Raw genomic sequence first — 144,179 nt, 5'->3', positions numbered from 1 at the left:
ATTAACAAGCTAGTCATCCAAATGGATAACAATGCGTGTATTGAAGCTCTTCAAAATGATCAACTTATAGGTGGAGAATGTGTCCATTTGCACAATGTTTGCCGTAACATTATCAGCTCCTTTGGTAGTAATATTTTTTTTTTCATTGTTATAGAGAAGGTAATAAAGTGGCGGATAGGTTGGCTAATGTAGGGGTCGTCCGAATTGAGGGTACCACGTATTTCGATATCCCCCGATCGAGATACGTGAGACTCTTAGGGAGGACATTTTAGGAGTTACTAGTCCTCGTTTTATTGCTTAACTCTAGTTTGTATTTTTGGGCTTGGCCCTCCTTTGCATAAAAAAAAAAATAAATAAAAAATGTACGTTAGGTAGGATATCAATCTTTCCAAAAAAAAAGAGGGGGGGGGGATATCAATGATACATGTAGGAACAACATAGAGGCAGGTGCTCCATATTTGAAAAACCAATGCATACTTTAATATAATCGTTAGTTTGATGATACTGTCTCTATATTTTTGTAGTAAAACGTTGTGACTTTTTGCATTCTGCTGCATAGGCACGCCACTACTCCTGCAAGCACTCATAGCCAAGACATGTCTGTTCCAAATACTTGAAGCACCTTTCCATGGAATGGCAAGACCAATTCAATAATAGTTTGGGCTATAGAACAGGAAGATCAATTAAAAGATATTTCATAACACTTAACTAAAAAATAGGATTTTCAAAAGATATTTTTCTCAAATAACCATTCTCGCTCCCACTATCAAAACAAATTCTATCTAAATAAAATGTCTAAAAACGACACAATCCATTAAAGTCTTTAACATATCCTATTGACTAAAAATAACGAAATTACCCAACTTATAGACTGAAAATAACGAAATTACCCTTTTTAAGATACATAGAATGTTTCTCATCTTGAGAAACTTGTATTTTTTCTTAGATTGAAACAAATCCTTAAATATAATAATACTTAGACTTTAGGCTTGCTTTTATTCTTCAAGGAACTTCTATGTTTCAAATTGTACTATGAAGCACAAGTTCTTTACGAGGAACACTTCCAATGTGTTTTACTTAGTAAGTTCTTCATTGTTTTTTTTATTCCTTTGAGTGTCTTCCTTACAAATTCATATTTATAAGGATATTTGTCTTGTTCTGCATTCATAGAATTCTAAAACAACTTAAAACCTTTACACTGTGCTTGGGTAGCAATGGTGGAGGGAAAGGGAGGGAGGAAAGAAGAGGGAAGGGACGGAGAAAGTAATGTTACATTTTCCCTCTAATCTTTTCAAAATGGGAAGGATTTGGTTCATTGAAGAGGGAGAAAAAATCAATCATTCAATTCCATTTCTCTCTGTTTGTCTCCCTCTATGTGATACCCAAACAAGGGACCATGAATCCCTCCCTTTCTTTTCCTTTCCTTTCCCTCCATTCCCCTTTATCCAAACATAGTGTTAGTAACATTACATAGCTTTGTCTTGTGCCAACATCATCAAAACATCAAGGTTAACAAAGGGAGTGTTTAAGGGTTGGAAAAGAGGGAGTGGTTTTTGGCTGGGGGGTAAGGGAGGAGGTGGTTTCCAGACTAGGGAGAAGGAAGATCATCATCTAAAACCGTAGCATCAATCTTAGTTTTATTACTATATATACTAACTTGTTCAAACCTTCTTACTTCGTTTTCTTTGCTTAGTCTATTTTGGTCGAGGAATTGAACCAAGGATTCATATTTGGCATCATCATTGCCCACTAATAAGCTTTCTTCATTAAGAGTTGTTTTTATCAATATTTGAATTTCGAATCTTCCTCTTTCTAGTTTTTTTCTTTCTTAGAAGATCATCATCTACAACCGCAGTATCAATCTTAGTTTTATTACTAAAAAAATGGAATTCTCTCTTCTTCATCTTCATTTGCCATCTCACATATTAAACATCGTAATGTCGGGGTCCGGGGAAGGAGAGGGGCATGGTTTCGGTGGTGACTGGGGTGGGGTTCATTTGTGGTTGTGGGGACGGGGTTGGCCATCGGTGGTGGAGGAAAAGATGGGTAAGTTTGTTTTTTAATTATTATTTTACCAATCACGTGTTGTTATATGTCCAAGAACCTATTATATACAACAAGTTGGTTGATTCGGTTGGGTCAAATAAAAGCAAAATACCTCCTAAAATTCCTCTTAGAAAAAACAATACCTCCTAAAATTTAGATTATTACAACAATTTTAAAAGTTATTTAGATAGCATTATGACTAGCTTTCTTGTAATAACAAACAATATCATTTTTTTATAGTAAAAAATTGATACATTAATGTCCACCATTAGTAGATTTAATTTACAGGTCTTCAGTGAAAATAATTACTCTATAGATTTTTCGAGTTGGATTAAGATTAAGGAAAACATTTAGGGAAATTCTCATTAGTACACCTTTAAAATTGGCTTTATTTTTGGTACACTGTTAACTTTTTGTCATCCACTGGTACACCTTTACTTCATGTTTCTTCACACTCCTACATCTTGATGTTATTTTTTGCTAAATTCAAGCTCAATTTGGAACCATTAAGGATCAATTTACCTCAAAACCTGACTCGAACTGTTCTTAGCACGAAAAAATTAAAGACATGAAAACTAAGACATTTCTTGACACACAAAACAAGGCAATCATGTAATTTTTTTTTAAAGTGGTGCTTAAACTCAATTTGGATCCCTTAAGGGTTAATTTGATCCACAAAACCTTAACAGAACAATTCTTATTGCGCAAATCAAATCGTATAATGTTTAAAAGGGTAGTTTAGTCTTTTTCCTAATTAGTTAACTTAATGGGTCCAAATTGAACTCAAATTTAGCAAAAATTAACATAGAGGTATACCAATGGGAAGAAACATAAAGTAGAGGTATACCGTTGGGAAGGGAAAAAGTTAACAGTGTACCAATAAGAAAAGTTAATTCTAAGGGGGAGTTTGGTTAGAACAATGGAAACGAAGTGAAAAGGAAACAAATAAGAGGGGAGAAAGGAATTATTTAACTATTACCTTTTCATTTATTTGGTTTAACTATGGAAAAGAATCACTTTGTGTTTGAGGAGGGTAAGGGTATTTGTTACCTTAGGTGTTAGAGAGGTAACAAATAGGTGGAATCCCTTACCCTTAGGTAAAGGTAATAATTACCAAACCTTCTAATTAATAAACATTTGGTAACGATAATGGTTTAACCGAATCCGTTTTCAACACAAAATATACACTAACCAAACATGTTGTAAAGGTGTACTAATGAGAATTTTCTATTCATTTAACAACTTACTCCCTCTGTGTTTATAAATAACTGAAACATTTTGAGTTTCAGGAGTTTTAGGAAGGTTGGTTGAATTTATTAAATTAATAGGTAGGGGGTATAATTAGGGTTGTAAAATAGGTTGTGTTAGGGGATCGTGTTAAATAGGTTGAAAAATCCTTGACCCAAACCTAACCCATTTATTAAACTAGTTGAAAACCCTTGACCCAAACTTAACATGTTTATTAAATGGGTTACCCAGTTAACCTTTTACCCACATAGTACTTAACAAACTAATTAATAATCAATTTAAAAATTAAAAAGACATATATCATAAATTCATTAAAAACAACACTACAATAGTTTAAAGTTATTTGTTTAGCAAAAGATACTACAAGAGTTTAAAGCTAGTAGTTGTAGCAACACAACTATACATGAGAATTGTTCCAATTAACCGCCAACTTTTAATTTACAAAGATTCAAAATTTTAATTTGTTCTCCAATATAACAGCCAAAAAATTACCATTATGTATTAATGGTGCCAAGGCAATTTACAAAGTTACACGTTTTTAATAAAGATATTCATTTTTTTACTACTTATTAACAATGCTTTTTCTGCATGGCTGGCCACACCGTGTGGTAGGGGGTTACTTATTCATGAGTTATTTAGGGGTTACTCAGTCGGTCAAGGGTTACTTATTCAGGGGTTACTCAGTCGATTAACGTGTTTTTGCTAGGGTTATTTAGTCGGTCAGGGGTTACTTATTCCAAATTTACTCAGTCCATTAGTGCGTTTTTTGTGTGATAGTAACCCCTGACCGACCGAGTAACTCTTGAATAAGTAACCTCTGAATAAGTAACCCTTACAAGTAACCCTGACCAAACAAGTAACCCCCCTGACCAAACAAGTAACCCCTGAATAAGTGACTCCGACCACACGGTGTGGCCAGCCACATAAAAAAAATTGTGCTTAATTATTAATAGGTTAAGCGTATCAGGTTCGGGTTAATGGGTTGTTGTCCAACCAATTAGTATAATCGGGCTAAGCATGTCAATTTCGGGTTGCCCGTTTAATGTCATGTCGAGTTCGTGTCTATCCAATTATGTAAACAAGTCAAAAAATTTTGACACAAACCCGCTTATTTCGGGTAGAGTTCGATTCGGTTATCGTGTGTCGTGTCATTTTTGACAACCTAGGTATTCGTTTGAGGAAACAAAATAAAGTAAAGGGATTAGGACCATTGGTTATTAGGAAATTATTCAAAAAATTTAGAGAAAATCATATTACTTCGTCTGTCCTTAAATATAGTTCCTATTTAACTTATTTGGGGGTAAAACTTTGAAAACTTTGACCATTAATTCCCGTAAATTTATAAAAGATTATATGTTCATGTGGAATTCATCAAATTTTATATATTTTTTTTGGTGTTTATCAAATTGTATATTTGATTCATCAAGTTTTTATAATTTTTACGCGTATAAAAATAGAGATAAAAACATTTTAAGACACGTTTTGGAGAATGTGAAAAGTCAAACGAGAACTTTATTTAGAGACAAAGAGAGTAAAAAATAGAAAAAAGTTAATAAAAAATAAAATGATTTATTTATTTAAACACGACCGAAAAGAAAAACATTTCATATAATTAAAAACATTTCATATAATCAAACACGAAGGGCGTATAATTTAAAGGTTAAGTTTAACAACAGTGGCTAGGTTGTACAATTATGAAGGTTAAAGAATAATTATGTGGACATGGTAGCTAATTAAAGTTAAATTTTATAATGTTTAAATTTTCTTCTGTTTTTTAAAAAAGTCAACCAAACAAGCCCTTAATGAATTTTTTAAATTAAAATGTGTTCGAGGGCTTCAATTTATATCAATCACATATCAACGATCAAGATTTTATTTGTGAAGGTAATCAACTATGGCTTAAATGTAGTCGACTACTCATAACCATTGGGATTTGAGGTGATACCAAGAATAATATAATACTGCAAAATTATTTTGCAAAATTTATACAAATCTAACATTAGTTTCATTCATTAACAAAACTACATTTAACATGTATTCTATTTTTCCGAAAACCTGTAGTGTAAATAATATACAAAAATTAATATACATGAATAATACTTGGGCTATAAGCCCTCCTCTATTACTGTTAAATGACAATTGTTTCTCTCACCATCCTTTTGTCAGGTCGACTTGAAAAATAAAGTTGTCACCCCCAACACATCTGGAAACATGAATTACTTTATTTTTGTAAAGCCCTGTAGTTCCACATAAAAATGTATTAATAGCCAGACATTATAAACACGATGACGAGGAGAGGCGTGAAGATATACGTAGTCTTATACCTAGTCAGTCAAGGTAACGTAGGAATGATAGAGATACGGGATACAACATACAGAAACAGAAAGTACAGAAACAATGGAAATTGCTGAAAAATGGACAACAGGCCATTTTGAGTGACCCAAAGGAAAAAATTAACTTGCAAATGTTTGAAGTCAAAGCATAATTCAAAATTCAACTGGTATGCTACTAATTTTAAGCACAGAAATACGACTGGGGTACACTGTAAGTCTCAAATTGAGTTAACTTGCGGTTTGTATCCTTAAGGACTTGTACAATTTAACACTTCACCAGGTACACAGCAGCTAAAGAATAATATATACAAGCTCTTTCAATCCAATGAAAGCTGAAGGTACCTGGTGAGGCACATGAAGCCACAAGGACCTTGGTGAATTACCAGACCTAAACACAGTAAAAATAATAAGACTTTGGATTACCAAAACAGCAGGGTCACCGAATGAATTTTCCTATCACTCAAGGACACTAGGTGATACCCGAAAAAAAAAAAAAAGGTATAATAATATTATCAGTCAATGAATCCAGGAAATGTATCTGTGCAAGAGTCTCCATGCAGACTAGGTTGAAATGTTAAGACTGTATAGACTAATGAATATACTAGATTGTGGACATAAGATGCTGCTTGATATGGACAGACTCATGTCAAACATTTCATATATGCATGTCTTGTTCACAAAACATCTGGAGAAATAAAAATAACAGATTTCGCACACAAATTATTTTACCAAGCTTACTGTGGCAAAATCCTTGGGTCTGTTCTACAACTAAGTGGAATTATGTTGTTAAGCAGGCGGTAAGGATCGACGACATGTCGGACATTCCATTTTTATGTCCATCCACCTCTGTAAACATCCAGAATGGAAGAAATGATCACAAGGGGTCACCTGCAAAACGAAAATCCTTCTTTTGTTATGCCCATTCATAAATATGTAAACACCTTGACTCAACTGAACATAAACTTTACCATGCGGTCATTAGAGTGGTCAGAGAGATCAATGGCAGTCATGCAAATGACACAATCAGTGGTACGATTTGCATCTTGATTGAACCGTCTATAGTAACTGTACTTCTCAGGTAGGATCTGTCATAACATAGAAAGTGTTCTGGTCAAACTAGTAAGCATGAATTACAAATAATTATAAAGACAAAATAATAAAACCCAAATTAGAAACTAATCCCAAGATGTACAAAATCAAAATCATCAAATGTCCAGTACCAATCTCCATCCTCACTATGATAATATTTTCAAAGACATGTTCACTCCATGGAGCTGCAGAAAGTAGGAGATGTGAGCTATATGAAAATTATTTGTGGAAACATTTGACACTCCACTGTTTTTTTTTTTTTAAAAAAAACCACATTTTTATTTCAGGAATTCCCAAAATAATAAGCTAATTTCTTAATTTAGGGACCTAAACAAATAGTCCAGTTTCTAAAGTCAGGAAAAAAAAAAATTATATTTCCCAAGTTATCATTATATCTATGTCTCAAAAATCTGAAGGGGGGTGGTGATGTAAAATTGAACTAGAAAATTGTTTTTGCAATGGTCCTAAAAATGATCTCCAATGAAATATTGCATTCTTTTGGGGTAGACAGCACAGAAACTTCCCCTTTACGACGTGGAAGGTCAATTTGCAATGTACTGGGGAATCAATTCTAATTTACCAACGTCAAAGAGAAGATTATAGATTGGCACTTTGCTGAAAGTAATAATCTTTCTATCGCTTGACCTATGGTGGCTTTGGAGGTGACTTATCGTGTTGCCTTATAGAGAGCTGCTAAAATTCCAAAATATGTTATAGGATCTCTGCAATTCAATTCAGAAACGCAAGGACAATTTGGTTCTACAGTCACTAAATCAGTCAAACAGAACAAAATTTCATACATGTGTTTGTAGGGTTGTACCTCTAGAGAGTCTGGTGACAAAGCTACAAAGCAGAGTCTAGGACTAGCGGGTGATGGCGGATAAAGTATTCAAATTTTGGTTATTGTTTGGCTCTTTGCCTTGAGATAATTGCACTTGCAAGAGTTTTAGATCTAGTGTGACAGCTTGGTTTTAAATAGGTATAGTTAAGATGGATAGGGACAATGCAATTAGATTATGAATCATGGAAAACCATTGCTGAGAAGGGAAGAATGGACTATCTTGACAAAACAATCTTTCTGAGAAGCCAACAAAGCTGATGATTGGTTGGCTAGAAAAAAAGAGTTGTGCAACAGAGTATTCACTATCCTCATCGGCAAACACTTTTGTGCTGAGGTTCTACTCCTGAACTAGCAAAGACTATTGAAGAAGGCTTTGCCCCTCATTCACAACAAAAACAGCTAAAACAAGAGTCGGATCAAATACATAAAATAGTTCATAATCCACCAAAACATATTCTGGGCCTAGTCTATTATTAGATTAATCAAGATAAAGAGAAACATATGCTAGCTCAATTCATCAAAAACAATAATTTTGTAACAAAAGAGCAATATATATTTCAAGTTTTTGAGCACATAGAAGTCAAATGACTCAACTAGGAAGTATATTATTTATATCTAATAATTTGACACAGAGATTGTAAACTTAGGAATTTCCAGGCCAAAGCTAAATCAGAATTCAGCAGAACCAATTACTATAAGTATTAATCCAGCTTAAAAATGGAAATTATCATTGAATTGAATCAGAAATGCAGCCTAAGATACTGCCTGCTCCCTGTTAACAGGTGGTTTTTCTTTCATTATACTCCTTTGCTATTGGGAAAGGGAAGAGTTGAAATCGATAGGTATCCTTTGGGCTATCTTGAACTACCCAGAAAGGAATGTCACCTAACATATATGTACAAAAGGACTCGCAGAAATCACCACATAAAAAATAGATGCGTATCAAACCTGACGGGGTATAAAACATCGTGAACCAAGGTAGTGTTGAAGTAGAAGGACCAGAGCCTGAAGCCCCATGAATGAGCACAAGCATATACACCAGTTCTTATCAGGCCCAATTCGCATAAAGTTGTTAGGGCAGCCAAATACATACAATGGAATTGCTAATCGAGTAATGGTCATGCCTAAGATGTAATGTGGGTGAAGCGGTTTTCTTGAATCACGAATGACGTTGGTAACAATTTGAGGTATCCAAAAAGAATACATAAGCAGAAGGATAACTCGCAGAAAATTATGGAATTCGTACATAATCAGAATGCCTCCCAACAATATACCATCTGCAAACAATGTATGAAAGTTGAATTAGCCATCAAAAGCTGACCAACATCGACAACATATTCATACAATTCCCCTCCCCCTCTCCCTATCACCAAGAGAGAGAGAGAAAGAGAGACAGAGAGAGAGAGAGAGACAGAGAGAGAGAGAGAGACAGAGAGAGAGAGAGAGAGAGAATAGTAGTAGTAGTAGCAATAAAATATTACTCCCTCAGTCTCTTTTTGTTTGCTCCATGGACCACTTGTTTGTGAGAGCTTTATGAGTCATATGGGGCTAAAAACAAGGGACAGAGGGAGTAAATACTAGGATACATGCAAGGTATAACTATAAAAGGGAATTAGAAAAGTAACATTCTCGGGTGCAAGCCATTACGAATTACACGCACAGCTATACCCCACAATAACCTATGTTACTCGGACTCTTTGTTTTACCTCAAGTACCCGTGTCGGACCCTCGACACTCGGACATGGGTATGACACTCGGACACTTCATTTTAGTTCAAAATCATAAAAATTTTCCACAAAGTAGCCGAGTCGGACACTTGGACACATACCCGTGTCGGACATGGGTACCCAAGTCCGAGTAACATAGACAATAACTACTACAAAATAAATACTGGAAATAGAACTGAAAGTGAACACCATACTAGTTACAGGCATGCAAAAAAGGGGATAAAAAAACACATACAAGCACACACACACAAAAAACCTATGTCTGGATCAGATAGAAACGCAGGATAAACAGATACTTCAGGACAATCTGAAGCCAAATTTAGGCATGCCTGACAGAAATAGAACAGAAAGTTAACACCGTACTAGCTACGGCAGAATAAAGGTAAAGATACAAGACCAACTAAAGGGAAACTGTAAAAGCCCTATATCAGACACTTGGAGAACATCATTTGCCAAAAGTGGAAGCAGATTAAGGGAAAGGATAGAAAGCAACAGCAGCTGCTGGAAAATAGAAAAAGCAAGATAGCACATAGTATTCACACTTCAAAGATGAACAAGGTCAGGGTCAAAAGCAAAGCAATGCAAAAAATCAACCTTTTTAAGCTTATTTCTCAAGAATAAGTTTCTTTTAAATAAAATAACAATAAAAATATATATTTTTTTTAAAAAAAAAAAAGTAAAAACTCAACAATGTACAGTATGAAAAAAGACACTCACAAAATCGGCTGTACAGTAGTGATAGTTCACGTCTCATGGCTTCCCAGCCTTCGCCACTGTTTGCCGGTCTACTTGCCTTCCATATTGCCAAGAGGTAACGCATCTCAAATATAGAGAACACAACAAACTTGAAGAAGGCAGCAGTTGCAAAAGCATTAAACAGGGATTCTGAGTGCATAAGGAAAACAGAGTTAAAATCTTAAACACAAGGAAGAATATTAACAACACTTGTGATGAATTTTAGGTTGATAGCATACCACAAAATTGCAAAAGCAAAAGAATAAAATACAAAATAACAATCACAATCGCTTTATATCATTGAATTAAGATCTAAAGACTAACAGCATACAAGAGGAGTATACAATGACATTCCATCACATGAATTTTAGGTTGATAGCATACCACAAGATTGCATTCTTTATGACATTGTCCTCTTTTCAAGAGGAGTATACAATGATGGAAGACATAAATCGTGAATCATGTGATTGCTGTTAGTCTTTATATGCTTAATTCAATGTTATAAGAAAAGCATACATTGAATTAAGCATAAAAAGACTAACAGCAATCACATGATTCACGATTTATGCCTTCCAACATTGTACACTCCTCTTGAAAAGAGAACAATGTCATAAAGAATGCAATCTAAAACCATGACTGGAAAAGTGTAAGCTGCTTTGACAACATCCTGCTGACATGGGACACAGTTCAGCATAATACATCCAGATAATTAAATGAAGTATTTTAACTTTTCATGATTTTTAATGTAGTCAAATATAGATTTGAATTTCTAGCCAACACAAGCATGAACCACCTCCCACTCCCACACAAGAAAATAGTTGGGGCAGCCAAGAAAGTAGAGGAAGGAAAGCAATGGGAATCCAATGTATAAAAAATTAAAAAGGCTCAAGGCGCAATGACATGATGAAGCTCCTGATGCGCCTATTTGAAGTGAGGTGCACCATATAACACATTTAAGGAAATTTGCATATGTGTGACTCAGGTGCACCTCCTTATATGTGCCTCGCCTAGAGCAAAAAAGGCGCTCTACCCTAACCGCCTAGCTCCTCGGTGCCTAGGCGCCCCTTTTTATACACTGGGAAATCAGAAGCAAATGATCAACAATCAGCAGCTGTAACTAGTAGCCATGGAAGAAAAGTTGTGTCGACTTCACACTTATTCGCCTTATCATTTTATTTTTTTTTTTTTTTTTTTGGGGGGGGGGGGGGGGGGGGGGAATAACAAAGTTTGCCCAAACCTCTCATAAATGTGCCCACACTCATTTCATAAGAACCAAAGAGCCAGATCCCAAATTAGGTTCGTCCAAACTAGTTAAAAATTCGTCCAAACCAGCCCTTGATTCAAGCACACTTCTTTAAAGCCTTGGAATTTGGGGGTTTTGCCTAACCAACCAAACCAAAAAAAATTTAAAATTAGCTGGGTGTACAATGTTTTATTGTGAATTAATTGTAAAGTTACCCTAATATGATCAAAAGTTACCCAAATATTCATAAAAGATAACTAAATTTTTATTGATTAAGTTTCCCTCTTTACAGGAGAAAAAATAAATCCGAGTGTGTTAAGGTTAGTATATCATCCTTATACTCCCTCCGTTACGAGTTACATGCAACAAAGGACACTTTTGCGGTTCCCAAGTCAAAAGATGTTAAACATAGTTAATGAAAAATAAGGGCATATACTTAAGCATTAATCCAACCCAAAAAATAAAAAAAATAAAAAAATCAAAATTCACACCACCACAAACCGTCAACCCAACACCATGAATTCATGAACTACCACCACCTATTACCACCACCTATCACCACCACCTAGCAGCACGAAACCACCCAGCAGCGCGAACCCACCACCATCACAAGATTCGAACCCACCACAAGATAGATTCGAACCCACCACCACAAGATTCGAACCACAATCCACCACCACCAGATTCGAACCACAATCCACCACCACCAAATTCGAACCCACTAACCACCACCGCCAGATTAGAACCCACAAACCACCACCCACGAACACAAAACACTACAAACCACAACCCACGAACCCAAATTCAAACCCATAATCTAATACCCACCACCCACAAACCCAGATTCAAACCCACAACCCACAAACCCAGAATTCTAACCCACGAACTAGCGAACCCACGAAGCCAGCAAACCCACAGATTTGGAAAACTATGAGAATGGGGTTAGAGGAGAGAAAAAAAATAATGGGGATGAGGAAGAAGATGAATAAATTTAATGATGATGATGATGAAATTTAACGATGAAGGTGGTTGAGAACTTGGGATGATGATGAATATAGATGGAGGATGAATGATTTTGGTGGAAATGATTAAGTTAATCAATGTTTAGGTTTAATTTAATAAAATAAAATCAGTAGTTTAATTAGGATGTTTAAAAAAAATTAAGGGTAATTTGATCAATTTACACAAAACAACTTATCAAAAAAGGAAAGAAAAAAGTTTGTTACAAGTAATGTGTACCAGCTATTTTTAGTAATTGTTGCGAGTAATTCGTAACGGAGGGAGTAATACTTATCCCGCGGTCTATTTAAATTTAAACTATCAGGTTTAAAGTTACCCTAAATTTTTTTAAACATTACCCTAAGTTTGTTTAACTTTTACCTTAAAATTGTTCAATGTACACTACAATAAAGTTATTGTACACCTGTTACACACAAAAACTTTTGAACGTACAAACCCATGGTTCACTAGATTTTAACCCTAAATTCGGTAAAACCTCCCTCTGTTCATACAAACTTTCTACCGAGATAATTAAACTTTACAGGATACCGCTTAAACCTTATGACTTCCCTTGTAATAAAGTTTTTTGGATCTTTATTAGTTGTTAGATTAATTTTGCCACATCGCTTGACATGAGCCACAATAATTGAGAGTATTACTAGGATTGGTGACCTCTTCAAAGACCTCATGTTGATTCATGTACCCGACCCCACTTATTGGATTAAGGCTTTCAAGCAGAAAAAGAAGAGAAGTTAGAGAAATAAAATTAAATAAGGCTACTTTTGAATACCATAAGATTAATGAAACTTCTTTAGTAACCCCTAGGGGTGAACATGGTCTGGTTTGGTGCGGTTTGAGTCTAAACCAAACCAAACCGTAAACTAACCCCCCCCCCCCCCCCTCTTTTTTTTTCTTTTCTCATTTAGGCAAATGGAATTAAATAATTTTAATGATTGTTCTACTCCATATACTTTAAAGAGTAATCACGTGGGATCTACTTAGATTTGTCTCGAATTTTAATTTTCAAGTATATCTATCAACTATAACTAAAACAAAACATTGTTGACATCATTACCCTCAAACTATCCTACGTGTCATTCTCACATTAACAATATTCACTCCAATTCTTTGTGTGATGTCATCAATTATTAATGATTTTTTTTAATTTAATTTTTAATCTACACTTTTGACTTCAATGTATAAGTGTCTATATAAAAATTCCAAGTTTCTCTCCTAAATTATAGTTTCACATACTTAATTTGTTAAACGTTTGATCGGGGATTCAAATTTTTCTTTTTCTTTTCTTAAGTGTAAATTATTTTTTATATCTAATTCTAATCTTCATATACATTGTAATGCAACAGAACTTATATAACAAGAAATATTAATTCTAATAGTGCATCGCACGGGGAAAACCTAGTAAATTTTTATTACAAAAAATCCCAATTTTGCCCAATTTACTTTTAATAATCCAATTTTACATTATTATCTAATAATGCAAACATTTAAGGGTTTGCTTTGTTTGGGGTTTGACAAATTGATGGTCGGTTTAATGGGCTACCTTGTCACGTGTCGCTTTATAGTTGGTCTAATTGTTTTTTTTTTCCTCTCCTCCCCTTCCTCATGGCAGCCATGGTCACCTCTCTCTCCTTCTCTTCCATGGCAGTCATGGCTGCCTACCTCCTTACCGCCACCCCCGAAACCGCCCCAAACCCCTTTCCCTCCTGAAGCCACCCCCTTCCCCAACCCAGAAACCACCCCAAACCCTTTCCCCCACCCCTAAAACGGCAAAACACCTCCCTTTATTTCCCTCACCCCCCTGGCCCCCTCAAACCACCCCTCCCTTGTCCCTTCCCCCCGAAACCACCCTACTGCCAATCAATGGAAGGACAGCTCAAAATGACCTTCATTGGAGGTGAAATCCATCCCCCCCCCCCCCCCAACCCCACCCCCACCCTCCCAAAAAAAAAAAAAAAAAAAAAAAAAAAAGAGGAAGAGTGGTGGGATGGGGGAAGAGGTGAAATTTTTATATAAACAAAATTTCACCTCTTCGATTTCTTAATCATAATTCATATAAAATCTAGTCAGTTCCTCTATAGTCTCCATTTTCAATCCGTATTAAACTTGTTAGAATAAATTATTAGATAATTTGTTTGACTTCTAGTTGTTTGTACAATAGATGATAATCTGTATGTCATGCCTCTACTATCCCATTATCCCCTATTGGTTGATATAAGTTTCACATACCCTGAGCTAATCTAAACTTAGCATGGCTGCACCTGATTCTTTATCGGATGAGCTATTTTCAAGTTGAAAACAATACACTTTCAGAATACCTAACATACTACTACAGCTCCCTATTTGTTTAAGCTTAGAAGAACAGGTAAATGAATCAAACAAATAAAGAAAAAAGTCCTTTTACTCTACAGTCCTCCACATTCCAGAAATCCCGAATGAGCTATTTTCAAGGTGAAAACAACACAATTTCAGAATACCTAACAGACTACTACAGCTCCATATTTGTTTAAGCTTATAAGAACAGGTAAATGACTCAAACGAATAAATAAAAAAATCCTTTTACTCTACAGTCCTCCACATTCCAGAAATCACAAGCACCTCATTAAGCACTGCTATGATTAAGTGGAAATTAACTTACCTACTAGTATTCCAGCTGTCAGGTGTAGAAGACAGAAATAAGCATCCATAATAGCCTGTTGACCAATCATTAATATAGAAACTTTGGCAGCTCCCTGACAAGATCAATTATGACGTTTTACTCAAAGAGCTGGCACACATCAACTCACAGTTGCGAAAGTAAAATTAAAAAAAATAATAATAATAAATAAAAAATCGATCTTACAGATTGGGTATTGCTATGCTCCATTTGTCTAATCAGTAAAAGAACTTGGAGAAAAGACACCTGACGCATGATATAGTCAAGGGAACCAAACCATACAAGTGAAAATAATAGATGCAGGGCACAGACAGATGACAAGAAAATCAAATTAAACAAGGATACAAAGGTAACCATCAGTGTATAGTTGACAGCTTTGTTGTAATAAACCTCTACATTAACAGAGGTAGCATTCAGCAATAATGAAGAAAAGCAGTCTCCATCTTCGTCTGCTGATGGAGATTCCATTAATCCCTCTATATGATACCGATCATGATCTCCATCTACAAGTAGACACCAAAAAATTCAGAAGCTCCATAAAGGTGACATCAACAATATCTAAACTGTACACATAGGACTATAATTAACCCCTAGTGGACACCGTTAACAACAGAAGACCTAGAGAGAGAAAGAAAGTTAAGATGACATGCAAAACAAAATCATAATAATGAGGGCCACTACACATGCATTTGCAGGACAGTAGAAAGCTCATTCGTCTGGTCTAAAAATAAAAACAATCAACATGGTGACACAATTATTAGAGTAGAAGAATTTTAACAACAAATAGTAGGAAGAGTGAAAGAAACACCAATTTGAATTTTTAGAAAGATGCACATCTTGATTCAAACTATTAGTTTTATAATTCAGATATCATCATACTTCGAGCTTTACATTGTGAAAAAACGTCAATAAATGAATCAGATAAATCAAATAATACCACCATTTCATTAAGATGTTAACACTCTCCAGTCTCCACTTTAGTCTATTTCTTAAGGAAATTTTATCAGAAAAATCCTTAAGCAACTTTTTTGTCAGCAAAACCTTTTAAATGTTTTTGACAAGCTAAAACCTGATTCCAATTTTTTTTTGATAAAGACCACCAGCCCCAGCTTTCCGACGTTAACTGTGTCTTTGTTGCGTTGAATCACCATTTCTGGTGTTAGAAGTCAACCAACCCCAATTTTTGTTTCTTATTTCCACCCCCTTCCCCCCCCCCCCCTCTCTTCTCTATTCCTCCCACTCATTTAAACTCGTCACCATTTCATCAAATATCCATCATCTCTCATTCAAAGTGTCATTGATTTCGAGCAAGTAAGTTCCTTTATTTTATTTTATTTTTAAATTAAAGTCTTTCCTAATTGAATTCGACCAAAGTGATTGTTAATGTCTTGTGTAATTTATGCATAGTTCATTGAGTTTAATGTTTTTAAAAATTTGGGTCTCTTACCAAAAGGAAAAAAAAAAAAAAAAAAAAATTGCGATAATGACAATTGATTTTGTGAATCATGCAACAATCGTGGTTCCATTTAAGTACTTGAGATGTGAGTTGCGGTGATCCTGAGAGGACTTCATGGACCCATGGCACCATGGTAGAATAGGCTGCAGATGAGAAAGAGTAATAGGGAAAAGGTGGGGATTAGAAAAAAAAGGGGTTGAGAATAAGAAGAAAAAATGGCATGTGTCCTTAGGGGTGTCCGTTCGGTTTTCGGTTTGAATTTAGCCCAAATCCGATCCAATCCGAAATATAATTCGGTTTTCAATTTTCTAATCCGGTCCGAATTTCTCTCCCAATCCAATCCGAATTAAAATTTGGTTATTTGGATCCGATCTGAAAATCCGAATTATAATACAATATTTTTTAGCGCCTAATGCGATATAAAAATAAAGCTTTAATATAATTACAAGTCTTCAAAATCATTATTAAAATAAATAGTTCAATATCAAGCCATTAATTAATTAATACAAAGTCTCTCTAATATATTTTATGTAGTAGTAAGTATTAGAGCTAAACTTCAAAAATTAAAGAAATACATATTTATACAAGCTTAATTTTACAATTCGGTTTTCAGTTTGCATTGAATTCAATTAGAGTCAATCCGATCCAATCCGAAAATTCAAATTTTCAAAAAAATTCAATCCGATCCGATCCGAATTGATAATTCGGTTTGGATTGGATTGAATTTCGGTTTTAATCCGAATAATGGACACCCCTATGTGTCCTAGACATGGGGAGTTATCGCAGGATTTAAGCAAGTAAATGTCGAAAAGTTAGGGTTGGTTGTCTTCAACAAAATAAATTTTGAATCGTCTTTTTTCCAATAAAAATGTTGCTTTAAAAGGTTTTTATAGACAAAATTTCCATTTTATAGAGTTGTTTCTAACACTTTCACTTTATTCCAAATATTTTGGAAATGTTTTTTATTATTATTATTTTTTTTGATAAATATATTCCCAAGCCTACCACAACTTACGCACTTACACACAAACTACCTCAAAATCTTCTTTTCAAGTAATTATCAATTAGGTTTCATCTAACTCCCTCCGTCCCCAAAAAATTCAGAAACAGATTGAGAGAGAAAGTAGGTATGAGTACAACCAAAAAAATTTGTACCCAACATTTCTTGCCAAAAATTGGGTGTACGCAACGAGTGTGGGGACATATTGGGGACTGCTAAATTGCCTAAATATTTTTATGGTCGTCCACCTTCACAAACTTGAAAATTCATCCCAAAACAAAATAAAGGAAAACATTACTTGGCAGTGGCGGATCCGGGGGTACACAGAGGTACAGCTGTACCCCCATTCTGGAAAAATAAATAAATAAATAAAAAATAAAAAACTGATAACAAAAGAGACAGCCTATCTACAATATTGGGTCTCTTAGGTATTGTTAAGTAATTGGCTAAAGCAACAAATCAGCCTTGCCTTATTTGTGTTTAATTCAAAGAGACCGCCTGTTTAAAAAAATGGTCTCTTAGGTTTTATTTTTAATCTTTACACGTCAGGTTAGTACTTTTCGATCAAAGAGAGCTGTTTTCACAAATAACTGGTCTCTTACGTAGTCTCTTTTTTTATACCAACAAACACATTTAGTACTCAATTATAATTTATAGGCCTTGCAGATTGAAATGCTATATTATCTCAAAATTTAGTTACGAAAAAATTATTGTATGCACTCCATATTTTATTTTGTAATTTTATTTTATTATTTCTTTATTATCAAACTTAATTTTGTACCCTCATTCCCCAGATCCTAGATCTGCCACTGTTACGACATATCTAGGGCAAGGCAATATTCGTTCCACATAGCTTCTTTCTCCAAAATAAGAGAGTGTTCCAAAGTAGGGTTTGAAAAGAAAAAGTAAGAAAGAGTGTGTTGTAAGTAGGATTTTATAAGAAAAAGTAAGAACATGTAGGATGTGAGATTTGTGTAAGAAAAAGTTTTCCTAAACAAAACAAAGCAAAAGTGTAACCAACAAAAGGAACGGACAAAAGTAGAACACATAACATAACACCAATGGAAAATCAACAAAAAGCTTAGAGAGAGAGGAGAGAGAGATGATATCACTTAAATCCTTATATTATTAAAAAATAGAAAATAAAAATAAAATCTTAGAACCAAAAGTATTTAAATGTAAACAAAAGAGGAAAAAAAAAACAAAAACTTTTTTGTTTGGTTAATTAATCATAAAAAATATACTTCCTTTGTTTCTTTTATTTGCAACACAACCATTGGGCATGCTTTTTTAGGAGATGATTAAAGTATGTAAATAAGTGACTTTATCATAATATTTTAACATTGAGAATAGAGAAGGGTTAGGAACTACGTGTCTAAATTATTTTGATTGATTTGTCCGTTTACATAACCTAATCTCTTCCTCAAAGTGCATGCAATGAAGGTGTGTTGCATTGTTGCAGAGGAAGTAGATGACACTAATGAAACATCAGGGCGTCAATGCGAATAGAACTTGAATATAAATGCTCATACGTTTAGAATTCACTATATAGCCTCAACATTTTAGCCTACATCTGAATTATCTTACATGAAGTCAAATGATGTTAATAACTTAAGGTTGTTTAGATCCAAAGCTCCTAATTTCATATGATACTTCTTAATAGTTTTTGCTTTATTCACGTACAAAAACTATCATGAGTATTACAAGGGTTCCAATACTGAGGAATATATGTACATGTCATCTTAAATATGGTGGTTGAAAAATCTAATTATTTGGCGAAATAGCAATTACAATTAACAATCGCAACTGGTGAACCTATAAGAGAAAGAACACAGCTAAGTGGTTTCCATATTAAACAGAAAAGGACAGAAGAATAAAGAAAGATAAACAAATATTGAAAAGAAAGATGTCTAAAATAAATCAGATACCATTTTGCAAGGAAGCAACACGTGAAACTTGAGCTGCAATTTCAATATTGCAGTGTTTCTCTATGTCATGAACTTGAGCTGCAAAGAGGAAATGAACATACACAATCAAAATATCAACAAGTGTCAATATGCATACGGCCATACACAACATAAGTGATAAATAAAAGAAAGGCTAATTACATTTTTTTCTTCTCCAAATTTTATCATGTGGTGAATCTTGAAATACTTGTGAGGAGAAAACTCCAAGCTGCTCAACATTTAAACAAAAAAAAAATGTTCAGTTCTGATAAAAACAACCTTACCCCAATAGACAGCAATCAATAGAAGCAGTGGCAACAACAACAATTGCCACTCAACATTAATAATGTTGTTAACAATTCTAGTCATCCATTACCAAACGCAATAACTCAAACATAGGGTTCTCACTTGGTAAATCTAAAAGCCCTTTGGAAAATAAGGTTTTGTTCACTTCACCTTATTATTGCTGAACTAAAATTATTTTTACTAAAATTAAACTATTTTTCCTTAATTTATATTTCATATTATTTTTACTGATTAAAACTTATTTTTAATGATTCTCGATTATATTTGTTCTTTAAAGTTACTAATTTTTACTGATCAAAACATATTTTTACTAAACTGAACTTACTTTTGCTGAATTTGATTTATTTTTACTGAACTTAAATTATTTTTACAGAATATGATATTGAATGAGGTGAGAGAGCTAGGCCTAAGTTAAAAACTCCACCAAGGATAGGACAAAAAATGATATAATTTTTTATACACAAGCAAAAAACACAGTTGCACACTTTATGGCAAAACAAGTTTTTAGATATTCAAGTTTGCAAAGAATTTTGTACATCAAATTTAAATTTCAGAAACTCCTGAATCAGAAATTTATCCCTTCCATCATACAAATATTCCCACAAGATACATGAGCCTAGATAAGATCCACCTTTCAGCTTTAAGAATATGAAACTCCCGACAAAAGCAAAGGCAAGATCCCTAAAAAGGCCATATCTGACAATCAAAATCTAGCCACTCATCCCAAATAAAAAATATGAAACAAAAACAATGAGATTGTAAATTTAGAGAAAGGATATGAAGGTACCAAATGATATGGATTAGATAACAGGTAGTCTTCTTCTGGACCAAACTCACCATCTTTTCCACTGCACAAGAAACCGTTAGAATTTTTTTTAAGGTTACAAGACCCATGGGATTCTATTCTTTTTACAGTTATACATCCACAATATATATCAGTGGTGGAGCTGAGAGAAAAGCATGTCCGTCCAAATTGATCTCTGAAGTGTATTCACATAGAATATACAGATCCAGTAACAGCATAGATAGATACCTGTTCGCCACCATTCTTAGTTGCCTAAATGGCCAGATATATACACCTTCTACCCGAATTTGAGCACTACCTCCTTCATGATCATCATCAAAAGCGTCATGAAATATAATAACTCCCTGCAAATAGAGTTAAGGCTTGAGTAATCAGCAAAATGATGACAAGTAGAAGATTGTAAAAACATTCACAAAAAATCATTATACCATCTCATATCCAGAACTTTAGAGGATTGATCAGCTCCTACTGTTTTCTATAGCTTATGGTTAAATGCATTTCTGTAAGGGGGAACTAAACATGTAAAGAAAAAAAAAAAGTGCAGCACTAATATACTTCCTCCGTTCACTTTTTGTTACAACATTTTGACTAAAAGTGCGTGAGCTTTTTATCAAACTGTTGTAGCTAAATGTGCAAGGAAGAGGTTATAATTTTTCTTTGAACATCAAAAAAACATTGTGAATTAAATTTGTAGAAATAGTAAGGAACAAGACCTCCAACAATTAAAGTAAAACAGCCACTATCAAGTATCCAGTTAACATACTAACTAGGGAAGTAAAACCTCTGACAACAAGGAGTTAATAAGAACATTGTGTTAAACCCCCTCCCCCACCATTCAGCCACCCCTGTTGGCGCCTAACCCAGCCTCCCTTGCCGGCCCGACACCCCTCCTCCACCCCTGCCGTCGCCCCTTCTCTCTACTAGCCAGTCTCTCTCTCTCTCCGCTGCATCACTCTCCTACTGCTCATCAGTAACTCCTCCTACCTTCAATGGCGTTGGCATCAGCAGCGGTGATGTCGAAAGATAGTAACTTCCGGGAGGAGTCGAAGGACCAATTAGCCAATTTGACCACTGAAGACATCGTTAGAGCTTCTCGCATTCTCAATCACAAGATTCGCATCCTTAAGGTTTTCTTTTTTTTTCGTTTTCTCTGTTTTTAGCTTGACAATAGCAGAATTTCGATTTAGGGTTTGAAGCTTTGTGAATTGGTTAATGACGAACTTGATGCGTTTAATTGATCTTTTGTTAAACATAAATAGAAGAACCATTTTGAAGAAAACAATATAATCACTCCATCCTTTTATGTTCTACTCACTTAACGTAAATACGCAACTAAAAAAAATATTGTTAGAGGTGAGTGTGTTTATAATAGAGTAAGAGAGAATATAAAAAGATAGGGAAGATGTAAGAATTAGGTGAACAAAATAATAAAGAGTGTGGAAAAGTGTAATTATTGTGAGCTATGTTACATTGACACGGGTACGGGTATCCGATATTGGTACGGATCCGAGTGTCCGATACGTCATTTTCAAAAATTTAGGACACAGGGACACCGCCTTAACTTTGAACTCGGGTACGGCAATATAAGGAAAAAAAAAAGGATAATTGTGGCAAGTTCCCATAAAAATGTTAACAAGTTTTTATGTATTAGACTATATGGTGTAGTACTATTTACCCAATCCAGAAATGTACTGCACAAATTTAATAAAAAAAATATAAAGTACTCTTATTTACTGTGCAAGCTTTAAAAAGTATAGATTATAATTTCTCAAAAAAAAAGAGAAAATGAAGTGTGGGGTAGCGTGTAGCAGTACTTGTCGGTCTTTCTTCAAAAGAAAAGTAATACTTGTCAGTCTATATTTCTCTCTCCAGCCATAAGCCATTTATTTTTTATTTCTCTCTCCTCTCTCCTCTATATTGTTGATTCATCTTCTCACCATTTTTAAAGCTCCAAAGAGCTTGAAGCCATGAACTCGCCAAAGCTTAAAGTTAATAGTCTGAATTTCTGAGATTTAATTACGGCCGTACCCGAGAGTAAGATGACGTATCCGGAACGGATTTCATACCCGGATCCGTGTCGGGTCGTACCGACCTGGGTATGACGGTAATTTTTCCGTGTCCGAGTAACACAGATTGTAAGGTGTAAGGGGTAAAACAATAAAAGGGATAACCCTAAAATAGAGTAAGCAAAGTGTTTAGAGCAAAAAAGAAACATTGACCAAAATGGAAATTGAGTAGAAGTGTAGAAAAATAGAGAGCGGAAGGATTACTTTAAATACATATATTCATTGCAATTTAATTTTTTATTTTTGTCAACTAGGGCCCAATTTTTTTTATCTCAACCATACGCCTCCGAAATGCCTGGTAATGGCCAAGGAATATAACAATCTTGTCATAAAAGTTAATGATAGTAGGTGTGGGAAAAAGAGATAAATACAATGAAAGATTGAGAAAAAAGTCCCCCCCCCCCTTCCTTCTTTTAGCATAAAGGAATCATCCATTGGAATAGGCACATAAACCCTAAAGCATCAGCAAGCAATCTACTATTTATGCATTACATCAGCAAAGTAAGAAAAATTACAAGTTAGCTGGGTTTAAAATCAGCATTAAAGCTTTGAGTTTCACTAACTCACACTTAAATCCATAACAAATGGCTGGCGCCTATGAAATCCAGTAGTTTGTTGCGTGTACAAGTCGCCAGAATAAGTAACAGAGAAGGAATAACAGATGAAAGCGAGAACAATTTCTCACTTCACAAGGAAAGAGCCAGGACTTCAAAAATTGTGCACATTTCTTAAGAATAACCCAAACAACAGTTACACTGTTATACTATATAGAGCAAGGGGGAAAAAATATCATTATTTTTCCTGTCATCATTCACCTGTTAACTATTCACAAAGTGATTTAGACTGTATCCCATATGCACATAATCACTAATTGAAGTATGCAGATTTAATTTTTCAATTTCACAGGCTCACATGTTCATGAGGTCCATTAGATGAAACAAACGTGTTCATCAGGTGTACATTTACAAACACGTTTACAAAAATGTCAGCTTCATTAGGTAAAACCTTCAATTTTATCAACAAATAAGTGCAAGAATACTAAGGCCCCGTTCTTTAGAGTTGCTCTGCTCTGCTTTGCTCTGCTGAAATCTGCTCTGCTTTGCTCTGCTCTGCTTCAATCTGCTCTGCTCTGCCCTGCTCTGCTTAAAATTAATACTTAATATTGAATTATTATAAAAATAATGTATATTTAATAATAATAATAATAATAAATAATTAATACTTAATGATAATAATAATTAATATTTAATAATAATAATAAATAAATAATATTTAATAATAATAATAAATATTTAAAAATAATAATATATAACTAATATTTAATAATAATAATATATAAATAATATTTAATAATAATAATAAATATTTAATAATAATATATAATTAATATTTAATAATAATAATATATAAATAATATTTAATAATAATAATAAATATTTAATAATAATATATAATTAATATTTAATAATAATAATATATAAATAATATTTAATAATAATAATAAATATTTAATAATAATATATAATTAATATTTAATAATAATAATATATAAATAATATTTAATAATAATAATAATAAATATTTAATAATAATAATAATTAATATTTAATAATAATAATATTAATAATAATATAATTAATATTTAATAATAATAATATTAATAATAACATAATTAATATTTGATAATAATAATATTAATAATAATAATATAATTAATATTTAATAATATAAATATTATTAATTATAATTAATATTTAATAATAAAATTTAGTAGTAGTAGTAGTAGTAGCAGCAGCAATAATAATTGTAGTAATAATAATAATAATAATAATAGTAATAGTAATAATAATAATAATAATAGTAATAGTAAAAATAATAATAATAATAATAGTAATAATAATATTAGTAATTATAATAATATTAGTAATAATAATATTAATATTAATGAAATCTGCTGTGCTCGGCTCGGCTCTGCTTTGCTCTGCTTCAATCTGCTCTGCTCTGCTGAAATCTGCTCTGCTCTGCCCTGCCAGAAGCTCAAAAGAACAGGGCCTAAAACTGCATCCAAGTGCTAAAGTACGTGATACAGCAATTGCTAAAGATCATCGCAATTTGAGGACGGGCTCCAGGATGGCCATGCTATACCATGAAAAATGTACCATCAACCTAAAGCTGATACTCCCTCAGTCCTACTTTAATCTTCACCCTTCCCTGTTACATCTGTCCCAATTTTATTTCATGGACCAATTACTATTTTATTACCTCTTTGCACCCACTACCAAAAGTTAGGGTCTCACACCTCATGGAATTAGAAATCAGTTGTTTCATTGCAGAACGGCTATTAATCATGGATCTTGGATTTGACAGTACACAAAAATCTCACAATATAACACCGCGCAGAGATTAGTGTAAAGATTAAATTCAGATGGAGGGAGTAGTTGTTGGTCCAAGATGAATTTGCATGTAACTAAAGCCACGTTCAACTTGAAGTTACTCTATGACAATAACAAGGTAACAATTGACATTTAGAGGGTATCTAAAAATGATAGGGAAGGAACTGAGAAGCAGAAAGTTGCATGAGCAGATGAATTTGGAGTATAATTTTTGTACCAGAACAGGTTTTGCTGGTTGGTTAATGGCTTTGTTGCCTACAGTCAGACTGCATAAAAAGGAATATGTCCTGAGAAAATATCTAATTTAGGGAAGGGTGGAGGAGACCCACCAGGCCACCATAACTTGTTCTATCATTTCTGTGAATGCTACTTCAATTCTTTCAGCCTGGTAATTTTTCGTATCTTTCCAGAGTAAACAATTCCTTTGTATCTCTCCTATCGATTAAAAAGGAAAGCACCTTTCACCTCTTAGCCCATAAAGATGCCAACAAAATCACCCTAACCTCAAAATCTCAGGATATGCAGCTACTCCCTTAAAAAAATTATGACCATTCCTCTCCAGCCAAATACTCCACAGAATTGCCATCATACCTCCAAAGCAATTTCTTCTCTTTCTCCCTTCCAAGTTCCAATTCCCACAAACAAAACTTGTGGTCATTCTATAACAATATAAGAAAAATCCAATTTCTCCATATGCAAAAAAAAAAAAGAGATTTCTTTCAAAGATTGCTCAAACTAACTAATACTTCCTTTGTTTCTTTATACTTGCAACACACACTTTTTCACGGTATCAATAACATTTTACTAAAAGACACACCAGCAATGACATGTGTCATCTCCTGGTGTCTTTAGTTATTTTTCTTTTTTTATTTAAAAAAATCTACGAGAATTATTTAAGGTAACAAATCATTGACAAAAATAATATTATGTTTCATACAAATCCCATATTAGTAATTATTATATTTAAAATAAAAAGATTTCACAAATCTTTCTAAAAAAAATAAGCAACTATAAACCATAATATTATATTCTTAAAATACTTTGTAACATGTTTTACAACAAGAAAAAAGATTGCACAGATTTTTTGCCCAATTTGTTCTATTTATGTATTAGATGTTACAATTAAAAAATGCAAGTACCAAATCAGATTAACCTATCATATACTTTAATTATTCCTCGACTAATTTAATTATGATTATAATACTTATCAATCAATAAAGTATAACTATATATAACTATAAATCACCGTGCATGGCACGGGATCTAACCTAATTTAAGAAAAGTGGGGCTCATATGATTTAATTCAATTAAAATGAGGGTGAGAGATGGTTATGAGAATAATTTAGTGGGCCATGAGATTAAATTAAAGGAAATAGTATAACTTTTAACAAAAAAAAAACTTTCTAATTTTAGTGGGTTGCAAGCATTATGACATTTCCATTTTAGGGAAGTGTTGCAAGCATAAAGAAACGGAGAAAGTATAAGAAACTTAAGCTTAAAATACAAAGTCGAAAGATGGACCAATATAACAAAAAAATGGCTTAAGGAGCATCAAAGGCAATAGGGATTTCCCTGCACCCTTGGCGTGCCTAAGTGTGCCTAATGCACTTGAATCTGGGATCACTTAATTATCAATGAAAGTAATTATGGAAAATCATTTGCACGTCTCTAGCTAAGCCTCAGACACACCTCATCAAATTCACCACGCCTACACTTGAAAAGGTGCATGGCCTTAACCGTCTAGCGCCTAGGCAAGCCTATTTGTACATTGGCATGAACACTTATTCAAGCTGTAGCACTTTTTCTTGGAATCTTGAGGTAAATTCAGAAACGACGAAAAGAAAGTAAAAGAAGAAGCTTCTCTGTGGCAGTTGCAAATTGCAACACCTGATTACATATGGCAAGCAAGTAATGGTGCTCTTTGGAGCCATAAAGTACCCACATTGAACAAAATATACAACTATACTTGTTAAAACTTAATAATGCCAAGGAAAGTTACAGCTAAAGGAGTGGTTTATTTCATCGAAGTAAATTTTAGTGTAGATAGGACTGATGTCATAGGGCAATGAGTCCTAAGATTCATTGATTGTAGTTTTGGAAACTTGAGTTGTTAATTTGATCACAGCCATATAGCTTTTACACTTGCTCATCAAATACTTCCTCAATTCTTTTAATTATTACTCATGTGCAACACCTAGGGGATGCGCGGAATTTTAGGAATCCATGTGATGAGGAAAGAGATGGAGAGAAAGAAATGAACCTGCGCTAATGAAAGTAAGAGAGAGGTAAAGGGTAATCATACGCAAAGAAAGAAACATGGCAACAAATATTAAACTTCTATAAAAGAAACATGTTACAAGATTAAAAGCACAGGGAAGTTAAAAAAAATGGTCAGATTTTTTACCTGAACATAATGTACACCAGTTATTTTTGTTGGGGTACTCATCAACTCAATTACAGAGTTTCCATCTGATCTCTTAAAATCTGGAAATCTAGATGAGAAATTTGCAGACTCCAAAAAATTCCAAGTACCTGAATGCCAGAAGAGCATCACGTATGTCAAACACACCAAAAAAAAAAAAAAAAAAAAAAGGGAAGAAGGAAAAAGAATGATGAAAAATCCACTTGTTTAGTCTGCACAAGGGCTAGTCACATCATAACTGATACTCTTGTAGAAAGTAATGTCCGATATGCTTTTTTCAGAAAACACTGTACTACTTTCTTGTAATCCCAACATTAAAATAATGAACATATACAAGTTCTATCTTTACATTTAATTTCCAAGCTCCCTAATCCACCGAGTGTCCCAACCCCCATGTGTAATTTCAAACAACATAGCAGTTGGCAATTTATTTAAATAGAAGCTGATACAAAATGCAGTATGCAGAACGCTGTCTCTAGGGAATTCAGAAGAATATAATGGGGGAAGGAGGCGGGTGGCTAGCGTTAATGAATGTAATTTGAAATGTAAACAATAAAATTGAAGCATTGAATAGCTGAGATCTAAAAATTTTTAATTGCAAAACAAAATTTATATCCCAAAATTCAAGTATACTAAAACTTAACCACTGAAAAATAAGGCCCCATTCACTTCATCTTATTTTTGCTGAACTTACTGAACTGAAATTATTTTTGCTAAAGTGAAATTAATTTTACTGAATTGAAATTATTTTTGCTAAATTGAAATTACTTTTACTGATTTTCTATTATATTTCTTCTTTAAGTTTACTGAAATTATTTTTACTAATTGAAATTATTTTTGCTGAATTGAAATTAATTTTACTGAATATCATTTTAATATTATATTATTTTTTTAAGGTGAAGTGAATAGGGCCTAAGACTACCAAAGATAGAATATGCAGATGGAGCTTAATGACAAATTTACGTTGCTAAACACTAAATTTGCAATTAAGTCCAATTAAGTGGGGCTTTCGCAACAGAGGAAGCGGTCAGAAAGGGAAACATTCCACAAATGGGGATGAAAGAAATGGGTCGCAATTCAAGGATCTGAGCCACATTCCAAGTTACGTTGGTATATATAAAACAAGTACTAAAAATACGAGTATGCATAAGAGGAAATTGCTTATTAGACAAGGGAATACAATTAAAAACCACTTGACTCGTATTTGAGTGGAATATTACGAACCTTTGTAGGTTCCACTAATGTTCCAGCTAGAAAAGGGTGCCATATTGCTGTCTTCTTTTTTGACAAAGAGCCACTGAAAAAGTAACATCGACAATCAATAGTAAAACACATGATTAGAGACGCACAGCAGAACTTTCTAATTAGGAATGTAAAGGTGTGACCGTGTGAGGCTGCATAAGCATAAATTGGCAGCACGTAAACAAACTACAGTAACCAATAAAATTTACAAAAGCATTAGCTGCTTTCTAAGATTTTAATTAGAGTAGTGCAGCAGAACTTTCTAGTCAGAAATGTTAAGGTATGAAGCCGCATAAGCATAAATTGTCTGCACACAAGCAAACTACAGTAAGCAATAAAGTGTATAAAAGCTAGCTAGCTTGCTTTCTATAACTTTTACTAGAGTAGCAGATTGAAAATCGAAGGCAGCATAGCCAATACCAGTAATTGATCTCTAAAAACATCTCGGCTGCTCAAATATATCCTGTTTAAAAAGCTACATTACTCAGACATGGGTATATAGATCCAAATATCAGACTCAATTACATAACGAAGATTTCTCCATTTTCTTGGCCAAATTGAAATGTCAACAGACCATACCCATGTGTAAGGAAGCAGGAAGGTCAAACCTTTTTGTCCAACGACTCCACGAGCCTACTATACAAAAACCAAGCCCTTCTTATTAAAACTTACATTTATTCTAACATTACTATCTTTACAAAAATATTTTGATGTTTCTTTAACGGAGATTAAAATGCACCTCATATACAAAAAGTCACCTTGCGCCTTACACCTAGGGCCCTAGGCTCCTAGGATCCTTTGCGCCTGGTACTAAACATTTATTCCTCTGGATAAATCCAAATCTCAACTGCATCAAATGTAGCAAAGTATCTTAATAGTCAATAATTATTGCCAAGGCATGATCTTACTGTGTGTCCTGAGCTCTAACCCGTCTTATTTATTGGATAGATTAAATTGTACACACTCAAACAAATGGATTATCCCCCCGCTGAAGAGTTACAATAATAGACAACTTATTTATCATAGGAACTCTAATTAAGTGTTTTATCTCCCTAACACAATTCAAACAAATGGAACATCCCTATATCAGAGATTCCTCACCTGAAGATTAACAGAAATAGACCATGTATTTATTATGGGAACTCCAATCAAATGTATTATCTTCCCTAAATAGATCATCTCTATTTCTACTCTCTAAACCCCTTCCAGATTGAAAATACCTTCTTAGACTTTAAGTCTGCCAAAGTTTGTCAATTTTTCTAACACTTGCAAGCCATATAATGCCTCATATAACCAAATAACATGAACTACTAATCCACTTTACCCAACTTATGAAAGTCAAGCTGAGATGTGTGAAGGCACTACTGCTAAAGTCATTAGAAAGTCTTAGGTGAGACATATTTAATGATGCGAATTGAGATTTGATGGTGCAGTGGGCACTATATGGCAAGCTGAGCCAGTAGGGCTGTGCACCGGTCCAAAACCGGACCGGACCGGGACTGGAATGGACCGGAACCCGGAATCGATTTTTTTTGGGGACCGGGACTGGACCAAAATCAACCGGTCCGGTCCGGTTTTGGACCAGAATGGACCGGTTACATTATTTTTTTATTTTTTTTTCATTTTAGTATCTTAAATATATACATACATTTTTAACGTCTTGTTTTTGTTTGAGTGCTTTCCTATTTTGCACCTAGAATTTATAAATTACAAGTTTTGTACCTAAATTTTTTAGAAATTTAAACATAAAATTTAAAATTTTCACCCAAAAAATTACAAAAATACACTTTCCGGTCCATTCCGATCCGGACCGGAATATTCCGGCTTTTACCCGGACCGGACCTGAAACCCGGAATCCCCAATTTGTGAGGACCGAAGACCGGATCGGAATCAACCGGTCCGGTCCGGTCCAATTCCGGTCCGTTCCCGGTCGGTTTTCCGGTCCATTTCTGCACACCCTTAGGCACATGAAGACGAGTGGCTGCATACCACATTAATATCATTTGATTCATGTCGCAACTAGGTTTTACCTCACAAATTATTATTATTATTTTCTAGAAAGTGCTCTTTACTTCAAACACGCTGCACCTCACTCTAGTGCTTTTTGCCAAGGCTTTAGGACCTGAGAACAGTGGTGGCTTTCAGTATAGCTAGATGGAAGAGCTTGTCTGAACATCAAAGAATATAGAAGTTCTCGGTTTACCTCAAATTAAGAAATATAGCTAAATGAAAGAGCTTGTTTGACAAAAGCAGTCATTCATGTAACATATTTTGTGACTCACCATTAGAGAATATGATGGCAAAAAATGGCGTGACTGGAAATGTTGATGTGACAAGTCAAGCTACACATGGTAATACCTAACCATCGAAGTGCGTTCAAAAGCTTAATTTCCACCAAAAAATTTAATTGTTCATAGTGGGAAATTTCTAATGTATAACTAAGATACATCTAATGCCAAACTTGAAATAAATCATTTTTCACCAAAAAGTAAAAAAGGAAAACAGCCATTAGAATGACACACATTTCAATAAAAAAGATCTGTAAGATGCGATTTTGACATCAATGCACGAATCATGTAATATACGATATTCATCTTGATACATACTTGTAGATACCTAAAATGTCTCCCCAAAACCAAACCCGATGATGAATAACCTTTCACCGCATTATTAGTCGAGTTGAGTATTTAACCTTTGGAGTGCTTAAATCCATATTCATTCCCAAACCAATTCAATTCCTAACTCATTTCCCTAAACCATAACTTACTTTTCGTGTCCACATCACAAAACCGAGAGAAACTAATTTTGTGGCCCTATAATTTTGATCTAATTATTATTTGGTTGGATAGGCCTTGAAATAAGCTTTCCAACAATATATCATAAGCCCAGTTCCGATTTATAACGAAGAAAATATGAGCAAAATACAAAACTCGGCCCAAAACCAACACTTTTTCACTAAAACGGCCATATCTTAAAATCTACAAATGATTTTGATTTGATTCCAATTGGGTTGGAAAGTAGACTTGATAAGCTTTCCAATGATATATTATATGCCTTATTCCGAGCTACGGATCAAAAGTTATAGTAGTTTTAAAAACGCATAAAAAACTGGAATTACCACACAGCTAAAATGCAGCGTCGCGGCAAAAGATGACGTGGCACGGTGCATATTGCCGTGACACGGTTACTGTGTCACGGTGCTTTTTTCGTGTATTTTTCGCGTTTTTCTCACACGTTTATGAATTTGGACGCATTTCGGGAAAAGCAGTGCACCATGACAGGGCGCCACGTGCTACGTCCATCAGCTTCTGCCGTGTCACGGGAATTTTTTGTATTTTATCCGCGTAAAAGCTGCACGCGTTTTATCATTTTAAGGCAGCTATTGCACTGTGACGCGGTAATCTATACCGTGTCACGGCACTTTTTGCCGTGTCACGGTGCCCCAAATTAGGGTTTTATCTTTTTAGGGTTCTGTGTGTTCCCTCAGCTCATTTCCTCTATAAATATAGACCTGATTTCTGCAGTTTCGGGGCCCCAAATCATTCTTTCTTCCTCTCTTGTACACTAAAAAAATCATTCTCTTCTCTCTCTCTCATACTCTAAGCCTTAAACCTATATTCCTAATTACATCATTCTTTCCTTAAACACTCCAAGGAGTCCATACAATAATACAACACCTGATGTTCTGTCCTTAAACCAAGGAGTGAAAGGTAGAATTAACTGAGGGTTTGGACCAAATCAACTCTACTTTTTATTTAATTTAATTGTTTCAATTTGATTTATATTTTTGTTGAAATTACTAACAATTTATTCATGATGTGACAATTTTAAGAAACGCGCGTAATGTGAGTAATTAATTAATTAATTACTTATTTTATTTTTATATTGCTAGTATCATGATTAGGTTAATTTGTATTTGATTTGACTAACAATTTATTGTTAAATTGCTTCCGATATTAATGTTTATTCTGTTATATTATTGATCACCATATTGCATGTTTAAAGAGAATATGTAATTGAAAATCACGCCTAATAAGATAATTTGGACAACTGGTTTAGATTCCTTTTTAATCTTGTTATTAATTGAATTGATCACAATATTTTAGAATTATATGTTGCATTAATATTCAACCAATTTAGCATAATAATAGTTTGGAGCAAATTGAATCTTTGCTTGCATGCCTTTGAGATCGCAAGAATCACTTTTCACTATAAGAATCGAGTAAAGGCCAATAGGGGCGAATGTGACTCCATGACTTACTTCGTACCATCATCCCCGATCCTCCATTCGTGGTTCCGAACCATATAGAGTTAGTAATCTCATGAATTATGAATGGGATGTAACCTTCACGAGTCAACCGTTGTTGCCTATCGTTGTCCCTTTATCGTGGTTGCCTTAAATGATCCGTCAACAGTTTACAAGTTCCTTAAAAACTTGTTGGCGGCTCCTTACTTTATTTGTCCCTAATCGTATACGTCAATTCCCACTTCCTATGAATGCCAAGCATATTCACAACATGCTTAATGTAGGCGCACTTCAAACATTGCCTACAATACTCATCCTATATTTTTGTTTCTACTCACTTTAAATTGTAGTCTCTATTCATTTTGTTCTACTCACTTACCCCTTATCCATCTTACCCCCATTGCCCCACAATAATCACTCTTTTTCACAAAGTCTCTCTTACTTTATTCATCTTTTTCTTACGCCCACCCACCCACCTTTTACATTCTCTCTATCACATTATCCTACTTCATTTTACACTCACTCGCTCTTTCTTCAATATTTTCATATAATGTGCATATACAATAACTAAGTAGAACATAGAAAAGAACGGAGGGTGTATGGTATGTAATCCATTGTACACAACATGCAGATTACTACAAACCATATTCATCATATTACTAGTATTATACTATATGTAATAGCGAAATGCGAAAATATGGTTTCCTCAGATATACTTAGACACACCCCCATTCATAACATACAAGTATATTGCAATGGCAACCAACTTGAAGTTTAGTCAGGAAGTAAGACTAAATAATCATTAGTCCATAACATAATAAGCGTTGGTTTAACACCATAAGACATACTAATTTGCTTATAAAGTTATAAACACAATGAAAATTTAAGCAAATTTGCTTACTTTCACTGAAAATAATATATGATATTATTTGATATGACAATAACATTCACATAATTTCAAACAAGTACTTCTATGAAATTCAAAAACTGAACTATGTAAGACTAACCTCATCTCCCCAAGACCTGGCTCGTTCTCTCAAGGGTCTCAAACTCGTAGCCGGTCCAAAAAGCGAAAAAATCACTAATAATCCCAATAAAACTTTGGCAACAAACCCTAATTTCCACTTTCTTCGAAAACCCAACATACCCAATTCGAAATTCAAGCATTCCGCCATGAAATTGGTCTTCAGAATCGGAAAATCGGAACGATTCCGACTGCCCAACTCGGCTGCTGATTACAAAAAATGAAGCAAAAGGGAGAACAACCCATAAAGCAAAATGAATAATATTGCTTAAAAATGGAGTCAACTAACCGAAACCATAGAAAAAGACGTGCGATTTCGAGAGCTCAACTAACGAATTTCAGCAATCAGCTATGAATTAATTTAATATATTAATTAAAGGATAAACAAATGATCCGACAAGGAGAGGAAACTTCACCGGTAGGTTGAGGTTGAACTGTAAACTAAAGGAAAAATGATTCAAGTGTGGGATAATTTGGTGAAATTATGAAGAATCTTAAAACTAAGGTGATGTTTTGTTTAGCTGGTGGGAGTGGATGTTGCTGGTTTGCGTTGGGTTGTTGTTTAAATAGGTGTCCAGAGTATGGGAGAGAGAAGAGGAAAGAATGGAGGAGGTCAACTGGATTATAAAAGTCTTACTTGACGGTATAAGCTTAAATCGTGCATCAAAAAAATTACAAATTCTAAAATAGACTTGGTCTACAATTAATTTATTACCGCCGTCACGTGAGTGCTTCCTTCAGGCAATTAGTTTTAGTTGTTTCCTTCTCTTCGTTTTTTTTGGCTCTACCTATTTTTTCTATGCTCCATTTTCTCTCTCTTCTCATTTGCATTTTGTCTCACTTCAAAGATCGAATTCCTCTCTGCACACTTTCAAGCTCTCTGATCTTCTTCTTCAATGGTGAAACGCGAGGTGGTGGAACGCCAAAGAGAACACGAGGAGGTGGAACACAAAATTATGGTAATATATTGTTTCTGTCTGATCCAGACTTCCCCAAGAATTCGGGCTTGAGATCTTGATACTTCTATCGGCAAGCTGAGAACCTACACAATGAGAAAAAGTTAGCTAACCCCGGGGTGGTCCGGGGATAACCACTCCGATGATAAAGTCAGAAAGTGTTTTAGAAGAGAAGATAAGTAAGAGAGAGAAAGTAGAGAAAGAGAGAGTGAGAGAGTCATTAATATCCTCATTAATGAGGTCTTACCTACTTATTTATAGTAATCTACCTTGACAGGTGACTTTCACCCATGCACAACCTTTTGTGCCAAGTGTCGAGTTTCTGTTGCCACGTGTTAAATTGCGACAGGCCGACATGTCCTCTTTCTGCAACATATCAGCATCTTCTTGTGATCTGGTCATGTGCCTTCGCAAGATATCGGTCATGCCCAGATATCATCCCATACAATTAGCCCCCCAAGTGAGGACGTATGATCATTCATCATCGTGCTCAGTTAATCATGGGAGACAAGCTGAACCTAACAAAACAAACTTTGGGTTCCACATCTCATTCTTCAGACTTTTCCTTAAATTGGAAATTTTATTGTAACAACGTTTCTTGTGCTCTGTCAAGTACTGCTTACTAACAAAGTTTCATTACTAATCTTGCCGTTGTCATAATTCATTTTAATCGCTTGGCCGGCATCCAGGCAAATTAACTTCTACATATTCATATATTTTTAAGCTCTATGTTCTTTTGCTGAGAAGTGTTATTTTAATTTGCTACTTTTAGTACTTTTATTATTACTATTTATGTAAGAGGATAATTGTTGTGCCGTAACGCCGTGTTCTTCATCAGTTTCATTAACTCATCAGTTTTATTAACCCCTTTCCTCCCGTAAGTGACCTTGTATGCTGGTAGCTTACATGGTCATAATTGACAAGGTCAATTCATTATAAAAAACCTGGGGGCGAAAAACTCCGTTTTCCTCCCCAAGTGACCTTGTATGCCGATAGGTTACAAGGTCAATTTATTACAAAAAACCTGGGAGCGAAAAAACTGCGTTTTCCTCCCCAAGTGGCCTTGTATGCCGATAGGTTACAAGGTCAATTTATTACAAAAAACCTGGGAGCGAAAAAACTGCGTTTTCCTCCCCAAGTGGCCTTGTATGCCGATAGCTTACAAGGTCAATTCATTATAAAAAACCTGGGAGCGAAAAACTCCGTTTTCCTCCCCAAGTGACCTTGTATGCCGATAGGTTACAAGGTCAATTTATTACAAAAAACCTGGGAGCGAAAAAACTGCGTTTTCCTCCCCAAGTGACCTTGTATGCCGATAGCTTACAAGGTCAATTTAGTGCAAAGTGGACGTTATGGTAGTGTAACCGTTTTTGTTCTCCTCTCCTTTTTTTTTTTTGTTTTTGGTTTTTTTTTTTTTTGTTTGGGCGGGAAAATTTTTACACGTGTCACAAATCCTGCCGTTGCTTTTTGAAAAAGTTTGTCAATTAACAGCCGTAGGATCTCTGAACCGCCTTTCACTTCAATTGGCCATTCAGTTTCTCCTCCTTAGATCAAAATTCCGCCATTTTCTTACTACTTCGCATTCCTTCCTTGTTTTCTCTCGAAAAAGTTTAAGTTGCCGACCAAAGTTCTTTCCTTTCTTATCTTCCTCGCGTTCGGTTTGTGCATTCCGTCTCCTCGGGCGTACCTTCTCTTTCTTCGTCGTTTCTTTATCAGTTAGAGGCATTAAATCAGCGATTTTCATCGAAGGTATTTTCGTACCCTAACCCCTGATTTTTCATGCTATTTTTATTTTCGTATATTCAATTAAATGTCTGAAGATAGTGTTGAAGAGAATTTTCCTAACCTTAGTACTGCTAGGCGTCGTTTAATTAGACAATCTTTAGGCAAAGAAACTGGTAGTAATCAGGGTAATTCGTCTTCCCTTTCTGATAATATTGACTACCCTTTTGAGACGTTAACTTCTGAAGAAGAAAAACGCGCTTTTATGATACATAAGACCATTGCCCACCGTGAAAGTGCCTTTCACCCTACTAACCCTGATATCCCTGCCGATACTGAAATTCTTGACGTTGAGCCTGTTAGTGTCCGTTATCACTTACGCAGCTTTACTGGGAGACGATATTTTAATCAATACGGCACTAACGTTGGCAATATAGGTATAAACACTATGCCAAGGGTAAAGAGTACCAGTTATCAGCCCCGAGCCGCTGCTCGTGAAGCTGCTGAGGCCGCCAAAGCAGCTAAAGCAGCTGAGGCCGCCAAGGCAGCGGAATCTAGCAAAAGACCTGGACAAGGTCAGGTTGTAAGTTCTTCCGAAGAAGAACCTAAGGATGACATCCCTTTGACCCCTGAAGAAGGTCCGCCATCTCCCGTTCATGATTCTGCCGTCAACTCAGTTTAAAGAGATGACGACGCTCACGAAGACAGTGTAAATAATGAGAGTAGGGATAACATTGTTGATTTAACGGCTGAGGTTATCCAGGAAGAGAATCTGGACGAGGGGTATAGTTCTGAGACTGATAGGGCTGAGTTCCGACAACCTATAGTTCTTGCCAACGATGGAAAAGTTGCAAAGGCAAAGATAAGTGAAGCTTTTAGGAAAACGGCAATTACAAAAGACTATTGTCGTCGTGCGAAAAGGTTCTTTAACTTACCTGATGGGTACGAGTTGTCTCTCCCTCCATCTGGAGCTTCAGTGTTGAATTGTCCAGTTGGTTCCGTGGCCGTTTACATGAAACACTTGGATTTTGGCCTCCGTTTTCCTCTACATCCCTTTGTTGCTAAAATCTTGAAGGCTTGGAACGTTTGCCTGGTTCAGTTAACCCCTCAAACTATTCGTGCCGTTATTGCTACTGTTTGGGTTATGTTATATCGGAACTTTCCTCTAACCCTTAATGTATTCAGGCGGCTTATTACCCTAAAGAGAGATGGTCAATCAGATGGGTGGTGGTCTTTATATACCCAACCTCACAAATATACCGTTCATCCTAAACTATCTAGCTGCAAAGGTTGGAAGGACAAGTTTTTCTTTATGTCAGTCCCAGAGGATTTTCCTTTGAGGAGAACTTTTTTCAAGCCTCATCCCCATTTTGATTCAATCCCCGAGGGAGATCTCGGGAAGCATGAAGAAAGGGCTGTCAATCACTTTGACATCTCTGAACATGATGAAGGCGACGGCAAGGTCCGTCTAATTCCTGCGGTGTGGGTGCCGAATGTGAGTTACATTCTGGGCAACGCGCCGCTATCTCGTGTCGGTCTTTGTTGGACTGACCCGCATGGTATAGCTTATCCTTCTTAGTTTTATTATTCTTACTCACTAATTATTCATTTTCTTTTTTTTTTATAATGAAAACGGCATAATTTACTTTTTTTAATGTTACCTCCCTTACCCTTTTATTGTTTTTTTTTTTTTGTTTTTTTTTCTTATATTCGCATTTAACTGATTGAATTTATATTCCTTTTTACCAGGTATTGAGAAGTTGGATAACAGACAGCTCGCCCTATCTTCTGACGGGACAAGGGTTATCAGGCGCTGCCCCAAAGCTTCCGACCCCTACGATACTCTTGCTTCCGTTTGCGGGCGCGCTCCAGCTATCAGTGCCAAGAGAAGAGCTGAGATCATGGCCGATGAAAATGCCAAGAAAAGAAAGCTAACACCTCTTGCCAATCGGCGAGGTGGAATTGTGATCTCCAGCCCTAGGCAACCTGAAGGGCGGGCCGAGAAGAAGAAGGATCAACCAATGCCCGAGAAGAAGAAAGATAAGTCGGTGTCTGAGAAGACCCCAACTGCCAACAAAGCTAAAAGCCCTGAGGCCGTTGTGAAGAAGATTATTCAGGGTATTGAGATCGAAGATCTCACTTCTGCTGAATCTCCTCGTCAACCTCAGGCAACCACCATAATTGCTCCTACAACGGTTGGGTCGGATTCCAGCATCCCAGCCTTGACTTATCGGTCCAATCAATGGATTGAACGCGCTTCTGGAAGGTTTCCAGATGAAGTTCTGAAGGGGTTTGCCGTCCCTCCTGGCCACTCCGGTGACCGTTGGCAACCTGCTATGGATGTCGGCCGGAATGAATCTATGATAACCGATGATCCAATGCAAGGTGGGAATCTCGGTTATCGGCTTCTGAGCAATTTGACGCTGCCGATGGACAGACCTGCTGGTCCAATCGGCCCCCTTGCTGCTACCCACATGCACAACATGATGAAGGTACATATATATATTATTATTTTATTTCTTTATATATATATTTTTATGTAGCGTTCTCGGTTTCCCTATTTTTACTCAGATATATATTTTTTATAGGCCGTCATGTCTGGCACAGAGCTGGTTGAGATGTATCGTTACTACCAGGAGAAACATCATCAAGCCTCTGCCAGCGAAAGTGCCATGCAGGAGGTCATCAAAAATGCTGAAAAGGCCCTCGATGATCTGAGGAAAATAAAAGAAAAAGATGACAGGGAGATGTCGGAGCTGAAGGTTAAGGCTGAGAAGGTTGTTGGCTTGGAATTGGAATTGCAGAGTCTGAAGACTCAGATTGCCGAAAAAGATAAAGCTATTGAGCGCCTTCCTTCTGTTGAGAAAGATCTCGACGATGCCAAGGTTAAAATTAAGAGCCTTGAAGAAAAGGTTCAAAAAATGGAGGCTGACAAACCTGGTATTCGTCAGAGAGCAGTTGGCCGTTATATTGCCTCCGATGAATTCTACTCCAAGCTTCAAGACCGTTTTGATGGAGGTTGGACAGCAGCTCAGAGATGTACTGCCCATGCTGCCGGTTGGAAGAAGGACGATTGGGCCAAGGTTGAAAAGGCTTTCGGCGAAGAAGCCTACAAGATCCCTTCCGGCTTCGAGGCGCAGCAATTCTCTGAAGAGGACTTGTATAACTTGGCGCCAACTGCTGATGACGGCCTTAAAAATCCCGGCATTTTGGACTCCCCAGTGTCTGAGAATGCACAATCTTAAAGGGGCGGGCAGTCATCACCGACATCCTCTTGTGGGTCTTGTATCATTGGGCCTTACCAGCCATAACTTGTTATTGTCTTTTGTATGTGTGAACATTTATTTTGACAATGCTGTCCTATCGGCATATACCCCCTTTCTTGTGGTGATGCCTGTCGATTGTCAATCTCATCTATTGTGTTAAACTTATTTTTGTTTTCGTCGTCTGTCAACTATCTTACGAATTTCTACACTTTTATCATAACTGTTTGCTTATCTATTTCTAGTTTGCCTGTTTTTTTTTAAAACAACGTTATGATAGTTATATTGCCTTGCTAATTTTCAGCATATAAAAAATTGCAAAAAATAAATGCTTACCTGAGACTTTGTCTGAAATTTGAAAACTTCCAGTTGGAAATCTTTTTAAAGACGCCAGCTTTTGAGGATATCAGATCTAAAAACCTGGCTTGAGAGATTACATATAAAAATTACCAGCATACTTTAAAAACTTATCAGCATACTATGGGTACCACAAATCAGTAATATATTATGAATATCATATCACTCCTTGCTCCCCCCAGTGTACATAGTTCGCGTTAGAGCTATGCACACTGAGCCGCGAACGGTTGTTTCTGGTTCAGATTATAACATCGATCACCTACTGCTGTGTTGTTTTAGCCAGTTAGGTACCCTCTCGGCGATCATTTTCTGAGCTACGCCTCACATCGGCGTATACTCGAATTGATTTGGCCGGTATTTATATTTTGAACCAGCAACCTCATGAGTTAACGTATACAACTGATCAGGTTGTATAACTGTTATCTTCATGGAAGAGGTTTTGAGCTGTCCGTCCCATTTAACGATGTTCTGTTAAATGGAGGATGCCTATTTCATTGCGCATTGTCTGAATATTTCTTCATTCATCACTGACATCTTTCTTGATATCAGCTTCACATTAAAAATGTTTGTTACACATAATATTTCTTTAGTACAGCTGAATTCCATACATTTTTTAGAGGTGTTCCATCCATAGTTTCCAGGTAAAATGACCCTTGGATGACGACATCTCTAACCCGATAAGGCCCTTCCCAGTTAGCAGTCAGCTTCCCGTCTTCATTTCCCTTACCGGTTGCTGCGGTTCTTCGTAATACTAGATCTCCTTTACTCAACGGCCTATGTGATACTCTTCTATTGTAGGCCCGTGACATTCTTTCTTTAAAGACAGCTGACTTAACTGCTGCTTTTTCTCTTAGCTCTGGCAAGAAATCTAACTGTTGCCGTAGGAGTAAATCATTTTGATCTGCACAGTAATGCTGAATCCGGAGTGTCGGCAACCCGACTTCTGCTGGTATGACTGCCTCCGTTCCAAAAACTAGAGTATAAGGGGATTCACCTGTGGCTTCTCTCATCGTTGTCCTGTTGGCCCATAATATTTCTGGTATCAAATCTGCCCATAAACCTTTTGCGTCTTCGTTCTTTTTCTTAATTGCCGTTATTATCTGCTTATTTGCCGCATCTGCCTGGCCGTTAGACTGTGGGTGGCATACCGCTGCATAAGCAAATTTTACCTTATACATCATTAAGAGATCTTTGACTGGCTTACAGTCAAATTGAGTTCCATGATCAAAAACCATCGCCATCGGCAACCCGAACCTCGTGAAGATGTTTTTCCATATAAACTTTTTCACCTCCGATGCCGTTATCTTCGTTACTGGTTCTGCCTCTATCCACTTGGTGAAGTAATCAATTCCCACTATCAGATATTTTCTTCCACCTGTGGCTGATGGGAACGGGCCTACTATATCCATTCCCCATTGGGCAAAAGGGACTGGATTCAATATCGGAGTTAGATCATTTGGGGGCAAGTTGATAACTGGAGCAAACTTTTGACACTTTTCGCATTTTTTAACATAAGCCGTCGCATCTGCAATCATTGTCGGCCAGTAGTATCCTCTTCTCATTGCTTCTCTGGACAAGGCTCTTGCTCCGAGATGGTTACCACAGCTTCCCTCGTGCAATTCTTCTATTAACCTTGCTGATTCGAAATCCGTTATGCACCTTTGCAACGGCAGTGAAAACCCCCTCTTGTATAACTGGCCTTGGTACATAACGAACCACACACTATCCTTCCGCAACCTTCTCAGCTCCCCTTTACCTGCTGGCCCTACACCATGAATGATGTATGCCAGTATTTTATCATACCACTGATTTCCCACTTCAACACAGCAAACACTGGCCGACACCTCATCTATACTTCTCTGCTTTAAAATCTCAACCATAACTGTCCTTTCCAAATCATTGAAGCTTGAACTTGCCAGTCTCGCCAGTGCATCTGCTTGAGCATTTTTCAATCTCGGAACTAATTTGATCTCAAAGTACTGTAACTGGGCTGCTAACTGCTTCATCTTCTCCAAATACTTCACCATTGCTGGTTCTCGAGTCTCGTACTCCCCACTAAATTGACTTGATACCAGCTGAGAATCAGTTGTCAGAACTAGCCGTTTTGCCTCTGCTGCTATTGACAACTGCATTCCGGCTACCGCAGCTTCATACTCAGCCTCGTTATTTGTCGCCTTAAACTTGAATTTCATGGCGTACTCAAACATTTTCCCATCTGGGGCCGTTATCACAATTCCAGCCCCTGTCCCCGTTGCTGTGGCTGATCCATCAACTGATACCCGCCATGTTCCCAACTCCTCTTCTTCGTCTGTATATGTGGTTTCAACAATAAAATCTGACAACGCTTGAGCCTTAATTGATGTCCTGGGCTTGTAACTGATTTCATACTCCGATAACTCAACTAACCATGCTAGTAATCTACCAGATGTATCCATTCTGCGCAATGATTTTTCTAAAGGATGATTGGTGAGCACCTCTATCGGATGTGCATCAAAATAAGGTCTCAACTTCCTGGCTGCCACTATTACAGCCAACACCATTTTTTCTATCACTGGATATCTGCGCTCCGCCGCATTCAAAACATGACTGACAAAGTAAATCGGCTGCTGTTGTTTCCTCCTTTCCACTAACAAAACGGCTGCCACTGTTTTTGGTGACGCCGAGATGTATAACTGCAACACTTCTCCCTTCTCAGGCCTGGCAATTGTGGGAAGAGATCTAAGATGATTCCTCACTACTTCTAAGGCATCACTTTGTTCTTTTCCCCACTCAAATGCCTTATTCTTTCTTAGTACCATAAAAAATGGAAGTGCCTTATCAGCCGATTTGCTGATAAATCTGGTTAACCCTGCCATCCTGCCTGTTAACCTCTGTATATCTCGAATGGTTTTTGGTTGTTTCATTTGAAGGACCGCATTCACCTTATCTGGATTCGCATCTATCCCCCGTTCACTGACCATAAAGCCTAAAAACTTCCCTGATCTCACCCCAAAAACACATTTCTCCGGATTCAGCTTCATTTGGTATTTTCTCAAGGTGTCAAATGTTTCCTTCAGATCGGCTATATGGTCTTCTTTGTTCTTACTCTTTACTATTGTGTCATCCACATACACCTCAACATTCCGCCCTTTCTGTTTCTCAAAAATTTTATCCACCAACTTCTGGTAGGTTGCCCCTGCATTTTTCAGTCCAAACGGCATTGCCTTATAACAATATACGCCAACATCTGTTATAAAAGCCGTTTTATTCCTATCAGCCTTATGCATGCTGACTTGATGGTATCCCGAAAACGCATCCAAAAAACTGAGCATAGCATGACCAGAGGTTGAGTCTACTAGCCTATCTATTCGGGGTAATGGGTAGCAATCCTTAGGGCAAGCTTTATTCAAATCTGTAAAATCCACACACATTCGCCACTTCCCTGTCGGCTTCCTCACCATTACTACATTCGCCAACCACTCAGGGTATGTACAGGGCTCTATAAACCCTGCTGCTAAGAGCTTATTCACCTCGGCCTGGATTGCTTCTATCTTCTCAGTTGAGAAATTGCGCTTCTTCTGCCTTATCGGCCTGAACTTTCTATCAACATTTAACTTATGCTCCATTACCTCAGGATGTATGCCTGGCATCTCACTGGCCGAGAACGCAAAGACGTCGGCGTTCTCTCGTAACAAGCTTATCAGGTTACACCTGGTCTCCACATCCATATCAGCCCCAACTTTCACTGTTCTACTGGGGTTGCCTGGCTGCAATTCAACTTGGACGGTTTCCCCGCCCGGCAACGGCCTTGGTGTCTCCTCAGGTCTTGCATCAAAGTTTTTCATTGTCAAATCTTGCACCGTCGGCTCACCCTCCCTTGTCGGGTTGCATGGAACTGTGGCATTACCAACGGGGTTCTTCAAAGCTGTAACATAACAGGCTTTTGACATAACCTGACCTCCATACACCTTTTCCACAGCTCCTAAGTTTGACACATAGGCTATTGCCAGATGGTAGGTTGACACAACAGCCTGCATGTCATGAATTATCGGTCTGCCGATAATTGCATTATAAGCCGACTTGACATCCACCACCAGGAACTCTGCCATCACATCTCTTGCTTGTGGTCCATCACCCATCCTTACAGGCAACACGATGCTCCCCTCCGGCCTTACAGTTGATCCATTAAACCCGATCACTGGATACGACACTGGTTTCAGGTATTGCCTTTCGATATTCATCTCATTAAAAGCTTGAACAAACAAAACATTTGCTGAGCTGCCCCCATCTACCAGCACTCTTTTGATGTCGGCGCCATTTATCTTGATTATCAGGACTAACGGATCATCATGTGGGAACACTACACCTCGTGCATCTTCTTCCGTAAACACAACTTTTGGTATTGATGCCGGCCGAGGACGATTATCTACATCTAAAGCACAAACCAGATGTCGGTGCTCCGCTAAATGCTTCTTTGCCCCACTAATCGTTCCTCCGTGAATCGGTCCTCCCGTTATCACATCTACTCTTCCAGTAGATAACGGTGGTATTCCTGCGTCCCCTTGTCGGACTATTCTTCCTTGAGTTCTTTCAGGCCTTGCCTCTATCTGTTGCCTCTCAACAGCCTGTGTCGGTTGCTGATTTCTGCCGGTATTCAACCGGTATTGTGTTAGGTGCCCTTTCCTGATCAACTCCTCGATGTTGTCCTTCAATTGGGTACACTCTTCTGTATAATGCCCCACATCCCTATGGAACATACAGTACTTCTTCACGTCCCTCGACCTTGCTTTCATGGGAATCGGCCTTGACCAATCTTCTCTGTCCTGATTCACTGAGTAGATTGCAGCCCTTGGTGTATTCAGGGGGGTGTAGGTGCTGTATCTCATTGGCAGCCTTGTCGGTCTGGTATCTTGCCGACTTCCTCCTCCCATTCCTGGGGCAGGAGTTCTCGGCCTGCTCCCTCCAGACGAGGTCCCCTCATTTTGACTTTGCCCCTTTCCAGCCACCATATGCCTGCTACTCGTCTTCAACAGCTCCTCACTCTTTATGTAATCGTGAGCTTTGCTGAACGCCGCCGCCAATGTCGGCAGACTCTTCCTTGTAAGATACCTTTTGAAATCCGAATCAACTAACCCATTCATCAAAGCCATCACGGCTATCTCCTGTTGTAACTTCGGAATAGTGTTTGCTTCATTGTTAAATCTCCTGATGTAATCCCTCAAAGATTCATCTGGTTTCTGCTCCACAGCCATCAAATCTCCAGAAGTTCTCTGCCTCACGCTATTACTGACATATTGCCCTACAAACATCTCAGTCAGTCTTTCAAAGCTATCTACTGATCCAACTTCAAGGTTGTTAAACTAATTGGCTGCAGCCCCAATCAAAGTTGTCGGAAAGACCTTACACCAAACTGCATCTGAATTTGTGTACAGCATCATGTGTCCCTCATAAGACGTTATGAATCTTGCCGGATCCCCTCTTCCATCATATCTACAAGTCGGCATTTTCACCTTCTCCATTGGTTGATCTAAGATGTGCAGGGCAAATGGGGATGCCCTTAACTGCACTACCGTGCGTACTGCTTGACCTGCTACTTGCGAGCTTCTTTGCTGCTGAGTTCTGGTACCCACAACACGACTCGAGGATTGCTCATCCTGCCGTGATGTTGTATGCGTCCTTTCTGACGACTCATGTCGGGGTCTCCTTGACGAGTTCTCCAGCTGATTGTGTTGTTCCTCCTGGTGACGGTGCGATGTTCCTCTATCGGCCTGGGCAGCTTCTCTTTCAGCCCGTGCCGCCTCAGCCTCCTTTCTCTTCTTACTCATTGCACTCATCACCCTTACGGCTGTTTCCAATTCATCTGGAGTGAATGCCGCCATAGGATCCTCTGCCTCCCCTCCTCCTGTAGGGGGGGTTTCGGCATATGGAACTGATTACCCTCTAGGGTATGGGTTTCATCTACTATCTCCACCTGGGGTTGTCCTACTGGTATTCCATTGTTAAAATTGTTTCCGGCCATGATTATTGTTGTTGTGTATATATTTTGGGTGAGGTTCTTAGGCGATAGAAGTGATCAACTGTCCCCTCCTTCTAGCGCCAAATTGTTTCTGTCTGATCCAGACTTCCCTAAGAATTCGGGCTTGAGATCTTGATACTTCTATCGGCAAGCTGAGAACCTACACAATGAGAAGAAGTTAGCTAACCCCGGGGTGGTCCGGGGATAACCACTCCGATGATAAAGTCAGAAAGTGTTTTAGAAGAGAAGATAAGTAAGAGAGAGAAAGTAGAGAAAGAGAGAGTGAGAGAGTCATTAATATCCTCATTAATGAGGTCTTACCTACTTATTTATAATAATCTACCTTGACAGGTGGCTTTCACCCATGCACAACCTTTTGTGCCAAGTGTCGAGTTTCTGTTGCCACGTGTTAAATTGCGACAGGCCGACATGTCCTCTTTCTGCAACATATCAGCATCTTCTTGTGATCTGGTCATGTGCCTTCGCAAGATATCGGTCATGCCCAGATATCATCCCATACATATATATCTCTTACTACACCTTGATTTTTCATCTTTCTAAGCTTTTTAATTATGACTTCTTTTTGCGTGAATTTTTGTTCTATAACAACAAATTAGGGTTTTAATTTGTTCAATCCATGATTAATAATAATTAAGTTGAATTTCGTTATTTTATTTTTTTAATTAGCTATTTGATTTAGTTAATTAGGGTTTTGACTACATTTATCAGTAGGTGTGGTGGCTGAGTGAGGCGAGGGTGTGGTTGGTACGGCGAGGTTCGGTGCAAGTTTAAGTCTGGGTTTAAGTCAAGCTTGTTAGCGAGTATAAGATGTATAATGTTGTTGTTGGTGTGAGTTCGATAGTACGAAGGAATGTATCTCGTAGTATCTGCCTGCCTCCTACTTCTGGCAGACGTAGCTTCAATGAAAGGTGTGGGGGTGGGGCTTGGGGTTGTTGGCAGGAACAGCGAGGGGGCCGGGAGTTGTAGGTTATTTGGGGTCGAAGGGTAGCTGGGGGTTTTCTATGAAACTTGATGAATCTTTGGCTGAGAGGTCCGGAATGCTACTACGTGAAAATCAAGCTCATATGTGATGCTTGAATGTTTATAATGCTATCAAGCTATTAATGAGCTCATAAGCTCAACAACATGAATGTGGAGTTCTGGCATAACATTTGCAACTGATACCAAGGTTCTTTGGAAGGGAAAGCTATTTTGGTAAAGCTGCCAGAAATTTTACTTGGTGTCGTTGGTGGTCTAACTTGTAATAAGGGTAATGTGAGTGTTTTTTCTATTGATCATGTTAGACAAAATGGAAATGTGGTTGCCCACTTGTCTGCTAGATTAGGAAGTTCCTGCTAATGGTGTAGATTGTAGAACAATCCTTTTTAAATTCTTTCCCCAAGGCATTTTAGCTTTTGTGGATTGATTTAAAAATATTGCTTTCATTTTTTCCCAAAGAAAAAGCTTTATGGGCACGATAAGTGAGAATAGTGTTTGTTGGGTTGGTTTACTCCACTAAATTTCTACTTAATTAGTTTGATTAGTTGTTATTTTTGCTTTAATGTTTATGCTTGTATGAGTTTTGTTTAAAACCTATTAGCTCAATTGGTAGAGCATTGTGCAAGTGCATTTTGATGTAGGTTCGAATCCTGCATAGGCTATGAAAAGTTGATCATCATTAGAGGGTAATTTCATTTAAATAAAGATTACTATATGAAAAAAAAGGTAATCGTAACAATAGTGACCCTATACATAGGGGCCACTACATGTGTAAATACGGGTTATTATGTTTAAATAAGATTCACTATATGTAAAGATAGGGTAGCTATGACTATTTAAATAAAGGTCAATATATGTGTAAATATGCTTTAATTATATTTAAATAGGAGTCACCTTGCGTGAAAATAGCATAACTACAAAAGGTCAAAATACATGGTCACTACAATCAAAACAGGGTTACTACATGTAAAAAAAAAAAAAAAGTCACTATATTCAAAAACTATATGTAAAAAAAAAAAAAAAGGTCACTATATTCAAATAGGGGTTAAAAAAAAAAAAAATCACTATATTCAAAAAAGGGTTACTACATGTAAAAATAAAAAAATAAAAAAAGGTGACTATATTTATATAAGAGTCATAACATGTGGGGAAAGAAATCTGTGAAAAAGTAATCTATTTGTTAAAAAAGGGTTACTATATGTCTAAATCTTATTAGCCTATGTAGGACTTGAACCTACATCCTCTGTGCCAATAAAAATATACACAGTGCTCGACCAATTGAGCTAATAGGCTTATAAAGTTTTCAACTATATCATCTTCCAAATCCTACGAAACTCTATTATAAAGGCATACATGTCTTTGAGAACAATGCTCATGTTCCTTTCTTATCACCAAACATTGCATTAGATATGTGACCATTCACTAACTAAAAGAAAAAACGTTCACATTACTTATTTGCACATACTTCGTTTTTCTTTCAAGTTGCGAGACAAATTATACCACAGTACCACACTCCTCACAATTGAAAATAATGACAAGAATTTCTCAGCTTGAAGCTCATCACTCGCATTTATAACATTATTGATTTAACTTTCACGATATCAATTGTTACAAACATAGCTAATAGTGGAACTCAGATCAATTAACTAGCTATATATATAGTGACCCTTAAAATAATATAGCAACCTTTCTCAAGATCATAAACTAATATCACAATAGACATGGTGACCTTTATTAGCTTAGAGTCACCTTTACTAAGTGCATAGTACATTGTTGTTAGCTAGCCTCCTCCCAAAGTCCCAATACCTCCTCTCGTCAAAAAAAAAAGTCTCAATACCTCCATTTCACAGACATGGTTCTAATGCTGTCACATTAAATAATTTAATTGATTTGAAATTCTTACCTACACATATATTAGAACTCAATCTCAGCGATTTCAAGTTGTTTTCCCCTAATTTGAAGTTTTTTTTGCATCTGCTTTAGATTTATTCCCTTTGGAATCAATCTGGAAGAAAAAAAAAATCAAGACTAAAATATATATCTTCTTAATTTCACTTAAAACAACAACCACAATTAATGAAATAGAAAAACAACACAAAACGAATACTACTCACAACGTAATTTATGTAATTTTCCAGCCATTTGAAGCTATGAAAAATTACCACATCTCTCACCATGATCATAGTTTTAATACTTTAAACCTCATTTATCATTAAAAAAAAACTTTAAACCTCAAAGTATACACATACGAAACCAAAATTGATGAAGAAAATTCCAATTGATTACCGTTTTAGAATAATTAAAAGCCCTAAGTAAAGAAAAGCATAATGATTTGGGAAGAACTAAATCGAATTAAAAAAATAATCAATTCTTATTCATGACAGTTAATCGATTATTTGACGGAAAATTAAAAAAAAAAATTGATACCTTCATATTTGTGTTTGATTCTGTTTCAAAAACTAATTCGTTGAGATCAATTGCAGCAGAATCTTTTGTTCTTCAATTGATGAATTTGCATCGTGATTTCGTCGATGATGTTGTTCGCAGAGGGGAAAGAAACTAGTTGGGGCTTTTTTTTAATTAATGAAGGAATACTCGGTTATAGAAGGGATTTTGTTGAATTGGGCTGGGTAAGTATGCGCGTGGGGTATTTTTCTTCGGACAACAGCACGTGAGACCATAAGGTCCACAATAAATTTATTGTGGATCAGGTCCACTGAAGAATTTTTTGCAAAAAAATCAATATTCAATAATGCTCTCTCCGTTTTTTTTAATGCACTAGTAGTAAGCTAGAAATTACTCGTGCTTGTATATTTTTTGCAACGAAATATAATCTTTGAATAACTTTAATTTAACAGGTAGTTATAGATGGTTTTAACAAATACTAAAATATTACTCCCTCTGTTTTTTTTATATGCATCAGTTTGACCGACACATTTGCAAAGCCGCTACTTTGACCATTAATATCTTTAATTGTATATTAGTAAAAATTGTAACAAAATTATATTATGAAATTAGACATTATGACAAATATAATAATATATTATATAATAACATTTATTTATTTTTTAGAGGTGAAAAAATTAAGTCAACCATGGTGTGAATTGTGCAATTGTCAAAGAAATACATTTAAAAAAACGGAGGGAGTAAAAGTCACATGAAAAAATAAGAGAAAGGAGGAGAGAGAAAGATATGTGGGACCACTTTTAATTATACTACTGAAAGCTTATATAATATGATTAGTTGTTTAGTGATACTATATATGCACGTAGTTAGTACCACTGAATGCATATATATATGACCACTGAATGCATATATAGTACCACTGAAATATTCAATTGTATTATTTGATCACCCAATGATACTATTGATCACTCAATGGTACTACTCTAAAATCAGAATATACATTACGTGTAATTACACTCTTACCCCTCGTTATGCAATTGTTCATGCATAATAATACTCCCTTTAAACTCCCTTGTATCATTTTGACTTTGTAGATTGTCGGTTTGACTCTGACCAATGTGAACAAATGCTTCTAAATCACTTTGATTGTCAGTGAGTTTTATTAGGTTAACTTTGTAGCTCCTCTCGAACTTCATCTAGTTCGATTTTCCTCCCACTTGTCATTTTGGAAAGATGCTCCTTTCCCAAAAAGACATCATCTCGAGCAACAAATACTTTGTTCTCAGATTGGTTGTAGAAGTAATACCCCTTTGTTTCTTTTGGATATCCCACAAAGAAACATTTGTCAGATTTTGGGTGAAGTTTGTCAGAAATTAATCTCTTTGACATATGCTTCGCAACCCCAAATCTTGAGAAAAGACAACCTTGGAGGTTTCTTCATCCATAATTCATACGGAGTCTTTTCGATAGCTTTTGACGAAACTCGATTCACTGTTAGTGTCGCAGTTAGAAGTGCGTGTTCCCAAAAAGAGATAGGAAGATCAATAAGACCCATCATTGATTGAACCATGTCTAACAAAGTTCGCTTTCTCCTCTCGGACACTCCGTTCCATTGTTGAGTTCTAGGAGGTGTTAACTCTAAGATAATACCATGTTCTTTTAGATTATCATCGAATTTGTAGCTTAAATACTCACCACCTTGATCCGATCAAAGGGCTTAAAATTTTCTTGCCAAGCTGATTTTCTACTTTACTCTGAAATTCTTTGAATTTCTCAAATGATTTAGGTTTGATCGACATAAGGTAGACATATCCATGTCTACTATAATCGTCCGTGAAGGTGATAAAATAGTGATAACCATTCCTTGCGGTCGTGATCATTAGTCCACATAAATCCGTGTGTATGAGGCCTAATAAGCCACCGGCCCTTTCTCCCAACTTGGAGAATGGCTGCTTTATCATCTTGCCTAATAAACAACCTTCACAATTTTCAATTGATTCTAAGTCAAATGAGTCAAGAATACCTTCTTGTAAAAGCTTCTTGATGCGTTTGATGTTAATGTGGCCAAGGCGACAATGCCATAAGTATGTTTGATTCGACTCAACGGTCTTAGCTCTCTTGGTGGTATCATTAACATTATAGACTTGTTTGTCTAAAGAAAGCACATAAAGACCATTTTCTGAATATGCTTTACCATATAAAACATTATCGAGATAAAATAAACAAGTATTGTCTTTTACTCGAAGTTCAAAACCTTTGGCGTCCAACCCCGATATTGAAATAATGTTTTTAGTAACGTTTAGAACAAGGTAACAGTTTTCAAGTTCTTCAACAATCCCGGAGGGTAAAGACAAATTGAGAGTTCCTACGGATACGGCTGCAATTCTAGCTCCATTGTCGACCCGGAGTTCGACCTTTCCCTTCTCTAGCCTTCTACTTTTCCTTAGTCCCTGAGCATCGGAACAAAGGTGTGAGTCACATCTGGTATCTAATACCCATGATGTTTTGCTAGTGAAGTTTAAGTCTATAACAAAAATACCTGATCCAGAAGTAACGATATCATTCTTCTTATCTTCCTTGAACATGAGGCAATCCCGCTTCCAATGTCCCTTCTTCTTACAGTAGAAATATTCGGAATCGATTGAGAAGAGGCTACCTTCTTGTAATACCCTGTATTTTTATACGTATTTTATTTTAAATAAGTATTTTGTGAAGTATTTAAATAATTCGAAATGAATTATTTATGGCATTTTAATTATTTATTTTAAATAAGTTTGGAAATATTTTATAAAAGGAAAGTTTATTTAATTAATTATTTTAATAAGTTGAAATTATTTTAGGATAGTTTTATAAAAGGAAAATTTTATAAAAGTTAATTTTTATTAGGAAAGGGATTAGTAAGGATAGAAAGGGAATTTAGGGGTAGGAGGTTTCTAGAGAAAAGGGGTATTGTAGACACCTAAAAATGTCTCTCCAAAACCAAACCCGATGATGAACAACCTTTCACAGCCATTATTGGTCGGGTTGAGTATTTAATCTTTGGAGTGCTTAAATCCATGTTCATTTCCAATACATTTCATAAACCAATCCAATTCCTAATCATTTCCCTAAACCATAACTTACTTTCCACTTTTCGTGTCCACATCACAAAACCGAGAGAAACTGATTATGTGACCTTATAATTTTGATCCAATTATTTTTTGGTTGGATAGGCCTTGAAATAAGCTTTCCAAAAATATATCATAAGCCCAATTCCGATTTAAAACGAAGCTGATATGAGCAAAATACTAAACTCGGCCCAAAACCGACACCCTTTCACTAAAATGCCCATATCTTAAAATCTACAAATGATTTTTACCTGATCTAATTGGGTTGGAAAGTAGACTTGATAAGCTTTCCAATGATATATTATATGTCTTATTCTGAGTTACGGATCAAAAGTTATCACGGTCTTAAAAAAGCGTAAAAAACTGGAATTACCGCGCACAGTGTAAACACGCCGTGTCACGACAAAATCTGACGTGGCACGGTGCCTGGTGCCGTGACACGGTAATTTTCAACGTGTCACGATGCTTTTTCCGTGTTCGTGCTAATGAATCTGGACGTAAAAATTGAAACAAAGGCCACCGCGTCACGGCATCATATGCCGCGTCACGGGGAAATTTGCTGCGTCACGGCATATTTTGCCATGTCACGGTGCTCATGCCGTGATACGGGAAATTCCCGTGTTTTCCCCGTGTGTCAGACTTCATGCGCTTTATCCTCCGTAGATCAAATATTTCCCGCGTCACACCAAAATACCCCGCGTCACACTAAAGTATACCGTGTCACGGCATTTCTTGTCGTGTCGCGGCATACTGCTGACGTGTTGCGGCAATATTTTTAGGGTTTTTATCTTTTTAGGGTTCCGTGTGTTCCCTCGACTCATTTTCTCTATAAATACCCCCCTCCTTTCTAGAGTTTGGGGCACCAAATCATTCTCTCTTCCTCTCTTCTACACCAAATCATTCTCCTCTCTCTCTCATATTCTAAACCTTAAACTTGTATTTCTAATTACATTATTCCTTCCCTAAGCACTCCAAGGAGTCCATACTTAAGCCGAGGTTCCGTCCTTAAACCAAGGCGTGAAAGGTATAATTAACTGAGGGTTTGGATCAAATCAACTCTACTTTTAATTTAATTTAATTTCCATTTGATTAATATTTTTATTGAAGTTACTAACAGTTTATTCATGATGTAGCAATTCAAGGAAACGCGGAAAGTGAGTAATTAATCACTTAATCACTCTAATTTTTATTCTTGTTGTTAGTATCATGATTAGGATTATTTGACTTGGACTAACGTTATTATTGTTAAATTGCTTCCAATATTAATGTTGATTTTATTATTATTTATGATCACCATATTGCATGTTTAAAGGGAATATGTAATTGAAAATCATGCCTTTTGGACGACCGCTTTAGGTTCCTCTTTAATCTTGTTATTAATAAAGTGATCACTAATATTTTAGAATTATATGTTGCATTAATATTAAACCAATTTAGCATAATAATAGTTTGGAGCAAATTGAATCTTTGTTTGTATGCCTTTGAGATTGCAGGAATCACTTTTCACTATAAGAATCGAGTAGAGGCCAATACGGGCGAATGTGGCTCCATGACTCATTTCGTACCATCATCCCCGATCCTCCTTTCGTGGTTCCGAACCATATGGAGTTAGTAATCTCATGGATTATGAATGGGGTGTAACCTTCACGGGTCAATCGTGGTTACCTTTGGTAGTCCCTTAATCGTGGTTGCCTTTTTATGATCCGTGAACGGTTTACAAGTTCCTTAAAAACTTGTTAGCTGCTCCCTAATTTCCTTGTGCCTAATCGTATTATGTCAATTCCCACTTTCTATGAGTGTCAAGCATATTCACAACATGCTTAACGTAGGCGCACTTCGAACGATGCCTACAGGTATAAATATTCAACACATGGGCAAATTAAACTTTGCCCAAAGTGAAGAATACCCAAGGTAAATTTTTTCTCCCTTCTCCTTTATTTTCTTTTCTTTTTCTTTCTTTATCCCCTTCCCCGTTTTTTTACACACGGACGGCGCCACCACCACGCACCACCGGTCGACCACCACAGCCAGCAGCGCAAGCGCCAGCAGCCGCGGCGACACCGGCAGGAGCAGCAGCAACCTAATCGTGTCGTGGTGGTTGTTGCTGCCGCTTGTGGCTGTCCGAATTTTTTTTTAATTTATTTTGCTTTAATCCTAAATCTAATTATTTATTTGGGTTTTGTGATGATTTTCATGATGTTTGATTTAAGGTAGTATGTAAATAAATTTTTAAATTTTAATTTTAATTAAAAAGTCCCAAATTTGAAACCCTAAATTTGTAAATAATTGATTATTGAAGGAATAAGATTTAGGGTGGTTTAAATCTTTAATTTGAGGATTTTTAAGTATATTTACAGCAAGTTTTTATGAATTAATATTGTTGGAAATTTTGTTAGTAAGTTAAAAATTAAGTTTCTTGAAGGAATTTTGACTACCCATTAATTGGGATTAAAGTAAGGGGTTTTAAATTAATTTTCAGCTTGTTTTAATTAAACTATGAGTGATTTAATAAGAGTATATATTGCTGGAAATTTGTGTGGAGTAGATTTTAATGTCATGTTGTAATTTTGGATTGTAGGAGACTTCCAAGTGAGTGATTTCTGTTAATCGTGGCGATTTTAAGATCGTATTCAAGGTACGTTCGTATACTTGGTATTTATTTGATGATGTAGGAACATGCTAGGCTTTGAATAATTGATTCCAAATAGTATCATGATAGATTTTGATTGGAATTTATTATTTGGTTGATGTTGGTGATTGAAATGTGAAGCATGAATTTTTTGTGATGGATTGTTGAGTGGAAATATTATTTTGGCATGTTGTATATGAACCATACTTTTATTATTGGCATGATAAAGAGCATGTTTAATTAAACTAAATGTTTAATTTGGTTTGGAATATTAAAAAGAAATTTTATTATGGTTCATATAATTTTTATTGATGCTATAAGCATGAGAAAGGAGATATTTATGTGTCTATGTAGACGAGGAATAAATTATATTTTGGTGTCTTAATGCACTTAAGGTGTTTTTAACACCGAGGGATAGAAATTGTGGCGCATTACGTATTTAAGGTGTCCTTGACACTGAGGTAGATTAAAAAGGGTTCAACATTAAATATTATGTGGTCACTAATTATTCAAGAATTAAATTGGAATGTTTAATTGTTTGAATAATTATAATATTTGATTGTGTCATGGTTTGAGAATCATCACCAAGTTTAATAAAATGAAAATAACGTAAAGTGAAAGATATTATGCACCAAAATTCTTGGAACGTATATACCTTGAGTATGAATATATAGGGGGAGTTATGCGACTTTATATTTGACCATACCTTCTACTGGGAGTACAGGACGCTGTATTTTCCTTTTATTATTATGCGCAGAAATTCTGCTACTTACGAGTGGTTATTTTATACTGGCACGGTTAGCTCCCGTGTTAGTACCCCTTTATTGGGGCATGTTAGGGGGAAACCCGTTTGATGCGTAATCAATGCTAAATGAATCAATTAGTTATTTAATTGAGAGACATGTTGTATGTTGTATGCTTGTAAACAGGTGCAACGAGGTAAGTTGTGTATTGATAGATGATAGCATATTAGTGTGTTTAATTACGCTTATGCACTCAGCATTGCTGATTGTGGGTTTCTGTGTTTATTTGGCCTTGTCTTTACCTTGGCCCTATGATGACCCATTTTTAATGGATAGTAGTGGAAACAAGTGAAAAAAAAACTTTTCAGGTGGTGAAGCATATTCATAATAGGCATGAGTGAAGAGAGAATCATGCTATTTTCCATAAGTTTATGTTATGTTTATTGCTTTAATTATTTTATTATATTATACATGTGAGACTAACACAAAGGTTTTGTGTTGGTTCAGTTTTGTTAAGGTTCTACAATGGTTCCAAGTTGTAGGTTGACTTCGTTTTACTTTGATTTGACTTTACTTTCATTTGGTTGACTTTTTAAGTTGAATTGTTTTGAACGTTTTTTAAAGATAGTCTTCCGTTGTGTGTCTTTGATAGTTTCCTTAGCCGTTTTCACGGTGGCGGTAATGTCTTAGATTTTCCTATTTTGGCTTTTTAAAAGAGCTAAACAGGTATTTTAAAGGAAATGAATTTCTAGGGTGGTACAAAGTGGTATGTGGGAGTTTTGGTTGAGATTTTATTACCACTAAAGCCAAAAACGTGTTTTAAAATGTTTTGTTTTGAAACCTGGCCAAGTACTTATTTAATTGTGTAATTTCTAAAGTGAGTTATTTTATTTAATTTTGTTTTAAAAAGATCGAATATTTTATTTCTTATTAAAGTGTCTAGTCATGCGAGTTTGATAGCATTGGGTACGATGTAGAGCTTCTAGTCGTTTTTCACCGAGTAGAATTAGCTCCTCATATCTTGCCCTCGTCCATTCAACCTCATCAAGTTTACTTTCCAACGCAATGCGTAAAGAAGGTATCTCCAACTTTATAGGTTGTACGGCATCCATTCAGACTAGGGAAAATGGCGTATTTCCTGTGGATGAGCGGATTGACGTGCGATAGCCCAAAAGAGCGAAATAGAGTTTGTCAGGCCAATCCTTGTAATTTTCCATCATCTTTTCGATAATGTTTTTTAAGTTCTTATTGGTTGCTTCTACTGCGCCATTTGCTTGAGGTCTATATGGGGAAGAATGATGATGTTGGATCCCATACTTTTGAAGTAACTCTTCACATTCTGCTTGAAAGTGAGTTCCATTGTCACTTATCATCTCATGTGGGATTCCATATTGACATATCATGTTTTTTTCAATAAAGAGCGCTACATGTTTCGCAGTAAGTTTCGCATATGAAGCTGCTTCAACCCAATTGGTGAAGTAGTCTATTGCAATGAGGATATATTCATGGCCTCCTGTCCTAGGAGGGGTAATTTTTTCAATAATGTCTATTCCCCATGTTGAGAATGGCCATGGAGACGTATAGGTGTAGAGGACAGAAGGTGGAACATGCTGTAAATTTGCATATATCTGGCATTTAGGACATTCTCTATTCATGGTAGTCCAATAATATCCTTGGCGTATTATCTTTTGGACTAGCATTTTGCCATTCATGTGTGTTCCACATGCTCCTTCATGAATTATTCTCATTGTCCTTTGCGCCTCCTTTTTGCCTATGCATAGGAGAGCTATACCTTTAGGTATTCTTTTATGTAACTCATCGTTTATGAGCACAAATTGGGATACCAAAAGTCCTTTGGTGACATAATTGAGGATATCTTTATACCAAGGTTCCTCTTCTTCTTCTTCTTGGACTACTTCATTATCCTCAATGGTTTGAATATAAGCCGGTTTATGCCTCTTCTCTATTGTCACAAGCATTTGTTCAATTTCCTTAGCAATTCTAACCATGGAGGCTAGTCTTGCCAAGGCATCAACAAATTGATTGTATTCTCTTTGTAGGTATGTATATTCTACTTTCTCGATTTGGTCAGTAAAAGTTTTTAAATAGGTTTGGTAAGAGGCCAAACTTTCATTTCTTACTTTCCATCTTTTAGAGATTTGATTGATGATAAGGGAAGAATCTCCAAATATTCAAAGTTTATTTACTCCCAACGCCAAAGCTATTTCGAGGCCTATCACACATGCTTCATATTCTGCAGCATTATTGGTAACGTCGAAATCTACCTTGATTGAGATTGGGACGTGTTCTTCCTTAGGCAATACCAATAGGACTCCTACGCCACATCCTTTCTGGTTTGAGGCTCCGTCGAAGTATAATGTCCAAGTATCATCTTATGTGACCATTAATTCTTCGTCTGGAAAATCGTTTTCGTGCATTGGCGTTGAATCTTCGATCGAAAAATTTGCTAAGAAGTCTGAACCCACTGATCCTTTGATGGCCTTTTGAGGCATGAACCTCACATCAAATTGAGCTAAGTTGACTATCCATCTAGATATTCGTCCGTTGAGTGTAGATTTCACAAAGAGATACTTAACAAGATCCATTCGAGATACCATGTATACCATATGGACGAGCATGTAATGTCTTAGCTTGGTTGTGGGCCACACGAGTGCGAGGCATAATTTTTCAAGTGATGTGTAACGTATTTCATACTCGAGCATTTTCTTACTTAGGTGGTAGATGGCGTTTTCTTTACCTTCTACCTTTTGCGAGAACATAGCTCCCATTGTTTCCTTAGTGACTGTTAGGTATAGGCGAAAAGGGATGCCTGGACTGGTGCTAATACGGGAGGATTAGTGCGATAAGCTTTGATCTTATCAAAGGCTTTTTGGCATTCTTCGTCCCATATTAGTGGCACATTTTTTTTGAGCTTTTTGAACATTGGTTCATATACTGTGGTGAGTTTAGATATGAACCTACTTATATATTGCAACCGGCCAATAAATCCTCGAATCTATTTCTCAGTCTTAGGCGGTGGCATTGACATGATTGCTATGATCTTGGTGGGATCTATCTTTATTCCTCTAGAGCTAATGAAATATCCTAAAAGTTTTCCCGAGGTAACTCCGAATGCACATTTGGCCGGGTTTAGCCTCACGTTGTATTTTCTTAATCTTTCGAAAAACTTTCTTCAGTCTCTATTTGATGTCCAGGGGCAATCTTTCAACTTCACGATCATATCATCTACATATACCTCGAATTCTTTATGCATCATGTCATGGATTAAGGCAGTCGCTGCTCTTTGGTAAGTGGTACCCGCGTTTTTTAACCCAAATGGCATCACCGTGTAACATTAAGTGCCCCAAGGTTTTATGAAATTTGTCTTTTCCATGTCTTGCTTGGCCATCAGGATTTGGTTATAACTCGCGTACCCATCCATAAATGAGAGAAGTGCATGATTGGCTGTATTATCTACTAGAATATCGATGTGCAGTTGATAAGTGACTTTTATGTCACTTTTAGGGTATTTTTATGCTTATTTTCCGTTTTATTTTCCAATAATTTTCCTCTTTTTAATCTTTATTTCTCTTATTTTCTTATTTTCGTCTTTTGTCTTTTCATTTTGTGTATTTTAGTAGTTTTTAATAGTTTTTATTTTATTTTCGTTATTTATTTTATAATTCTTAATTTATAATGTTCTTAGTCTAGGTTCTTGTTAATATTTTTCTTCTTGTTTTCCTCCTTTTATTTTCTTTTATTTTCAAGTTTGTTTTCTTTATTTTTATTTTATTTCATTTTATTTCATTATTTCTTTTAGTTTTAATATTTTATTTTACTTTAATTTCATTTTTATTTTATTTTATTTTATTTTATCTTATCTCCCGACTTTTCCCTTGTGTATTTTTTGTTGTAGGTTGTGTTCGGAGGTCCGAGACTCAAGTCAAATGTGTCAAACCACAAACTTCCAAGCCTCAATTTGCTGTCACTCTAACCTACACTACTCCCTCACCTATCCTCCACCACACCCACTTGCCAACATCACTCACCCAAAACAATCCCTTGCTCCCACCTCCAACCACCTGCGAGCAGCAAACCACAACCAAATCAACCTCCCTTACTCCCAATTCCTCACCAAACAAAAACTCCACCACGCATTCCAGCCCACAACAACTCTAGCCGCAACTCCCAGCCACCACAAAACAGCCCGCACAGCCACCTAGAAACACCAACCGCACCACCTCTACCTCCAATCATTCCCCTGCATTCACCTATCACCAACTTCAGCCACCACACCCCGCAACATTTAATAGCAGCTGCACCATTTCACACCACGCAAACCCACAGCCACGACCGCCGCCAGTTACCTCCACCAAGCCCGCAACAAAGCTCCAATTAGCCCCAAATTTGCAAACCCATACGGAGCGGGCTCTCTATATTACGAAGCGGCCGCTCCTCTTTTATTCACTTTCTCCAATTTGAGGCAGAATGCAAGAGCGGCCGCTGCGATGGGTGTGCGCGGACGCTCCTATGGGTCATTAGAAATCACGTGGTTTTCTCGTGGATCCTTAAGCATTTCAAAATCCAACGGCTCTGATGATTGCGATTGTGATGATGCGTGGTGATGTTGATGATTGAATGAGTAGCAGCCGTTGATATGATGCATGGTGATGATTGATGAATGGTGGTGATGATGGTTGTTTTGGCTGATTCGGTGATGATGAAATTAGAGCAGAGCAGCCAAAACGAAAAGAAGGAATTGGGAGCTGATTTTATATTTTTCGTGGGTATCATTGTTTTTGGGGGGTTTTTTGGTTTATTTTCCTTTTTTATTTTCTTTTATTTTTAATTTACTCCTTTTTCTATTTACCTTTTCTTTTCTTTATTTTCTTTTATTTTAGTTTTGCTATTTAATTATTTTGAGGAGTTTTATTTCTTTTTATTTTCTTTTATTTTAGCTTGTAATATAAATACCCTTTGAGGTTTAATTCTCTAAGAACAATTATTCACCTTAGTTTAATTTAGTCTCATTTTTTTATTTTCTCTCTCTTAGGGTTAGATTAGGAGTTTCTCTCTCTACTTTAGGAGTAGTTTTAGAGAGAGAAAACTTGGATTTTTCATGGGGTTTTTGAGAGGTTGAAGAAGCTAAATGTGGAATCTCTTCTCATCTATTCAATGAGCATTTCTAACTTTCTCTCACCTTTGTTGCTTTCATTAATTCTTGTTTTTGCTTATTTGTTTGTTGATATGAGTAGTTAACTAGATTAGTTGATTGATTCTTGCTTTATTTCTTGTTTTACCTTGTTTTCTATGCTTTTGTTCATCATGATTGCTTAGATTTTGCTCTAGGGATATGGATGAAGGGGATGTTGATGTTTTTAATTGATTAATTGTGTTTGAATTGTGATTGAGGCTTGATTTGTGAGCATTGATGATGACTTTATTGCTTAGGGACTTTCTAGCTAATTGCCCCTATGATTTTTATCGTGCTCTTAATTAATTGTGCGAGAGTGAGTTAATTAAGGGTTTAATTTCATCCATGTTTAGGCTAGTTAAATTGCACGGGAGTGAATTGATCTAGTCGAGTTAATTAGCATGTTTGATTGTGCGAAAGTGAATTAATTGTGTTGATTTCTCGTAATTAAGCCCATGATAATTTGTGCACATTTGGTTAGTTGAATTCATATGCCTCGATTCCCCTTTCCCTAGTGCTTTTAACGCTTGATTTTATTTGTCTTACTTGTGCTCCTTATTGTTCTTTACAAACTTCATTTTCGACCTAGTTGTTTAATCGACTAAAACCATTGACACTTAGTCTTCGTGGATCGACCCTTTACTTGCCACTAACTAGTTTAGTGTAAGTTTAGGTATTATAAATTTCTAATTTGGTTTAGGTTAGTAGTCCCAGCAACCTATTAACCTGTGACCAGCGGTAAAGGAAAGTCGTCCTTTAGACATGCCTTATTTAGATCTTTGTAGTCGACACACATTCTTACCCTACCATCTTTCTTAGGAACTGGTACCACGTTGGCGAACCACTCTGGGTATTTGGATACCTTGATAAAACCTGCGGTTATTTGCTTTTGAACTTCTTCTTATATCTTAACAGCTACGTCGGGGTTTCATTCGACGTAGCTTTTGTTTTACAGGTTTCATTCCTTGAATTAGTGGTATAGTGTATTGAGCAATTTCTCTATTTATTCCTGGCATATCCTCGTATGACCAGGCGAAAACATCGATGTATTCTTTTAGTAGATTAATTAAATCGGTTCTTTCTTCTTGATTAAGAGTTAAACCAATTTTAACTTCTCTTTTAATAGTTGGATCTTTTGAGATGTTAATGAAGGATTTATGTCTTCGTCATGTGCAATTACTAGATATATAAATGAATCAAATTATGGAGATAATTAAGTTCATACATTTGGGTCGTCGTTATATCATATCTAGAGGTACTAACGATCTTTGGGCTAGTAAAATAGGCCAAAGCCCAATTGGACGGATCCTATAAGGTCACACAAAGGGCCTAGATCGAGGACGAGGCCCATGATGGGCCTCATCATCCCCTAGTATGGCCGGCCATATGGAGTAATATGGAGGGCTTTGGGCTTCGTGACTTAGTCTAATTATAATGGGATTATAAATAGACTAAGTGCCTAGGGTTTTCAGTATTGTAATCAGTGATCAGTTTGATCAAACCCTAATTAGCAAACACGAGACCAAACCCCTCTCATACTCCTCTCTCTCACGGCTCTCTCCTCTTCCCTCGGCGCCGGTTGTGGTGGTTCGTGGTGGTCGGTTAGGCCATTAAAGGTGGTGATCGCGGTTTTCCTCTTTCACTCGACCAATCTAGTATTGGTGGACGGCTCGTTTGAATCCCGTGGACTAAATAGAGGAGCAACTCTTGGGCCTCCATTCTCTCCCTGATTTGCCAGTCGAATAGCTTTGTGGAATTCACGATTCAAAGGTATGATTATGTGTCTTGTGTGTTATGCATGCGATCTTGGGATCAGGTGCTTTATGAATATGATTCATGTTTTTCCGCATTATAGTACCTATAAACTCCTATAATGGTATCAGTTAGCCTCTTGCATGAACACGCTTGATGATAATAATACGATTATTTGAAGTCCATGTTCTTAATTTTACAATTAATTCAGAGGGAGAAATTAATTTAATTATGGTTCAATTATTATTTTTAATGTGATTAAACTTTTGGAATTGATTAAATGCGATTTAATTATGCTCAAAATTGTCATGAAGTGGACCGAATTTAGCCCTAGAGTATTCGAAAATCTTCGAACCCTAACCCTAATCTATTCGAAAAATTCGAACCATATAAGCCTTAAAAATCTGATTTTTGATGCTTGTTTTGGTTGATTTCGTTTTAAATGTCTCATGATTTTAATTAGGATTGATTTATGCATAAAAATTGTTTTGTGTATGATCATCGATTTAATTTAAATAGTTAGAATTAAATTGGGATTAATTTTATGATGAACCCTAATTTTAATATTGAATGGGGATTTAATTTTAATTTGTGGACTAATTTAATTTAATTTTAATAAAAGTTATTTTAACTAAATTTAAAACCAAAAAAAAAAAAATTTATTTAAGGCCAGCCTCCGCGGCTGGGTGGCGTTGCCACGGTGGCTGTCGGCCTGGTGGTCAGTCTAGAGGGAGGGAGGGAGGGCAGGTGGTCCGGCAGGTGGCTGGACAGTAGCGTGCAAGAGTTGCACAGCTGGTGTCGCAGCCACGCTGGGGCTGCTGCTGCTATCGCCTTTGCGCGGCAGTCGCTGCTAACCGCAGCCAGCCACCGTGGCTAGCCCAGGCTGGCCGCGCATGGTGGCCTGCAACCACAGCAAGGCTGCTGCCCTTTGCGACAGTGGCTGTTTTAAATGGCAGCCAACCATCGTGGCTAGCTTCGGCTAGCCAACCACGGTGGCCGGCGAGTGTGGCACCGTTGTTTTATTTTGGGATAAAATAAAATTGTTTTGAAATAAAATCTTTTATTTAGGATAAAATCAAATCTTTCAAAAGTTGTTTTATTTGATATTATCCATATTTAATTTGTTAATTTTGGTGATTATCCATAATTAAATTGTTTAATATTGGATAAGATTGATTAGGATATTCTGAGCATATTCCAAAAGGATAATAATTGATTTAAATAATATGATTATCCCATAATTAGATTAAGATATAATTGATTCTAAAATTATTTGATTGGCTAGTAATTAGGATAGAATCTCCTAAATTTGTTAGGATAATCATGGAAGATTAAATATGATTTATCTTTCTAGATTAAAATATGATTTGATTCTATCTCATGCCTAAATTAAAATATATGATATTTTATAATTGGTCATGAATAATATATGATATCATCTAATTATGATTTAAAATATGAGATATTTTAGGAAATGTGCTGACTTAATTATGAACATTCGATGTTGTAGTTTAGACAAGCATGTTAAGTGATTATTATACGACACTTTTATATAATATATGATATTATGTTGCTATACATAGACTAGTATGGCCCATAGATTCTAAATACGATATGTGCATCGTGATGTATTTTTGTAATCTAAATACATTTTGCGAACCGTTAGGTATTTTTGTAACTTTATTTACAATTAATGATAGGAGTGGTGTCTTTCGAACAAGTGTATTATTCCGATAAAGGGTTCGGAGCTATTGGAAAGCTATTTATTCAATAAGTTCAACTGTTCAAGTGATCAGAATGCCTAGGTGGACGCCGCTTCCGATCAGTAATATTAATGCATAATGAATATTATAGCTTAATCTTGACTGAACCCTTCAGGTCACACCCAAGCAACTAACGATTCGACATGACGAATTAATTCGGAAGGAATTAATGAGTCGCTCGAGTAATATGAATTAGACGTCAGAAATCGAGCTAGGAGCGTCAAAACTGAGCGTCACAAGTCGAGTTGAATTAATTAAAGACGAGACGGTAAAATCACTAATTAATCGACAACTTACCAAAATACCCCTAGCATCGGAATGCCCTGAGCAAACCGAGTGCTAGGGGCATTTGGTATAGCCAAGTTGGCTAGCATACCAAGCCGAGCTTAGCATGGTTGTCTATGTGGTGCGGCATGCTAGCGCACCATCGCAAGCATTTGCGAGCAAGTAGCAGCAAGCTAGTAGCGCGCTAGCGTGCTGGCATTGCTAGTTGTGCTTGCGGGCTAGTGCGTGGAAGGCAGGCAGCAGCGCACAGCAACCAGCAGAAATGCGTAGCGTGCTGGCGCATGCTGCTGGGGCAGTGCGAGCAGCTAGCGTGCCCAGCCAAGGGGCTAGGCAGCCTTGGCGCCCAAGGTTGGCAGCGCCAGCTGGCGTGCGGTGATTGGGGCATGTGGAGTGCTTGGCCGGTTCTTGGGAAGCCCTGGGGATCAAGTTTTGGTCCCCCTCTTCCCTTGTGGTCCTTACCTAACTCCTCCTCTTAGAATGCCACTTGTTGATTAATTAGTTGTTAGCTATTTTCTTTTATTTTTTTATTTAAAAATAAAAGGAGAAAATTGATTTTACCAACTCTCCCACATTGATGGGAGAGTGGATTTCTCACTTTTGTTTCCCTATAAATATCCCACTTGGGAATTGAGAAAACTCACTTGAGTAATAGCTCAATTAGGCATCTCCATTGAGAGAAAACCTATAAGCTCATTAATTACTCAGGTAGTCTTTTTGGTCGGACTTGGCTAACCTCCAAGTAGTAGACCGGTCGGGTCGCGTTGTGGGTGGACTTCGTCGGAGGTCCTTGCCATTTGTGAGGCTCGGCTTTTCTCAAGTAAGAGCTCCATTCGGTTGAGCGAAACACGCTACAAGGGTAATTTAGTCTTTTCTCTTATCTTGTTATTTATGCATTTTTTTATATTAATTGTGAGTTTGTCCTTGGGCTCGAGTTTTATTTTCCGCGGTGAGTCGGACTCATCGAAACCCAACAGCGGTATTGGAGCCTTACTCATTTATTTTTATAACAAATATTTTCAAGGTGTTTTCTAATGATTTATTTTTTTGGTTTATGTTACTAATTAGATTAGTAGCTCGGTTTTATTAATTTAATCCCGTTTTAATGTGATTTTTGGCCCCGAACCCAGATTTTCGCCCAAAAATAGTGAATTTTGGGTGGAGACAGCGTTCTGGAAAGTTTTCAACCCTTTAAGGCCTGTGAAAAAGCCAAAATCCGACCCGAAATGCCTTTTTTAAGGGTTTTTCGTTTTTGACGAACTTTTTAAAATCTTTTAACCTTGAATCTTAATGGCACATTTATGGTGATTATGTATTTGGTTCTTTCCTTAATGTTTCTGCATTTTTTTACCTCTTTAAGTATGGTTACTTTGTAGTAATTAGTGCTAATTGAAAGATTGGTTAAATTTTCACATAATTGCAGATCCATTGCATTAAGTATGAAAAATTTATTCTTTGAGGATTCTAAGTACTAAAGATCCAATCTTTAATTGTTTTAAGTGGTTGGAACTTTGAGTTACTAAATTTCATGAATTTTTTGTTGAACTTTTGATTTAATCATGTATTAAGTTGATTGGAATCATAAAGTTTCAATCTTTGTATAGAAATTTCATTTATTTTCATATTGGAAGATATAATTTTTCAAGGATTCACAAGTTAAAGTTGGAATCTTTATTTGGATTTTATGTTCATAATTCCAACTCCTCTTTATTTTGTCAAATCTCATGATTAATTTAAGTTAATTATATTAATAGTGAGGACTGCCCTTATTAATGTTATTGCATCAAGTTGAACCAATTTTATTAAAGAATAGTTCTTGGGAATAATTTTGGTTTTGTGCACTTGGATGAATTTTTTTTAAGTTGGACTTGTTATAATTTTTCATTTTGCTCATTAAATTAATTCTAAAATTAATTTAGAATTAATTAATTAAGTCATGCAAAATTCGATTTTAAAATCCCGAGGCTATGACACGAAAACCAAGGCGAAACCACCCTTGGCTAGCTGGGCTGCGTAGCAGCCCGGATGTGGCTGCCTAATGTGCGCTGCCATGCGTGGCTGCTGCCTGCTGACCAGCAGCATGGCGCGCCATGGCTAGCCAGCAAGCCGCAGCACAGTGCTGCAGCAGCAGCTAGCAATGCGCGCTGTTGTGCGTGTATGGCTGTGCGAGGCATGGCTAGGCGAGCGTGAGTGAGCGTGTGCAGCTTTGGTGCGTTACGAGAGGGGCAAGCAGCCTAGTGCCTTCTGCCTTGCACCTTGCAACCCGCAGCAAACGCTGCTAGGCTTGGCGCCTAGCAGTGCTGTGTTTGGGTGGTGCGGGTGCACGCACCAAGCCGCATTGCCCGAGGCTGCTAGGCAGCCTTGGCTAGCAGTGGCACGCACCTAGCTAGTCTAGGTGTGCGAGCCACTTGCATGCGGTTGGCTACGTGTTTGTAATTTTTGCTGTTTTAATTATTCTAATTAATTTAATTATGTTTGTTTTAATTATTTTAATCAATTTTGGAGGTTAGGCCTCGGTTTTTGAGCGGCATTTGCAAAATTAATTTTGGCAAAATTTTGGGTTTACTTGCTTAATTAATTGGATTAATTAAGATGGATGCGGAATTTAGTGGGAGCTTCTATTTTAATTGCGCTAAATTACATAATCTGTTAAACAACTTTGACTAGTTTTAATTAGGCGCGTTAATCGAATTAACAACCTAAATTAGTTACTAGTTTACGCATGTTTGTGCATTGTTACTTGTTTATCGTTTTATAATGCATGGGCCATTCACAAATAGTGAATGGATGAATGGAATGTATATTCTCCCGCAGGTTTTATAAAAATGGTAACTAGTGGGACCCGATTAGGATAGAAAATACGGAATTTTGTTTCGTCATGTATTTTTGTAAATCTAAATACGGTCTGCGAACCGTTGAGTATTTTTGTACCTTAATATTTAGATTAGTCCTAATCGTAGATACTAGTACTTGCATTATTTTGGTTTTGTTTTCAAGAAGGAGGTTCTTGGAAGACGAAGCCATGAAGTTGCAAATGACGACCCTTGAAGACTCAAGGGGTCATGCTAGTTGCCAAATGCATCATTTATTTATATTTTTGATATATATTTATGATTATATATATATGAATTATATGTTAGATGCATGTTTAGGATTTTGAATGTTGTGATGATTAATTAAGTTCACTTAAATCAACCAACATAGAAACCCTAGGCCCCTAAAATATTGAGTAAAATTTGCCATTCCAAAACAACACTTACCGACCCATTGAGAGTAGTGATGGACTATGTCAAAGTGAGGCATCACTATTTCTCCCTAGGATACGTAAGGCATACCGGGTATGCAAGTTGGTTTTGGTTATACTCAACGATATGAGTGATGGAGTCCTAACATGCCGTGGCAAAGTGGATAAGTTGTTGAAAGAGCATTAAATGCGATGATTTATCTAACCAAGAGTGGCTTGGAGCCATTAGCAAAAAGTTACTTACCTTAGAATATTGAGTGTTAAGACAAGCCAAAGCATGCTTAACCATTGATTATTTGGATCTTGGAATCGACTTATTCTCACCAAATGGGGACAATTTAATGTGTGAATAAGACGTTTAAATAAGTTTGATTAATATGCATGATTTCAATCTTATTTAAGTATTATGAATGTTTTTCATTTCAAATTCTTTCAATTGTAGAACAATGTCTGCAAATAACTCAAACAACCAATTCTCATTGCGCTCAACTCTCGACAAGGAGAAGTTGAGTGGGCCAAATTTTCTTGATTGGCAAAGGAACTTGTGTATGGTTCTCATGCAAGAGCAAAAGGAATATGTCCTTGATAAGGAAATTCCCGAGACTCCCAATGAGGTGGTGACTCAGGCTGCCTTAAACCGATGGCAAATTGCCAATCGGGATGTCAAATGCATCATGTTAGCCACAATTTCTCCCGACCTTCAAAAGACTTTCTTTGAGAAGACGACAGCTTTTGAGATCATTTCTGTGCTGCAGAACATGTTCCAAGAGCGGGCCTGAACTGAAAGGTTTGAAACCCACAGACAGATCCTTGAGAGCAAGCTCAAGAAAGAAGAGTCAGTCAACCCATATGTACTCAAAATGATAGGATCATTTGAGAACATGGGAAGGCTTGACGCAGCGTATTTAACCGAGATGGCAATTGACATCATTCTCCACTCGCTGCATGATCAGTTCAAGATGAACTTTAACATGCACATCATGGAGAAAACCCTCACCGAGCTTCATGGTATGTTGAAGCAAGCTGAGCAAACGCTCAAGGATAAGGGGAAGCATGATATGCTCATGATTAAGAAGGGCAAGCCGTTCAAACACTCAGGCAAGAAGAAGACCTTTCCGCCTAAGTCAAAAGCTACCAAGGATAACAAGGAGAAGAAGGTAGCATCTTCTAAATCTGATTCCGAATGCTTCTATTGCAAGAAGAAGGGACATTGGAAGAGAGATTGCCTCAAATTCAAGGAAGATAAGAAGAACGGAACTGTTGCTTCTGGATCAGGTATATTCGTTATAGACTTAAACCTCACTAGCTCAGCATCATGGGTATTAGATACCAGATGTGGCTCACACCTTTGTTCCAATTCTCTGGAACTAAAGAACATTAGGAAGCAAGCGAAGGGAGAGGTTGAACTCCGGGTCGGCAATGGAGCCAGAATTGTAGCCGTATCCGTAGGAACTCTCAGTTTGTCTTTGCCCTCGGGGCTAGTTTTGGAACTTGAAAACTGTTATTATGTTCCCAATATTACCAAACACATTATTTCAATTTCGGCGTTGGATGCCAAAGGTTTTGAATTTCAAGTAAAGGACAATGAATGTTCGTTTTATCTCGATAATGTTTTATGTGGTATTGCACATTCTAAAAATGGTCTTTATGTGCTTTCCTTAGACAAAAAAGTTTTTAATGTTAATAATACCACCAAGAAAGCTAAGACCATTGAGTCAAATCAGACGTACTTGTGGCATTGTCGTCTTGGCCACATTAACATCAAACGCATCAAGAAACTTGTTCACGAAGGTGTTCTTAACTTATTCGATTTACAATTGTTTGAGAATTGCGAAGGATGTTTATTAGGCAAGATGATAAAGCAGCCATTCTCCAAAATGGGAGAAAGGGCGGGTGACTTGTTGGGCCAAATACACACCGATGTATGTGGACCAATGAGCTCCACCACAAGAAACGACCATCGATATTTTATCACCTTCACAGACGACTATAGTAGATATGGCTATGTCTACCTTATGTCTCACAAATCTGAATCATTTGAAAATTTCAAAGAATTTTAGAGTAAATTTGAAAATCAGCTTGGCAAGAAAATCAAAGCCCTTCGATCGGATCGAGGTGGTGAATACTTGAGCCAAGAATTCGATGACCATCTGAAAGAAAAGGGTATACTTTCAGAATTGACTCCTCTAGGAACTCCATAATGGAATGGAGTATCCGAAAGGAGAAATCGAACCTTGTTGGACATGGTACGATCAACAATGGGTCTTAGTGATCTTCCTATCTCTTTCTGGGGACACGCACTTCTAACTGCGGCACTAACACTGAATCGTGCTCCATCAAAAGCTGTAGAAAAGACTCCATACGAGCTATGGATGAAGAAACCTCCTAGGTTGTCTTTTCTAAAGATTTGGGGATGCGAAGCATATGTCAAGAAATTAATTTCTGACAAACTTCACCCCAAATCTAACAAGGTTTTCTTTGTGGGCTACCAAAAAGAAACCAAAGGGTACTACTTCTATATTAAATCCGAGAACAAAGTGTTTGTTGCTCGCGATGGTGTCTTTTTGGAGAAGGAACACCTTTCCAAAATGACAAGTGGGAGGAAAATCGAACTCGACGAAGTTCGAGAGGACGAGCAACAAAATCAGATTGACAGTCAAAGTGCTCAAACAGCATCTGTTGACGCCGGTCAAAATGTGCAAAGTTAAACCGACAATGCAAATGCTCAGTCCGTTACCCTGCGTAGGTCGTAGAGGCCGAGGTCTCAACCTGAGAGGTATCTTGGTATTGTATTAACTAAGAATCAGGATATCCTGGTAATGGATGGAGACGAACCAGCAACCTACAAGCAAGCGATGGCGAGCACCAACTCTGCTAAGTGGCAAGAGGCAATGAGATCTGAAATGGATTCCATGTTTGAAAATTAAGTCTGGGACATGGTTGACTTACCCAAGGGTTACACACTTATCGGATGTAAGTGGATTTTCAAATTGAAAACTGACAAAGATGGAAATGTATTCATTTACAAAGCTAGATTGGTAGCAAAAGGTTACAGGCAAATTCATGGTATTGATTACGATGAAACCTTTTCTCCGGTCGCAATGCTTAAATCCGTTCGGATCCTCCTAGCGATTGCTGCATATTACAATTATGAAATATCGCAGATGGACGTCAAAATCGCCTTCCTTAATGGAATTTTGGTAGAAACTGTGTATATGACACAGCCTGAAGTTTTTGTCGACCAAAACAATGTTGGGAAAGTGTATAAGCTTAAAAAGTCCATTTATGGGCTAAAGCAATCTAGCAGAAGTTGGAATCTGCGATTCGATGAAGCCATCAGTAAGTTTGGTTTAATCAAGAATCCAGATGAATCTTGTGTTTACAAGAAGGTCAGTGGGAGTGACATCGCCTTCCTAGTCTTATATGTCGATGACATATTGCTCATTGGGAATAGCATTCTGATGTTAGAGTCTATAAAGGCCTGGCTTGGAAAATGTTTTTCAATGAAAGACTTGGGAGAGGCTCAGTACATATTGGGTATAAAGATCTACAAGGATAGATCTAAGAGGATGATTGGATTGAGCCAGAGTACTTATATTGATAAGGTACTGGCATGATTCAGGATGGAAGAGGCTAAGAGAGGTCACTTGCCCATGTCACATGGCATAACCTTGAGCAAGAAGCAGTGTCCAAAGACACCTGATGAGCGAGAAAGGATGAATGGGATCCCATATGCTTCGCTAATTGGATCGATCATGTATGCTATGATATGTACTAGGCCAGATGTATCGTATGCCTTGAGTGCTACAAGCCGATACCAATTAGACCTAGGAGAGGTGCATTGGACTGCGGCCAAGAATATCCTAAAGTACCTGAAAAGGAACAAGGATAAATTCCTAGTATATGGTGGCTCAGAAGAATTAGTTATTAAAGGTTATACCGACGCAAGCTTCAAACAGACAGAGACAATTTCAAATCACAGTTTGGATATGTGTTCTGTCTAGATGGAGGAGCGTTTAGTTGGAAGAGTGTTAAGTAGAGCACAATTATAGATTCTACAACTGAAGCCGAATACTTGGCAGCTGTTGAAGCGGCTAAAGAGGCAGTTTGGATTCGTAAGTTCGTTGGTGAACTTGATGTTGTACCCTCTATCAAGGGTCCAATAGCCCTTTATTGTGACAACAATGGAGCTATTGCTCAGGCCAAAGAGCCAAGGGAACATCAGAAGGTCAAACATGTCAAGCGGCGATTTCACATGATAAGAGAATGGAAATCAGAGGGTGAAATCAAAATTTGTAAAGTTGGAACGGATGACACTGTAGCCGATCCACTTACTAAACCTTTGCCTTAAGTGAAGCACAACAAGCACGTTGAGGCAATGGGAATCAGGCACGTTGGAGATTGGCTTTGATTTCCCTATTTAGTGTTTTAATTAATTTTTGAACATTTTAATGTAAGACACTAAGATGAACCCTTCAGGCTTTGGAGTAATTTAATTTCATGCAATTTTATCACTCCGTTTCTATTTAATTGTGGTTTAGGATTTAATATTTAGTCCATTCGATTATGAGAATATTCAAAATAGGGTATCAAGACTAGTCTTGGATAAAGAAACACCTATTAAGTGAACATTGAATATTATAATCGAAAATTATCCCTAATCGAGGTCATTTAAATGATAGACGATTAATGACCGCTTTGTTTGATTTATAGCACCGTTTCTTGTGCTACGAGGACATGATTGTCATAAATCATTTGCACATGTATTGGTTTAGAACCATACTGGATCGACCTATGAGAATACTTTAAGAGATTTAAAAATCGTCATAAGTATACTTCTCATTATGACTATCGAAACCTCTTTCCCCGACCATGAGTATTGTGAGTTCACTTGTTTGAGTACTAGTCCGTTTTGATGTTAGTCAAACGTCTGCCGTACATGGAGATTATAACGGCAACACTCGGACGGCTAGGTCCTCTTAGTAAGAGAAGCCTACATTACAAGACTGGGAATGTCCCGCTACTAATAATAAGGAACATGTCTTTGTTGTTTACAAGGCCTCTCAAACAGCGAGACTGAGAAAATGCATGGCCGTGCTCGGATGGATTTTAGAAATCATCTGTTTATTGACAGTTAGACTCGGATTTCGAAAACACTTATGGACGTAATAAGAATGACGAATAATCTTACCTTATAGTTCATGAAGAGACATTAAGTGACATAGGAAAAAGGCTATACACTAAAAGCGCACTTGTCCGGAAGGACAAGTGGGAGATTGATAGGAGTAGTGTTCTTCGAATAGGTGTATTATTCCGATAGAGGGTTCGGAGCTATTAAAAAGCTATTTGTTCAGTAAGTTCAAGTGATCGGAATGCCTAGGTGGATGCCGCTTCCGATCGGTAATTTTAATGCATAATTAATATTACAGCTTAATCTTGACTGAACCCTTCGGGTCACACCCGAGCAACTAACGTTCCGACACGACGAATTAATTCGGAACGAATTAATGAGTCACTCGAGTAATAAATATTTAGACGTCGGAAATCGAGCTAGGAGCGTCGAAACCGAGCGTGCATGTTGAGTTGAATTAATTAAAGATGAGACGGTAAAATCATTAATTAATCGACAATTTACCGAAATCCCCCTAACATCGGAATGCCCCGAGAAAATCGAATGCTAGGGGCATTTGGTATAGCCAAGGTGGCTAACATGTGCACCAAGCCGAGCCTAGCATGGCTGGCTAGGTGGTGCAGCATGCTAGCGCACCATCGCAAGAATGTGCGAGCAAGCAACTGAGCTAGCAGCGTGCTAGTGTGCTGGCACTGCTAGCTGTGCTTGCGGGCTAGTGCAGGGAAGGCAGGGAGCAGCGTACAGTATCCCGCAGCAATGCGTGGTGTGCTGGCGCATGCTTCTGGGGCAGTGCGAGCAGCTGGCGTGCCCAGCCAAGGGGCCAGGCAGCTAGCTAGGCAACCATGGCGCCCAAGGTTGGCAGCGCCAGCTGGCGCGCGGTGATTGGGGCATGTGGAGTGCTTGGCCGGTTCTTGGGAAGCCTTGGGGATCAATTTTTTGTCCCCCCTTCCCTTGTGGTCCTTACCTTACCCCTCCTCTAAGAATGCCACTTGTTAATTAATTAGTTATTGGCTATTTTCTTTTGTTTTTGATTTAAAAATAAGAGAAAATTGATTTTATCAAATCTCCCACATTGATGGGAGAGTGGATTTCTCACTTGAGTTTCCCTATAAATATCCCACTTGGGAATTGGGAAAACTCACTTAAGTAAGAGCTCAATTAGGCATCTCAATTGAGAGAAAACCTATAAGCTCATTAATTACTCATGTAGTCTTTTTGGTCGGACTTGGCTAACCTCCAAGTAGTAGACCAGTCGGGTCGCGTTGTGGGTGGACTTCGTCGGAGGTCCTTGCCATTTGTGAGGCTCGGCTTTTCTCAAGTAAGAGCTCCATCCGGTTAAGCGAAGCATGCTGCAAGGGTAATTTAGTTTTTTCTCTATTCTTGTTATTTATGCATAATGTTATATTAATTGTGAGTTTGTTCTTGGGCTTGGGTTTTATTTTTCGCGATGAGTCAGACTCATCGAAACCCAACAGTTAATAGATTAGTTATTTAAATAATTTAGTCCAAAGAAGCCCATAAAGTGAAGGCCCAAAGGAACAAGGTGGATGGAGATCCATGATGGTTCAAGTGGGAGCATTTTCATTTCTAGTTTTCTTAGGACTAAGGGGCCATAGTATGTCATGTTTTATTGCATCAGTAGATTATGGATGTTAGATTTTATTTATGTTAATTGATGATGCGTTAGAGTTCACTAAATAATCACAACATAATGAATCTAGGTCCCGGTAATATTGAGGTTGCTTTTCCAATTAAAAACCCAATAAACCTTTGATGTTTATGATAGGTCATGTCAAAGCTGGGTGTCATTTTATATCTTGGGAGAGTTGGGGTAAATCAAGCTTTACCATTTTTACTGGTTATGCTCAACAAGGTTACCTAAAGCGTTTAGAACCTTGAAGCAAAGGGTAATAATTAAACATGTGATGGTTAATTATTCAACCAAGAGTTACAAGAGTTGTAATCAGTAAAGAGTTTACTCACCTTGAAAATGTAATGGTTGATGGTAGGGCCAAAGTCCGGTCAATTATTTCACTAATAAAGGATCTTGGAATCACTTAAAATTCAATTGGGTTCATTTAATATTGAATGAAGTGTGTAAAAGTTACCTATATAATTCGTTTATGGTACTTGAATTTTAATTAAACATAATTATTAAACTTTTCCTTATTTTGACATAGATGGGTAGTCGTAACAATGACAACAACATTTATAATCTACGACCATTCCTTAAGAAGGATAGGTTGACAGGAGAAAACTTTTCCACTTGGGAAAGGATGCTAAGACTTGTTCTGAAATCTGAAGGTAGAGAGGATGTCATTAACACCCCATTTCCAAGACCTTTGGGTGAGGATGCTACTGCAGCAGAGGTCCGTAAGCACAAGGAAGCACTAGACAGGGTTGTGCCTATCACTTACTTAATGATTGCTACTATGGAGTCTAGTCTTCAAAAGCGTTTTGAGGACCAGGATGCATATACTATCATGCAAGAACTCAAAGCTTTGTTTAAGAAACAAGCTAGAGTTGAGAGGTACGAGCTCCATAGAGAGATTCTGGATTGTAAGATGGAGAGGGGTACCACGGTTCATGATCGTGTTTTCAAGATGATCGGCCTAATTCAAAATTTGGAATAACTAGGGCACCCATACAGTGATGAGATGACAACAAACATCATTCTCCACTCACTTCCAGAAACTTTCAACCAATTTATCATGAACTTTAACATGTCTGATGCTACAAAGACTATGAATGAGTTGCATGCTATGTTGGTTAGTGCTGAGAAGCAAATCCCTAAGGAACCTAAGAAAGAGGTTCTTATGGTTTAGAAGGGAAAGGGGTTCAAGAAGAAGGGGCAAAAGGCTAAGGGCAAGGGCAAGAAAGTTGCCAAGGCACTTGAAAAGCCTAAAGCAACTCCAAAGGCCAAGACTGCAGATGAAAGTGAATCTTTACTGCAAGAAGAAGGGGCATTGGAAGCACAATTTCCACAAGTATCTTGAGTTCCTCAAGAAGAATGGAGCATCCACCTCAGGTATTATGTTATAAACATTTTAACTGTCACTTAGGTATGTGATACCAAGTTGCAATGCTTAACATTATTAATGTTGAGCAGAAACTGCAAAGAAGTGTGGCTAGAAAGGAAATGAAGCTAAAGGGTGCACTAGAAGTGTTCGAGTGACCAGAGATAGCTTCATAGTTTTAATTTCAAAATTTTTATGATGATTTTAGACTTATTTCCAGTTTTGATGAGACAATATTTCGGTTTCTTGTTGAGATACTGATTTGGTTTTACTTGGCTTGGACAAGTGTTCATCCATGACTAAGGTAATAAATTGTTTTCATTTATGCTAGATACGAGTTAATTTTGTTTTATGACATTGATATAAGTAGATCACAAAAGTAAATTAGATGATTTAAAACAAACTTACTTACAACAAAGTAAGGTTAGGTCACATAAACCATTTGCACATCCAAAGATTACAATCGGATGGACGTACTCTTACTCTTATTTGATTATGAATCACTTGAGAATTAAAAGTCATGCTTGATAAGGTAAGATGACCAAGTCGCCTTTTAGTTGAAAGGGTGAAGGAGCTAATGACCTTCTGGAACTCATACATATGATGTGTGTGGACCAATAAGTTCAAAAACTTGCAAGAGATTTAACTATTTCATTGCTTTTACTAACGATTTAAGTAACTATATCGATAATTCCTTAATGAAGTAAAGCTTGGAATCATTGAAAAGTTCAAGAATTCCAGAATGAAATGTAAAATCGGTTTGAGATAAACAATTAACACCACAATATGATTGTTGTGATAAATATTTAACTCAAAATTAATGATCATCTAAAGGGAATTGTTGAATTAATTCACAATCAAGAAACACTATACTAAAAAGATGTGTGTTAGAAAGAAGGAATCAAACTTTGCTTGCCATGGTTCGATCCTAGATTAACTTTAATGATTTACAAATATCGTTTTGAGGATATACATTAGAACAACAATTGCGAATATACTAACATAAACTCAACCAAGCAATTGAAAAGACGTCATAAGAGTTATGGATTGGAAATGTTCCAAAAGTTGTCTTTTCTAAATAGGATTAAGGGTTATGAAATCAATGTAAAATGTTTACAAAGATGACATAATAAACCATAAATCAAGTAAATAGTTCTTCTTTGTCTTTATATAAAGAAATCTATTCCTACAAAGCTAAGTGGGAGTAAATTTAGATCTCGATGAGATTCGAGACAAGCAACAAATGGATGTGGATAACACTACATCAGAGACGAGGGCGTATGAAATCAGCTAATTTGATAAATCATATGTCGAAGCAAGCTAATTCAACTAGCGAGACTTCTATCGTCCCACTTGAATGAAAGGCTTCAAAGAGTTGAAGAGAATAATTCTATTGTTGCTCACACCTATCGTAGGTTACTTAGGATCAAAACAAACAATTTATTGAAATTCTGAGAAAAGGTGGATTCTAAAATTTTCCTATTTGAATGGTTAGAACCCATACCCTACAAGCAAGCTTTGGGTAAGTGCCAACTCAAAAGTGGCTTAAGGCCATGAAATCCATAATGGATTCCATGTCTGTAAAGATGTGTTAGTCCATGATAGTCTTACAAATGGGGTCAAACCTATTAGTTGCGTAAGCCTATTTGGGTTCTTCTAGTGATTGCTGATTTTGATTACGAAGTTAGCATTGGATATCAAAATCACCCTCTTGAAATGTTCTTGATGGAGGATATGTATATGATACTACCTAAGGGTTTTGAAAATCCAGAAATCATAGAAAGTTTTGCAAACTTCAGAAATTTATTTAATGGATTGAAGTAAGCATTAGGGAGTTGGAACATTCGTTTCGATCAGGCAATCAAACAGTTTGATTTCCTCATAGAACAGAAAAGGAATCTTCTAGAGACAAGAAGTTTTGTGGGAGCAATTGGTCTTATTAGTCTTGTATGTAGATGACATATAGTTCATATGAAATGACATATCAATGCTTGAATCAGTCAAGTAATTGTTAGAGAGTTGCTTCTATATGAAAGACTTAGGAAGTGTTGAGTACATATTGGAAATCAAGATCAACGAAATGAATCTTGAAGAATGATTGGACAACATCGAGAGACTTATGTTAATAAGGTTCTTGACAAGTTCATGAAACAAGACTCTAAGAGAGAATGTCTTCCCATGTTTCATGGTATTACGCTCAGTGAAACTCAGTGCCTTCAAAAGCTAGTGGAGTTGAATCGTATGGATAGTGCACCTTATGTTTCTGTGCCATGAAATGTACAAAGCAAGATGTTACATATGACTTGTGCATGTGTAGCAGGTTTCAAGAAAGTTCAGGATAAGCATACTGAAAGTTACCAAGAACAAATCCTTGAGTACTTGAGAAGCACAAAAGGAATGTCTCTAGTTTATGGTGGAAAAAGTGAACAAGTTGTCAAAAGTTATAAGGATGCAAGTTTCCAAACAAGCAAGATGAATTTAGATTGTGATCTAGATACATTTTGTGTCTGTATGGAGAAGTACAGTAAGCTTGAAGAATTCAAAGCAGAATGTTGTTGCATATTCAATGTTAGAATATGCGTTTTAGCTACAGTAAGTGTATAGTAGTTAAGAAGGAAGTTTGGATCATATTGTCTTGTGACTAAAAGGATACCTTTTCCAAAACAAAGAAGCCAAGGTCACATCACAAATCCAAACAAATAGATATGAGATATCACCTCATTTATGAGATTAATGACAAGCAGGATTGTCGTGATCTGCAGAGTTTTATTATGAATGAGAATATCATTTATTAAACCCCTTCCACAGACTAAAGTATGAGAGTCATATCAAAGTCTTGGATTTTAGCAAGTTATGTAATTCAAGTTGTGTTTGTTTTGAGAAAATGTATTACATAAGGAATGCATATATTTGTAGAATTATGTTTATAAACATAAATTATTATTTCTCTTATTTAATTATGGTTTTGGAAATTAAATAAAATTTCCAAAATAATTATGAATTGATGGGCTCATCAGGTTGATGACTTGGTGAATGAAACCCCACATGTGAACAAAATTCATACATTATTTAAGTTCCTAGGTCGAAATCATTAAAGTGGAAATAAATGATTTCAATAAATGGACTAGCATGTAAGATTGATTGGATAGCGCAGTTTCATGGGCTATAGGGGTATAGTGATGCTCGGTCAATCACTTGGATATGCATGAATGATGCATGATTGAACTATTAACCTACTTTGAAGTTCAAGTATAGAGCTTCCGGATATATTAGTGGATTCCTTTGACATGAGTGGAACATTGATTCTATTAAATGATTGATTTAACTGTGGTACATTCAAACGCCTACCCGTAACTGGAGATTATAAAGGATGTTTCCCGGTTACTTCAAAAGTTGAGTGGGAGCCTTGTTGCTGCAAGATTGAATTGAGTTTATCTATTGTAGGGAATATTTCAAGTCATCCCACACTTGAGCCCCACTGTGATCATACACTTAAGCATGGTGACGTCCAAAGGGAAGGAAGCTAGAGCAAAAGAGTCGCTAACAAGTTTTAGGAACTTGTAAACCGTTCACGGGGTGAAGGTTACACCCCTTAACGATCCAGGAGATCGTCAACTCCAATAGGTCTGGAACCAAGACTGGAAGTTCGGGGATGAAGGTACAAATCCAACCTAAAAGAGATTGAACCTGCCCTAATAATAGGCCTCTACTTTATTTTACTCGTATTCATGTGCGCTTTCTGACTAACATACAATCAATAGGATTACCCTAAACCTGTTTATCTATGTTGGTTGAATTTTAATGCACAAATAAAACTATTATTGGCGATCACTTGAATTATAATCATATTAACCTAAACCAAGATTATTAATTATCTTATTAAGCGTGATTACAAGTACAAATTCCCTTTAAACATGCATAAAAGGGGTGATCAAGCAATAACAATAAATAATAAACATGAAGCAACATAATTATAATCATCATCATCATAAAAATCTCAATAAAGCATAATAACAATAGCAAGATCCTAGGCGTGATACTAACAATGATTAATAACAAACCCTAGCATGTCACTAAATAATAAAGATCAAAGCTTTATTCCTAGCATGATACTAACATGCTATTAGAAAAGAAATAGGAAGCATTCTTTTAATCATACTTGATATTAGAAATTACCCTAAACATGATACTAGGAAGCAATAAAACATCCTAACATGATACTAGGAATCAACAAAACAATCTAAGCATGATTTCTGTATCAAAAGATCAATAAAGCAATTAAAGCACTTACTTCGATGCCTCGTACCTCTTTCTAATAACAAAATACACACGTTAGTAACTTCAAGGAAAAGTATTAAAACAAACACTCAAATTAAATAATTGAAATAGAGATTTGGGACCAAACCCTCAGAAATATCAAACCTTTCACGTCTAGGGCGAAGGCAACTTCGAACTTGGCTAGGTGTGTCTATAACTAATGAATGCGGAATTGTGTTTGTAAAAGGGAAGGTTTAGAAAGAGAGAGAGAATCAAGAAATTCTTGATCAGAGTTGATGATTGAAAACGGAGGTCCAGGGACCCTATTTATAAGAAAATAGTCCGAAAACGATAGAAAATACTTCAAGTTCAACACGGAATAATACTGCCATTTGTTGCCAACGACAGAGCTTGTCGCTAGACGACAGGACCGTCGCCAGGCGACGCACTGCGACGCCAGGCGGTGCGTGGGAAAATACACGTTATGTACGCGGAATCCACTTCTCGATAAAATTAAGTCGTAAAATCCATGTTTAAAGGGTAAAACCATATTTTCGTAAAAACACTTATTTTATTCCAAGTAAAACTCATACAACATAATTATCAATCCTAATCCTATTAGGATTTAAGAGAACTTTCTAGAAGATTCTAGAAGACATAATCAATCCTAATAGCTTTAGGAATGATAATTAATAATAGGCCCTTCTCTAGATCATTGGGCCGCATATAAGAACCAAAACGGGTCCAGTTTAGTATTTTGGCCATAACTTTCTCATTATTCATCAGAATTGGGCTTATAATATATCGTTGGAAAGCTCTTTTTGAGCCCCATCCAACTACACCATTATTGGACCCTTGTCATGGACCAAACTAAACTGGATTGGCTATTTTCATAAAATAAAGCAGGTTTTCGAAAATAGAAAGAAAGGTTTTTATAAAAACTAACCACAACATTAGACTTTCCACACTTTCACTTCATTCGATTATGATTCGACGCGAAAGCTATTCATCACTGGGTTTGGTTTTGGAGAGACACATTTGGGTGTCTACACCTATTAAATTAGGGAATGTGTCATGGTCACTTGAAAAGGGGGAATTCAGAAAATACGTGGTCGCGTTCAAATGCATTACTCAGTAATCATTTGGTTTTGTAATTGGAACTCAGATTTCAAGAAAAGATTTGTAGATTAATATGATCTCGACACGGGATGCAATCATATTATCAAATCGACACACATTGACTTAAGGAATTTGAATATTGCACACTTGTCTCAGACAAGTGGGAGATTGAAGGATTTATGTCTTCGCCATGTGCAATTACTAGATATATATATGGATCAAATTATGGAGATAATTAAGTTCGTACATTTGGGTCGTCGTTATATCATAACTACAGGTACTAACGATCTTTGGGCTAGTAAAATAGGCCAAAGCCCAATTGGACGTATCCTATAAGGTCACACAAAGGGCCTAGATCAAGCACGAGAGGACGAGGCCCATGATGGGCCTCATCCCCTAGTATGACCGGCCATATGGAGTGATATGGAGGGCTTTGGGCTTCGTGACTTAGTCTAATTATAATGGGATTATAAATTGACTAAGTGCTAAGGGTTTTCAGTATTGTAATTCAGTGATCAGTTTGATCAAACCCTAATTAGCAAACACGAGACCAAACCCCTCTCATAATCCTCTCTTTCACGGCTCTCTCCTCCTCCCTCGGCGCCGATTGTGGTTGTTCGTGGTGGTGTTGGTTCGTGGTGGTCGGTTAGTCCATTAAAGGTGGTGATCGCGGTTTTCCTCTTTCACTCGACCAATTTAGTATTGGTGGACGGCTCGTTCGAATCCCGTGGACTGAGTAGAGGAGCAACGCTTGTGGCTCTATTCTCTCCCTGATTTGCCAGTCGAATAGCTTCGTGGAATTCACACTTCAAAGGTATGATTATGTGTCTTGTGTGTTATGCATGCAATCTTGGGATTAGGTGCTTTATGAATATGATTCTTGTTTTTCCGCATTATAGTACCTATAAACTCCTACGGTTAATAGTCTCGGTTTCTTTAATTATCAGTGTTTTATTATCAAGTGTTTCCATTGTTTTAATTATTTCTTTGTCATTTTCATTGTTAGTAAAGCAATGCTCGTTATCTTAGGTAAGGGAATGACACGAGGAGTAAGCAAAAGAAGGCATATTATTAAACTCTGAAATCATTACATCAAAAGCAGAGACGTCCGTTGGGACATGACTACTAACTAATCTAGGGGTAGGTGCTAAACTAGGGGAAATAGAAGGAGGTGCAACTATAAGAGACTTAGAAGACTCAGATTCAGACTCAGACTCAAACGATTCAGATTCATCGAACATTGATCCTTGTCCTGTGGTGATGGAGATTCTTCTTCCACTTGGTGTAGTCACCTTTATGGTCTTTTTCCATCCTTGAACTAGGCCTTCTGCCGCAGTGATGAGCTTGGAGGAGTCGAAGTTTTCACTTTGTAGCACTATTTGGATGAGCGCGGAGTTGTCGTTGACTCGCTTAGGATCATTCTTTTCGTATCCAAAGAGGAGACCCATGACGTTAAAGTCAAATAATGGAGGTGTTTGTTCCTTGTGCACAGGAACGGGAATCTCATCTGGAAAATTACAATCCAAGAATATCTTGAATCATGGTTGTTGTATTCCATCTTTGACAAATGGCTCGGGAAACTCGTGGCATGGGTAGTCTTCTTCTTCTTTTATTAACTGTCCATTTAAGGTAAGGGGATAACGATCTGAACACGATAATAATATTATCATCCAATGAACACTATAATGCCATTTTGAGATGGTTCACTGTATCTCAAATTCTAGTTCACTTACTTTCTCTACTCTTACATGAACTCCCTCACACACGAAACATAACCTTTCCGTTAAATGTAACAAGTACTTTTAGGTTTGAAATGTATTTTACTATGAACCTAAACTTTAATTGTTGGTCAAAAAATTAAGAACTTAATTTACTTGTTAAATTTTTTTTATCTTAAATCGCTTCACGTTCCTTTGATGGTCTTTTGGGGTGTTTTTTTTTAAAAAAATGAATAACTACTATTTTACCTACCTTTGACTAGAATAACTATTGTACGTACCTTAGACTAGAATAACTAAATAATTAGATTATGAATTTTCCTAATTTGGATTTGTTGTGTAGTTGGAAAATTTATCCTATATTGTATCATTTATGTGTCTCACTTTAAATCGTACTGAATTTAATATTTAGTTTTCTTTATTGTATAGATATTGACTTTAATTTGTACATATAGTAGGTGATATTTTATTTTTTGGTTTTCTATCAAAATATTTAATAAATTAATTTACATTTGAATTTTGTAAAAGAAAAGTTTTTTAAACAACATGATATTGAATTAAATTGTTGATGACTTAAAAAAAAAGGGGAAATGTTTATATTTTTAATAGACATGAATGTAACGTAATTACAAAAGAATACAGTACAACATTATTTCATTATGCAGTTAATCCCAACGCACTAATTTATGAAATACTTTACACCTCAAATCATTGATTGCCATTGTGACCCCTAACTGTGAAACAATTTAGTTTATACTAATACTATCTAACTTAGTGAAGATAATATGACAATTGAATTAATACTATTACTATCAAATTTGGTGAAGATAATTTAATTATGATCGGCTACGAATAATAATATGAGTACTAGTTTTTATTTATAGGTTATTATAATAATAGATTAAAAATTCACCTTGTATTACCTACTGTTCTACCATATCCTTAAATTAAACCCAAATTTATCTAATTTGACAAGTGGCACATTAACATTAGGTGTCTACCTTTTATAAATACCCCAGTTGAAGGCAACCTAGCATTTCATATCAATTTGCAACTATTCAATCTCTTTCCATTTAGTGTACCTTGTTTCCGCACCACCTCTCAATAAGTCAGTAATTCGTAGGGATGTTGCTTGTTATGTTACAATTTTTTCTACAGAGCTCCACAAGTTAGTGATGCCAAGGAATTAGATTTCAACTCATTCGAGTATTACAAGCAAACAAACTTCTACACCGTGTGGATGACAAGGGAAGAAGTTTGGGATATAATTCTTTATCCTGAATCCAAATTCGACCCTGAAGTCAACTACAAGATGATGCTTCTCTTAACGGTGAAGGTCCCATGTAACTAGCCCACTTTCCTAGCCTTGCCGACTGTTTTCCAATTGATTTGAATTTCCACATCTTACTAAGGTGGCACCTCTCAAATGAACCCCCTCTAACACAAACACCTTGATTCCTTCATATTTAATGCACATCCTTGATCCTAAACCAGTTATAAACTTTACCCCAATTCCGTATCGAATTACCTCCCAATCAGAAGCACTTAGGATATCTATGATAACGTTTGCCGATGGATTTCAAGTGGTCAGGCTCCTCACTTTCCATCATGTCCTCCACCTTGAAGTTATTAGGCAACTAGCAAATAAGGTTTCACAACATCACACCGTAGTTATTGATCCATTTTCTAGCATGTACATTCCTCAGGTTGTAAATATAACAACTATAACACCTTCAACTCTTCAAGTGTGCTAGTTTGCTGGAACATGAGTAATGTCTCAAGGCCCTTATTCATAAGGAACTTTGAGGCTATGTACGCACTGCACAACCCTGGAATTGTTCTACTACTAGAGACGAGGAACAAGGTTTCCAATTTAAGTGAAATTGTTACCAAAGTACCTGGTAATTATAATTTCATTCACTCTATAATGGACATCCATTCCGGTGCTGTTGCTATTATGTGGAAGTGGTCTGGGAAATACTCTATTACAGTTCTCAATACAAGGGGCCAGGTCACTTGAGTGTTTTTGAAGTGATTCTCCAAGTACTTATCTACCTATGCCATCGGAAAAGCTAGGCTAGTGTCATTTATTATATGATTTGTGTAATTCTTTTTCAAAATACTTTGTGTAGAGTTTTCCACCGTTAAGGAGGAGGAGGAGGGCCTGAAGGTTTTCCAACATTTGCAGTTAGTTTTGGGGCTGTTTGACTATGGATGGTGCTTGAGTATGGAGGAGGTTCGACTATGTGGAGGCCATGAGAAGGATGTTTAGTTTCGCTACATAAGTTATGCATTAGGATGCATATTTAATTTCGCTTAAGTAGGTTATGCATTAGCGTCGTCATTATATTAATGTATTATATTATGTAGTTGGTTCCAAATTAAAACTACTTAAGCTTATCTTTTATGGGTTATACTTCGTGTAACTTTGTTACGTGATGTTGTTTGTTTGTTCTAGTTTAATGAATTTCTAAGTTAACTAATGTTATGACACATGTGCACTTTGTTATGCTAGAATACAGTTGCTCTTTTAGCTACTTTAAAAGGCATGTCATCATAATTTCACATAATTTCAAATGTCCATTAAATTTATGGGTACTTAAACATTATATTCAAAATTAAACTATAATGATTTCAACTAATTTGGCATTATAAATTTACCGTGCATTTTCACCATGACTCGGTCCAATTGAATAGGTGAATACCTATTCTAAATTATTTGTATATTTCCCAAATAATAAAATAAAACGCTCAACAAGTTAGATCGGCTTTAGAACCTTTGAAATGCAACACTACTACAAAAATGGCTAAAGAGACCTAAGATAAGAGACCGCTTAATTAAATAACGGGAGACCCAATATTAAAAACAACGAGTCTGTTTGATATAATCTTAAGGAGGTGAAAATTAAGAAAGACCCTTTATCAAAGATAACCGGTCTTTCTTGATTTTTTTTTTAATTTTTAATACTTCCTCCATTCTTTTATTATTGCACCACTTGCCTTTTTAAGAAGTTTCACAAATATTGCACCATTTCCTCTTTAGGAAAAAAATTATTTGTGTTCACACTACAAATACCCAACATACCCTTGTTTTTTCATACTTAGTTTTTAGTTTATCAATATGTCACATGGGCAATTTTGTATTTTTAACTTTCTCTGTCTTACTTTTTTCCACTACCAAAACATTTGTACCCAACCCCTATGATACAATAATAAAAAATGGAGGAAGTATAAAATTGGAGAGACCCGTGTTCTTAAAAAACCGGTCTCTGGACCTAACACCTTAGATCGCCTATTTATGTTAGGCGGTCTCTTGCTTTATTTTCCAGCTTTCACGCACTTTTATTTTCTTTTCTATCACTTTCACTTTTAATCCCCTTTACCCCAACGACCCAACCCACTCCTACTTAAAAACCCTAGCTTGCTTCCAGCCTCCACCCTTCTTATATCCACTATTCCACTTCTTCCGCAACCACCTCTCATCTTTGCACTTCCATTACTCTCACTCACACTCCTTCATCCATTTTCTCTCCTCATCTCAACCCCTCTACCACCAACAACTTCGCCGCATACATCACCGCTTGTCGCACGGCAGCAGCATTTGCAATCAGCTTGTCATTCCCCTGCTCCGAACATTCAGTATTCTCTCTTTGGGTTCAAAGGTTTGTCTCTCTCTCCCCTCTTCTTCTTTTCTATCTTTCTGTATAATTATTTTCTAAATGAATTGATTTTCGATTTGATATTTGTGGGTAATTTTTCCTTCTGTAATTTATTTGCTGAATTGGTTTTGAATGTTGGAGATTTACTTTTTGAGCAAACTCAATTTTCACTTTTTTAGTAAACTACCAAACGGAAAGGTATATTGAAAGTGAAAGCCAGATCTCATTTCACAATTTATTTCATTCATCTCATCAATTAAAGAGGATTAAATTCAGCGAATTTGTTGTAAAAAAAAATGTTTAATTATGCTTTTTCTTTCATTTTTCGCAAGTTATTAATGATTTTTATCAATTCAATTTTGATCGGAAAGCACACATGAATATGAGAAGAACAAAGTAGAGGTCTATTTAGGGCGGGTTCAATCTTTTTTAGGATGGATTCATACCATCATCCCCGAATATCTAGTGATGGTTCAGGACCACTATGGAGTTAGCGATCTCTGTGATCATGAATGGGGTGTAACTTTCACACCCGTGGACGGTTTATAAGTTCCTAAAACTTTTTGGTGACTCTTTTGTTCTAGCTTCCTTCCCTTTGGACGCCACCATGCTTGAATGCATGATCACAGTGGGGCTCAAAGTTGAGTGTTTTAAATATTTCCTACAGTAATGTTGTCTTGTTATCTAATATAACCCTTAAATCAATCAACCAAAAGTTTGAAAAATTGTAGAAAAGTACTTCTAGTTGCACATTTTCAAAGTAAATTATAGGATGAAAGTCATCGATTATTCAAAAAGGGTATGAGTAGCTTTGATTTTTAATTGAAAGATCATTTCCAAGGATTGCTTCAGTGGGATTAAATTATGGTTTGTTTTTTACTAAATACTATAAAGCTTTTTCTGCAATTTCTTAATCATATCATGGAAATATCATTTTCAAGACTTGATTTCTTGGAGGAAATTCTGGAGCTTCTTCAGGATATTGAAAAGTTAAGGGTTTAGTAGCTCTTACATAATGTGGTCATGTCATACCTTGTTTAGTAGGTATTGTAAGATAATTGAGGTTTAGTATGTATAAAAACGTAATGTAGATTAATTCAAAAAAACATGCTTCGAAGTTTCATGTGCTCCATACTGCCATAAAATCTCATCAATGTTCATAAAAGATTTGCCTAGAGCTATGTGTTATTTTTGGTTTTGTATTAGGTTTTTCCCCTAGGATGTACTCCTTTGTTTGTATTAGATTTCTCAAAGGTATTGGCTCACAAAACGTTTGAAATATAATGAAATTCAAGTAATAATTAAGTTGGGTAAATTTTAATTAAAGGTCAATTGGCAGTGGAATAAATATATGACAAATACATGCTATCGCAAAAAATTTAACAAATATATATGTAAAACTCATTCTTAAGAAAATACCAAAAAAAAATTATTTACTAATGATTTATTAAGTACTCAAATTTTGATTTATATAACTAAATGAAACATTACAAGATATACTCTATTTCGCGTAACTCCCTATTCATAGGATCACTATTCAATGGCTAAAATGATTATGTAGCCATTGTAATTATATTGAATCTCAACCCTTAAAATTTAAGACCAAATCTTGTATGTTCATTTGGAGAAAATACAAGTTAATATTAGATATCAACTTGTATTGTTAATATCAAGGGCATTTCAGTCTATTTTCCATTTAAATGAAGGGTAAATTGGTATTTCCGCAGTTTACATGGCTCTTCTCGTAATGAGTTCCCCGTTTGCTCCAATATTGAGGTTAACGATGGACGTCAGATTATTTTCCCTAATTTGAAACCCAACGCGTACTTTTAAGAACTCTCATACTCTCTCCACCCCCTTATTCTCTTCGACGCCGCGTAGCAGCAGTGACTCAGTAAACTGCCTCGAATTCAAGTTCTCGAACACGGGTTTGACCCACAAAGCACTACTCTTTTATTAGCTGATGAGCTTTTCTCCGATAGTTTCCTCCTCCTTCTTCGCCACCTTCGTCCCAACCAATTACCCGAACCGAAACTGGATATCGACCCAAATGAACCGAACTCGTCTCCTGCTGAACCAGATTCTGAACCCGAGCCCTAAACCGAACCGCGACTTTGATCACTTTGAATAACCCACCTTTAATCGCATCGAAGCGGTGAAGGGAGATTTTCAAGCGGACCGAGTAAAAACCTGGGAATGAATCCGATAATAAGGTGGAGAAAACCAAGAAGAGGAGAGAGAAAGAGCGGAAAATGATGATAAATTTTGCCAACGACGACTTGGCTGCCTTGTTAGTTTGATTTCGTAAAATTAAGTAATTGAACTTATTGAATTTGGATATTGTTCTATAATTTGATAATTATCGATTTGTACTAGAGTATTGGAATGTATGTGTGGATGCAATTAGGATTTTAAGTTTTGTTATTCCTGATAATCATGGAAATTGAAGTTTTTTGATTTGATTTTCTCATTAAGTTTTTTTATTTGATTTTCTCTCTCCTCCAACCCAGATCTGAGTAAAGTAAAGAAGTAAATGTCATTACTCTTCACGTCAATTTAAGATCTGCAACACGTTTTGTAAAAGAAATGAAAAAACAGAGTCCAACTCATCATTCCAACTCATCTATTCTGTTTGGCTCGGTTTTCAACAATGTAAGATCCATTGGATCGAATCATTGCATTCGACGCATTTGGGTCCATTATTAATCAAGTTTAAACATGTATGAGCACGTTTTAGGCCTAACTAGTAATCGAACAAGGCTCTAAGATAACTTGGTCTCAAATATGGGTTTTAACTTACTTCATAATGCATTTCGTAGTCCATAAACACTTCAACTTTGATCTAGCATGAAGAATGAATTTTTATAACATCATCGCACTTCCTGTCGAGACAAGAGGCCAAAAGTAGGTGTCTATAGATATCAAGCTCGGAGCGTCGAGACCGAGTGTCGCAAGTCGAGTCAAATTAATAAAAGAGGAGACGGTAAAATCAAATTAAACTCAACAATTACCAAATTACCCCATCATCGGAATGTCGCGAGCAAACCGGGTGGTAGGGGAAAATGGCGCTAGCACGCCAAAGCTAGCAATGCTAGCTAGCATGCTAGCACGCAGCGCTGGCGCGCGCCCAGCAACTATCAGCCAGCAGTGCTAGCGAGCTAGCGTGCTAGCACTGCTAGCACCCGACGCGTGCATGCCTCGGCCAGCAGCCCGCAAGGATTCGTGGCCAAGGCAGCAAGCCTCCCCGCACCAAAGCACGCACGGGCAGGCCTAGCCAAGCCCAAGGCCGCCAGCTGGGCGCGCCTTGGTGCCCAAGGCTGGGCGCCACGTGGCGCAAGGTGAGAGGAACCGAGTGATAGGGGTGAGGTGGTTTGGGGAAGCTTAGGGAGGATGGCAATGGTCCCCTCCCCTTGTGGTCCTCACCTACCCTCTCCCTCCATGTTGCCACTTGTTGATTAATTATTTGTTTGAGATTTCTTTTTATTTTTGATTTAAAAATAAAATGAGAAAATTGATTTTACCAACTCTCCCACATTGATAGGAGAATAAAATTTTCATATGACATTCTTCATAAATACCCACCTTGGGAATTGGAGAAAATTACTTGAGTAGGAACTCAAAAAGGCATCTCCACTTGAGATAAAACCTTTAATTTCACATAATACTCGAGTAGTTGTTTTGGTCCGACTCGGCTAAACTACGAGTAAGAGACCGATCGGGTCGGGTTGCAGGTGGATACCGTAGGAGGTCTTTGCACTTGCAAGACTCGGCTTTTCAAGTAAGAGCTCCGTGGTGTGAGCGAAGCACACGTCAAGGGTAAGATGGTCTTTTCTCTCTATCTTGTTATTTATGTGTTTTAGTTATATTAATTGTGAGCGGGTCTTGGGGTCGGGTTTTGTTCCGCGGAAAGTCGGACTTTCCAAAACCCAACATGAAACACTAGAAAATGAGGATCGATCAACAAGTAATCATGACAATTGCAACAACTTGAGAAGAACATGCAAATCAATGGTTGTGAAAACTAATGATAAGAGCTATCAATTGGAATCAAAGAGCTATCTCCTAATCGTTAAACTGGTGGGCTATACGAATAACAAACTAGGAGAATCACAATCCAAACCAATCGACAATTGCAATTCCTAAATCAATGGGTCGTGTCATTAGCAATTACAATGCAATCTAGCATAATTCTCAAGTCCTAAACAAAACTACACACATGCAAACTTACATTAATCACTTTAATCTCAACAATCAATCAACATAATTCCCAAATTAATCACAATCAATCAATCATACAAGTTTCATTCAATCCCTAGCCAAACAACTACTCTAAAATCATCATCAAATCAACAAGCAACTAAGAAATCAAGAGTCAACAAAATATGAAGAACAATTACACTAATCAAGAATCAAACATCAAAATCAAATAAAACAATCATGAAATTAAACAAATCAATAAAATGATGAGATAGAATTAGAAATCCTCATTTATTGATTATGGAGATCTTCAATACAATTGTCACCTTCAATCTTCTATCTCTCAATTCCCCAATGAAATCCCTCACTTTCTTTCTTTAAATCTACTCAAAAAAATAACCCTAAAACTAGAGAGAGAAACTCTCAACTAAGCTAAAATTATGTCTATAAACTTCATCTAAAAATCGAGTTAAAAATAGGTATTTATAAGAGGCGCGGAAACGAAATCAAGCGAAATCGGAAATAGGGAGCGCCCGCGCGCGCGCCCGTGCACGTGGCATGCGCGCCCGTGCTGGGCAGTGCGCCCGCGCTCTTCTGGGTTTCTTCAACGCTGCGTAGCTTCGTGCACTCGCTAAATAGACTTCATGTGCGCTCGCAAGGTCTTCATGATAGTCACTAAATATGGTAGATTCAAATGGACTTGACGGTGGGTTCAACATCACGATTTCATGAGAGCGTAAGAGCTAGAATTTGGAACACCCACTTTCTTGCATCTTGAGCTTTTCCAATGCGATATGCTTACTCCAAATGCATCTTCAACTTAGAAAACCACCAATATCAAGACCCGAACCTCGTACAATACCTACAACCATGAAAAGGGAGGAAATAAAGGAGAAAACACTAGAAAAACCATAATAAACACAAAATAAGAGAGAAAAGGGAAATAGAGAGAAAAACGCATAAAACTAAGCATTTATTAAAAAAGAAAATTATGAAAAGAAGGTAAAAGCAACCTAAATACTCATCAAATGAGTGCCATAAATGACACTCGTCAGAAGACAAGTGGCCTTTATTCAAACGTGGAAGATTAGTGGCCTTAATTTGTGTTTGGTACATATAAATCAACCAATGAATTTTTTAAACAACAACGAGTTCCTGCCTTGATAACATGTTCTTTGTCCACCATTCAACCATCGACTGAATAATTCATACTCGAGGTCAACCGAGTTTAAAACCTTAAAGTAAAAATCCATTCACACATTAATTATAGATAATCCACTACATTGATAACAACCGCAAAGATAAGTGAAGAAGTGAAGTGTAACAACGAACCGGTGTATGGTAGAATCTCATGTTCGTGGAATGAGAAGCTGCATATACAAATTGGAACTCCAAATTGCTGATGAATATATGGACCACACAAATTTGCCAACGTTTTGGGGTATGGTTAGCTACACCAACACCTATTTCTTCAAATACCTAATGACAAAGTAACCACAACCCAATCATCAATAGAAATCCCTTACCTCAGATAAAGAAACCACAACCCATTCATCAACAAGAAACCCATTCAAAAAACCATTAGCTCAGACTATGTTACATAATATAGCAAATAACAAGCAATATAAAAACCCATTACGTCAGAAACTACCGCTACAACACGGCATGTGGAGTTGTCACTGAATTTTGACACCAATCGACTGTTGCTCTTAAACTCTCCGCTAATAGGAGTTACCTCAATCTTAAATTAAACAGGTACAAGAACATGACATAAATAACTCGAAAAAATCTTATCCAACAACCCACAACCCATGACAATAGACTCACCATATCTACATATCCCATGGATGGGGCACCATAGGAAACTATATCCCTCCTTGCAACCTGCACATGAATAATAATTAGATAAAAAAAAGGAAGTAAATGACATAAAAACACCTTAAAAAATTAGATACAATAGTACCAAATCACGTTACCAATGCATGCATTCTAAAAAGCATGGCTAGGGCATCAGGGGAAATCATCCGTAGTGAACCTTTACAATAAAATTGTTCTAAAATAAGTGTTTCAAAGGCTACGAATAATAGAATGAATAATGTAATAGTTTGATCAAAAGAAAGATGGTGTGGTGTGACTTCGTCACTGCCTTTGAAAACGAATTCCGACGCAATCGAGGTGTACATTGTATTGCCGGTACGTTCCCTAAGGTTACACACCACTCTCACTCAAAGGCACTTTTAGATGAGAGGTGGAGTCATATAAACTTATGCCCAAAGAACAAATGTGTTTAGCTAGTTTTTTGTGTATGATGTATATCCAAGAAGAAGATAACCAAGCCAAATTTATAAGAACAGAGTTTCAAGCTAGAGGATAAATCTAGACATCAAAAGGTGATTAAATCACCATAAACGTTCACTTTAATGGGAGGTTACAAGAGAATCCAAGACATGAAGAAAGAATACCAAAAGGTGAATGTATGTAGATATGAAAAGGTCTACTCCACAACCCACTTGTAGGCAATCGTTGTTGGTCACAACCTACTTGTGGAATACGCTGATTTTTCATATAAAATAAACATAAAAAGTCTACTCCATAACCCACTTGTGGACAAATGTTGTAGGCCACAACCTTATCGTGGAGTAAATTGATTAACTACCAAAAAACATGGTTTTTACTCTCTTTAATCCAACAATCTCCCACTAAAGGGAGGGAAAACAAAGCCAAAAGAATAAGAAGCAACATATGGGCATAAGAGGAGATATAGTATATAACACTTAGATATTACAAAAGTAATTTGAAATCTAGTGTTTAGTGGTATGAGGCAATGAACTACAAGTGTAAAGGTGGACAAACCTTGAAACCCTTAAGACTCTAGATCATGGAGTGGACAAACCTTGAAACTCCTAGATTTAGTGCATGAACCCCACTACACATACATCACTCCAAAATAATATGAATTCCGCGAAGAGATATGCTCTTTTATAGCCAAGCATATTCACCTTAGGTCTAGTGGACGCTCTAGGAAATCCGCCGAACTTTTCCATAGAAGATGACTAGTCTTCACAACCACATAGGTGAATCACAAGCATTACTCGATAGTACTTAGTCAATGGGGTTAAAACCTGTTCATAAGAACTAAAAAGATGCTACATTGTAACTATTAACCCCTACAAGACCATGGATTCATTAAGAGCTTAATGCTCATCCTCACAACAATCATAAACGATGGTATTTCCAAAGTTTTAGTGCGTCCACTCAAACTTTTGGGTTCATTAAGAGTCTAAAGACTCAACCTCAAACAGTGGATCAATCAAGTGTGTCTCAAACAGCATTAACCTAAATGGTTTATTGATCCATTAAGAATTCAAAGAGCTCAACCTCAATCAAGCATTACAACACATGTCATAGGGATAGGAAAGTAATGCTTTTAATCTTTTCACATGGGCTTAAGGCCCATCCCCCTCGACATTTTCACAAGTTATCAAGGATTGTTACATGTTCAAAATTTCCTTACTATAGTGCAAAATTATTTTTGCTAGAATATTTTTCCAAATAAGAAAAACTAGCATGTTACCAGCATCAACTTAATTTACACAAATTGTTAGAAAACATGTCACATTCACCATTAGATGAATAAAGTAACAAGACAACTCAAAACTTGAAATTTCAAAAACTTAATCAAGTCCAATCCTTGAAAATAACATAGTCGTATTAGTGAACTTTCTTCATTAACCATCAATCACCAACACTTGTCTTATGGAAATTTTTGAACAACTTTTCCTGAAAGGTAGTGTATTATTTCACAACCTTCGTACCTAAAAAGATACTTAGTAAAAAATGAAGCTAGTTTAAACAACGTTAGTCATTCACTATTAAATTTGTAAAATATTGCACTACAAGTATTATTATTTCACAAATATATGCTATGTTAAAATTAAATGCAATGCATGTCACTATTACATTACTAAACGTATTAGCATACTCCACTCAAGACATACTTTAAGACCTCTTTAAAGTACACATAATTCATGCTAAAACATATTCCACTCAAATGATGACATGAACAACAAATATGTCATATCATCGCAAAAATCTTTCCAATCACAAAACATGTGTGACACTTTGGAAAAAAACCAAAAACTCATAATGATAATTATTATTCTTAAAACATATGTCATATCCAATATCATGAAAAACAAATTGAAAAGATAAGAAGTTCAAGAAAGTTATTAACTACAATTACACATGTGATTCTCAACATCACCACACTCAAATTATAGAAATAACACGAAAATATATCACCTTTAAGCAAGCTAGGAGTGAGAAGCAAACTTAATCACATGTATTAGACTCTCATAAAATACTAACCAAACTCTTATACCACTTCCTAGGTAATAATCTCAAGTCAACTCACAGTTGAACTTTCAACTCACACTTGAACTTTTAACTTACATTTCTTATCTTCAACATGGAACTCCCCAATCTACTCACTTAAGTCACCACTTGAAAGACTTAACATATATACTTCAACTACTAGAGGGAAACTTATCATCAAGGATCAAGATTCAAAATAATTAGGTCATTTAAGTGAGACCTTCATTGTTCCATTAAGACAAGAAAAATAAAGTAATCTTTACTCACAAGTTTAGCCTTAAACACTTTCAACAACATTTAGTGAATTGACATTGAAAAAACTTAGAAGAAATATTAAAAAACATACTCCATAAAAAGGTATGAGAACTCTAAGCATGTTAGAAATGATCCAACTCATCCTCAATAGTTTCTTCCAAGGTAAACAATCACTCACGTCATCAATTCATTAAGTTAAGGAAACACTCTTCAAATATAGAGATATCAAATCAACAAATCAAGACAAACAAATAATAGTCTTTAGTATAACTAGTCGCTTTCATGCTTTGCATCAAATAATAGAGAGATCTAATATTAATGTCTTTTATTCCTCGATTTTATAGTCAACTTGTTTACTCAATAAACAAAATATATATAACTCTTGAAAATTCTTGAAAATTAATAACTCTTGAAAATTCTCTCTTAAGGTAGACAAATAAAGGAGTAAAATAATTTAACCATTAAATTAAAGATAATTTAATCATTATCATACTTCAAAAATTCATCACAAAGTTAACACAACTTAGTTAACACACAAAAATATAAAAATAGTCATGTATTCCCCAACAAGAACTATAAATTATGGCACAACTAGGAGTCACAAAAACAACCATAATGATATTCTCCTATGGAGAAAAATACACATATGACTCTTCATAAAATAATCACATAATTCTCATTCAAAAACTTCTCATACTTAATAAATTGATAAAATTAACACAAGTTGTTTAAAAGAAGTATGCGAAGAAAGCATTATTATGAGCATGAACAAAGTCTCCACAAGCAAGACAAATATATATGAGTATCAACACATATGTACCAAAATTAATAGACTTTGTCATTGCATCATACTCATTGTAACAAAAAATCATGGTAAAACTTATAAAACCTACAATTTAACAAGTCTTAAATAACCATAAATTATCTATCAACATAGGCATGTAAACATTAGGTACTCACCAAATTGCTAATAGAAATTAATCTAAAACAATAGCCCTAATATATACTATTTCAATGAATAAAATAATCCATATGTTCAAAAACCAACAAATCGGTAAATAAAACCAATTAACATATTTCTAAGTACTAAGTTCAAACCACAAGTATAGAACAAAGAAATAAAAATAATCATACCATGTAATATCACATATATAACATGGATTATACTTTAGCCTATAAACTAATAATCATGTAACAAATTTTATCAAGGTGCACATTGTATCGCCGGTACGTTTTCTAAGGTTACACACCACTCTCACTCAAAGATACTTTTGGATGAGAGGTGGAGTCATATAAACTTATGCCCAGAGAACAAATGTGTTTAACTAGTTTTTTGTGTATGATGTATATCCAAGAAGAAGATAACCAAGCCAAATTTATAAGAACAGAGTTTCAAGCTAGAGGATAAATCTAGACATCAAAAGGTGATTAAATCACCATAAACATTCACTTTAATGGGAGGTTACAAGAGAATCCAAGACATGAAGAAAGAATACCAAAAGGTGAATGTATGTAGATATGAAAAGGTATACTCCACAGCCCACTTGTGGGCAATCGTTGTTGGTCATAACCTACTTGTAGAATAGGCTGATTTTTCTTATAAAATAAACATAAAAAGTCTACTTCATAACCCACTTGTGGACAAATGTTGTAGGCCACAACCTTATCGTGAAGTAAATTAATCAACTACCAAAAAGCATGGTTTCTGCTCTCTTTAATCCAACAAAAATCACAGCCAAAAATCAATGCATTAACAGACAAAGATCAATTAGTGTCATACCCCCACCACCGATATAAAGCACAAATGTCATTTACCTACAACTTTGTTCACCAACAAACCAAATTTCTTGAAATCAGACAATGGTTGGGGAGTAACACATTTACCATCATGAACATGATCACTACTGGGCACCTCAAAAACTTGACCCTTGTGGAATGATGAGGCTTTCGCCCCACGCCTTCTTCTCGTGGTTGAAAAAGGCGGTATCTCATCATCATCTCCCAACTCAACCTACCATCCAAGAATATACAACTAATTCAAATCACCCAATTCATCATGAGTATTACGGGTTCAAAATTAATAATCAAATACATCTAAAGCATACCTTCATTTCAATACAAGTTCCACTTGTATCTCTAGCCTGCTTGGGATGACTCTCGCCATATGCTACATCCAAAATTTGGAAACATGGTAATTAGAACAACAAATTCAAACAAATTTATACACAACCACCTGGAAACATAGTCCCATAAAAAATATAATCATGCCCCTAAAAAACCAAAATCACCGCCATCCGGAGCTCTATTTTCCTTACTTGCGCTCCAGAGCTCTAACTTCCTTACTTGCACCCCTATCTCTTTCATGGTCCATACTTTCACTCTGGGGAAAACAATCCAATCCAAAGCCTCTCTATGAAGACGATCCAAGTATAAAATCTACTACAATGAAAGGAGTAAAAAAAAAAAACACAGCAATAGGTTCCAAAATCAACAACGAATAATATTAACTTTACCACGACATATAAAATGCAGCCTCCACAGCTGGCAGCATAACCATCCGCATAAAATCTCCTAGAAAATGAACGTATGCTACCAAGAAGCTTCGAAAGAACCAGCGTGCACCAATCCTTTGGGCAGCATTCATTGCAAACGTCAGCGCAGGCACCAAGTCAGACGCAAGAACAGGGGACAATGTTGGACACAACAACATTTCCAATGCAAGCAACAACTTGTTCCTCCCAATATGATTCAAGCCTCTCCATCAACTCAGGATATAACTCCGGATATATTGGAATACCTACAAAATGATACACCCCTGCACCTTTACTGCAGCCCCTCTTCCGGGGTTTCCTATACTTTGACAATATTCTGTTAACTTTATCACATTCTAACTCATTTAAGGTCTTATAAGTGGGAACTACCTTTGAACCGTTAGGGATGCCAAGAACTCAGTGAACTTGATTCTTTGATAGCCTAATGCACCGTCCATCAGGGGTATTTATCATCTTCCTAAAAGGATATATCCGCGTATTAACCAATACGACCCTAGCTGACGTGGGAGATGCAAATCGCCGGACAAATGTAATAAACCACCAAATCCCATTTCTACAACCCATAGTCTTCGCCTGGAGTCAAAGGTTTTGGCAAATCCTAGCAAAGCTCTCAACACGACAGTTCATATTTGGTGGCCAAAAAACATAACAACACCAAGTCAATAATCATGCATGCATATCAATACCAAAACTTCCAAATATCCATTACATACCTTACACCTAGCCTTAAAATATTCCTTTAGCACTCCACCCTTTTCTTTCACTTGATCGTCGACACTTAAACTGTAGTCCTGTGTATTCATGACCAGACAAACAATGGTTAACAAATAACAATCTCTCGTTAAGGACCACCCATGAAAAATGATGGGAGTACTTGTTTCCTATGTTGCATTGTATGTGGGAAATACCTGAACATACCATAATTGGATTTCAATATAGAAGGACACACCAAGCATATGTTCATTATAATACAACAACATATAGGAATAAAATCAATGACATTCAGTTGTGTGAGAATAAGCTGAATTCAACATGTGAGTTGATAAAAGAAATGACATGCGAGCATATCATAGCATTTAGGAAATCATGTAAAGATATCAGAGCAGTTAGGAAATCATTATCAAACTTGGCATTGCAATCAACTGAATTGGAGAAATCATGTGAAGATATCAGAGCAGTTAGGAAATATGATTATCAAACATGACATTGCAATCAACAATCCTATTGCGTAAAAATTAACCTAGTATTTAGAAAACTTATCATATTAGCAAGTTCCTTGAACGAAAAAAAAAATTGAACTGAATTTAAAAAAAGTGTACTTACCTATCAGACAGCGACAATCAAACAGCCTACAATCGTTCTACACTGTATTTCGAATCGCACCCCCTATAACAGAAACCAAATTGCATCTGAATTTCTTCCCCAGCCTAAAAACAAAGAACCATCGCCAACGCCACCGATTCAATTCTCCGCCTAGAAAGTAAACACCATCGACACCTCTAAATTTCTCTTGTGAGGCTATCCACAAAGCCTCCGAGTCAAATTGCAATTGCCTGAAATCGCCCTCCGAATTAACAATCGCCACTAGAATTTTCAAAGACACGTTACTAACGGAATCTAAGTTGGAAAAACGTTTTCTCAAGGTGACGTCTGAAGTAACGACAGTCAATGACAAGGACATGTTCAATTACTGATTTGTCCTAAAGTAAAAACCAACCTTACGAATTTATCCCCTGATGGGCGATTTTTGTGAATAAGACTTACTGACAAAGTATTTAGCCAAGAGTCGAGTCAAGCTTTTTAAAAATTTCAAACTAGCATGTATGAAATGACAATGATACCCTGGTCCCTGGTATATACTTTGTATCTTGTATGTTGATCCCGCATCAGGTACTGACTGTACTGTATATATCCAGAATGACTACTTCGTAGTTTGTACAACGTATTTTATTTTATTTTTTCTTTTTCTTTTTATGATACAGTGTAACACTACATACTAAAGTCTATAACTCTCCTCAAAATATACGTAGTACTTTCGTACCAACTTAAGATGAACGGTTGTCATTACTCTAGTTACGCGTGTCATAGATCTACCTCCTACATTTTCATATTTTAGGACCTTCTAACTTTTACGCTGCACATTTCTCTCTCCTCCACCTTCTAGATTTCTCTCCTCCATTGAAGAAGCTTTAAAGGTTAGGTTTTTTTTCTCCCTCATTTTTAAATCATCGTATATCAATTTCTCAATCTTGTACTCCGTATTTATCGCTAATTTTATTGTCAGTATATCTTATTAAACGTCCGTCTAAGGTAAATTCTTGAATTTTTGGCAATAATTTCTGAAATTATGCAAAATTACAACGATCGATTATGTTTCTCGAATTTTGTTATGTGTTATTTACGTTGATATTCTTAATAGAGAAGAATTTTATCTGATTTTTGTAGCTTAATGTGATAATTGCTTCAATTTGTTGCTAATGTATTGCAGGTTGTTGTTTATAATCGTTTATAATAGGATCGAACTATGAAAACAGATCGTACTTTCATTTGTCACGTAATTTTCTTAACAACATAATTAGTTAGATTTAGGAGATGATCCTAAGAATTTCATGTTTTTTAATTTTTTTATGATTGTTTGTATAAGTATAAATAATTATATCCGTTTCTTTTTTTTTTTATTAATTTAATTGCATACTTTTTCTTAGATTATTTTTTTCATTGTTATATTTGACTTATTATTGCTTTTCAAAAAAAAAAAAAAAAAAAAAAAAAAAAAAAAATTTGACTTATTACTTTAGTGCATTTTGCAATATGTTACACTTTATGTTATTGTTTTACTTGTATTATTTTTGGGTTGGTTTAATTAAAATTAATTTACAAGATTCTAAGATGATTACAACTTGAATAATTTGGTATTATATGAACATTAAATAAAATGCTCCGTCAATTAACAAATCCAACATCTATCAATTAATGGGTCGTTGGCCTTCCGTTATCTCTGGTATTATTCGTAACATATTCTGTATTTCCATTTTCTTTCTTTTTATTCATATTGGCTATAACATATGATTGACTTTTTGTGTTGCTAGAAAACTAAGTTTTGCACTTGTTCTTTGTTTATGTATCAATGCAATTTGCTTACTATGAATTATTTACACTAGTTTTGTACCCCGGGCATCAGCTTACTATGAATTATTTACACTAGTTTTGTACCCCGTGCGATGCCCGGGGTTATTGAATTTGAAGATTAATTTTTAATCTATACGTCAAATTTTAAAATATATCATTGATACAAAATTTGTGAGTAATATGATGTGCTGTGGTAACAATTTGCTATCTAGTATACATGTAATGACTAATATTAATATTGGTGAAAATGTTCGATTAAATACATAAAAAAAAAAAATATTAGCAAAAAATAAATTAAATTAAAAAAAATGTTCAAAATCCGTTGGGTTGACCGAACCCAAATTTTTGAGCAAGAGTTGAACATTTCTTGACCCGTAACCTGAAGGTGACTCGACCCTGATTAAGAGGTCTACATAGTAATAAAATTATACTAGATTGTAAAGTAAATTATTTTAACCGATTAATATATATTATAAATGGATGTTTTACGTTTTGAATTAATTCCTTTGCTTCAAAAATTATTATGATATAAAAAATATATTTATATGATAATTTTTGAGAATTATAATCTAAATTTTTTTTGTATAAAATTATAATTCAATTTGTGGTATTTTATCGAAAATAAAACTCTAAACTAACAATTTTATGTTAAAATTCTATGCAAATTTGATTAAAAATAGAATTCTAAATTAATTTTTTATCATATAAAGTCTATCTAAATCCATCCCACGTGGCGTGACACTTGGCGAAAAGTTGGAACACCAAGTGTCGCTGTCTTGTGGTGAGGCTAAAAGTTTATCTTTATATATTAGTTATATGATTTATATTTCTATCGTTTACACAATGTCATACTCTATTTATTATGTACAAGTATATTATTTATTGTTAATTTTTGAAATAAAATTTCCTTCATTATTAGTTTGTTTCTCTTCCTTATAGTGTTAATATTATCGATAGTAGACTGTAATTATATTGTTAAAATGTGAATTATTTCATATATGAATGTTATTTGGTTACAGTTTATTTGTTCTGTTGTTTTACAGAGTATGATTCATTTCGTTATTATGTTTATCATTGACCGTTACTTTATACTCTATCCAATTCTATCTGGTCTTCCCACTTGGATTTATTTATTTATTTAGGAAAAAAAATTATATAAAAGAAAAAATGCGTGATCCGTGTTCATAATTATTCTATTTGTTTGTTTCAGGGCATAATTATAGTTGTGTAAATTTCGGTCTATAATAATGTCATTTTTAGTTTATGTCATCCTCTATGCTGCCATAGACTGGTTTTTTATAGAAGGACTCTATACATATTTGTATAAATGAAGATTATAGGATAAGACGTTACCCATCAACTATACTCCCATTTATTCATTTTCCAACTAGCCATATCATTTGTCTAAGTTGAATACCTATGCTAATAACACCCTCAGCAATTTTTTCTGAGTTTTTCCCCAAAAGTAATATAGGGGGTCTACTAGATTGTCATTCTGTTGACTGCTTAAAGTGTTTTTCATTGTGGTTGATTCCATCTTGTTAATTTGCAGGTTTTAAGTCAATAATGATGGATGGGTTAGGTTATCCGTCAGTATATAAGAAGATACAAGGGAAGTCTAACTTCATGTCTCTGTTTGCACCCAGTTTGCACCAAAGGAACTGTAGAGCTCACAATTTCAGCAGTCCCTATGTAAATGGGTGCTTACAGAATCCCGTGTTGTACTCATACCAGGGTACTGGCCTGACAAATGTATCTCCACTATCCTCTCCGATTTTTGTGCCTGCAGTGGCTGAGAAAGCAGAGAAAAACTTCGTGGTTGATTTTCTTATGGGAGGGGTTTCTGCAGCCGTTTCTAAGACTGCAGCTGCACCCATTGAACGAATTAAGCTCTTGGTTCAGAATCAAGATGAGATGCTTAAAACTGGCCGATTGTCTGAACCATACAAGGGTATATCTGACTGTTTTGCAAGAACCATTAAAGATGAAGGCATGATCTCTCTTTGGAGAGGAAACACAGCTAATGTTATCAGATACTTTCCTACCCAGGTTAGTGGCTTCCTCTTTTTGGCTTGTGCCATAATGCAGAATATATATCTTCTTTGACTTACAATCAAGCCCCCTGTTTATTGTTGATGAATGTTATGAATTCATAGCATAAGTATTAGTAAAGTAGTTTGTTTAATCCTATTGTCTTCATGTCTTGTATCTAGGGCTAGAGAAGACCAAACGCTTAGAATTAAGAGAGAGAGAAACATAGGGGGTCTTTGGTGAATGGATTTTAGCTAGTTTTTTCATTGACTTTTGAATTTTTGAAGTGGGCAAGCAGCCAAATTAATAGTGTTTGATTCTTATTTTGGCTAAAAGCTCAGGCGATACTGATAAGCTAGCTTTACTAGCTTTTTGTGGTTGGCTTTTGGCTTGTAACCCTCAATTTTAGGGGTGTATTACCTTTGAGCCCATTCCAAATATGGGTATGCTGTGTGATAAGGCTTGAAGCTTTGTGAGCTTATATTCCAGGGCTTGGCTTGAGCCTTTTAAGCCAATTGAGCCTAATGTAAAAATCTGAGGTCCAATCTCAAATGGCTTTAGTAACATTTGGGTCAATTCTGCGTGACATCAAGGCTCAATCGAGTCCAAAAGTCACCTGCTAACTCTAAGGGCAGTCCTGGATTCTGTCACGAATCCACATAGTCAAGGTGTCCCTGCAAGGACTCGGCCTAAGTCTGGTATTCGCTTCACTTATGCTAGAAGGATCAAGAAATAATCAGATGCTCTAGAGGTTGCTGAGCTGTCAGGTGGTTACATTCAGTTTTATGGTGAAGGGTAGAGTGGTAATCTCAGGGAAGTTTGTTAGGAGTTTGTTATTGTAGGCTGGCTTGCTTAGTTGTTTTTGGCTTATTTTTGGGTATTAATAAGGGATGAGGGGGAGGGGGAATGTATCTAGGAAATGAATTGAGTAAGTTGTTTTGGAGAGCTCCTTCCTCTCGAATGAAGGTGTATTGCTGAATATTCTGTTCTTCAATACTAAAATCTATCCCTAGTTCCTCTGTTTTTCTTTCTTCTTTCTTCAGTTGGTTTCTCTTGAACTTGCTGATCTCTAGCACCAGCCTAGTCAACCAAGGTGGAGCAAAAGCAACAGCAGCAGCAAGCATTCTAAGGAATGGTGGAAGCTCCAATGGAGAAGAAGACAAAATTAATTAAGAGGAAGTGAAGGAAAGAAAGCAACTTAGTTTCTTTGTGCTAATTTATGTTTTTCTAATTTAGTTAAGTATCACATGTAAGCTTCAAGGTCTTCTATGACCATCTTAGTATAAGTAGATTAAAAGGGGAATGGGAAGGACACCCAGAAATTGAGTGAGTTACTTTGTGAGAGTGGTAGCCTCAAGCTGCTAAGGAGAGTGATAGCCTCAAGCTATCAACTGTACCCCTTCTCTATCATGAATCAATCAAGCTTAAGCCTTCCTTCCCATTAATTATTGTAAATTATTATTATTAATTGCTGGTCAGAAGTCAGTACATTACAGATTCCATGTAATAATTAAGAGGATTAAGGGGGCTAAATTACTGAGGGAATAATACAGGTGGTAATATTTAATTTTTCATATTTTGGCAACAATCCTGCTGTAATAATTATGGAAGAAGAAATCAAGAATAAGCAACAACTAGAAGAAGAGGAGAGAGGATCTAGAGGTGAGAATAGAAGAAGCTATAAGCAAAAATGGAGATGAAAAGATGAATAGGAGAGAAGACCAGAGTAGGGAGATGGGAAGGAAGGCAGAGCAGGCACGTGAGAGTAGAAGTTGGGAAATTTTTTGGGGAGGAAAATGTTACTCTAGGGGGGGGCCTAGGGAACAGTTACCCCCATTTTGAGGGGAATTATTTACCCTCTTTATTTGTTTCCCCAATAACCTTATAGCGTGTTTCTTTTTTACTTCAATATTTCAATCATCTACTCACTTATTCATCAATATGGATCAAATACTTTCAACCAACTTTTACCCCTGACATGCTATAATTATGCAGCTATCTGGCTTCTTTGTTTGTTACTGCAGCAACAAATCAACATGTATATTTCCTAGGAGCTAGCACACAAGAAATTCATAGTGCTTCATACATTATGTGACCCTCAAAAATTAAATTCCTTTCTTAAGTACTGTAATGGCCATAACATCAGGAGCTAAAAGCCTAAAATACACTGTCCTTTTTGCATATTTTGCTTAATAACCAACTAGTCATTAGCAATAAAAATAGCATAGAATTACAATTCAGGACATCACTATGGTGGATATTTACATCAGTAAGACCAAAAATTAAAGAAGCACAACTCCACTATAGACCCTTGTAGTGTGCCAAAAGTTGTCAAACTAGAGAAGGCAAAGATAGGTAGTTGAATACAATACTAATTGGGTAAGGAATTCATCATTAAAGCGCATTAACTCAGGACCACCTAGATCAAACATGTGATGGGGTTTAAGGTGTGTTTTAATATTTAATTGGTGCTGGACCAAATTAAAGTGGGAGAAATAATGTAAAAATAGTGGTTTTAGACGCTATTGCAGGTAATTTAAGACAGCCTAATATGAAAAGTGGTGCGAGTAATGTCCTTAAAGGTTATTTTGCATAGCTACAACCAATATCAAAATTTTCAAACGTCTTTGTAAATTTATAATAGTCCAATAGTACATAGAAGCAGTCGATATAAATATTTGGTCAAACCAACGAGTAAAACAACCTACAAAAATAGCTAATTGCTGAACAAGGCCATAGTAGATAAATGAGTTAGATAAAAGAGTGGTGTTCAATTTTGTGGCTTTGCTAAATACACAAGTCTCTTAACTCTTCTTTTCCTAGAAAGAGGTAATGGGGTGTTTGAGAATGAAAGACATTTACGTTATAGACGTTTCAAATTCCATCGTGGAGTCCAATATAATGGGTTTGCTTATTTGTTCCAAATTACATGACTCTTTTAATTCTTCTTTGCCTATTTGTTTCTCATAATGTTTTGTGCTACTCCCGCTAATTGGTTATTGATGTGTTTGTCCAACAGGCCCTGAACTTTGCTTTCAAGGATTACTTTAAGAGGATGTTTAATTTCAAGAAAGACAAGGATGGATACTGGAAATGGTTTGCGGGAAACTTGGCATCCGGTGGCTTAGCTGGTGCTACATCACTTTTCTTTGTGTATTCTTTGGATTATGCTAGGACTCGGTTGGCTAATGATGCTAAGATTGCGAAGAAAGGCGGTGGTGATAGGCAATTCAATGGTATGATTGATGTTTATAAGAAAACACTCAAAACAGATGGTATAGCTGGGCTATACCGTGGTTTCACTATCTCGTGTGTTGGAATCATTGTTTACCGTGGATTATACTTTGGAATGTATGATTCACTTAAACCTGTGGTGTTGGTTGATGGACTACAGGTAAATATGCCTGTTTTTGACAAGTTATTTCTGCATGCTGTCAGTTTTTTATGCTTCACAAATGCTTTGCGCATGTACGATTTTGTCTTAGTGGTTGCTCAAAGCTTAATACTCTTCCGGTTGTTAACTAATACTGGTAATGTTGATGCTTGCAGGATAGCTTTGTTGCCAGTTTTTTGCTGGGTTGGGGTATCACAATTGGTGCTGGCTTAGCTTCCTACCCTATAGACACTGTGCGTAGAAGAATGATGATGACCTCTGGAGAAGCAGTTAAATACAAGAGTTCTATTGATGCATTTCAACAGATCATGAAGAAGGAAGGCACAAAATCTCTCTTCAAGGGGGCTGGTGCCAACATTTTGCGTGCTGTTGCAGGTGCTGGTGTGCTTGCTGGTTATGACAAGCTACAGTTAGTTCTCCTAGGCAAGAAATATGGTTCTGGTGGCGGCTAAGTTCCTATGATGATGATCAATATTAAAAGAACACTGGTGTCTTCTGGGCATTATTTAAGCGTATAATATTAGAATAATTTTGATAGAACCAACATATCTATTTATGCTTCCTCGTACTAGTGATTGTTTATCTTCACAGGACTGACATTCTGAATTTTGAAGTGTTGTCATTTATGCTCAAGTTCAGGTTTGCATTTTACGTTTGGATGTCTTGTGCCATGAATATGAAATAATTGAATAGACAATGTATTTTGTTGGAATTGTTAAATTTGGAGAGCTGCTGCCATTGCCGTTTTTAGTACCATTTGCTAATTTACTCGAGCTGTTCATCATAGGTGTTCTTTTTTGCCCCACTCCATTGTCTTGGTAATTTTTTCGTTCATGAATGGTTGGCAATCACAAGCTGCTTCTGATATTCAGCTAACAGCAATTGGAGAAAACTGGGGACGGACGGATTGACAAGTCATAGGTGGTGGTAGGATTTTATTGTAAACTAGATTAGTAATTTAGTACTCGACTTTGTTTACACTTTAATTTTTATTATTTTTTTTCTTAAGAATTATTTTCCAATTTTGAATTTGGAATGACAAAAAAGAGGAAAGAGAAAACATGACAAGTAATTTTGGTGAAATTTTTTTCATGAGAAAATAACATGCGCATAAGGTTGTTAGAGTAAAGAGAGGAAAGGTAGCTGACCTTTTGCCAGACCAGGCGCGAGAACAAGTGTTTTTTGATACGATCGAGCGCCTGGCTGGGCAGTGGCTGTCCGACGGGCGTGAGAGTACAGTTGATTTTCGTCGTTTGTTCACCTTGCCTTGCCAGGCGCGCCATCGGGCGGAGCTCGTCCTGTCGGGCACAAGACTCACTTGGCTACGCCTCTTCATATCTTCTCCTTGGATTCTTTGTTTTTATAACCTCCATGTAACTCCTCCTTAATAATGTGTTTAAGGAGTTTTTTACTCACCTTAATTTCTTATTAAGGTTTTGTCTCTTTGGATTGTTCAACTCTTGATTATCCCATCTTTCATGGTTCAGATTTTCAGATTACATCCAAACACATTAAGCTAAACACATTCCTCTTTTTGGGCATAAGTTTATACGACTCGAACCTTTCATACAAAAGTGTCTTTGAGTAGAAGTGGTGTATTAACCTTAGGGAACGTGCCGGCGAATACAATTGTGTACCTTGGTTGCGCCATAACGTAAGTGTTTTTTTACCATAGTTATGGTTACAGATATTCATAAGAGTATTTTCTATATTTTTTTTAGTGTTTAGAGAACCATAAGGGCGGGGGTGAGAATCGATTCCAGGACCTCCTAGAATCGGGAGGAAAGCTCTAACCACTCGAGCTATCCCTCACCCTCAGGGTATTTTCTATATAACCATAAGATTAGTTTCGTTAAGTTACAAGTCATCTAGTTGGTAGCGGTTCTCAAACAAAAACATCGATCATTTAACTCAACTGATTTATCATTAATTTGTAAAAGATCATAATTTTTTTTTAAGGCATCTCGGTTGAACTACTACATTTTTCCAGCATTATCAAATTTTTATCCAGTTTCTAGATAGTGGCTCCTCCCAATCTAAGATGATATTAGAAACATTTGGTAAATATTGGTATGAACTTGGAGCCTGTAGCTTGACTTGTCTGCAGTAATCATAAATTATCTTTGAAACTAACAGGCTTCAGGTGGTTTTAGAGGAAAATTTGCTCATTTGCAAGACTTTCAATTATCCCTTTCCTTAAATATGAAGTTATGTCCTACTTTTTCATTGTAGTGCTGGGAGGACATGCAGTCTTTCTCCAATTCCACTACTTAGAGCACCAAAAGCAACACTGGAAGGAGGTAAATCGTTGTCGACAACTTATCTTCCTATCTGATGTTCAAGCTTGGTAGTTCTGAATGTACAGACTACGGACTACTTTTGTTCAAACGACACACTTATGGTTACGAACCATATCCCAACAACAATATCCTTTACGAGTGTTAATCTTCAACTACCATGGAAAACAACTGATACTGTACTCACTGATATGATATCATTGAATGAATTGGCCGTCTTTTGGATTGTCACAGGATGATCATACAGAAGACCGAAAAGACAATGATTGATTGAAAATGAAGTTTTAAAAACCTTACAAAAGCACTGCAAGGTCATAAAGTATTTTCAACATCATGCACCAAAATGGGTTCACAGAGATCAAAAACTTCTTTTCTTCTTGTTTTATATCTGTTTTCGCTGTTACACAAACTCGAAACAAAACACAGTACTCATCATTCCCACCCTCATCACAATCACAAGAACTCGCAATCTTCTGCTGCTAACCCCAAGCTCAACCAAGCTTACATTGCTCTCCAAGCATGGAAAAAGGTCATCTACTCTGACCCAACAAACTACACTTCCAACTGGGTAGGACCTTCTGTGTGCAGCTACAGAGGAATATACTATGGACCTGCAATCGACGACAACACCACCACTGTTGTCTCGGGTATTGACCTTAATCACCTGGACTTAGCTGGCTTTCTTCCAGATGAAATCGGCCTTCTTGCTGACCTCGCTCTGCTCCATATAAACAGCAACCGCTTTTGTGGGATCCTTCCTCTAACTCTGTCCAACCTTACCCTTTTGTATGAGCTTGATCTTAGTAACAACCGCTTTGTTGGGCCATTTCCATCTGTAGTACTCTCCCTGCCCTCCCTCAAATACCTTGATCTTCGATACAACGAGTTTGAAGGATCAGTTCCTTCTGAACTGTTCAATAATAAGTCCCTTGATGCAATCTTTGTCAATAACAACCGCTTCACTAGTGTAATCCCGTCTAACTTAGGTATGTCCACAGCCTCGGTGGTTGTTTTCGCTAATAACAAATTTGGTGGGTGTTTACCTGCAAGCATAGCAAATTTCGCTAACTCCATCGAAGAACTTTTACTGATCAACACGAGTTTAACAGGGTGTTTGCCAGAAGAAGTTGGATACTTGTATAAGTTGAGGGTGTTAGACGTGAGTTACAATCAATTAGTTGGTCGGATACCCTATAGTATAGCAGGATTAGCTCACTTGGAGCAGCTAAATTTTGCTCATAATATGATGAGTGGAGAAGTATCTGATGGAATATGTGTACTGCCAAACTTAACAAACTTTACACTTTCTTACAACTTCTTCTGTGAGGAGCAAGGACTGTGTGGGAACTTGACATCGAAAGGAGTCGTGTTCGATGATCGTCGTAATTGCTTGCCGGGGAAGAAGCTACAAAGGAGTAAGAAGGTATGTGATGCAATATTGGAGCACCCGGTAGAGTGTGAGGAGTTTCATTGTGACTACTATTAGCTTGTTTGGGGTATAATTTGTCATACTAGGGATGAATGATTGCAGGTTTTTATAAAGGTGTATTAATTTACTAGATTTGAATATTGTGCGTTGTACGAGTTAGCTGTAATTATAATGGTATATTGTAGCTATTATATAAAATTTAATATTATAATGGTTTCTAAATTCCCGAAAAACGTAATAAAGCTATTTTGTTTTTATTTTTAAACTCAAAATTTAAATTATAGCAATCATCCCGTGATCATCGTTGGTGGTTTCAAAGTCAGCTAACCACCAAGCCTTGTCGAAAAGCATGGAATATGCACACATAATATTTATAACCTCATACTATTGACGTAAAACTGAGAGAAAATGGACCCTTTTTGTCTGCGGACCCTGGGCAGGCGCCCTGGCTACCTTAGATCATCTACAGGCCTGACCCTCACCTTCATTAGACTCATGAGTAAACCGCTAGGGGTAAAGGATACTAAGGAGTTGGGCATGTACTTGGGATGTCCTATGGAACTTGAGAGGTGGTTATATACACTTGGTATATTGTACACCTATGAGTATTTTGTTCTCATATTGATGATTGATCTTCATTTAATCATCAAATGAAGAACAAAAATCAACTTTGGGTTAGTTGGTTGTATGATGCACCCGGTTGTATATAACCAGTGGCGGATCCACGTTGACGCCTGGGGGGCACGTGTACCCCCTACAAAAAAAAAAAAAAAAATTGAAAAAAGCTACGTTAATATATATATATATATATATATATATATATATATATGTATATATATATATATATATATATATATATATAAGATTATAATCTAAAAATATGTTAACTATCTTCAACATTAGTTTAGTGGTAATGGAGAAGATATGGAATGTGTTTGTTCTCAAGGTCATGGGTTCGAGACCCCTTACTGTCTACTATCTTTCCAAGATAATTTTCTTTATTGCAATTATTTGGCCACTATTATATCTTGTTTATATTAGTATGAAAATTTACACTAAAATGAATATAAAAAAATCATAATCCATGATGTCTCTATCTGTGTTTAAGTAAATGAGATGTTTTGACTTTTTACACAAGTAATCTAGTTCACTTTGACAAATGTTTGTGATTTATACATCAGGATAAATATAGCATGTGAGTACTTGTTGGAATCGTCTCAACGAAAAATTTATTAATATTCAATTGTTATTTTTTTATTATTAAAGATATTTTCAGTCAAAGTTTTACATTAGCATATGTGCACAAGGAAAAATTTATGCCAAGTTTCCCATATAAATTAATATGCAAGTTTGACTTAAAAAAAATAAAAAAATAAAAAGGTGATTTTTATCATAGTATAATCGATATCTAGAATATAAATTATTTGTAAAAAAAATAACATGCCTTCAAAAAAAATAAAAAATAATAACCTTGTCAATAAAAATGTTTGAATTTAAATGTTAATTATTATACGGCTACACAACGCATTATATCCAAAATTTAACGTACTTTATTTGGCTGATTATATTACGTTATGTTACAACGCCGTTATTGTTTTTTTTTTTTTAATTGTCTAGTGCTATCCGTAGTTAGAATTCCTGGATCCGCCACTGTATATAACAAATTCTAATGGGACTTGATGGACGCACCACCTCCAAACTCAAGGCCCTTATACAAAAAATTGACGAGAAAATCCTTTCTTGCAAGTTTTGTAAACTCTCCCCTGTTGGAAAGTTCATCCTGATAAACTATATCCTTATTACTCTAGCTGCTCATATATCTATCCGGTCAATTTACCTATTCCCGACTAATATCATGCGCCAAATAACCACCTCCTCCTTCGATTCTTGTGGCAGTCAGGTAAAGATAGAAATCCAATTTATTGACGAAAGAAAGAGCTTCTATACAACCATAAGCAGCAGCGAAGATTGGGAATAAGGAATATGCATAATTTAAACATATCCCTATGATAGGAATGATGTCGTTCGAATAAGTGTATTATTCCGATAAAGAGTTCGGAGCTGTTAGAAAACTAATTATTCATTAAGTTCAAGTGATCGGAATGCCTAGGTGGAACCGCTTCCGATCAGTAATATTAATGAATAATTAATATTACAGCTTAATCTTGACTGAACCCTTCGGGTCACACCCAAGCAACTAACGATCCGACACAACGAATTAATTTGGAAGGAATTAATGAGTCGCTCGAGTAATATGAATTAGACATCAGAAATCGAGCTAGGAGCGTCGAGACCGAGCGTCGCAAGTCGAGTCGAATTAATAAAAGACGAGACGATAAAATCAATAATTAATCAACAAGTTATCAAAATACTCCTAGCATCGAAATGCCCTGAGCAAACCGAGTGCTAGGGGCACTTGGGATAAAATGGTGGCTAGCATGTGCAACGCACCAAGCCTAGGTTGGGTGGTGCATGGTGCAGCATGCTAGCGCACCTTCGCTAGCAATGCTACTAGCAGAAGGCTAGCTAGCATCGCTAGCATGCGCAAGCAAGCAGCAACATCGAGCAGCCGCATCATCGAGCTAGCAGAGCACTAGCGTGCTAGCACCGCTAGCAATGCGTGCTAGCTGGTGCGGGGAGCGCTAGCAGCAGCGCCCAGCAGTCCGCAGCAATGCGAGGCTTGCTGGCACTCGTTTCTGGCCCGTGCGACCAGCTGGCCAGCTGGCAAGCCTAGCCAATGGAAGCTGGGCAGCCTTGGCGCCCAAGGCTGGCAGCGCCAGCTGGCGTGAGCTGGTTGGGGCGTGTGGCAATGTGAGAGCCGATTTTTGGGAACCTTGTGGATCAAGTATTGGTCCCCCCCTCCCTTATGGTCCTTACCTAACCTCTCCTCTTAGAATGCCACTTGTTGATTAATTAGTTGTTGGCTATTTTATTTTATTTTTGATTTAAAAATAAAAAGGAAAAATTGATTTTACTAACTATCCCACATTGATGGGAGAGTGGATTTCTCACTTGAGTTTCCCTATAAATATCCCACTTGGGAATTGGGAACACTCACTTGAGTAAGAGCTAAAAAAGGCATCTCCACTTGAGAGAAAACCTTTAAGCTCATTAATACTCGAGTAGTGTTTTGATCTGACTTGGCTAACCTCCAAGTAACAGACCGGTCGGGGTCGCATTATGGGTGGATATCGTCGGAGGCCGTTACGCTTGCAAGGCTTAGCTTTCTCAAGTAAGAGCTACGTTGGTCGAGCGAAGCACGCTACAAGGGTAATTTAGTCTTTTCTCTAATCTTGTTATTTATGCATTTTAGTTATATTAATTGTTAGTTTTTCCTTGGGCTCGGGTTTTATTTCTGCGGTGAGTTAGACTCATCAAAACCCAACAGCGGTATCGGAGCCTATAACTAAAAATTTTCAAGGGGTTTTTATGGCTTTATTTTTCTTGTTTTATGTTACCAATTAGATTATTAGCTCGGTTTTATTAATTTTAATCCAGTTTTAATGAGATTTTTGGCCCTGAACCTAGATTTTCACCCAAAAATAGTGAATTTTGGGTGGAAATAGCGTTCTGGAAAGTTTTCATCCCTTTAGGACTGTGAAAAAGCCAAAATCCGACCAGAAATGTCTTTTTTCCAGGGTTTTTTTTTTTTGTTTTTGACGAAAATTTTTAAATCTTTTAACCTTGAATCTTAATGGCATATTTATGGTGATTATGTATTTGGTTCTTTCCTTAATGTTTCTGCATTTTTGGACCTCTTTAAGCATGGTTACTTTGTAGTAATTAGTGCTTGAAAGATCGGTTAAATTTTCACATAATTGCAAATCCATTGCATTAAGTGTGAAAAATTTAATATTTGAGGCTTCTAAGTACTAAAGATTCAATCTTTAATTGTTTTAAGTGGTTGGAACTTTGAGTTACTAAATTCCATGAATTTTTGTTGAACTTTTTGATTTAATCATTTATTAAGTTGATTGAAATCATAAAGTTCCAATCTTGTGATAGAAATTTTATTTACCTTCATATTGGAAGATATAATTTTTCAAGAATTCACAAGTTAATGTTGGAATCTTTATTTGAAGTTTGTGTTCATAATTCCAACTCCTTTTTATTTTTGTCAAATCTCATGATTAATTTAAGTTAATTAAATTAATAGTGAGAATAGCCCTACTAATTTTATTGCATCAAGTTGAACCAATTATTGAAGAATAGTTCTTGGAAATAATTTTGGTTTTGTGTACTTGAATGAATTTATTAAGTTGGACTTGTTATTTTTCATTTTGCTCGTTAACTTAATTCTAAAATTAATTTGGAATTAATTAATTAAGTCACGAAAAAATTCGGAATTAATCCCGAGGTTTTGGCACGCAAACCAAGGCAAAACCACCCTTGGCTAGCTGGGCTGCACAGCAGCCCACATATGGCTGCCAAGGCGTGGCTGCTGCTTGGTGCGTGCAGCCAAGTGTGGCTGGTGCTTGCTGACCAGGATCATGGTGCACCACGGCCAGCAAGGTAGTAGCAGCTCGCATGTTGTGCGCGCCATGCGTGCTGGTGTGCGTATATGTGGCTGTGCGATGTATATGAGGTTGGGTGAGCGTGAGCGTGTGTGTGTGCGCTGCTTGGTGCATAAGGGAGGTTAGTGCAAGAGGGTTGTGTGGGCGTGGCTGCTAGGCAGCACAAGCTCAACACAACAGCAAGGTTAGTGCCAGCATTAGCAGCCTCGCACACCCCCCCCCCCAAGCCGAGGCTTGGTGCCTAGCAAACCAAGCATTGTTGCTTGGTGCTAGGCACACGTAAGCGTTGGCTTATGTTTTGCATTTTTAGCCGTTTTATTTATTTTAATTATTTTAATTATGTTTATTAATTTTAATTAAAATTTTGGAGGTTAGGCCTCGGTTTTGAGCGACACTTGCAAAAATTTATTTTGGCAAAATTTTGGGTTTACCGGCTTAATTAATTGGATTAATTAAGATGGATGCGGAATTTAGTGGGAGCTTCAATTTCAATTGCGCTTAATTGCATAATCGGTTAAACAACTTTGACTAGTTTTAATTAGGGTGCGTTAATTGGATTAACCACCTAAGTTAGTTACTAGTTTACGCATGTTTGTGCATTGTTACTTGTTTATCGTTGTAAAATGCATGGGCCATTCACAAATAGTGAATGGATGAAATGAATGTGTTTTGGGTAAAAATACCCTAGACATGTGGACCAATCAGAGAGGGCCACGTGTCAAGCCTGGACAGGTCCACTTGGGCTAATTATCAGCAGACACGTGTCAGCCTCAGATACTTGCTAGAATTGCGGCCTTTAAGGCCTAATTCCCAAGAACGCCGTAAAACGGCGCAGCCCACCAAATCTAGGTCAGAATGACCTAAGAGATGACACCTTTCCAATGACCCTATAAATAGGGAGATATCCCCCATTTTTGGGACAGATTCAATCATTTATTACACCTACCCTACATTCTCTCACATCAGAGAAAACACCTGATCTCGGAATCCGAGAAGATCTCCTTTACTTTCCGCACCTTTTTACCTTCTCCAAATATGTTCTAACTTGATCTTCGGAGGCGGAGCTCCAACCACCCGGAGTCTCCGTTGTTTTGCGGGTACAAGCGTAGTTGGACTAGTCTTCGAGCTGTAACTCTCCCGATGGACAAAAACACCCAAAACATTTGGCGTCGTCTTTGGGGAGAGTACCTCAAAGATGGTTTTAGAGTCTATACCATCGCCAGACCCCAATTGTCCTACGGTTGACGTGGAGGTCTTTACAGACCAGGAAGACGACCACGATGTGGATGTCGAAACATATGTGGCCTCTGACGTGTCACTCATTGCTAAACACATTCGTTCCAGGGATAAGCTGGAGCGAGTAAACAACGAAGCCGGTACCAGCAGGTCTGCTGGACCACCACCTGGTATCACCGGAGGTCAGGCTCCAGTAACCCGAGACGAGCTCATGAAATTCATGTCAAGTTTCAAGGGTGAGATCAAGGACCTGATCGTAAAGAAGATGGCTGGCTCAAGCAAGAGTTAGTCGGCCAAAAAATCTCCTCGAGCTGTGAGGAAGAAGTCAGTTAGAGACAGGCAGCCTACTCCACATCCCAAGGAGAAGACTACGCCTGCCCTTGACTGGACTAAAATCCTTCTGCCCTAAACGGGCACAAGGAAGGTCATCCGAGCTGTTCAGCCAGATGGCAGCAAGAAGTCCTTCACCGATGCTCGATATATTATCGAGTAGAATCGGAATCAACAACTGTCTGAGTCAGCTTCTACATTAAGCTTTCCAGACAGCTTCAAGAATACATCTGTAAGGAATACTCAATCCTTGCATGGGATCCATACAGGCGGAAAGTTCGTCCACTCTGGCCCTCAGATGATTGGGAATGCCCCGTATGTGCCTCAGATGGAATACGGGCTATACACCCCTCACTTTATGCAGTCGACCCTCTTTGGAGGACGGGCGGCATATAATGTCCAACCCTTGGACTGGCAGCTCCGTCTGCTTAAACTTGGTGAACAAACTTCTGTGTTCACCAAGGAGATAACCGAGGTGGCACAGCCGGCCAAGGTTAAGAATGTGTTGGTTGGTGCCTATGATGGTACCTCCAACCCTGAGGAGCACCTCATGGCCTACTCCAACCTTATGCACATGTAGGGGTTGGAGGATGCTATGTTGTGTAGATGCTTCATGGCTACCTTGAAGGGCATAGCCCAACAATGGTTCGGCAACCTGACAGCCGGGTGCATTGATAGCTTCAAGAAGCTTGCTTTCCTATTTGCCTCCAACTTCTCGATGAACATCCCTGCCAAGAAAACAAGTCTTGACTTGAGCACCATACGACAGGGAGAGAGAGAAGGTCTTCGCTCCTATGTTAGACGGTTCAATTTGGTGAGAATCTAGATTCAGGGGGTGTGTGACAAGGTAGCCTATACAGACTTCTTCAAGGGTCTGAAGGATGGGTCGACCTTTAAGTTCGACCTTGTCCGAAAGAGGATTTTCACCCTTCAAGAGGCGTTGATAGAGGCGAAGAGCTTTATTCAAGCTACCGAAATTTGCTCGTCTAGCCATCAGTCAGACTCTAAGAAGTCTGATAAGCCAAAAGAGAGTCGGTCTGCTCAGTCGGCTCTGAAAGCTGAAGAGAGAAAAAAGATAAAAGAAGTTTGGGTGGATGATGAGCCCGATCAGCCATCCAAAAAGAAAAAGAAAGAATTCAAGCCGTACGTCTCTCGGTACAAATTCAAAAAAGACTGCCACTCCATCTTCATGGAGATAAAGGACCGGCTGACTATTGAGAAGTCGAATCCGATGAAGAGTTTCGTCTAGTCGCGGAACAAGAATAAATACTATCACTTCCATGAGGAAGTCGGCCATGACACCAATGACTGCTACAGTCTCAAGCGGACGTTAGACTGTCTGATTGATAAGGGCTTACTGAAGTCCTATGTCTTGAAGTATAAAGCAACTGCCAAGACGAATCCGGGACATTCGTCTAAGACTGTCCAGCCTACTAGTAGCTCGGACACCGATAAGGATCCGGTCTACACTATAGCAGGCGGATTCGCATGTGGTGGCCCGACCATTTGGGGCACCAAGGATCATCTGAAGAAGATGATCCACTTAGTTGATGATGGGTAGGCGTCCACCAGACGTCCTCATCACTAAGAAGGATCGAGAAAAATTCCGCCGACCGCATGACGACCCAGTCGTCATTGAATATAAGGTCGCAATTCAGCTGGTTGGTCGGATCCTTATTGACACCGGCAGCTCCTCTGACCTCATTAACTACAAGTGTCTGTCCAATCTAAGCTATAAGCTGGACAACCTGCGCGACGTCTCCCATCCACTAGTTGGCTTTGGGGGAGGGGTCGTGCACCCAGTCGGACAAATTGATCTACCCATCCGGTTGGGGCAGAAGGGAAAAGGGCGACATATGATCGTCCGGTTCTTGGTGGTTAAAGAGCTGATCGCCTATAACATCATTCTTGGCCGACCCACTCTGAACGAGTGCAAGGCCGTCATCATCCCAGCTTTCATGTTGCTTAATTATGAAAAGGAAGACGGTAAGGGAGTGTTACCTCTTAGACGTCAAACCAACGGCTGCTGCAGCCGGTCAGCCGAAGGAGCCAATAGACCTTGACGATGTGAAGGACCCTGATTCACCCCCTCCAAGAGCCGCAAAGAAAAGAAAAATTGATCAGCTGGTGGAGGTAAAGAAAGAGAAGAAATAACAATCACTGACCGGGGAACGGTAAGATGATCTCTATCCCCAGCCAGCTGGTGAGCACATTGATATTCCTCTGGACGACAATCGTCTAGAGTGAACTGTTAAGGTGGGGATGGCTGCCTTCGAAAGGTTGGGTGCAGACTTGCACCTCCTGCTGAAAGAATTCAAAGACATCTTTGCCTTTGAAGTGGAAGAGATGCCAGGCATCAGCCCGGATCTTGCTGTCCATAAACTCGCCATGGATCCAAAAAAGAAGCCCATCCCGCAAAAGAAAAGAAATCACGGCGAGGAGAGAAGTCAGGCGGTAGCTGCCCAGGTCAAAAGCTGTTAGACACCGGGTTCATTCGGCCATGTAACTTCCTTGATTGGGTTGCGAACGTGGTGCTTGTAAAAAATCCGAATGATACTTGGCGCATGTGTGTAGACTACACTGACTTGAACAAGGAATGTCTAAAGGACAGTTACCCGCTTCCAAAGATCGACAGTTTTGTCGACTCTATAGCCGGGCATGCCTTGATGAGTTTTATGGATGCCTACTTCGGCTTCTACCAGATTCCCCTGTGGAGAAAAGATCAAGAGAAGACGGCCTTCGTCACTGATCAGGGGTTATTCTGTTATACAGTGATGCCTTTTGGCTTGAAGAATGCGCCGGCTACTTTCCAACGAATGATTAATACAGTCTCCATTAATCAGATTGGGAGGAATGTAGAGGCGTATATTGATGACATGATAGTCAAATCCAAGCTACCGACGGATCACCTTGCTGATCTCCGAGAAACATTCACCACACTCAAGCGGCATAAGGTCATGTTAAATCCCAAGAAGATACAGGCAGTGATTGATATGAAGTCACCCCGTACTGTCAAGGAAGCTCAGAGGCTTAGCGGTTGCCTGGCTGCGCTTAGGAGATTCCTCAGCCGGTCAGGTGACAAATGCCTTTACTTCTTCCAAGCAATTAGGAAGAAGACTAGATTTGAATGGGGAGATGATGCTGAGGCGGCCTTTCAGAAATTAAAAGAACATTTACACTCCTTGCCAAGGCTTGTTAGCCCTCTGCTAAAGGAGATGCTTTACATGTACTTAGCCGTCTCAGATCATGCCCTCAGTGTCGTTCTCCTTACTGAAAGAGACAGTATTCAGCTCCCGGTCTATTTGATTAGTCATGTGCTTAGAAATGCTGAACTGCGGTACCCCATGGTTGAAAATTTTAGCTTTGCTCTCTACATGGCTGTTAAGAAATTGAAACCTTACTTTTGGCACATCTGGTTGTGATCTATACTGATCAACCCCTCAAGCGGCCAATGACAACCTTGGAGTCATCCGGCAGAATGCTCAAATGGGCTATTGAAATGCAAAGTCTTGAAATCACCTACGAACCAAGAAAGGCAGTGACGGGTTAGGCGTTTGCCGACTTTATTGTTGAAATGACAACGCCGGTTGCTCCGGATAACCTTGATCAGGCTTGGAAAGTGTATGTAGACAGGAGCTCTACTATGAACGGGTGTGGTGCAAGCATAATCTGTCAGTCTCCGGAAGGAGATAAATATGAATATGCACTACGGTTCAAGTTCTAGGCCTCAAACAATGAGGCAGAATATGAAGCCCTACTAGCCGGTATCCGCATGTGCAAGGCGGCAGGGGCAACCAAAATTGACGCCTGCTCAGATTCTCAGCTGGTCGTTAGCCAATACCATGGTGATTATGAAGCCACCCATCCGGCAATGATCAAATACTTGCAGGCGGTCAAAGCGGAGGCCAGGTCAAGTGACCAGGTCTGAAAACAACCAGGCAGATGCTCTGTCAAAATTGGCATCCTCCGCCTTCTGTGATACGCCTCGGTCAGTCTTCTGGGAAGTTATGGAAAAACAGAGTATATTTGATGCAGAACCCATTGAAGTAATTGACCGAAGATCTACCTGGATGGATGGCATCCGGGCATATTTGACAGACGGCACGCTCCCTGATTCACCCTAGGAGGCGGCCGTATTAAAGAAGCGTGCTGCAAACTTCGAGATGAAAGACGGAGAGCTCTTTAAGGAGGGTTTTTTTAAAGCCGTTGTTGAAGTGTATTACCCTAGAAAAGGGGAAAGAAGTTCTCGAAGATCTGCACTCGGGATATTGCGCCTCCCATATAGGCGGCAGATCCCTGGCTGTCAAGACCAGGCGACAAGGTTACTTCTGGCCCACTCTTGAGGCAAGCACCATGGAGATGGTCAGAAAATGTGACAAGTGCCAAATACTTGACATGCTCGTCCATCAGCCGGCAACTGACCTGACAGCAATGCACAGCCCAGTCCCGTTTGCTAAATGGGGCATGAATATTCTAGGTCCTTATACGCCTGCACCAGGAGAAAAGCGCTATATTCTGGTGGCTGTGGATTATTTCACCAAGTGGGTAGAGGCAGAGGCGGTCAAAAACATCAAGACAAGGTTGTCATCTCTTTCATCTGGAAGAACATCATCACCCAGTATGGGGTACCTATGTCTATGGTGTTGGATAATGGCCCTCAGTTTAAGACGCCTCAGCTCAAGACTTGGTTGGGAGATCAAGGGATCTCACAGTTTTGCATCACTCGGCCGACCCCAAGCAAACGGCTAAGATGAAGCCTTCAACAAACTCATCTTAGACGGCATCAAAAAGAAAATTGAAAGAGCTGGTGGCTTATGGGCTGAAGAGTTAATTCATGTCCTATGGGCCATCCGAACAACTGAAAAAGGGGAAACCGATGAAATCCCATTCCTCATGGTTTATGGTGCCGAAGTCGTCTTGCCCATCGAACATTACGAGCCGACTTTACGAGTCATGCTATAAGATGAAGAAGCAAACTGGGAGGCCATGCGGCTAGCATTGGACTCACTCCCGGAGCGCAGGGGCAATGTCACCTTGCGCCATGAGATTTACCGTCTGAGAATGACCCATTCCTACAACAAAAGAGTGCACAAACGGCCCTTGATAGTTGGGGATTTTGTGTTACGAAAGATGGAGGCAACTGGTAGGGCCAATGAGCATGGAAAGCTAAATCCTAATTGGGAAGGCCCCTACTGGATATATGAAGAAGTAAGAGATGGAACCTACTGCCTGGAAACTCCAGATGGCAGGCGGCTGCCTAGAACTTGAAATGTAGACAACTTGAATAAGTACTACTTCTGAGATTTGTAATTTTTTGTAAAAGAAAAGCCTATTAATTAAAAAAGTTGCCTTTTATTTTCAATCCTGTTAATTAACTCGCATATATACATGCGTAATGATCAAATACCACCTGTGCAATGCACAGACGGTCAATTGAATGAATTAAACTAAGTAAAAAACTTAGTGGCTAAGTTAATGTTCAAACTATGAGGCCAATGGCCGGATGTTATTTTATTTTATAAATTCGTCTGCTCCAACATGAGTAAGGCGTCTAGCGACGCCCATCCCGGTGGAATTGTCGCAGAGAGTATCTCCCATCCAGGTAACCAAGTGCTCTACGTATTCATGCAGACGGCAAAGATTGAACGACCTAATTGGTCAACTCATAGCCGTCTGACCAAAATAGTTTAAAGAATGATTAAGCTGGAAAACCGGATGTCTAATGACATCAGCCGGTTGATGACTGAAGTTCTGATTTAGACTATTCAACGAAATTGTACAAGTCCATCTAATGGGGTAAACGGATAAAGTGCAATGGACTGCAGGTACCCCAGATGGCCTCTGCCTCATGTCTGGGGGCCATTTGTCAGGCGGACCATTTGTCTCCTACCTCATCGAGTGTCAGGCGGCAATTTGCCTCCTGCTTATCAAAAGATAGTTTAACTGGATTGCGAATATCCCAGACAGAGGAGAAGGGCTATAGTATAGCTAATTCTCCGGCTGGGTAAACGGCTACCTACTAGGTATGTGGATGACTGTGTACTTGGTTTAGGGCAATCAATACTGTGATTAATTAGCTTAGGAACATCTCATACTCTTTAAAGTATCAAAAGTTCCCAAGTCAATCAATCACAAAAGTACTGAAACCAATCACACAGCCGCTAGGGGCAAGAGTAGCCGGTATACTGACTGTCGCATGCTATAAAAAAGATAGGCAAAATGGCAAAATTTAAGTGCAAAAATTGAAACAAATTCAGCAAACTGACTCAGTTGGCATTTCATTCAAAGCCGGTTAAGGCCGGGTAATATTGTTAACCGAATATACATCCGAAAGAAAAAAGATTAAAATTGTTACCCGACTCCTTAGTCGTTAAAAACAAGCATATTCGGCTCACAGACCGGAGAAAATAAGTTGGCATATTACCGCAGAAAATACAAGGGTGGCTGAACTAGGGCTGTTGAGTCTGCTCCGGCTAGTCCTGGCCGGCTGAGAGGTTCGCCTCGTTCTGCACAGCTAGGACTGGATCAGTTTGGACTTAATCAGCCTGATCCGCAGCCGGCTCTTCCTCATCATCTGAAACCTCAAAGCCTTAATCTAAGGCCCATGCCTTAAATGGAGGCGGAGCCTGCTCATTCAAAACTTGAGCGTCATACACCGCAGTGGCGTAATCATATCTCAACTTGAACACCTCAAACTCAATGGTTGGGTGGAGCAGTCTCTAGGCAATCCTCAGACGGGCTTCAGTGTCCTGCCCATTCTCAGCAACCAGCCGGCTTTGCTCCTTGGCAATCTCTTCATGGTGCTGGTTGCTCAACTGAACGAGCTCAATCCCCAGCCGACTGACATCTTCCCTTAGCTTGGCATTTTCCTGATCAGCCCCTCCAATGCCTTGAGATCTGACTGTGCATTTTTCAGCTCCAGCTCAAGCTTGGACGCCTAGTTGTTTGCGGTGTCATTAGCAGACGTCAAGTTTTTAATCAACTCCTCCTGTTTCAACTATACTGCTTTAATTTCTACATCACACATTATTTTACTGTATTCAGTAGAGTTGAGAGCTTGAGTGGCCCTCTGTTTAGCATCATTTACCTCATCTTGCTTCCGCCTAAAAGGGACTCTTAGCCCGTCTATCCTCAGCATTGCCTGAAAGGAGGTCAGGCGGTTAGTTAAACACTTGAAAATATAAAAGGAGAAAGAATGAAGTACTAAGTGAATACTAAGTTACCTCAGCCAGACGGCCCTGGATTTTTTCAAACTCCACCGCCTGCACATCAGACACTGAATTCTTCTCTGATCTGGTCAGAGACCTCACCATCCTCTTGGCAAACTCTTGGACGTCAAGCGGCCCTAAGGGAGCGTCTGCACCAAAAGAAGTACTTGGTGAGAAAACAGCACAAGCGGTACCCAATTCATGATGCCTGCTCATCGAACCTCCAGAGGGGCTGACTCGAGTCTTGACTTGCATGAAGTCAAGCGGCCAGGGGAGTTCGATACGAGTCTTACCTTGGCTTCTAGGCTGGGAGGACTCTCCCCCTTCAGCCGTTGCAGCGCCGACTGCAACATTGAGTGGCTCGCCACTCTTCGATGCTGTAGAGGCATCCGACTGTCTCCCAGCAGCGCGCTCTAAGCTTTCGCTAAGAGCCTTCAGCACAGCCGAGCTTTTACCCCCGATTGTAGGATGATCTGAGTCGGCTGAAGGAATTGATTGTGAAGGATTCTTCTTCACCGTCTTAGCAAGGGTTTTTGTCAGTTCATCCCCCGGCCGCTTGAACAACTTGGTAATGGAGCAGGGAATGGATCTGTTCCCACTTTGCAAATGAAGAGAAAGGGTTACACCTGAAAAATTATCAAGTTAAAACAAAATCTAGGAAGCATGGCAAAGGGTCTTACCCCGCTCTTCTTAGAATCCTTGGCCTCCAAGGCGGCTTTCTTTTCCAGCAGCTGCTCCTTTCTCAGCTAAGCAGCTGATTTAGCAGGCGTCTTGCTTGGATCTACCATGTTCAGTGCTTCTTCTGCAAAAAGGCAAGGAAACAGTTGGTTAAATAAACCAATAAAATAGTTAGTGCATCAATAAAGACGGCAGTTTCCCGGATGTATAGTGAATCTACCCTGTGGGAACATGGTGCTAAGACCACAGGCGAAAAGAAAGGCCTCATCCTTCAAAAAATCCGGATGGGGTATCCAGTTTTTTGGAACAATTATATGGGTCCCATCCTCCAGGGGCTCAGTTGTAGTATCAAAGAACCCGGGCTCCATTATTTGTTTGTAAGCCCTAGACGGAATACGGGGAAGGGCGCATTTCTTCCCAAGTAAAGCCGGATCCTTATTGTACCGGCGTAGGAACCAGTTGTGTCCTAATTTGGGCGAGGAGATCAAGTAAAACTTCTCCTTCCTGCCGGTCCATTTGGACGGTTTGTCTAAGGACATCAGGTACTGCGGATGGGTGGTTAGTGTGTACCATGCCCCATACCCGCCTGGTGCCCGGCTCATGTAGTGCATATGAGCAAAGCAGCAAAACTTGGCTTTATATCTTAAAATTCGCAGGTGGCGATGTAACTAAGTATATTAATCCATGAATTTGGGGTAAGCTGCCAGACTCCTAAGTCATACCCTTCAAAATTTTCTTAATACCCCTATGGAGGGGAAAGCGAAGGCCAGCTCTAATCACGGCTTCATAACAGCCAAAGCAGTTGTCGGGGTTTTCAATGTTGTCCTCCCAGGCAATCGTTACCTCAGTAGGCAGAACTTCTATTCTCCAGCCTTCCCCAACCGGATGAGCATCCGCAAATTCTCGGAAGCTACCCCTCATGGTAGCAAGATCTCTAGGAAGCATCCTAGTCTCTAAGGGATTTGGCAGGACTGGCCCCCTAAGCGGCTGCTGGTAGTCAGCCGCAATATCTTCTTGATCAGAGCCCGATGCTTCTAAACTAGATCGTTCAGCGGCTTCCTCTCTGCCTGACTCCTCTTCATCAGAACCTTGGGAATAGGCAGCGTCCTCGCCGCCTGACTCCCCCAGGATTGAGTCACTAGGGGTTGAAGGGGTGCCACCCAGAGAAGATTCCTCCTGCTCCTCCGAACCCTCATATTCCTCATCCGGAATAATCTTATCAACGGGCACTTCTCGAGCGCGCCGCTTCCTAGGCTTGATAGCCATCTATTTGACTCTGGCCATGGTGTCCTACATAGACACATAGACGGTGGGATTTGGGGATGAGCAAAGCAGGTCCGAATGTCTAGAAAAGGAACCCCCGGTTCTAGATTCAACCGTACTAGGAGACCGGCTGAAAGACCTGATCTCGGAATCTGAGAAGATCCCCTTTACTTTCCGCACCTTTTTACCTTCTCCAAACACGTTCTAACTTAATTGTCGGAGGCGGAGCTCCAACCACCCGGAGTCTCCGTTGTTTTGCAGGTACAGGCGCAGATGGACTAGTCTTCGAGCCGTAACTCTCCCGAGGGACAAAAACACCCAAAACAGAATGTATATTCTCTCACATGTTTTATAAAATGGCAACTACTGGGACCCGATTAGGATGGAAAATACGGACTGCGTTGCGTCATGTATTTTTGCAAGTCTAAATACGGTCTGCGAACCATTGAGTATTTTTGTACCTTAATATTTAGATTAGTCCTAATCGTAGATACTAGTATTTGCATTATTTTAGTCATGTCTTGAAGACGGAGGTTCTTGGAAGACGAAGCCATGATGTTGCAAATGAGACCCTTGAAGACTCAAGGGGTCATGCTAGTTGCCAAATGCATCATTTATTTATGTTTTCAATATATATTTATGATTATATATATGAATAATATGTTAGATGCATGTTTAGGATTTCGATTGTTGCGATGATTAATTAAGTTCACTTAAATCAACCAACATAGAAATAGGTCCCTAAAATATTGAGTAAAATTTTCCATTCCAAAACAACACTTACCGACCTATTGAGAGTAGTGATGGGCTATGCCAAAGCAAGGCATCACTATTACTCCTAGGATACGTAAGGCATACCGGGTATGCCTGTTGGTTTTGGTTATACTCAAAGATATGAGTGACGGAGTCCTAACATGTCGTGGCAAAGTGGATAAATTGTTCAGAGAGCATTAGATGCGATGATTTATCTAACCAAGAGAGGCTTGGAGCCATTAGAAAAGAGTTGCTTACCTTAGAATATTGAGTATTAAGACAAGCCAAACCATGATTAACTACTCATTGATTCTTTGGATCTTGGAATCGACTTATTCTCACCAAATGGGGACAATTTAATGTGGGAATAAGACATTTCAATAAGTTTGATAAATATGCATGATTTCAATCTTATTTAAGTATATTATGAATGGTTTTTCATTTCAAATTCTTTCAATTGTAGAATCATGTCTTCAACTAACAACGACAACAATCTAATGTGCCGGGAACTTCCCGAAAAGTTACCATTTTCCTTGAACTTGGTGAACTTTAAGGAGTGGGAAGAACTCCAAAAGACCCTCCGAAACTGCTACCTAGAGCACATTCTCGACATACCCACCCCGAGTTTTTACTCAAAAGGGGTTATGAGCGATAAGGCTCACGAGGAATGGAGTTAGGATTGCAAAAGAGTCTCACGACTTATGGCAAATTCCATCCTGGAACAATGGAAGGGGAAGTTCTCCAACTATTTTCCGGACATGCTCCTCAAAGCTTTAGAGGATATAGTCAATTTGAGGGTCACCAAGAGCATCAAAGGCAACTATGATGGTCTCGTGGAGGAAGTGACTAGGTCACTCTCCAACATGAAGATCAAGCCGCCGTAAGAGGGGTGCCTTGCCAAGGAGAGGTAAGAGGTGTGGGCTCAAGTCTACAATGCTAGACTAAGACTCGCAATACCACTTCGAGCCCACGTGATCCGAATGACAAGGCTATTCACTCACTTGGCACTCACTGTCAAGCCGGTGGAGGATGAGCAAGCAGCTCACATGCTATTAAGTTCTCTCCACTCGGGCTATGTCGCATTGAAGATGCGGCTAACTGCCAATCAAAACAAACTCTCTTTGATGGAGGTTGTCCATGAGCTTCAATGGGCCGATCCTTGCGGAAGTGATAGACTCAAGCTTGCTCTAAAGGCAAATAAGAAGGAGTTCAAGAACAAGGCAAAGATGGGATGCTTAACTGTAGTTGGCAGGGCCACTACAAGAGAGAATGCAACATGTACCTGGAAGATGAGGCAAAGGGAAAAGAAATCTCTACCTCATGTATTTTCTTTATAAACTTACACTTGAATACAAGCAATTTATAAGGTATTAGATACCATTAATGACTCACTATATGCTCCTATTTCAAGAACCAAGTGAGACGGGCATACCAAGTGGATGTGGATATACAAGCGGAAGAAGAAGACAATCTTTCCGAAAGGCTTGTAATCACATAGTTTGTCTTGACATAGAACTTGTTTAAGTTTTTGTTATCAACCATACATTGATCTTCCGACATTGGACGTCATTTTGTTTTCATCACAAGACTATTGTTTCAAAAGTCTTGCTAATATGTTTATGGCTTGACACGTTTATCTAAAATGTGTGCTTTTGTTAGACAAACAAGTTTATAATGTTTATAATACCACCTAGAAAGCTAAGACCATTGAGTCAAATGAGACATACTTGTGGCATTGTCGTCTTGGCCACATTAACATCAAACGCATCAAGAAACTTGTACAGGAAGGTGTTCTTAACTCGTTCGATTTACAATTGTTTGAGAATTGCAAAGGATGTTTATTAGGCAAGATAATAAAGCAGCCATTCTCCAAGTTGGGAGAAAGAGCAGGTGACTTGTTGGGCCTAATACACACCAATATATGTGGACCAATGAGCATAACCACAAGAAACGACCATCGATATTTTATCACCTTCACAGACAACCATATTAGATATGGATATGTGTACATTATGTCGCACAAATCTGAATCGTTTGAAAAGTTCAAAGAATTTCAGAGTGAAGTTGAAAATCAGCTTGGCAAGAAAATCAAAGCCCTTCGATTGGATCGAGGTGGTGAATACTTGAGCCAAGAAATTGATGACCATCTGAAAGAAAAGGGTATACTTTCATAATTGACACCTCCAGGAACTCCATAATGGAACGAAGTATCCGAAAGGAGAAATCGAACCTTGCTTGACATGGTACGATCAGCAATGGGTCTTAGTGATCTTCCTATCTCTTTATGGGGTTACGCTCTTCTAACCGCGACATTAACACTGAACCATGCTCCATCAAAAGCTGTAGAAAAGACTCTATACGAGCTAGGGACGAAGAAACCTCCAAGGTTGTCTTTTCTCAAGATATGGGGATGCGAAGCATATGTCAAGAAATTAATTTCTGACAAACTTCACCCCAAATCTAACAAGGTTTTCTTTGTGGGCGACCCAAAAGAAACCAAAGGGTATTACTTCTACAACAAATCTGAGAACAAAGTGTTTGTTGCTCATGATGGTGTCGTTTTGGAGGAACACCTTTCCAAAATGACAAGTGGGAGGAAAATCGAACTCGATGAAGTTCGAGAGGACGAGCAACAATATCATATTGACAATCAAAGTGCTCAAATAGCATTTGTTGACGCTGGTCAAAATGTGCAATGTCAAACCGACAATGCAAATGCTCAGTCCGTTACCCTACGTAGGTCGCAAAGGCTGAGGTCTCAACTTGATAGGTATCTTAGTGTTGTATTAACCGAGAATCAGGACATCCTAGTAATGGATAGAGATGAGCCGGAAAACCTACAAGCAAGCGATGACGAGCACTGACTCTGCTAAATGGCAAGAGGCCATGAGATATGAAATGGATTCCATGTTTGAAAATCAAGTCTGGGACTTGGTTGACTTACTCGGAGGTTACACACCTATCCGATGTAAGTGGATTTTCAAATTTAAAACCGACAAAGATGGAAATGTATTCATTTACAGCTAGACTGGTAGCAAAAGGTTAAAGGCAAATTCATGGTATTGATTACGATGAAACTTTTTCTCCGGTCGCAATGCTAAAATCCGTTCGGATCCTCTTAGCGATTGCTGCATATTACAACTATGAAATATGGCAGATGGACGTCAAAATCGCCTTCCTCAATTGAATTTTGGAAGAAACTGTGTACATGACACAGCCTGAAGGTTTTGTCCACCAAAACAATGCTGGGAAGGTGTGTAACTTAAAAAGTCCATTTATGGGCTAAAGTAAGCTAGCAAAAGTTGGAATCTGCAATTCAATGAAGCCATCAATAAGTTTGGTTTTATCAAGAATCCAGATGAATCTTTTTTTTTTATAAGAAGGTCAGTGGGAGTGACATCGCCTTCCTAGTCTTATATGTCGATGACATATTGCTCATTGGAAATAGCATTCTAATGTTAGAGTCTGTAAAGGCCTGGCTTGGAAAATGTTTTTCAATGAAAGACTTGGGAGAGGCTCTGTACATATTGGACATCAAGATGTATAGGGATATATCTAAGAGGATGATTGGATTAAGCCAAAGTACTTACATCGATAAGGCACTGGCACGATTCAGTATGCAAGAGGCCAAAAGAGGTCACCTATCCATGTCACATGGCATAACCCTAAGCAAGAAGCAGTGTCCATAGACACCTGATGAGCGGGAAAGGATGAATCAGATTCCATATGCTTCGCTTATTGGATCGATCATGTATGCCATGATATGTATTAGGCCAGATGTATCGTGTGCCTTGATTACTATGAGCCGATACCAATCAGACCCAGGAGAGGAGCATTGGACTGCGGCCAAGAATATCCTAAATTACCTAAAAAGGAACAAGGATAAATTCCTAGTATATGGTGGCTCAGAAGAATAGTTATTGAAGGTTATATCGACGCAAGTTTTCAAATAGATAGAGACGATTTCAAATCACAGTCTGGATATGTGTTCTGTCTAAATGGAGGAGCGTTTAGTTGGAAGAGTGCCAAGCAAAGCAAACTACAGATTCTACAACTGAAGTCGAATACTTGGCAGCTGCTGAAGCGGCTAAGGAGGCAGTTTGGATTCGTAAGTTCGTTGGTGAACTTGATGTTGTACCCTCCATCAAGGGTCCAATAGCCCTCTATTGTGAAAATAATGGAGCTATTGCTCAGGCCAGAGAGCCAAGGGAACATCAGAAGGTCAAACATGTCAAGCGGCGATTTAACATGATAAGGGAATGGAAATCAGAGGGTGAAATCAGAATTTGTAAAGTTATAATGGACGACAATGTAGCTAATCCACTTACTAAACCTCTTCCTCAAGTGAAGCACAACAAGCACGTTGAGGCAATGGGAATCAGGCTCGTTGGAGATTGGCTTTGATTTCCCTGTTTAATGTTTTAATTAATTTTTAATATTTTAATGGAAGACACTAAGACGAACCATTCAGGTTTTGGAGTAATTTAATTTCATGCAATTTTATCACTTCGTTTCTATTTAATTGTGGTTTAGAATTAAATATTGAGACTATTCAATTCTGAGAATATTCAAAATAGGGTACCAAGACCAGTCTTAGATAAAGAAACACCTATTAAATGAACATTTAATATTATTTATAATAGAAAATTATCCATAATCGAGGTTATTTAAATGATGGACGATTAATGACCGCTTGAGATTAGTGTGTAGTTTGATTTATAGCATCGTTTCTTGTGCTACAAGGACATGATTGTCATAAATCATTTGCACAGGTATTGGTTTAGAACCATACAGGATCGACCTATGAGAATACTTTAAGAGATTTAAAAATCTTCATAAGTATACTTCTCATTATGGTTATCGGAACCTATTTCCTCGACCATGAGTATTGTGAGTTCTCTTGTTTGATTACTAGTCCGTTTTGATGTTAGTTAAACGTCTGTCGTAAAAGGGGATTATAACGAAAATACTTGGGCGACTAGGTCCTCTCGGTAAGAGAAGCTACATTACAAGACTGGGAATGTTCCCCTACTAACAATAGGGAACATGTCTTTGTTGTTTACAAGGCCTCTTAAAGAGCAAGACTGTGAAAATGCATGGCCGTGCTCGGATGGATTTTAGAAATCACCTGTTTATTGACAGTTAAACTCGAATATCGAGAAACACTCCTGGACGTAATAAGGATGACGAATAATCTTACCTTATAGTTCATGAAGAGACATTAAGTGACATAGGAAAAAGGCTATACACTAAAGGCACACTTGTCCGAAAGGACAAATGGGAGATTGAAAGGAATGGTGTCCTTCGAACAAGTGTATTATTCCTATAGAGGGTTCGGAGCTATTAAAAAGCTAATTATTCAGTAAATTCAAGTGATCGGAATGCCTAGGTGGAGGCCGCTTCCGATCAGTAATATTAATGAATAATTAATATTACAGCTTAATCTTGACTGAACACTTCAGGTCACACCCAAGAAACTAACGATCCGACACGACCAATTAATTCGGAAGGAATTAATGAGTCGCTCGAGTAATATGAATTAGACGTCGGAAATCGAGCTAGGAGCGTCGAGATGGAGCGTCGCAAGTCGAGTCGAATTAATAAAAGACGAGACGGTAAAATCAATAATTAATCAACAAGTTACCAAAATACTACTAGCATCGGAATTCCCCGATCAAATCGTGTGCTAGGGGCACTTGGGATAAAATGGTGGCTAGCATGCGCACCGCACCAATCCTAGGCTGGCTGGTGCATGGTGCGACATGCTAGTGCACCTTCGCTAGCAATGCTGCTAGCACAATTCTAGCTAGCATGCGCAAGCAAGCAGCAGCATTGAGCAGCTGCAGCATCGAGCTAGCAGCACGTTAACGTGCTAGCACCGCTAGCAATGCGCACTAGCTGGTGCGGGGAGGGCTGGCAGCAGCGCCTAGCAGCCCGCAGTAATGCGAGGCTTGTTGGATCTCGCTGCTGGGCTGTGCGACCAGCTGGCAAGCCCAGCCAAGGGGCCAGGCAGCCAGCTGGCGCGAGCTGGTTGGGGCGTATGGCAATGTGAGAGCCGGTTTTTGGGAGCCTTGGGGATCAAGTATTGGTCCCCCCTCCCTTGTGGTCCTTACCTAACCTCTCCTATTGGAATGCCACTTGTTGATTAATTAGTTATTGGCTATTTTTTTTATTTATTTTAAAATAAGAAGGGAAAATTGATTTTACCAACTCTCCCACATTGATGGGAGAGTGGATTTCTCAATTGAGTTTCCCTATAAATATCCCACTTGGGAATTAGGAAAACTCACTTGAGTAAGAGCTCAAAAAGGCATCTCCACTTGAGAGAAAACCTTTAATCTCATTAATTACTCGAGAAGTGTTTTGCTCCGATTTGGCTAACTTCCAAGTAAAAGACTGGTCGGGGTCACGTTGTGGGTGGATATCGTCGGAGGCCGTTACGCTTGCAAGGCTTAGCTTTCTCAAGTAAGAGCTCCGTTGGTCGATGATATGTCCATTTTATATAGTGGTTTACCCCCGTCCCTTGGTCATAATTAGTAGTGTTTTTGGCTCTTTCGAGTCACTTTTATTACTAATTGGTGTTTTCTAGTGTTTTCGTAGTTTTGGTTGAGTTTTGTAGGAAATTGCACTTTTAGAGCATTTTCCCGGAATTTCGAATAGCGACTACGAGCATTGGAGGAACACGGCCACTGATTGAAGCCAAAGGCCGGTTAGAAGAAGCAAATCGGTGATTAAGGGCTCGGTATTGGAAATCCCGAGGCGTTTGGATCGAGTTCAAAGACCCAAGGAGGAAATCCGATTGGGCTTAGGAGTAAAGGCCCAATCAAAGTCCATTATTGGTGCCCAAGAGCTCCGCCCGGGGCCATAGGGCCTCGCCAGAAGGCACGCCCGGCCGGGCGGGGCGAGCAAAGAAGAAGCGCCCGGAGAACGCGCCCGACCGGGCGCGAGAGGTGGTTCCAGCAACAAAAAGGCAGGCCCGGCCGGGCGATACGGCGCCCGACCGAGCGCGAGTTTTACGGGGTTTGTTTAAGCTCCGATTAGTTTCGTCTAGCGTAGAATTTTTTTCTTAGTATTTATGTAATTTAATTAAGTTGATGACCTTTTTTTTTGCATACTCTTACTACTTTTCTCTCTCTACTTAGATTTTCTCTCTCTAAACCTTTACTCTTTCTCTTGTTCTTAAACTCCGTTTGTAATTCCATCGATTCGGTACGATTTCTATTTTATTAATTTCAGTATTTTTATTCCTTCAATTCCTTATGACTTGTTTAATTGCTTTGTTTAGTTTATTTCTAATCATGTTAGAGTAGTTTACTTTCTAGGGTTTATGGGGATCTAATAAATAATATGAAGGGGTAAATTATGATTGCTGATTGTTAATGCTTAATTAATTTCCTGTTAATTGATTTAATGCTATGCAATTAGATTAGGCCTGGTTTTATTGTATGAGTTTGACAATATTAATTTGAGATTCGAGAGATGAGAATTAATGTTTAGGCTTAGTTTCAATAGGCAGACTAATTTATAAATGGTTAAGTTGAGATTCAAGAGATGAGATTTAATACCGGTAAATTAACTATGTGATTGTAATACGTAGCGAAAGCTCTTTATGATTTGATTGATTGATGCGTTAATGGTTGATTATTATGTTTTACCCTGCAATGTTGATTATTAGTGAACCTGTGCCCTAGGTCTTTTAATATTTGATTTCTCCTATTTTATTCTCCCTGCTCATATTCTTCGTAGTATAGATCTTTAATAACAACACATTATTACTTAATAATTTAGATTACTTTTAATTAATTAGGAATAAATTGACTTGTTTCCCTGTGGTTCGACCATTCTTCCCTATCTACTTTAGTTAGAGGATTTAGGTAATATTTTTTATTAGGGGATACGACTTTACCCTGTCAAAATTTGGCACCGTTGCCGGGGAGACGGTTTTATTTTTATTTCTAATTGTTTTTGTAGAGTAGATTATTTTTTTCTTTTGCCTCAAAGGACATTAGTTCTTTGAGGAAGTTCTCATATTTGTCTTTTTAGTTCTCTGTTTATGCCCAGGTGTTCCAGATTGGGTTACATTCCATTCGATCCTGAGATCGAGCGCTCTTTCCATAGACAGAAGAATCTTTATAGACAAATCCTGGCGGGTTCTGGGAATAACGACATTCCTAGAGATTTGCCACCTGATTCTAGTGATTCGGAAATTCCTTCAGATTCAGAATCAGAGATGACTGCACCTAAGAAGCTCAGCGATTATTCGCAACCGTCCCTGACGGATTTTCCACACCTTTCCCCCAGACGAGATCTCGCGGGAGTCCAGTTCGAAATCAAGCCCCAGTTCATAACGATGATAGAAAGAAAGCAATTCAGTGGAGCTAAGGGTGAAGATCCTAATCTTCACATTGCAGATTTCTATCAATAGTGTAATAATATTCGGCAGAATGGGGTAACGCAGGACCAGATCAGGGAGATTCTCTTTCCCTTTTCTTTATGTGGAAAAGCTAAATTGTGGTTTAATGGTTTGAATAGAATTGCACTTGGTATTACTAACTGGGAGACTCTTGCTTTAAATTTTTATAACAAATATTAACCTGTAGAGAAAACAGCTTTACTAAGAAGTGCCATTCAGAACTTTGCCCAGGAGCCAGATGAAGCATTATATGAGGCTTGGGAGAGGTTCAAGGATCTGCAGAGGGAGTGTCCCCACCATAACTTGGCAAAGTGGCAGTTAATTCAAGCTTTTTACAACGGATTAGGGAATGCATCTAGAACAATTCTAGACTCTGCAGCTAGTGGTAGATTTATGAATCTTAATGTTGATGATGCAGGTCAGGTTATTGAAGATATGGCGATACATAATTCCCAATATGGGAATTCTAGAGGCTATGCAAATAAGGGCAAACACCACGTTGATTTTGTATCCCTTTTGCAGGCTCAGCTTACTTCTATTTGCCAGAAATTAGATAACCTTAGTACTAATATCCCTAACTCTGTTGCTAATGTTTTTGCTGTTGCTAATAACTTTAATGATGCTTTTTGTGAAAATTGTGGAAGTGTAGGACATTATGAGCAAGATTGCAGGAACTCGATGGAGCAAGTTAATGCTTTTCAAACCTATAAGCAGAATAACCCATACTCCAACACCTACAATCATGGCTACCGAAATCATCCATACTTATCATATCGGAGCACCAATGTTCAAAATCCTCCACCTCCACAACAACCACAACAAGCACCCCCTCCACAGCAGAAATATTACCACCCTCACTCTAACTAGAAAGCCCCAGCACAAACCCCTACTACATCTTCCGACCCTGCCTTGTTAGAAATTAGAGCGATGCTAACTAGCATGCAAAAACATATGGAGAGTAGAGACCAACAGATTGACTCAATTATAGCCCATAATAAAGTCATGGACACACAAATTGCCCAATTTTCCTCTACCCTACAAGCTCGCTAGCAGGGAGCTCTACCAGCGCAGGGAATTCAACCAACGGATCATGCAAATGCAATCACCCTAAGGAGTGGTTCACACTACGATGGGCCTCCTATGCCCAAGGAGGATGAACCTGATTTAATTAATATTTCTAATCCTGATTCCGTTACACCTAATGTTCCTGTAGGGCTCCAGGGTAATACTAACATTTCTGATAATTCATTGCAGGGTACAACCTCAGGGAAGGATGCACCCCAGGAGAAGAGTAGGGAAGCACAACAACCTACAATCAAACTACCATTCCCAAATCGCCAAATGAAGACTAAGTTGGATAAGCAGTTTGGTAAGTTTTTGGAGGTTGTGAAAAATTTGCAGGTAACGGTTCCTTTCACAGAACTTATTACACAGGTTCCTGCATATGCTAAATTTATGAAAGATATTTTGACTAGGAAAAGGGCCTTTAATGAAGTAGAAACTGTAGCTTTTACAGAGGAATGTAGTGCACTATTACAGAATAAATCCCCTCCTAAATTAAAGGATCCCGGTAGTTTTTCTATCCCTTGTCATATTGGTAATGTCTTCATAGATAAAGCATTGTGTGATTTGGGTGCTTCTGTTAGCGTTATGCCATCGTCTATCTGTTCTAAATTAAATATGGGTGATTTAAAAATTACTAATATTACTCTGCAAATGGCAGATCGTTCTGTTAAATATCCCCTAGGTATTTTAGAGGACGTCCCTGTTAGAGTTGGTAAATTTTTCATCCCTGTAGATTTTGTTGTTTTAGACATGGCTGAGGATACACAAATTCCCATTATATTAGGTAGACCTTTTCTCCATACTGCAGGAGCCATTATAGATGTTAAAAATGGTAAACTAACCATATCTGTTGGTGATGATAATATTACATTCAATTTAGGGAAAGTTTTTAAAGGTCCTATGCTAGAGGAAAATTGTTGTCTAATTGATGTCATTGATATAATGGATGATATTTGTGAAGACAGCTTAACACAGGTTCTTGCAAGGGATCCCTTGGAAGAAATACTTTGTGGAGATTTGTCTGCAGGTGATGCGAGTATCTGGAGTAAAGAGGTGGATGTCATTGAAAAAGCTCTTGCCATAGAAGAACTTGATCCTAACGAGAATAAGAAGGTAGTAAAATTGGTTCAGGAATCAAAACCTGCAGAGGTGAAGAAACCTGAATTAAAACCTCTCCTTTCTCACTTAAAATATGTTTTTCTTGATGAGCAGGAAATGTACCCTGTGATCATTAGTACTACACTTGATGACCCACAAACTTCCCAACTTCTAGAGGTTCTTAGAACCCACAAAAGGGCAATAGGGTACAGTATTGATGATCTCAAGAGTATAAGCCCTGATTTTTGTATGCACAGGATACACTTAGAGGACAATTACAAGCCATGTATTCAAACCCAGAGGAGGTTGAATCCAAATATGCAAGAAGTAGTCAAGAAAGAGGTTATGAAGTTACTTGATGCAGGTATTATATATCCTATTTCTGACTCTAAATGGGTAAGTCCTGTAAAGGTGGTTCCTAAGAAGGGTGGGATGACTGTTATAAAAAATGATAAAAATGAATTGATTCCCACTAGAACTGTTACAGGGTGGCGTATGTGCATTAAATATTGTAGATTAAATATCGCCACTAAAAAGGACCATTTCCCTCTTCCCTTTATTGATCAAATGCTTGAGATGTTAGCTAATCATAAGTTCTTTTGCTATCTGGATGGGTATTCGGGATTTTTCCAAATTCCGATCCACCCTGAAGATCAGGAAAAGACTACATTTACATGTCCATATGGCACTTTTGCATATCGTAGAATGCCTTTTGGTTTATGTAATGCACCTGCTACTTTTCAACGTTGCATGATGAGTATCTTTTCTGATTTCATAGAATCTATTATGGAAGTTTTTATGGATGATTTTAGCGTGTATGGTTGTTCATTTGATGCATGTTTAGTTAATCTCGCTAAAATTTTGAAAATATGTGAAGAATGCAATTTGGTTTTAAATTGGGAGAAATGTCACTTTATGGTGACAGAGGGAGTAGTTCTTGGCTACATTGTATCTGATAAGGGTATACAGGTAGATAAGGCTAAGATTTCAGTTACTGAGCAATTACCTCCCCCAGTTAATGTTAAGGGAGTTAGGAGTTTCTTGGGTCATGCGGGGTTTTATCACCGTTTTATCAAAGACTTTTCTAAAATTGCTAAACCACTAACTCAGCTTTTGCTCAAGGATGCCCCTTTTGTTTTTACTGACGAGTGTCTTGAGGCTTTCAACAGGATTAAGCAGGCTTTGATATCGGCACCCATCATATGTGCACCCGATTGGAATCTTCCTTTCGAAATCATGTGTGATGCAAGTGACTTTGCTTTAGGAGCCATGCTTGGACAAAGGAAGAACAAAGTTTTACATGCTATTTACTATGCGAGTAAAACTTTGGATGAGGCTCAAGTCAATTATGCCACCACGGAGAAGGAGTTTCTTGCTGTTATTTATGCTTTAGAAAAATTTAGATCATATCTAGTTGGTTCTAAAGTTATTGTTTTTACTGACCATGCAGCTTTGAATTACTTAATAGCCAAGGCGGAATCAAAGCCTAGGCTACTCCGATGGGTTCTCTTGCTCCAGGATTTCAACATTGAAATAAGGGACAAAACGGGTGCAGAGAACGTAGTAGCAGATCACTTGTCACGAATCAGGTATGATGAGGGTAAGGATTCTCTTCCTATAGATGATTCATTCCCCGATGACAACCTGTATGCAGTTGTAGAGCAACACCCCTGGTATGTTGAATTTGCTAATTATTTAGTGGGTGGTACTCTACCTCCTGACTTGTCCTACCAACAAAAAAAGAAATTCCTTTCTGATGTTAAACATTATTTTTGGGATGATCCTTTTTTGTTTCGTGAGTGTGCAGATGGATTATGTCGCAGGTGTGTTCCCGAATGGGAGATCCATGGTGTACTTACTAGCTGTCACACTTCACCCTATGGAGGACATCATGGTCCATCCAAAACGGTGGCCAAGATAAATGAGTCAGGATTTTACTGGCCCACCATGTTTAAGGATGCTAACATTTTTGTGCAGGCTTGTGACTCTTGCCAGAGGACTGGAAACATCTCGCGGCAGCATGAGATGCCTCCAACTGGGATTTTGGAAGTTGAAATTTTCGACGTTGGGGTGTTGATTACATGGGACCGTTCCCTTCTTCAAGGGGAAATCGTTATATACTTGTCGCCGTTGACTATGTATCCAAATGGGTTGAGGCCATTGCCACTCCTACCAATGATGCCATGGTGGTCCATAGGCTTTTCAAGAAGACCATTTTTCCGAGATTTGGAGTACCTAGAGCCATAATTAGTGATGGAGGATCCCACTTTCATGAGCGGAAGTTAGATACCCTTCTCAAAAAGTATGGTGTTTACCATAGGACAGGTTTAGCCTACCATCCCCAAACTAGTGGCCAAGTTGAAGTTTCTAATCGTGAGATCAAGGCCATCCTAGAGAAGGTGGTAGCAAAATCGAGGAAAGATTGGAGTGATAAGTTAGATGACACCCTTTGGGCATATAGAACCGCATTTAAGACCCCAATAGGCACTAACCCATATAGACTTGTGTACGGTAAAGCATGTCATCTTCCGATGGAATTAGAGTACAAGGCATATTGGGAAATTAAGGAGCTCAATTTGGATGCTAAGCTAGCGGGAGAAAAGAGGCTATTACAACTTAACCAACTTGATGAGTTTAGGTTGATGGCCTATGATAGTGCGCGTGTCTACAAGGAGAAGACTAAGAGATGGCACGACAAGATAATCCTTCCGAGAGAATTCAATGAGGGTGACAAGATGTTGTTGTTCAACTCTAGACTTAAACTTTTCCCAGGAAAGCTAAAGTCAAGGTGGTCGGGTCCTTTCACTGTAAAAAGGGCTAACAAGTTCAGTTCTGTAGAGTTGTTTGATGAGCATGGTAGTGAGTTTAAGGTTAATGATCAAAGGCTCAAGCTATAACATGAGGGGGCTACGATTGGTGCAGTTGAATTACTACACCTAATCAATTCCAGTTCGCCTTGAAACGCATTATGGCAAGAGGGTCGTGCGGGACCTAGATAAACCAGCGCTTTGCGGGAGGCAACCCGTATTTTTCTTGCTTTTTAGTTTTTATTGTTTACTTTTTCTTATGAGAGGAGAGGGGAGGGAATTTAATGAGTTTTATGAGTTTTTGGTATATATTGAGGAAAAGAGTTAGCCAAAATTTGAAGAAAAAGACGTCCAACTAGCTCTCGGGCCCGACCGGGCGCGAGAGCAAGGGTTTGAAATTAGCAAAATTCGCCTGACCGGGCGGAGGAGCGCCCCCGACCGGGCACGAAACTTGACGTGTACGGAGTTTATTTTCACCCGACCTGGCGCGAGAGTGAGGAAATTTTTTGAAGAAACATCGCCCGACCGGGCAGTGTGGAGCCCGATCGGGCGCGAGAAGAGGCAAGAATCGACACAGCAGACCGCCCGACCGGGCGCGACCCCACCTCAGCTTTTCCGCCCATCTTCTTTTTTCTTTCTTCCTCCTTTATTTCTCCTTCTTTCTTCTTTCATTCTTTTCCTCCATTATTTCTCTCTCTAAAACTCAAATTTCCTCTAACTTCTCTCTAAGATCTCTCCTCCATCTCTTACTCAAATTCAAAAAATTTTACATATTCTTTCTCCTCTCTTCATCCTCTACATTCTTATACAAAAATTTTCAAGTTTCACAAAAATCAATTTTGACCCACTTCCTAAAATGGCGGCAAAGAGGGCAAGGACTCTACTTGGGGGTAGCTCAAGCTCGTCTCAGCAATACGACCCAGCTCTACAACTTCCACAGTGGCCGAAAATCAAGATTGCGACCCCAGAGCAAAAGGAGAAGCTAGAGGTGCTCTACGGGCGAGAGATAATTCCTTCACGGTGGTTACACCGCCCTACTTTAGAAGCTCTAGGAATTTATGAATTTGTTAGACGTTTTATGAATGATATTGGTATGCGTAAATTTGTTGAAATGCATTATGCCACATATCGTGAATTAACTAGTGAATTTTTGTCATCTCTAATTGTTCAAAATCATAAAAGTGGACCAAAATTGATTTTTAGGCTAAATAATAGAAATATTACTTTATCTTTTGTGGAATTTTGTAAATTGTTTGAATTGGATCATGAACTGGATCGACAATGGCATGCTGAATTTAAAATGGAAAATGTGTATTTTGCTTTAACTGGAATGCCTAATGTAAATGCACAACATGCTAGTGCCAAACCGATCCACCACCCCGTCCCTAAAATGTGGCAAAGATTTGCCGGTGTGTTTTTCCTAGGTAGATACGAACCCCATAACTGTCAGACCAATGAACTTGCTGTAATTGGCCATTATGTGTTTGGGTTCGGGAAGCTGAACATAGCTAGGTATATCATTCACCACCTAGGTAGACATGCCACCGCTAGAAACACTATCACTTACCCCATCCGTCTTGGTGGCCTTATCACCAGGATAACCATCAAGAAAGCGGGCTTTGTAGAGAGCAGACCCCACCGTATGACTAACTGTGGACCTGACACCTACATGACCGCTAGGTACCTTGAGGAGTTGGGGTGGTTGAGCGTAGATGGTCACCAGGTCACCCATTGGTGTATCAAGGTAGGGAACGAGCATCCATTGCCCATCTTTCCCCTACCTAACCCAGACTTGACCGCATTTCCCCCCGGGCAGGATTCTTACACCTACGCCCTTCTAGTTTCCCATGCCCGAGGGGAGGCACCTCCAGTTGCACCACCACAGCCTCCACCTGTGATTAAGCCTCTCCAGATTTCACCATCACCACCCCGCCAGTCTCACTCAGTTCCCCATGCCGACTCTAACCCAGTTTGGGACCTTCAGAGTATAGGCCAGGCCCTAGGACGCATAGAGCACTCCCATACTGACATGAGGAGGATGATAGGGTCCATTGACCATAGGTTGGGTTACCTAGAGAGGAACCAGGGTAGAGGACTTTACCCCATTTATGATGACTATGCTCGTCGGGGCAACATTCCCGACGATGCTATTTACCCAGACTGGTTCCAGCCTCCACCCCAGGGATACGATAGGGATCCCACTGCCCATGGTATTTACACTGACTATTCCTCTTTCCATGGGTACGACCAGGACATACCTTTTGGGGGACCGGCGGGGGGGAGTTATCACGCTAACTATTTTGGTGGTAGCTCTTTTGGGGGCAGGTGGTGCAGGTAGTAGTGGAGGAGGGGGTCCACACGGATAGATCAGGACGAGGAGGATTAGCCATGCTGGGCTAGCTCTCGGGCCAATGAGGACATTGTCTGATTCTGGCTTGGGGGAGATTTTTGGATTTGGTATATATTTCTTCTTCTCTTTTTCTTTTATTTATTTATTTTTGGTGTGTTTTCTTAGTTTAGATTTATTGCTTTCTAGTTTAGTTTTTATTGCTTTCTTATATGAAAAACACAAAAAAATAAAAAATTAAAAAATTGAAAAAAAAAAATACGTTCCAATGAATTGTAAATCATGCTTCCCTGTGCCCCATACTTGAGAAAATTTGTTTTGATTCTTGGTTTTTGATGATGAATATTGTTGATTAGTTGATCATGATTTGAAGTTTGATTGCTTGGATGCCTAAAATTGCGTCAATTTTGTCCAACTACTTGTGAATATAGTGCTTGACTAGTTGATTTGGTTAGGAATATGTGTTTAGTTCCTGATATGTCAATGAATTTGAGTATTGGTTTGCAACTATGAGTAGTGTTTCATGACTCATTATTATGCACATGAGGAGGACGAAGGCGTTCATTCTTTTAGGTAGCCTTCAGAGAATTTAGATACATTTGTTCCCTTCTTGCTACCCATGTTGTTGCTTGTGCCCTTTTATTGTTTATTAGCCATATTACAAGCCATATTTGCCCCATTGGTTACTAGTCCCAAGCTTGTCTTGGGGGAGCTATTAGTGAGTGAGGTGAGGGAGTTTGTAGTGTGCACATTATTTGCGCAATTTGGGTGGGTTTTGAGAAGGAATTTGTTCTTGATCATATTTTTGTTTTGATGAGTTTAAAAGTTGAATATCCTTGGAAAAATAAAAGTGTGATGAAAAAAAATGAGAAAAAAAAGTGAACTTCAAAAGAAAAAAAAAGGAGCAAAAAGAGAAAAATTGTCATATGTTCAAATGATCTAAGTGAAGGTTGATCAAAAGAAAGAAAAAAAAAGGTTGAGTTTCAATGAGAAAATTCATGTTTAGTAGTTGGAGTTTGTTTTTTCACTCAAGTTCTACATTATTATAATTTTATGAGTGAATTTTGTAAGTGTTGGGAATGTTTGATTTGTTTGGAGTTGTATTTGGTGGATTTTTGTTGGAATTGAGTATGTTGGAGATATATGATCATTATTTATTCTGATCATGGATTTATTAGGAATTGGCTCCCTTGATGCATAGCTTTTCTCTCACATATTCCCAAATATTTCATACCTTTTACCCTAGCCTTACATTACAAGCTTTAAGGACCTTCCGACCTTGTGCATAGAGTTGTGTAAATGTGAAAGTGTTGCTTATCAATGCAAGTTATGACTTGGCATATTCCGAGTCGAATATTAGGTGGAGTGTATGTCTTTTTAAACACACGAGTGTTGTGAGTTTGGGAGGGCATTGTTCACATAAAGGGGTTGGGATGGAGAGCGATCGAGTACATCTTTTACTCGCCACATAAATGAGAGTTGAGTGTGTGAGCACTAGTCTTGAATTCTATATGCTCTTGTGGTTTGCTCTATATGGCAATTGTTGGGGAGGGAGGGTGATTAGATGAATGAGATTGATTAATGTTGAAGCATGTTCATTAGATTTGCCTTGAATCGTTTGTGCTTGTTTTGATTATTGGGGTGAGGCATGTTTT

General features: G+C 37.7%; 4 protein-coding genes, 1 long non-coding RNA gene, 1 other non-coding gene and 1 pseudogene across 10 annotated transcripts; 2 read left to right on the top strand and 5 right to left on the bottom strand.

Annotated features, from left to right (window-relative positions):
- Positions 1 to 5,238: 5,238 nt before the first annotated feature.
- On the bottom strand, positions 5,239 to 34,439 carry LOC145587703 (transmembrane E3 ubiquitin-protein ligase FLY1-like). Of its 4 annotated transcripts, none has more exons than XR_014101376.1 (15): positions 33,825 to 34,439; positions 28,554 to 28,626; positions 27,312 to 27,439; positions 20,677 to 20,792; positions 20,431 to 20,491; positions 19,500 to 19,566; positions 19,320 to 19,397; positions 15,281 to 15,438; positions 15,122 to 15,181; positions 14,918 to 15,011; positions 10,002 to 10,169; positions 8,506 to 8,834; positions 6,596 to 6,712; positions 6,357 to 6,515; positions 5,239 to 5,531 (listed from the first exon to the last, which is right to left on the bottom strand). XR_014101376.1 is itself a non-coding variant. In XM_081644404.1 (15 exons), the coding sequence occupies exons 1-14, from the start codon at positions 33,990 to 33,992 to the stop codon at positions 6,414 to 6,416; spliced, it is 1,719 nt and encodes a 572-aa protein (XP_081500530.1). In that variant the 5' UTR covers positions 33,993 to 34,439; the 3' UTR covers positions 5,239 to 5,497; positions 6,366 to 6,413. The 4 variants fall into 4 exon arrangements, 3 of the variants coding, with proteins under 3 accessions (XP_081500530.1, XP_081500529.1, XP_081500531.1); XM_081644404.1 differs by having other exon boundaries at positions 5,239 to 5,497; positions 6,366 to 6,515; XM_081644403.1 differs by having other exon boundaries at positions 6,366 to 6,515; positions 33,825 to 34,438.
- Positions 34,440 to 40,656: 6,217 nt separating this feature from the next.
- On the bottom strand, positions 40,657 to 83,225 carry LOC145588759 (uncharacterized). Its single transcript, XM_081645363.1, has 5 exons — positions 82,869 to 83,225; positions 43,548 to 45,478; positions 41,515 to 42,836; positions 41,134 to 41,289; positions 40,657 to 40,688 (listed from the first exon to the last, which is right to left on the bottom strand). The coding sequence occupies exons 1-5, from the start codon at positions 83,223 to 83,225 to the stop codon at positions 40,657 to 40,659; spliced, it is 3,798 nt and encodes a 1,265-aa protein (XP_081501489.1).
- Positions 83,226 to 86,943: 3,718 nt separating this feature from the next.
- On the top strand, positions 86,944 to 107,737 carry LOC145589537 (ADP/ATP translocase-like). The gene is made up of 4 exons (XM_081646144.1): positions 86,944 to 87,157; positions 103,214 to 103,710; positions 106,712 to 107,086; positions 107,242 to 107,737. Exons 2-4 carry the CDS (start codon positions 103,228 to 103,230, stop codon positions 107,536 to 107,538), a joined length of 1,155 nt encoding a protein of 384 aa, XP_081502270.1. The 5' UTR covers positions 86,944 to 87,157; positions 103,214 to 103,227; the 3' UTR covers positions 107,539 to 107,737.
- On the bottom strand, positions 91,644 to 96,309 carry LOC145587702 (uncharacterized). The gene is made up of 3 exons (XR_014101375.1): positions 93,179 to 96,309; positions 92,684 to 92,830; positions 91,644 to 92,213 (listed from the first exon to the last, which is right to left on the bottom strand). It is a non-coding gene; the product is annotated as an uncharacterized LOC145587702 (long non-coding RNA).
- LOC145587701 (uncharacterized) lies at positions 96,398 to 99,319 on the bottom strand. Of its 2 annotated transcripts, XM_081644402.1 has the most exons (4): positions 98,494 to 99,319; positions 98,296 to 98,416; positions 98,086 to 98,147; positions 96,398 to 97,991 (listed from the first exon to the last, which is right to left on the bottom strand). In XM_081644402.1, exons 2-4 carry the CDS (start codon positions 98,342 to 98,344, stop codon positions 97,788 to 97,790), a joined length of 315 nt encoding a protein of 104 aa, XP_081500528.1. In that variant the 5' UTR covers positions 98,345 to 98,416; positions 98,494 to 99,319; the 3' UTR covers positions 96,398 to 97,787. The 2 variants fall into 2 exon arrangements, 1 of the variants encoding a protein (XP_081500528.1); XR_014101374.1 differs by lacking the exon at positions 98,296 to 98,416.
- Positions 107,738 to 109,726: 1,989 nt separating the features above from the next.
- Positions 109,727 to 110,869, top strand: LOC145588757 (leucine-rich repeat extensin-like protein 6 pseudogene; annotated as a pseudogene).
- A 24,536-nt stretch (positions 110,870 to 135,405) lies between these two features.
- Positions 135,406 to 135,512, bottom strand: LOC145590389 (small nucleolar RNA R71). The gene has a single exon (XR_014101995.1). It is a non-coding gene; the product is annotated as a small nucleolar RNA R71 (small nucleolar RNA).
- Positions 135,513 to 144,179: the final 8,667 nt, after the last annotated feature.

Source organism: Chenopodium album, chromosome 17 (assembly GCF_948465745.1).
Source record: "Chenopodium album chromosome 17, dcCheAlbu1.1, whole genome shotgun sequence".
Taxonomy (NCBI): domain Eukaryota; kingdom Viridiplantae; phylum Streptophyta; class Magnoliopsida; order Caryophyllales; family Amaranthaceae; genus Chenopodium; species Chenopodium album.
The sequence above is the reverse complement of the archived record's forward strand: the minus strand, read 5'-3'. Positions and strand labels throughout refer to the sequence as shown.

What these genes read in the sequence shown, in the direction of transcription:
- LOC145589537 (XM_081646144.1), top strand. Translation starts at nt 103,228, where the DNA reads ATGATGGATGGGTTAGGTTATCCGTCAGTATATAAGAAGATACAAGGG. An exon ending in TCAGATACTTTCCTACCCAG is followed by an intron (nt 103,711 to 106,711) that starts GTTAGTGGCTTC and finishes TTTGTCCAACAG; the next exon opens with GCCCTGAACTTTGCTTTCAA. An exon ending in TGTTGGTTGATGGACTACAG is followed by an intron (nt 107,087 to 107,241) that starts GTAAATATGCCT and finishes TGATGCTTGCAG; the next exon opens with GATAGCTTTGTTGCCAGTTT.
- LOC145587701 (XM_081644402.1), bottom strand. Translation starts at nt 98,344, where the DNA reads ATGAAAGAGATAGGGGTGCAAGTAAGGAAGTTAGAGCTCTGGAGCGCA. An exon ending in GTTAGAGCTCTGGAGCGCAA is followed by an intron (nt 98,148 to 98,295) that starts GTAAGGAAAATA and finishes TTTTGGATGTAG; the next exon opens with CATATGGCGAGAGTCATCCC. An exon ending in GAACTTGTATTGAAATGAAG is followed by an intron (nt 97,992 to 98,085) that starts GTATGCTTTAGA and finishes CTTGGATGGTAG; the next exon opens with GTTGAGTTGGGAGATGATGA.
- LOC145588759 (XM_081645363.1), bottom strand. Translation starts at nt 83,225, where the DNA reads ATGGGTCTCCTCTTTGGATACGAAAAGAATGATCCTAAGCGAGTCAAC. An exon ending in CCGACAGGGAAGTGGCGAAT is followed by an intron (nt 42,837 to 43,547) that starts GTGTGTGGATTT and finishes CACAATTGCCAG; the next exon opens with GCCTGAGAAGGGAGAAGTGT. An exon ending in AACGATGAGAGAAGCCACAG is followed by an intron (nt 40,689 to 41,133) that starts GTGAATCCCCTT and finishes TTTAATGTGAAG; the next exon opens with CTGATATCAAGAAAGATGTC.
- LOC145587703 (XM_081644404.1), bottom strand. Translation starts at nt 33,992, where the DNA reads ATGGCGGAATGCTTGAATTTCGAATTGGGTATGTTGGGTTTTCGAAGA. An exon ending in CATTAGTGGAACCTACAAAG is followed by an intron (nt 27,440 to 28,553) that starts GTTCGTAATATT and finishes TCTGGCATTCAG; the next exon opens with GTACTTGGAATTTTTTGGAG. An exon ending in GATGTTTTATACCCCGTCAG is followed by an intron (nt 6,713 to 8,505) that starts GTTTGATACGCA and finishes ATGTTATGACAG; the next exon opens with ATCCTACCTGAGAAGTACAG.